We start from the raw sequence: 121,896 nt of genomic DNA, 5'->3' as shown, positions 1-121,896 counted from the left end.
CTCAGTAGTTGTTTCTCACATGATCACCCTGCAAGATAGGTAATGTCACTGAAAACTGTGAGTTCAGAAGCTATCTTGTGTCTACATTTGTTTTAAACTTTCTGTATAACGTGATTTAAAATGTACACCTTTTAAATAGGCTCTGGATATTTTCCCTAAAGGGCACACTTCAGTCATTTCAGGAAAATATTAACTTTGAGAAAAGCTTTCTGTTTCAGAGGAATTAATAAATTAATTCTGTCCTTGATTTTACTTCAATGATATTAACAGTTTTACAAAATGACCAAATCTGCAGGTTAGATGGAATCTAGAAGAATGTTGGGGTATCATGCCCACATGGAAATGCCAATGAATGCATTTGTGAACTGATACAGTAATTCACTTGTTATAAAACAAAATGCATGAAATACTGCAGTCACTGGAGAACACAGTGACAAACGTATGCAAACTGCCGTATTTCCATGTCATGACAATTTTTAGGTTTGTCATTTAAAAAATTTCTGCTATAAGCAAAAATCGCATGTTGAATTGACATAAGGGAGGAAAAGTAGGTGATGATGATGGACTTCGTGACCACAGAGCCTGAGACATCACCTGGGTCAAATCTGGCTCTGCCACTTGCCAGCCGTGTAACCCGTTTGACTTTCTGAACCTCCATTTCTGCATCTGTAAAATGAAACCAACAGCTTTGTGAGAAGTAAAAGAACCTATGTAAATGGCTAAGAACAGTACCAGGCACAGTGGATGCACAATATGTATTTTATGAATGAATGAGTGACCCAAAAGTCACAGACTCAAATGCCTGTGGGCCTAGAAGAGTCCTTAGCAGAGCTTTTGGCTGACCTGAGAGTTCATGCCAAATTCATGTCCAAGGGGGTCCATGGTTGCCATGTTGCAATGAAGGAAAAAAAAGCCCAGTGTTTCCAAAGCCTCTGAATTTTCAAAAGAAGCTGGAGAGATCTGGATTTTACATGCAATTTCTTGATGTTTACACATTGGAATCTAACTTTAAATTTTATAAGGAACAGTAGGCTAAACAAAACTCATATGCTTGATCTGGCCTGTGACTAGCTGCTTTTTGACCTCTGACCTGGGTCCAGGCTTATAAAACAAAAAATGAAGTAGAAAATCAGAGTGAAATCTCAGCTTTAGGAAACTGGATCCAGGACTTTTGTCTTCTGAGATATATGAGATAAGGGGGAAATGGAGATGCTGATTATAGATGCTAGAGAACTAACCTATGAAGAGAAAATTAATGTCTAATTTTATGCACTAATGTGAAATGCTTACCGCTAAAGCCTAATTATCATGTAGAAGACTATGTATATAGCATTCAAACATGCAGGACTTCCCTGGTGGTCCACTGGTAAAGAATCCGCCTTACAATGCAGGGGACATGGGTTTGATCCCTGGTCTGGGAACTAAGATCCCACATGCCGTGGGGCAACTAAGCCCGTGGGCCACAACTACTGAGCCCACACGCCTCAACTAGAGAGGCTGCATGCCGCAAACTACAGAGCCCACGTGCTCTGGAAACAGCACGCCACAGCTAGAAAAGAGAAAACCCACACGCCACAACTAGAGAGAAGCCCGTGGGCCGCAAGGAAGAGCCTGCACGCTACAACAAAAGATCCAGCATGCCTCAATGAAGATCCCGCACGCTGCAACTAAGACCCAACGCAGCCAAAAACAAATAAATAAAATCTTAAAAAAACAAACAAATATGCCATCACAGTGGTATAGCTAGTCTGTGAGTTTCATTTTACAGTAGGTATTCTGCATGATCTATGACTAAAGAACTTCATCCACAACTGAAGCCAGTCTCATCACTTCCGATCAACCTGGTATTACTGTGGCCCATGCCCCATGACCCTCAGTTCATAGCTCTGCCAAACCTGTAGAGATAAAACTAGGCTAGGCTGATGACATAAGAGGCAAAGTCTTCATGCCCCAAAGTTCCTTTCCCACAACGCTGAAATTCGTATTGGAGTTTATTTTTGAGATAACTAACTGTTATTTTCCCTTAAAGTCAATTTGCTTAATGAGATCTCACAACATCTACGTAGACATACTCAGAGGATGAGGGTTGTAACTAGGATGAAAGGGAAAGAAAGAAAAGGAGGAGGAATAATAAGGTATGGGGAAATATTGAAAAATCTTTGGCAGGGAGTAGCACAACCATATTTGCATTTTATAAAGATCACTCCAGCAGTATCTTGAAGAAGGAATCAAAGGGGCGGTACCAGAGGCAGAAAGAAAGTCCGAAGACAACTGCATTATCTAGATAAGAAAGTGTGAGGGGAGGGCTTCCCTGGTGGTGCAGCGGTTGAGAGTCCGCCTGCCGATGCAGGGGACACGGGTTCGTGCCCCGGTCCGGGAAGATGCCACATGCCGCGGAGCAGCTGGGCCCGTGAGCCATGGCCGCTGAACCTGCGCGTCCGGAGCCTGTGCTCCGCAACGGGAGAGGCCACAACAGTGAGAGGCCCGCGTACCGCAAAAAAAAAAAAAAAAAAAAAAAAAAAAAAGTGTGAGGGGAGAGTGATGTCAGCATCAGGGCAGAATACAATGTCCCTAACAACACTGAATCATGAAGAAAGAGAAAATCTGAACAGACCAATAACAAGTAAGGAAACTGAATCAGTAAACAAAAACCTCTCAACAAAGAAAAGCCCAGCGGGGCTTTTGAGAATCTGCCTGCTAATGCAGGGGACACAGGTTCGAGCCCTGGTCTGGGAGGATCCCACATGCTGCCATGAGCCACAACTACTGAGCCTGCGCGTCCGGAGCCTGTGCTCCGCAACAAGAGAGGGCGCGACAGTCAGAGGCCCGCGCACCGCGATGAAGAGTGGCCCCCGCTTGCCACAACTAGAGAAAGCCCTCGCACAGAAACGAAGACCCAACACAGCAAAAACAAATAAATAAATTACTAAACTCCTACCCCCAACATCTTCTTAAAAAAAAAAAAAAAAAAAAAGAAAGAAAAGCCCAGGACCAGATGGTTTTGCTGGTGAGTTCCACCAAACATTTAAAGAATTAACGCCAATTCTTTTCAAACTCTTCAAAAACACTGAAGAGGAGGGAACACTCCCAAGCTCATTTTATGAGCCCAGCATTACCCTGATATCAAAGACAGATACGGACACTACAAAAAAGAAAACTACAGGCCACAGGTGGTCCAGGATGGCGGTGTAGGAAGATCCTGAACTCACCTCCTCCCACAGGTACACCAAATCTACAACTACATATGGAATATTTCCCTCTGGAAAAGACCTGAAAACTAGCTGACCAGCTCCTTCACAACAAATGATAGAAGGGCCACATAGAGGCAGAGAAGTGATCTCACTAAAACCCCACCCTCAGTGCAGCGACCCCCAGTCAGGAGGGATGTCAAAAATGCAGAGCTTCTCCCTGAGGAGTGAGGGGTTTGTGCCCCGCATCAGGTGCCCAACCCTTGGGACCTGCAGAGGAGAGGTGAGCCCCCAAAAGGTCTGGCTTGGGAAACCAACAGGGCTCACGTCCAGGGGACCCAAAGGGCTGTACAGAACTGAGACATTTCTCTTAAAGGGCTCACATGCAGACTCACTTGCCCTGGGGACCAGTGTAAAAGCAGCAGTTTGAAAAGTGCCTGTTCTCCACCATGGCTGTATCAATTTACATTCCCACCAACAGTACGAGAGGGTTCCCTTTTCTCCACACCCTCTCCAGCATTTATTGTCTGTAGACGTTTTGGTGATGGCCATTCTGACTGGTGTGAGGTGATACCTCACTGTAGTTTTGATTTGCATTTCCCTAATGATTAGTGATACTGAGCATCTTGACACGTGCCTGTTGGCCATCTGTGTGTCTTCTTTGGAGAAATGTCTATTTAGGTCTTCTGCCCATTCTTTTGATTGGGTTGGTTTTTTTGTTTTTTGTTTTTGATATTAAGCTGTATGAGTTGTTTATATATTTTGGAAATTAATCCCTTTTTGGTCACTTCATTTGCAAATATTTTCTCCTATTCTGTAGGCTGTCTTTCTGTTTTGTGTATGGTTTCCTCTGCCGTGCAAAAGCTTTTAAGTTTGATTAGGTCCCACTTGTTTATTTTTGCTTTTGTTTCCATTAATCTAGGAGACAGATCCAAAAAAAAAATATTGCTGCAATTTATGTCAAAGCGTGTTCTGCCTATGTTTTCCTCTAGGAGCTTTATAGTATCCGGTCTTACATTTAGGTCTTTAATCCATTTTGAGTTAATTTTTGTATACGGTGTTAGTGAATGTTCTAATTTCATTCTTTTAAATGTAGCTTGTCCAGTTTTCCCAGCACAAATTATTGAAGAGACTGTCTTTTCTTCATTGTATATTCTTGCCTCTTTTGTCATAGATTAATTGACCATAAGTGCATGGTTTATTTCTGGGCTCTCTATCCTGTTCCAATGATCTATGTGTCTGTTTTTGTGCCAATACCATACTGTTTTTTTTAAACATCTTTATTAGAGTATAATTGCTTTACAATGCTGTGTTAGTTTCTGCTGTATAACAAAGTGAATCAGCTATACATATACATATACCCCCATATCTCCTCCCTCTTGTGTCTCCCTCCCACCCTCCCTATCCCACCCCTCTTGGTGGTCACAAAGCACTGTGCTGATCTCCCTGTGTATCATACTGTTTTGATTACTATAGCTTTGTAGTAATTTATAGTATAGTCTGAAGTCAGGGAGTATGGTTCCTCCAGCTCCATTCTTCTTTCTCAAGATTGTTTTGGCTGTTGGGGGTCTTTTGTGTTTCCATACAAATTTTAAAATTATTTGTTCTAGTTCTGTGAAAAATGCCATTAGTATTTTGATAGGGATTGCACTGTATCTGTAGATTGCTTTGGGTAGTATAGTCATTTTCACAATGTTGAATCTTCCAGTCCAAGAACGTGCTATATCTTTCCATCTGTTTGTGTCATCTTCAATTTCTTTCATCAGTGTCTTTTTTTTTTTTTTTTGGCTGCACCAGGTCTTAGTTGCAGCATGTGGGATTTTTGTTGCAGCATGTGGACTCTTTAGTTGCGGCATGTGGGCTCTTAGTTACAGCATGCATGTGGGATCTAGTTCCCTGACCAGGGATCGAACCCAGGCCCCCTGCATTGGGAGCACAGAGTCTTAACCACTGGACCACCAGGGAAGTCCCTCATCAGTGTCTTATAGTTTTCCAAGTATGACTCTTGTATATCTGTAGGTAGGTTTATTTCTAGGTATTTTATTCTTATTGATACAGTGGTAAATGGGATTGTTTCTTTAATTTCTCTCTCTGATATTTTGTTGTTAGTGTGTAGAAACTAACAGATTTCTGTATATTAATTTCCTTCAACTTTACCGATTTCATTGATATGAGTTCTAGTAGTTTTCTGGTAGCGTCTTTAGGATTTTCTATGTATATTATCATGTCATCTGCAAACAGTGACAGTTTTACTTCTTCTTTTCCAATTTGGGTTCCTTTTATTTCTTTTTATTCTCTGAATGCTGTGGCTAGTACAAAAGTGGTGAGAGTGGGCATTCTTGTCTTGTTCTGATCTTAGAGGAAATGCTTTCAGATTTTCACCATTGAACACGATGTTAGCTCTGGGTGTATCATATATGGCCTTTATCATGTTGAGGTATGTTCCCTGTATGCCCACTTTCTGGAGAGTTTTTATCATAAATGGATGTTGAATTTTATCCAAAGCTTTTTCTGCATCTATGATCATCTCCATATGAGATGATCATATGGCTTTTATTCTTCAATTTGTTAATGTGGTATATCACATTGACTGATCTATGGATACTGAAAAATCCTTGCATTCCTGGTATAAATCCCACTTGATCATGGTGTATGATCCCTTTAATGTATTGTTGAATTTGGTTTGCTAGTGATATTGTGAGGATATTTGCATCTATGTTCATCAGTAATATTGGCCTGTAATTTTCTTCTTTGTGGTATCTTTGTCTGGCTTTGGTATCAGGGAGATGGTGTCCTCATAGAATGAGTTCAAAAGTGTTCCTTCCTCTGCAATTTTTTAGAATAGTGTTAGAAGGATAGGTGTTAACTCTTCTCTAAACTTTTGGTAGAATTCACTTGTGAAGCCATTTGGTCTTTTGTTTATTGGGAGTTTTAAAATTACTGATTCAATTTCAGTATTCATAAAAGTTTTAGGTCATGAAAAACAAATAAAAGCAGGGGTAGATTAAATTAGACCAGATTAACTTTGACCCAGTTTAAAAATAATAAAAGAACAAACAGCTGCAAAAGGTATTTTTGAAATTAGAGAAATTTAAATATGGGCTATATTCATGATATTGAATTACTGTTCACTTTTAAAGATATAATGGTAATGTGATTATGTAGAAAATGTCATTCTTATATATGTGTGTGTGGAGAGAGAAAGAGAAAGAAAGAGAGGAATTGTTACAAAATGTTAACAACTGGTGAACCTACATAAAAGATATATGGCTGTTCACTGCACTTTTCTGTAGGTTAGAAATTTTCAAAATAAAAAATAAGGAAAATATTTATGTTTGTATATTCTTTGGTTTGTTGTCATTTCTTTTTTTGTATTTTACCTGGATTTTCTTTTTTTTTCTTTTTTTTTTCCTGCAGCTGGGCTCCTGTATTTCAGTGGCAATTCAGCCTACACTAATTGACCACCAGTGAAAGAATTATTTAGGGAATTACACAACATCCAGAAGAGGGCAGCAGAGTAAAAGTTTTCTTTAATTAAAAGATGATCTTAACAGTGTACTGACTTTGCCAAATATCTGAAAATCAGAGTTTACATCACCTCTTTCTCAGGAATAAGCAGTTAGCTCAGTGTTCCTCTTAGAAAACTGAAAAGACTAAGACAATTCACCGATAACTCCATTTTTCCAATCAAAAACTTAGACTCAGTTTAAGAATAAGAACAGGACATTCTTATTCTCCTATCCCCTTCAGACAAGGGTAACAGTTACAACCAAGGAGAGGCTCTAAAAAGACACTTGATGCCTTTTTCCTGGTTTCCTGTTCTCAAGACCTTGCTCTTGAATTGCCACCCACCCACCCATCCAGCCATTCACCCATCCATCCTGCCAACCACTGTGCGTCTGAGCTTCCCAAACTATTCCTACATGCTAGTGCTCTGCTTAAGAACCTGCAATGACTACCTACCGCTTACCTCAAGATTTTCTAATGGTCTGATCTTACTCTGCCTAAAAATTTTATTTACTACTATTCCTAATGCAAATTTTTGCTCTACTCAGATTGTTACACTCTTGTTCTCTGAACCCACAGTATTCATTCCCACCTCTGCAGTTTTGCTCATGCCAATGGTTCTCAAACGTTTTGGTCTCATACTCTGGTCTGAGAAGCAGCTGAGAGCCAATGGCATAGAATCTTCCAGTTGGTATATTCAAAACTGCCATAACCAACTGTGTACTAATATACAGCTCCCGGGGGCATCATTCCTAAATATTTGTATGTTTATTATAATCATTTTCCACTAGATGGCAGTAAAGTGGCTGGAGGCAGAGGTGAGTTTTGCTAATTCACAGACCAGCAGAGACAATTTTTTTCTTCTCCTTTTTAGGCAGTATGTTATTTTCTTTTTCTTTTACTTTTTTTTTTTTTTTCAGGGGAGAGCATGAACACAGTCCCCCACTACCACAAATTATGCAGTCGAGTTTTTCACATTTGGGGAAATCGCAGGGGTCAACATATCCGGAGTACAATGGATAAGCCTCACCCTGGGAAAACCACCTTTGTGATCATGGTATCTCCCCTGCCAGGTAAGTATTTCATGCAGTATTTAATTAATTAATTAATTAATTAATCAATTTATTTTTGTCTGAGTTGGGTCTTTGTTGCTGTGCGCGGGCTTTCTCTAGTTGCGGCGAGCGGGGGCAACTCTTGTTGCAGTGCGCGGGCTTCTCTTGTTGCGGAGCACGGGCTCTAGGCACGCGGGCTCAGTACTTGTGGCTCGCGGGCTCTAGATCGCAGGCTCAGTAGTTGTGGCGCACGGGCTTAGTTGCTCCGCAGCACGTGGGGTCTTCCCAGACCAGGGCTCGAACCCGTGTCCCCTGAATTTGGCAGGCAGATTCTTAACCACTGCACCACCAGGGAAGTCCCTCATGCAGTATTTTAGATCCTAAAGCACAAAATAACTTTGAAATACTTTGCGTCTAATTTTATCAGTATGCAATATACTACTGTAATTCATAGCATTGACATTAACTTCAATATCCAAAGTTTGAAATGCCTTGTCACAAACTTTCCTTCTCAAAATTTTGCATCACAGTATGTGGCTCTAACACTCAATTCTCCAACATTTTTGTCTTCAGACCCAATTATACCTTTAAAAATTACGAGAATCCTCAAGGAGCTTTTGTTTATGTGGGTTATATCTATTGATATTTATTGTATCATATTAAAACTGATGAATTTTAAAATATTTACTTATTAACTCATTAAAAATAACAATTTAAAAATCTATTACATGTTAATATGGATAACTTATCTTTATGAAAAATAGCTAAATCCCCCCCAAATAGTGAAAAGAATGGCATTTTAATATTTTTGCAAATCTATTTTATTTCTGGCTTAATAAGAGACAGCCAGATTCTCATATCTGCTCCTGCATTCAATCTGTCTTATCACATATCATGTAACCCCTAGAAAATGCCACTGTACCCTTGTGGGAGAATGGGAATAAAGGCAAATAACCTTTTAGTACTATTATGAAAATAGTTTTGGCCTTGCCAATCTCTAAAAAGATCGTGGGGACCCCCAGCGTTCCTAGGCTACACTTTGAGAACTGCTGGTTTATGCTATCCCTTCCTTTCCCCCTCTCTTCTACCTATTTCTCTTTGAGGCACTCCTTACTCCAGTAACTCATACTCAAATTCTATAGTAATTAATATTTAATTTTTTCTAAAGTATATGTTTTTCCAACTACACCATAATCTTTTGAAGCTGTACCTAGGCACACAGTTATCAATGAATAAGTATTTGCCAGTTATGTTACCCACATTAGATGATGTAGCTATTCAAACAGCCTCCAGAATACTCACTAACTTTAAACATCCACTCTCTTACAGCAGAGAACTGTGAAATCATGATTCATGCAAAGTAAGCCTGTCCTCCAGTTTATAGTTTGAAAAACAGTTCTTTCTTGGACAAAGTCAAAGCTCTTAGTTATTTACTGATCTTGCCCATAAAGAATATTAAGTGGATAAATACTGCCAAGAATTCATAAAATGTTTGAATATCTGATAGTTTGTCAACATAAACTCAGTCTTTTCATCATTTTCCACAGAGAAAAAACCTTAACGCCCTCCTCTAAGGGTGGGAAGAGGACCCTTCCTTGCTTGCCCAGGAGCAGATAAACATTGGTGGGTTCACTCAAAGTAGTTCAGCAGTTCCCTCCTGCATTTCCCTACAAGACTGGCTTTCCAATTCTGGGCTATTTTAAATCTTACCTTCTCATCTCAAACCTCCAATATTCCCCTATAACTATTCTCAGTTGAAGATCTTGCCTCATAGGTCAGTGAGAAACTAGAAGCCATCAGATTTAGCCCTCAACTTTCTCCAACCAAATCCCCTAGTATCCATTGAGTGCACATTCTCCGTCTTCCCTCTTACTGCAGTTGAAGATGTATCCCTGCTCCTGTCAGAGGACAACCTCTCCACTTATGCTCTGAATCCACTCCCACCTTTTCAAGAACTTTATTCTGGAAATTACTCATACATCTATATAAATTTCTTTCTTTCTGTTGGATCATTCTCATCAGCACCCAAATATACTATAGGACCTTTCATCTTACAAAATTTCCCTTCACCTTTGGCAGAGAAATTGCCTCTCTTTCAGTAAAACTTACTAAAAGAGTTGTGTACATTTGTTTGTTTCTCCTTCCCCACCTCACATTTTCTCCCTAACACACTCAAACTTTTCACCAAAACTGCTTTTAATCAAGTCATCATGGGCCTGCATCTTGTAAAATTCATGGTCACTGATCCATCTACGTTTTTGCCATCTCCTTTTTCTTCATGTCCTCTGGCTGAAGACTCTGAATTTTATCTCCAGCTATGGCTTCATTTCAAAGCTCCAGATATGGATATTCAACTAGTTACTTGTCATTTCTCACAGGTATTTTAAAACTTCACCCTCCCACATCCAATCCATCATCAAGTCAGGACAGCTCCTCCAAAATATAATCCTAATCCATCCACTCTCTCCATCTCCACAGCTACCACTCTAGTGCAAGCTATCATTATCTGTCACCTAAACTACTGTACTAGCCTCCTAATTAACCTTCATTGTGTGGTAACTGCCCATTTAATTGTCCATAAAATACTCAAAGCGATCTTTTAAAAACAAGAATCAAATCATGTTACTTCTCTGCTCATAACCCTCCAATGACTTCCCATGCACACTAAGAATGCTAAATCCTCACCCAAACCTGCAAGGCCCTCCATGATTTGGCCACTTCCCTGACATCACCTTTCCCTTCTCCTTTACTATCATGTTCCAGCCACATGGCCCTCTTTTCCTTGCTTGAATATATCAAACTCCTCCCCACCTCAGTGCCTTTGCATTTCCTATCCAGAGACTTTCCCCATAGATCTTCCCAAGTTTGGTGCCTTCTTGTCATTTAGGTCTCAATCATACATGGCACCACCCTATCCAATGTTGCTACCCCTATTCCCACCCCAAGTGACCCTTATAAAGAGGGTGAAGTCACAGGAGGAAACAGACGACACACACAAAATTATCCATCCCACTCCCTTCTCAGTACCCTACCTCATTTTCTTCAGGGCACTAATCGCTATCTGATATTATTTATGTGTTTAATATCTGTCTCCTACACTAGAGCCTGGGATGTAGTAGGTGGTCAATAAATTATATGTTGAAATCTCATTTTGAACTCTGGAAGTTACAATCCATTTAGGGACACTATTTGTGGATTTTAAGGATATTAATAATAAAGTTTATCTATCCTACATGGCATTTTTGTGATTAATAGCATAAATGGCTTTTAAATGAAAAAATACAGCACACATATCTTTAGTTGGGTAGACTATTTCAAGAGACTGGAAACAATAGGAAGTAGGGGTAAAGAATCAGAGCAAAGAAGGTAATTTTGGACAGCAGCACATCTCTATGCCTACCAATGCTAACCTTTTGCTTGTTGTATATTATATATTAGAAAATTGTCTGCCTGTCTGTTGTTTCTCATTTATTTGTATTTAAAATTTTATGTAAATCATTAAAGACAAAACAACTACAAAATATACACTCTTTTCAACTGCATTTGGTATGTTCATCAAGAGAGAGCATATCCTGGGACATAAAACAAGTCAATAAATTTAAAAGAACTGAAAACATACGTGTTCTCTGACCACAACAGAATTAAGAACCAATTACAATAAGATATCTAGGAAAACTCAAAATATTTGGAAATTAAAAACACTTCTAGGGACTTCCCTGGTGGTGCAGTGGTTAAGAATCCACCTGCCAACAGGAATAAAGACGCAGACATAGAGAATGGACTTGAGGATACAGGGAGGGGGAAGGGTAAGCTGGGACAAAGTGAGAGAGTGGCATGGACATATATACACTACCAAATGTAAAATAGATAGCTAGTGGGAAGCAGCTGCATAGCACAGGGTGATCAGCTCAGTGCTTTGTGTCCACCTAGAGGGGTGGGACAGGGAGGGTGGGAGGGAGACGCAAGAGGGAGGAGATATGGGGATGTATGTATATGTATAGCTGATTCACTTTGTTATACAGCAGAAACTGACACACCATTGTAAAGCAATTATACTCCAATAAAGATGTTAAAAAAAAAAAAAGAATCCACCTGCCAATGCAGGGTACATGGGTTCAAGCCCTGGTTCAGGAAGATCCCACATGCTGCAGAGCAACTAAGCCTGTGCGCCACAACTACTGAGCCTGTGCTCTAGAGCCGAGCCACAACTACTGAGCCCGTGTGCCACAACTATTGAAGGCCACGCACCTAGAGCCCATGCTCCGCAACAAGAGAAGCCACCACAATGAGAAGCCTGCGCACCACTATGAAGAGTAGCCCCCACTCACCACAACTAGAGAAAGCCTGAGCACAGCAATGAAGACCCAACATAGCCCAAAATAAATAATAAAATAGTTATTTAAAAAAATAATAAATAAAATAAAAAACACTTCTAAATAATTCATAGATCAAAAAATAAATCACAAGGAAATTTAAAAAATATTTTATACTGAATGCTAATGAAAATACAATATATCAAAATTCCCAGGATTCAGCAAACATAATGCTTGGAAGGAAATTTTTAACTTTAGATACATATATTAGAAAAGAAGAGAATTACAGTAAATATTAAACTCGCTTAATATCAGTGATGTTAAGGTTCTACTTTAAGAAGCTAGAAAAAGGGCAAAATAAACCCAAAGTAAGTAGGACATATAAAATAATAACAAAGAGAAATGGCCAAAATAGAAAATAGACAAACAACAGAGAAAATTAATAAAGTCAAAAGCTGTTTCTTTGAAAAGATCCACAAACTTCCAGTTACAATGATGAAAGAAAAAAGAAAACATATCACCAAAATCAAGAATGAATTATCACTACAGATCATATAGACATTAAAAGGATAGTAAGATTATATTTATGAACAGCTTTATGCTACCAAATTTGACAACTTAGATGAAATGAACAAAATTCCATGGCTAAACTTGAAACAAGATGAAACAGAAATTCTGAATAACCCTACATCTTTAAAAGAAATTGAATTCATTTTCAATGAAAACTAGAAACCCACAGTTTCACCAGAGAAGTCTATCAATATTTAATAAAGGAATAACACCAATCTTATATTTAAAAAAATTTTTTTTAGAAAGTAGAGGAGAAGGAAACACTTCTTAACTCATTTTAGGAGGTCAGCATAAGCCTAATACCAAAACCTGAAATAAAACTACAAACAAGCCATGAAACCAAAAATTTTAAAATACTTCAAAATAAACATGGGATGACAACAAAAGCATATAAAAACCAATAGGGTATGACCAAAGTGTTACTCACAACCGAGTAGGGTTATCTCAGGAATCCAAGGATGGTGCAACATTTGACAGTGTGTCATTATAATTCACTCTATTAACAAAAAAACAGAGAAAAGTCATGTGATCATCTCAATAAATAGCAAAGAAAAGCATTTCATATTCATCATTCAAAACTTAAGACAAAAATTCTTGACAAATCAAAAATAGAAGAGAACTTTTTAAACTCTATAAATTATACCTACCAGAAAATTACAGTAAATATTAAACTCAAAGGTGAAACCTCAGAAAGAGAAGAATGAAGTATATTCATACAAAATAATAAGGGGAGATTCCAAAATATATCTTTAATAAATAAAAGTTGAATATACAAAACACACTTACACACAATTCTATGATTTTCTACAGGAACATACACAGATAGGTACATACATAGAAATAAGATTGGCAGAAAACACATCAGCCTGATAACCTCTGAGGAGAGTGGTAAGGACCAGGATTGCTGGAAGCACAGGTTACAGGGTGTGGTTATAGGAGACTTTTTAGCCTTATCTACCATGTTTCTGTTTGTTATAAGGAGAATGCTGTTTTCATGAATTACTTAGATAACCAACAGGTAATTTTAACACCATGAATTTAAACTCAACATAGTATTGGAAGTCCAAACCAGAGCAATTAGGCAAGAAAAAGAAATAAAAGACATCCAAATTAGAAAGGAAGAAGTAAAACTGTCACTATTTGCAGATAACATGATATTATATATAGGAAACCCTAAAGACTCCACCAAAAAACTGTTAAACTACTAAACAAATTCAGTAAACTTGTGGGGTACAATTTCAACCTGCAAAAATCTGTTGCATTTCTATACACTAATAAAGAACTAGCAGAAAGAAAAATTAAGAAAACAACCCCATTTACAATTGCAACAAAAAGAATAAAATACCTAGGAATAAATTTAACCAAGGAGGTGAAAGACCTGTCCAGTGAAAACTATAAGACATTAATGAAATAAACTGAAGATGACACAGATGGAAAGATATTAAATTATCATTGATTAGAAGAATTAATATTGTTAAAATGTCCATATGACCCAAAGCAATCTACAGATTCAATGCAATCCCTATCAAAATCCCAATGGCATTTTTCACAGAAATAAAACAAACAATTCTAAAATTTGTATGGAACCACAAAAGATCCCAAATAGCCAAAGCAGTATTGAGAAAGAAGAGCATAGCAGGAGGCAAAATGCTCCCTGATATCAAACTATATTACAAAGCTATAGTAATCAAAACAGAATGGTATTGTCATAAAAACAGACACACAGATCAATAAAACAGAATAGAGAGCCCAGAAATAAACCCATGCATATAAATAAATTTACAACAATTAATTTACAAGAAAGGAAAGAAGAATATACAGTGGAGAAAGGACAGTCTCTTCAATAAATATTGCTGGGATAACTGGACAGCCAACATGCAAAAGAATGACACTGGACTACTGTCTTACACCATACACAAAAATTAACTCAAAATAGGTTAAACACTTGAATGTAAGACCTGAAACCATAAAACTCCTCAAAGAAAATATAGGCAGTAAGCTCCTTAACATCATTCTTGCCAGTGATTTTTTGGATCTGACACCAAAAGCAAACTCAACAAAAGCAAAAATAAATAAGTGGGACTACATCAAACTAAAAAGCTTCTGTACAGCAAAGGAAACCATCAACAAAATGAAAAGGTAAGCTGCTGAATGGAAGAAAAAGGGTTAACGTCCAAAATATATAAAGAACTCATACTTATCAACAGCAGAAAAACAACCTGAGTTTTAAAATGGCCTCAAGATCTGAACAGATAGTTTTCCAAAGAAGATATCTAAATAGCCAACAGGTACATGCAAAGATGCTCAACATCACTAATCACCAGGGAAATGCAAATTAAAACCACAACAGATATCACCTCACACCTGTCAGAATGGCTATTATCAAAAAGACAACAAAAAACAAGTGTTGGTGAGGATGTAGAGAAAAGGGAACCCTTGTACACCATTTGTGGGACTGTAAATTCGTGCAGTCACTATGGAAAACAGTATGAAGGTTCCTCAAAAAATTAAAAATAAAACTACCACATGATCCAGCAATTCTACTTCTGGTTATGTATCTGAAGGAAACCAAATCACTGTCTTGAAAAGATTATCTGCACCCTCAGGTTCATTGCAGCATTATTTACAATAGCCAAGACATGGAAACAACCTAAGTGCCCATCAATAAATGAATGGATAAAGAAGATGCAGTATATATATATATATATATACAATGAATACTACTCAGCCATAAAAAAACCACGTTATCTTGCTATTTGCAACAACATGGATGGACCCTGAGGGCATTATTAAGTGAAATAAGACAGAGACAGACAAATAGCGTATAATCTCACATATATGTGGAATCAAAAAAAAAAAAGTTCATAGAAACAGAGAACAGACTGGTGGCTGCCAGGAGTTGGGGGGTGGAGGAAATGCATGAAGGGGGTCAAAAGGTACAAACTTCCTTTTATAAAATAGTAAGTCATGGGGATGTAATGTACAGCATGGTAACTATAGTTAACAAAATTGTATTGTACATTTGAAAGTCACTAAGAGAGTACATCTTAAAAGTCCTCATGACAAGAAGAAAATTTTCTATATATGGTGACAGATGTTAACTAGATTATTGTGATCATTTTGCAATGTATACAAATATCTCATCATTATGTAGCACACTTGAAACTAATATTATGTTATATGTCAATTATACCTCAAAAAAGTAAAGAAATAAGTAAATAAGTAAGATCTGGGCAAAACGGTCCTTTGTACCAGAGGTACATTGTAGATGATTAAACTATATGGTAAAAATTTTAAAAGCACTGGAAATATATACAAAAACTACTTTTTTGTTTTTAAAGATAAGTATATTACTATAGGTAAGAAGTCAACTAGTTCCTTTTAGTTCCTTTTAAGTTTGGAGACCTTAAAGTTACTCTTTGAATGCCATTTGTTACACATCCTGGAACTGGATTGCCCCCATTTAGCAAATCAGGTAAATCTGGAGGATGTCAATTTACCAAACACAACACCTGACAGCACAGCCTCTAGAGTTTGCCAATTATCCTATATAGGAGAGTGAAATAGAAACTTTGACAGATATTTTTTCTTTCTTTTTATTCCTTTTTGGAATACAACAAATTAGTCCTAAGGCTACTTGAATTTGCCTGAATTTTCACTAGATCTGACTAGTTCAATTTAGACTTTTAGGTTATTTACCCTCAATCTCAGGCAAAGAACAGGAAAGCTGACTTTCCAGACTGAGGAAACGGCATCAACACATTTATTTTTTAATAAACACCTGCTGATTTGAAGATGGTTGAGTTATTCTAGTAGTTTACCCCCCCTGCAACTAAGCGTGGTCTAATTAATCCTCTCCTAAATGTGCGCGCGTGTTTGTGAAAATACACGAGCGAATGGAGAAAGGAAAAGGGAATACGGAGCCCTCCCACAGCTCTACGCACCTCTGTTTCAGCGAGCTGGGGTCAATAAAGCAGAGGCACGGAGACGCGGCGACAGGAGGCCAGGAGGTACCAGGGTCGCCGAGCGCGGCACTGAGTGCTAAGACCGCAAAGGGGAGGGACGGCGCGGCCTCTACTCCTCCTCGGGTCGGGGCGGGCCCGAGAAGACCCGCCTCCCCCGTGCCGTCCTCATCACGGCACCACAGGACACCCATGCCGGGCCGCCTGCTGCGCGGCCTCTGGCAGCGATGGCGTCGTTACAAGTACCGCTTCGTACCCTGGATCGCGCTGAACCTAAGCCACAACCCGAGGTGAGAGGGCGGGGCGGCTCGACCAGGGCCGTTTTCCTCTAACCCAGCGACGCCATCTAGACCGCTGGGACTTGAGCTAGAGGGCCGAGGTGGGCGGAGCTTCTGGAGGGCGAAGCCTCAAGCAGGCGGAGCCTAAGACGACCCAGGGACCTGAGTGGGCGGGGCCCTAGGTGGGCAGCGCCCGAGGTGGGCGAGGCGGAGGCTGATGGAGTCCGAGTTGGGCTGGGGGCCTGAAGAGGGTACGGGGCTTTTAGGTGGGCGGGGCCTAAGGCCTATTTCCCGTCGTTCCCGGCGCGGCGAGGTCCGCTGGGACCTGATCGCCCGCGGGCTTTGGCTCGAGTTCTCGCTTTTGCTTCTGCAGGGGCTGGGGTGCCTGGGTTTGGGGGAAAAATAGGAACTTCTGAAAAAGAAAAGAACTTGTACAACGTGAGGGTGCGTGGCGTTCTCTCCGCCAAGGCAGTTAGAAGCTTGAAGTTCCTTAGAAAAGCCAAACCGTGGTTTATTTTCACAGCTCCGTAGCTGGTATGGAGAAAACAGCGCAGCTCGGCTGTGAGGATAACAGCTTGGTGTAGCTGATGTATAAAAACGAGTAAAAATCCAATAAAAGCGTGTCGGAATATTGGATTTAGAATACGGATTCAGCACTTGAAGAAGGGGCTCTAGCTGAGTGGGTGGCCGTAGGATCATTGTTATTGCCGGCTTTAGTAAGTGGCCTGCTTGTGGTCTGGAAGAAGTCAACGTAATGCTCACTTAAATAGGTAAACGAGCTCCGTTGAAGGCTGGTTAATAACCAAAGAGCTTTCCCAGAGTTTCATACTACGGAAACGTGAATTCACCTGCATCATTACTATCGAATTGTGAGGCGGAAATTGGTTCCTTTAAGTAAACCAAGAAGTAAAAATAATACCTAAAAATTATTTACGGAAATAAGTGATCATTAAAGAAGTAATTACTGTGGTGGTGTGATGAATTGGGAGATTGGGATTGCCGTATATACACTAATATGTATAAAATAGATAACAACCTGCTGTATAAAAAAATACATAAAATTAAAAACAAAAAAGTAATTACTCCTGGGAGAGAATGTGACAAAATATATAATGTTAACTTAAATTTGTCTTTGAAACTACACGCGTGTGAAAAGAGCCATTGCAATATGAGGATTCTCATTATGTAATAACATTCACATAATGGCTTTGGGTGTAGTGGGGAACTAGCCCTGTTTCCGCTTCTGGCTTTCCCATTTACCCGCTTTCGGACCATGGGCAATTTCCCTAACATCTCCAGGCTTGAGTTTCCTTGTCTGCAAAAATAGGGTAATGAATGTAAGGACCCAACAGAATTTGGTATGTAATGGGCCTTTCATAAGCATTAGCTGTTGTTGACTTGTGTAGGTATTGTTGGGAGTCAGGTAACTAGAACTAAACCTAAAAAACTCTTTTCTGAACTACTTGGTTTTATGCCCTTCAAACACATGAGAATAATCTTCATACAGGCCAGTAACCCAGAAGACATCAAGACAGTCTGGCTTTTATCAGTTGAGGGTAGTGAATAGAAACTTTTCCCATTTTCAGGACCCTCCGATATGTTCCAGAGGAATCCAAAGACAAAGTTATCTCAGATGAAGAGGTCCTAGGAACATTACTGAAAGTTTTCCAGGCTCTATTCGTAAATGATTTCAATAAACAATCAGATATCTTGACTGTGCTTCCAGAACCTGTTAAATCAAAATATCAAGACCTACTGTCAGTTCAGCATCCAGGGGTGAAACAGCTTGAATACAGACATCAACAGCAAAATACCTTTACACCAGAAGAAATTCTTTATAAGACACTGGGTTTCAGTGTCACCCGAGCACCTAGTACATTGATTTCGGCTGGAAAAGGTGTCTTCGTTAACAAAGGATTGGTACCAAAAGGCGCGGTTGTATCTATGTATCCTGGTAATGACATAATTAGTACTTGGCCAAAAGTTTCTTATAAAAAAATATAAGTTCAACAAAATGCCTATCCCTGTAATCCTTAGAGTAAGGGGTTGTATTGGAAACTCTGATTTCCACAGATTTCTTTTTTCCACAGATTTTTAAACCCTGATTTGGAAATTAACTGTTTGTAAATTATCTCATGTATTAGAAAGTATCCTGGAGTATTTGTTGGGATAAATACATTTTTCTTTTAAGGAAATTTTTCTAATCAACGTTTAAATTTAGGAGATTATAGTATGGCCTACTTTGATAAGACTGATTACTTAGAAATCACTAGAGAATAAGTCAGTTTGGCTTAGCTAATTAATAATTAAAGGTAAAAAATGATATGGGTTAAAACATGAAAGATAAAATTTAAACCCATAAATCACTGAATAAAGATCTTCCTGCCATTTCTAAACTTGAAAAGTAAAGAAGCTTCTTTTCAAAAGATCATTGACTAGAATGCTAAGTAGAATGTTACTTGTTAAACATATTATTTGGTGTAGTGGAAAGTCTGCGTGAATGTTTGTCAGATAGACCTGTGTTTTTAAAAAGTTATTCTACTATTTTTTAATTCTGTGTCCCTAAGCAAGTGAGTCTCAGTTTCCTCCTACACAACTATCCTAACTCCATAAAGACTAAATAGGACAAGCCAGCAACAAACAAATGAATAGTAAACTAAATAGATTAAGATGCCTGGAACATAGGAAGCACCCTGTAAATATTAATTTTCTCCTTTCCTTCATTGCCAATGAAAGGAAAAACAACCTGAATGTCAGACTCATCTATTCCCGTATATATCTACATTATTTAATTGATTATTAATAAAAATACTTTTCTTAAAAGGCTCTTTAATAGATGACAAATCACACTCTACTTTAAAAAATAAAAATAATAACAAAAACACAGCTTTGTAAAACTGAACCTAAAATGTGGTGTTCACATTTTTTTAACCAAAATAGTCATGTTTTATTTGGCTGTGTGGACAAGTTGGTTCTGTGCTGCTTCTGCTATTGGCCACTCTTTAATGAGGGAAGGTAGCCGAAGAGAATCTGATGGTCTAGACTGGAGGTGAAACTTTAGAAAAAGGCAGAGAAATTAAAACAGATTCTTCCACATTATGTTTATGTTCCAGAGAAAGGTCCTTATCATGATGTTTATGATTTTTATAGGTTGCTATAATAATGTCTTTGTCTTGTATACTAGGTACAGTATATCAAAACTACGAGCCAATCTTTTTCCAGTCCATTGGAAATCCATTTATTTTTAGATGCCTGGATGGGGTACTCATTGATGGAAATGACAAAGGAATATCAAAAGTCGTGTATAGGTAAGCTGGTGCCATGTTCAAATTCAATTATAGGAGGTAGAACCACACCACAATGACTCTGACCACTAGCGTTTGTACTTTAAAGAAAAATCATTTAGGCAGCTGCCCTATTGATTAGACAAAAGTTTTTAAAGAAAAATTTCACTCTTCAATTCTAGGGTTAACTTTCAATTTTAACAATCTCTTAGCTAATGCTTTCACCTGTTTCAGATCTTGCAATGGGAGGGATCAACTTGGCCCTTTAAAAATGAGTGATAGTACATGGCTAATGTCAGAAATTCATAATCCACTGGCTGTAGGACAGTACGTCAACAATTGTTCAAATGGTAAGTTGGCACCTTGGGGCTGTGAGATATAAATACAGCAGTGGTAATGCTCCTCCTTTGCCATGTGACTGAGTGCCAGAGGCAGTTGAGTTAACATTTCAGCTATTCTAAGCCCTTGAGTAAACTCTAACTTTATAATAACTGATATCAAAGAGAGAATTTGGGGAGATAATGATATACATTAACTGGAATTCTTTAACTTACTATTTTTATTCTGATTTTTCAGTAAATATAGGCAATTGATAACTGCCCTTTTGATCATTATTATTTTAATATTTTTAATAGTTAACTTAGACATTATTTTGTCAGTGCTTCAACATAGCCTTATAGATTAATCACTAGACACTAGACTGGTATCCCCTTTCTGTTGCTAAGTTTGTAAGTTACCTACCTTCTCTAGGACTTAACTTTCCTACAAGTTTGATCATATGGCTACATTTAACATAGACTTTGGTGTTAGGGAGACATGAATTTGAAGCCTGATTCTTCTACTTAACCTTTACCCTCTCTGAACCTGTTTCCTGATCTTCAAAAAGTAAATACAACATCCAAACATATGTATATAGATATATAATCTAGCAGTGCCTGGAACACAATAGTGATTATTAATTTGAACATTTTCTGATAATTTAGAAAACCATACATCAAGTGCCATAATTCAGTACTGTTTTCCATGACCTTATAAAATGTCTGTTTCTAAAAATTCTGTACTTGTTCCTAGACAGAGCAGCTAATGTCTGTTATCAGGAATTTGATGTGCCTGCAGTTTTCCCTATAGAACTGAAGCAATATCTTCCAAACATTGCATACAGCTATGACAAACAAAGGTTAGTCTTCCGGAAGAGCTTTTCCTATCTTCTGTCTTATGCTGTACCTAAAAAATATATATTTTCTATGAAAAAACTATATAGAGATTGGGGTAAGTTTTTTTTAGTGAAAAATTATAACAGATTTTTATGTGCATCACACTTTAGTGTGTTAATGTAGGTTATTTGAAATTAAAAATTTTCCATTAACTTAGCTTATTCTGCTTATTATTACCCACTTTTATTCTGTGTAGTATTTTATAAGTTATCAACCTTAAAGTTTGTTTCAGGTGACTCTGTTGTGTTTCCTACCTACAAAATCTTCAAATAAATTTTACTTTAATTATTTTAAGGATCCTGTTCTCCATTTTACATGGAAGCACCCAGTTGAAGAAAGGGACCAAATTACACTATTACTTCTTTTGCCTACTTCACTATTAGGTTCAGAAACTTAGTCAAAAAAAGGGAAATATTCAGAAGATATGTATTTTTTAATTTGCTTTTGTTTTTACCATAATTTATTTTTTATACAATTGTTAAAGGTTACTTTCCATTTACAGTTATTACAAAATATTGGCTATATTCCCCATGTTGTACAGTACACCCTTGTGGCCTTACACCCAGAAGTTTGTACCTCTCATTCCCCCACCCCTATATTGACCTTAGTAACCACTAGTTTGTTCTCTATATCTCTAAGTCTGCTTCTTTTTTGTTATATTCACTGGTTTGTTGTATTTTTTAGATTCCACATATAAGTGATTAGAATGTATGTATTTTTTTAATAATGTTATTTATTTTGGGCAGCATTGGGTCTTCATTATTGCGCATGGGCTTTCTCTAGTTGCAGCGAGCGGGGGCTACTCTTCGTTGCAGTGCGTGGGCTTCTCATTGCGGTGGCTTCTCGTTGCAGAGCACGGGCTCTAGGCGTGCGGGCTTCAGTAGTTGCAGCATGTGGGCTCAGTAGTTGTGGCATGCAGGCCCTAGAGCACACAGGCTTCAGTAGTGCTGGCACGCAGGGTCAGCAGTTGTGGCTCGCGGGCTCTAGAGCACAGGCTCAGTAGTTGTGGTGCACGGGCTTAGTTGCTCCGTAGCACATGGGATCTTCCCGGACCAGGGATTGAACCCGTGTCCCCTGCATTGGCAGGAAGATTCTTAACCACTGCACCACCAGGGAAGTCCCTGTATTTTTATTGTAACATTTCTTCTCTGATTGATCATTAAGTGGAAAGTCTACCGAGAATACTCAAGTAACAATTTTTAAATATAAGTAATTATGTAGAGCTAAGAGTTCTTTATTAACAATGCTATAGGAAGACATTGTCTTTATATCATTTCACTGAGCTGCCAATTGCTAGCAAACTTTATTTTGTACAGGTCCTATTAAATTGTCTTTTGAAGATGAATGATATTTAAAACTTAGACTATTCCCTGTACTTAAACCTTGATAACTTTCATGTTTCTCTATGTGTGTGTGTATTTAACAATGAGGTTTTTTTAGCCTTATACTCTGGGGCATAATATTATTACTGTTCAACAAGTACAGGAAAAGTTAAATGAGTAGGAACATTGAAGGTGTGCATTATGTTTTGTTGTGTCCATAAAAAGTATTTTTTTAAATTCCCATAAATTATAAAGTAATGTTTCCAGCTTTGCAGAATACAAAGATACAAATTAATTTCTTTAAAGTGTTGAATTGTAATAAATGTCATTTTAAAATGCTTTTTGTGATACCAGTTTTGAGGGCTTGAACATAGAAACAACATTTTCAAAAGAAGTAGTCAGTTGTATAAACAATTGATTTTTGGTCTTTTTAAATAATACAAAATAAACATACTCTAAAATGCCTTCATCAGTGATAAGAACTATTTCCTCATGGAAATCAAATACATAAAGTAAGATGACAGTAAGGAATCTGAATAAAATTCTCTCTCTAAAATCCATATTGGTTGTATTAAAACATGAGCTTGTATCTGTTAATACTCCTAATTTTATCTATGTTTCTTTTTGTTTTCAGTCCACTTCGATGTGTCATTCTTGTCGCACTCAGGGACATCAAACAAGGAGAAGAGCTTTTTTCAAACTACTATACAATTGTCAGCTAACTGTATGAAATAAGGTTTTCTATTCAGCTATTGAGTTAATTCTAAATGTTTTTGTTGTTTCTCTGAGTTCCACCTGCAGAGCAAATATTTTGAAACCTAATTGGAGTGGGAACTTTTTTGTTTTTATTGATATTTGTGTTTCAGTTCCATCATGAAAGCTATTTGCTTCATTACAATTTCAAATTTGTAATGCAATTCCAGTGTTAATTGGTTTTCACCTAAGTACACAGTAGTTTACTAAATTAAAACCCACTGTCTGAACTTACAGTTTCAACTTTTCTTTTGTATATTTTGATTATCTCTGTGGTGGTTTATCAAATTTTAGCCAGGTCATCAGCAATTCTTGTACTATTGATGTGTACTAACTTCCATAAAGACTTAATTTTTCCAGAATATTCTAAAACCAAAAATATTTGTTGTGTTGTCATGAGTTAATTGGGGTGTGTTTGTGTGTGTGTGATATAAAGATTGTTTTAGGGACTTCCCTGGTGGCACAGTGGTTAAGAATCTGCCTGCCAGTGCAGGGGACATGGGTTCGAGCCCTGGTCCGGGAAGATCCCACATGCCGCGGAGCAACTAAGCCCGTGAGCCACAACTACTGAACCTGTGCTCTAGAGCCTGTGAGCCACAACTACTGAGCCCACGTGCCACAACTACTGAAGCCCATGCACCTAGAGCCCGTGCTCCACAACAAGAGAAGCCACCACAATGAGAAGCCCGTGCACTGCAACGAAGAGTAGCCCCGGCTTGCTGCAACTAGAGAAAGCCCACGTGCAGCAACAAAGACCCAACGCAGCCAAAAATAAATAAAATAAATTTATTTTTAAAAAAAAATTAACAGAAACAAAAAAAAGATTGTTTTAGCTGGTTAAGGGAAAGATGGGGGGTCATCATACTATTTACTTTATGTGAACATTTACACACACACACAGTTTAAGAGTATAAGATTGTTTTGGCATGGAATTATAGTTAAAAGATGGTGGTGGGAGGAACACCTATCTCCTATTCCACATTTCTCATATTTGGACGGCTTCCATTAGTAATTCTCCTGCCTCTTTCTCTACCCACTGGAGAAAGTGATTTTCTGAGATTATCTTTAGAGAAAAACTAGGCATCCATGGCCCAAACCCCTCTAGTTCTTTCTCTGTGGACTCTCCCAGCTGAGTCTGTTCTGGGCTGCTCTCTGCCCTGTGCAGGGAGTATCCTGTAGTCAGCCCAGCCAGTGAAGGAGTGAGTCTAGTTCAGAGGTGGAGTATTAGTGAGCTGATCTGGCCTCAGCTCTGAAGCCACATTCTCCAGTTTTATTAGTAAGTTACTTTGATCTCCATCAACCTGACTCCTGCATCCAGCCCTCAGTTCCAAACTTGGATAGGGAGGGGGGTGTTACTTATTGGGCCCCTCAAATCCTAACATGGCACCTATACAACCGGATCCTGGCCATCTTCACTGCTACACCAACAGCTTTTCTCAGTTTATTGCAATTTCAGTGGCCTCCTGATTGCCTTCCCTGTTTCCATTCCTGCCCCTTTTACAGAGTAGACCACCAAGAGGGATTCTTTCAAACACAAATCAGATCCTAACCCGCCTCTGCTCAGAACTCTTTGACTACTCTTGCTTTGGAGTAAATGCCAGTCTTTCATTACCTCTGATCTCACGTCCTGCTCACTCCACCCAGCCACACCTGCCTCCTTGCCACTCCTTGAGCGTGCCGGGCACACTCCCACCTCAGGGCTTTTGCACTAGTTCTCTGCCTCCAAAAACCTCCCCCCAGATAGCCATACAGCTCATTCCCTGTAACCTTGCCTAACCAACCTATGGAAATTTACAATGCCCAACCGCCAACCCCTAAAATTCCCATTCCTCCTCTGTAGCATTTATCATGTATGTCCATGTAAATCCATGGAAGCATCTCTTTTTCTCAGGCTCATTTGTTTTTTATTATTTGTGCTGCCAAGATTCTGAGAGGCCAGGGGGACTCATATTGTTAAAAAAGCCAAGCCGCTTGACCAAGAAGATCCTATTGGGCTTACCTGGTGGCGCAGTGATTGAGAGTCCGCCTGTCGATGCAGGGGACACGGGTTCGTGCCCCGGTCCGGGAAAATCCCACATGCCGCGGAGCGGCTGGGCCCGTGAGCCATGGCCGCTGAGCCTGTGCGTCTGGAGCCTGTGCTCCACAACGGGAGAGGCCACAACAGTGAGAGGGCCACGTACAGCAAAAAATAAATAAATAAATAAAAATAAGATCCTATTACTCAGAACTTTATGTAAAATACAGAAACTTAACTCCTGTGGCCATATTAGGTATTTAGGAGTGAAGTATTGCAATGTCAAAGACTTTAAAAATAAGTCAGAGGACTTCCCTGGTGGCGCACTGGTTGGGAGTCTCCCTGCCGATGCAGGGGATATGGGTTCGAGCCCTGGTCCGGGGGGATACCACATGCCGCGGAGTGGCTGGGCCCGTGCGCCACAGCTGCTGAGCCTGCGCTCTAGAGCCCGTGTTCCGCAGCTGAGGCCGCTGCAGTGAGAAGCCCACGCACTGCAACAAGGACCCAACGCAGCCAAAAATAAATAAAAATAAAATAAATTTATAAATAAATGTCAGAAAAAATGCATATTATATAGAAAGAGAACAAATATGGTAAAAAGTTAATTGTTCAACCTGGATTGTTCTTTATACTGTTATTTTAACTTTTGTCTTAAAAGTTTTATTTTTTTAAGTTGGGAGAAACGTCACCATCAGCTTAAGAGTCATCAAACATTTAGTGAATGCCTACTGTGTGAAGGGTCCTGGAAGATTCAAAGAATAAAACATAGTTCCTGCTGATAAAATGCTTACAATTGGACTATAAAGCGTGCCCAGTACCATGACTTGGTCTGGACTGGAGAGGTGAAGATATTTTTAAAAAATAAAACATTGATTTTTTTTTTTTAAAGAACCACGTTCTCCTTACTAGAATAATTTTTTAAGGTTTATAAATGACATATCATTTCTGACATGCTTATGAAATGCTTTTATTAATTCTACACCAGGAAACACCTTTGTGGCAGTATTGGCTTTTTGTGTAAAAACAATGTCATCAAAATCAAGGTACACTATAGAGCATGTGTCTCTCTAAAGTGAATATGCCAGCTATAGTATATTAAACCTTGAAAAATGTGAGCATTTCTGGTCTAGGACTATGACGTCACTACCCTGTGCACTGTTCTGTCAGAGAACCCAGATAGCCACAGAAAAGAGAATAAAGATCAGAGATCACTTACCTGGGTGGGAAATTGTAAACAGTGCTATATCCCAGGGACTAAATTAAAAATGAAAGTGTGGGGCTTCCCTGGTGGCGCAGTGGTTGAGAGTCCGCCTGCCGATGCAGGGGACACGGGTTCGTGCCCCGGTCCGGGAAGATCCCACATGCCGCGGAGCGGCTGGGCCCGTAAGCCATGGCCGCTGAGCCTGCGCGTCCGGAGCCCGTGCTCTGCAACGGGAGAGGCCACAACAGTGAGAGGCCCGCGTACCGCAAAAAAAAAAAAAAAAAAAAAAAAAGTGTGTATAATGAAATACCCAATTTACAGAGGACATGAAATCTTTGATAAGTCAGAGAAGCAGCTGGCTCAAAAAGCATACCACTGATGGAAATTATGGCCAAAATGGGTAAGGTCTACAAGTGACTAGATTATTCCGCTCCCACCCACAAGGCTCTCCTCCCTCCCCTAAAAGACTAAAGCGCTATGCTCTTATATGGCGTTTGGCTGCCCTCTTGGCTGTATTCAAAACACTGGTCCTTGTACCTCCTTTGAGGGCACTTCTGTTTATGTGTCCACCAGATAGCCCTGCACATTAAGGAAGAAATGTGGTTTTAGATAAGCAACTGAAGGAGAGACGTCAAGGTTTTTATCCTCCTCTTGTCCTTGCACAAAGTCTGGACATTATGTGCAATCTGATCACTGCATATTAAGAATGGAACTACAGAGAGAAAGCTCTGGTCAGAGCAAGTGAAATATGGGGACAAACTTGTGAAATTAGGCTAAGGTGAGATATTTAGCTTGAAAAGATGAAGACTTAGGGAAGATATTTCTAGAGTCTACTAAACTATGAATATTATGATAAGGCAGACTAGTTTACTATAAATATATTGTCAAATAATAACATCTGATCAGATTTCAGATTTCATGTCTTCCTAAATGACAACAGTTACTGAGAACCTTGTTTGAAACATAAGACATTCAATAAATACTTCCTGAATGAAACTAAAAGTACGTACAATCCCCACTTTGGGATAACTAGAATTTTATTATAGATGGAAATTTATTTTAGAGGAGTTAAAGAAAACTTATTTTATCTACCAATTTTATTCCTTACCTATCAAATATCTTATTTACTACATCTAAAACCAACTTAACAGTGGTTAAATATCTACCCATGTGTTATAGCTTAAGGATTATTAAATAAAAATCTATTTGTGGCAAATACTCACACGAACCAAGAAAAAAAAAGATTTCCAGATTTTTATTTCTGGAACTGTACACCAGGTATTAAAGTACAACAAATACAAAATAATGCTCAAAAAAATCAGTGTTTATGTACAAATATTAAAATCAATGCAACAATAGCAACTTCCTCTTGAACATCTGATACTAAAACTTGTTCTGATTGTCACTAATCAATCTCATACTCACAGCGTACTTATTTCAAACTGGGACAACTGGAATCACTGGTCATCTAAGAGGAGTTTTAATATCTACCATATTTAACAATAAAACTAAGAGTTTCCTCCTTTTAGTGAAAAAATTAAGAACTTTTTAAAAAACATAGTAATGTCAATATTTTTATAAATTATTTCAATTTCCATTTGTAGACAATGTGCTTTGAAACTCTGGGCAAACAATCTCCTTGGTGGTCAGGTTTATTTGTTGGTTTACATTCAAAGTTGAAGTATTCACTAGAGACTTTGGTTAAATTAAAGAGTATCACTATGCTCTATTAGATCTGACGTTCTCAACTATTATGACCCTCAATTGTAAAAATTAAAAAGGAAACAATTGCACAATTCTTTGACCTAATTGTACACACTTTAGTATTGTTTAAACAGTATTCTACATCCTTCAAGTAAATTCAGCAGTTGACCATGACAAGAGGAAAACTAAACACTGAAAAAGCTAGCATGGAAAAGTGGAGTACAACTAACAAAAGTAAAGTATTGCTATAATCACAGCACCAGTTTCACTTCTAAATGAATCCGCTGTCCTCTTCAAACCCCCTGTACATAAAAGACACATCAGCCAACCCTGCAACTGCTCACCATGGATTTTTGGTTTGTTCATACAAAAATAATATGGCAAAGGAAAAAGAAAAAAGAATTTATCACAGTTTGTTATAAGAATTGTGCTTAACACTTGATAATAAAGGCATTATTGTTTCTTCGTATGACTGCAAATCAGTGATTTTCACGCTCTCAAACGCAATTCTTCTAATAAACAGTAACAAATTCTCTGTCAAGATGCTTAAACGGAAAGGAAAAAACCCAGTAAATCCAGATTTAAAAGGAAATTCAATAAATAGCTATTTTACATGAATAAAGTCATAGTGGTACAATTCATGAATGTCACATCAAGCATGCACAAAAATGGTATTATACATGGAGGAAGCAGTCAGAAAATATTTAATTAGATCTAAAAAGAGATGAAGACTTTACATATATATACAAAAATCTTGCAAATTATTGCCTCATTTTAACAAGGAATTAAAAGTAAACGTTACCAGCTAGTTAGCGCTCTCTAAGAGGCTAAAATCAGATTGGCCTTTAAAAATCTATTAAACTAGCTGGAAATTATTTTTCTCTCATATCATTTCTGGATTTTGGTCAAAAACCTTTATTTAAATAACTAAAGTGTCCATTCAACTTGCTGATAATCAAAACTTTAGATAAGAAACACTGTTTCCATCTTATATCAAGATCCCAGCAATGCATAGATAAACTGAATATATTACTGCATCAGCTATTGAGAATGGGCATGTTCATTTAAGTGCAACTGGTATTAGCATTCAGTCATCTTTGTGTAAATTATTTTATACAGACCAGCCACTGTAAACCCAGAGTAAAAATTAAAGTTATAACAGTGGAAGATTATGGCCAGTATCTTACTAAATTATAGGTGTATTCATTTTTAACAAAAGAAATTAGGTTCAAAGTTTAGCACGACACCACAGCAATAAGAAGCTGACAACTTGGAAAAAAATATCTGAAAGCAACATAGAACCCAGGCTACCCATTATTTACTGTGTGCATACAGGAATGCTAGACTTTAGATGTATAAATTAGAGACTGACTTTAAGTTATTAATTTAACTACTTTTCGTCCACTGTGCTAAACTAGCTTTTATAGTAAATGTGCTAATGCGTAAACACTTCAAAGCAATCTTCATTAAAATGCTGCAAAGAAAAGAATACACATCATCCAAAACTAAGGATGTCATTGCAGTTCACAGTTTGTATAATAAATACCCTCCCTTTCCATCACTACTAAGGTAACTACATTCTATCTATTCATCAGCACAACCTTGAAGCGACTTATACTTACAAATATCAGCAATGTAGCCAAACATTTAAGTTTCTGAAAAGCAAGACAACTAGTAGAAATTGAAAATTTTAACTGACAGTGCAAAAAAAAAAAAAAAGTAAAATTCTGTGTTTTAACTGAACTATAAAAGCAAAGCTTATCACATCCTAATACTGCATTACATATTGTTTGAATTCACCTTATAACTTAAAGATGCATGTCTATACAGCAAAAATGGCCTAAGTTTAAGACAATGGCTTCTCATTCACAATGTTTGGAATAAAAATAAAACTGAGTTTGAGATGCAACTGAACGTCAATCACTTTTTAAAACTTAAAGTGGTAACGTACCATTCTATTTCAGATAGGAACTCACATTTTTCTTGCCAGTAACTGTTCAAGCTAAACAGAAAAGTTTAAATATACTTCAAGGTTCTACTGCATTTTATGTCTAAAATCTAGAAATCCCTCCTAAATATTAACACTTTGAACTGCACCGCTATAAAAAAACTTGAGGTGTCCCAAAATGTAAACCAATGAGTGGCAACATCCTAGGCTTTGTAGACTGTGCCCTGCAAGTCAACTGCCTCAGGATAAACTAAATTATCAATGACTGGTATGATTTTTATGATTACAATCTTGATAATGGTGGACAAAACCCCATCTAAATACCACACCTTCAAATGCCAAACTTTTAGCCAATAAATGAAGTTACACAGAAATCTTCCGGCAGCAAAATGACCAATTCTGTGTAAGGTAGCCCTGGTCTAGAATTCTGAAACAGGATCCAAGCAAGCGTCTTCATAATTTGCACGCAGTTCCTCGTGCTGGCTTCCATAAAGATGGACTTGCTGTTTTGTAAACTGAAGTGCTCTAGTTGAACAACATGAGAGAAGTTTCCATTTTTAAAAAAATCCTTGCATGTTTGTGCAGTTTAAAGAAACCTACCCCTGCTTTTATTTAATTAAGAAAATAAAACCAAAAAATGCTACATTGAGCAGGGATCAGGATCGGTACCTGTAAACATTGTTATTCCACTGCATCCATTACGGCAAAAGGAATTTACATGAATAGAAGCCACTCCGTTCAGTTCAGAACATCTGTGCTGGTTTTGAGCTGGTGGCCTCTGTCTACAGGTTTTAAAATTGGGAGTGAGGGCAGTGGGGAACAGAAAAGAATAGAAAAAGAAGGGAGTGGGGAAGAGGTACTGGGGATGAGGAAGAGATAAGCAGAGCTTAAAGCTGCACCACAGAGTTCAATCTTAGTCCCCAACTCTGCTGATCATAGTTCATTTCCACATTTATGGATTGAAAATGAAAATACTCTTGATAAATCAAGATATAGTTCTATACATACTGACATCACTGATGTCATAGTGAAAAAAGTTCAAACTTCCAGTGAAAGACTAAGCAAACCTGATACTTTCCTGGTACTGGTACTGCACACCCACTGTTTCTGGGCCCCTCACTCCGGTCACTCAGAATGCAGGGCGGCATGCTGATGCAGAGCGTGGGTGCTGAGGAAACCATTGGTCTCGTTGGCAGACAGACTGCCAAAGTCAGCCACAGACACGGCCATTTTGGCACTGGTGATGTGATGTGTGTGATTTTCAAAGTCCACACCCAAATTATTTGCAGAAACCTCATTCATAAAGGATTCAGGAACAGCAATGCCCATTTTCAATCTCTTTGCTGGTCTTTCTGACTCTTCACTGCACATGTTCATGGGGTTTAGCTCCGAGTGATAGAATCCAGTCTCAAATAAGTTAAAACAATCACTTTCCCCGTTGCTGGGCAGGGTGAGTAACTCCTCTGTCCCAACAGGCACATGATTGACTTGTCCACGGGGCGTGCTGCCCAGTGGAGGAAAGCTATCATCCAAACAACTCACATCCGCTGGATCGCAGACGGTCGCTACACTGCTGGTCAAAGCTAAAAAAGAGACGGAAAATGGTTTAAGTAAGCGGTCTGACATCACGCCACAAAGAGGATATAAGTTTGCCCCAAGCTATGGTAAAAAATGCAAAAAGATGCTCATGTTACCTGTCAAGTCACTGGCAGTGAAAGAGTTGAGAATGTTCAGCTGTTGATCAGGAACAGGCTCAGGTCGGTTAGATGTTAAGGCTGAAGAATTTACTGTCCCACCCAGAGCTTCTGTTTCATCTACCAAACGATCCATATAGTCCCTAAAAAACACAGCCCAATAATTTTATGACTGCTTATCACAGTTAAAAACAAAAATCCCAGAAGTCAATCCCACAGTACTTACGTAACTCCAGGGTGATGGTTGTATCGTTTCTTTCCAAATCTTGTCTGTTGAGCGAAGTAATCATAACGTTCTGATTTCTTCCACATATAGTAGAATGCTACACATTCAGCAACTGTTCTAGTTCTCACCTAACAAAAAAAGTTGCATTTTTAAAAATCAACATATTCTATGCATTTTTTAATAACTATTTTTTTTACAACCCATAGGTCTTATTTTCTATCTTCCCAATTATGAAATTCTGAACTTTTTATTAGTGAACTGTCGTTACATTTACACTATTTAATAATGAGGCTGCCTTCAAAAGCCCAAGGCTTTTTATTTAAATCAGAATGTAATAATAATAATAAATGCGTATCCAGAAATTATCTTACACCTTTACTGAAAATCTTAAAACACTGACATCCTTTACTTTTCTTCACTGAACTTTCACTGTGATTCTGACTGTAGCAGGGGTCCTTCTTAACCCTGAGGGATCCATGAATGAGCTTCACTGGGATCTATTAATTCCCAAAATTTCCTGCAGGTACACTTTTCTGGGGGGAAGGGTGCAGCTTCATCAGATTATCAAAGGGTTCCATGGCCCCAAAGAGATTGAGAACCGTCTGCAAAGGGATCAGTACTCTACCGCATCTGGAATTTAAGATGATTGCCAGATAAAGGCAGAATTTTTTCCCTTTAACATGCACTTGGCTCTTAGCGCCAACAGAGTTTGGTAAGAAGAGCAACAACAATAAAATTTGAGCCTCGTTCAACTTGGCTCCACATGCAGACTAGGGCTCTTCTAACTATATATAGCTAAAGGTATGAGTTCAGATGTACAGACAAAATTCTGTGTCTTTACCCAATAAACACTTTCTCCCCTGCTTAATCAGTACCCAATAAGGAAGTTTCAGAATCTCTATCCTGATTAGTGAGCATGTTGTGATATAAGATCATAATATAGGAACAAGCTTTTTTAAACCAAGAAATAAGGCATACCTTTCAATAAACACATTAGCCATAAGTCTTCAAAAAGAATATAGGCTTCTTGGGAACAGAAACCTTTCCTGTCTTATTCACTGATGTATCTCTAGAGCTTAAAATAATATCTGGTAAATGATAGAGCTTATTTGTAAAATAAATGGATATATTTCATAAATTATTGCAAAACTGAGGTTTTATTCTGACTTAAAAGGGCAACTGTTTCATCTTTCAATAAATTAAACACTTAATCTCATCTGTGAGAAAACAATAGGTTTTCATACATACAAAAAAGCATTGAAGTATTCAACATCATACTGGAAGATCTAGCTAAATGCAATAAGAAAAGAAATAAAAGGTATACAGATTGAGAAGAAAGAAATAAAACTGTCTGCTCACAGATGAGATGATTGTCTATATAGAAAATTCTAAAGAAGCCACAAAAAACCCTCCTGGAACTAATAAATGATTATAGCAAGGTTGCAGGACACAAGGTTAATATGCAAAAGTCAATTGCTTTCCTATATACCAGCAATGAGCAACTGAAAATTGAAATTAAAAACACAATACCATCTACATTAGCGCCCCCAAAATGAAATACTTAGGTATATACCTAATAAAATACATGCAAGATCTATATGAGAAAATCTAAAAAATTCTGATTAAAGAAATCAAAGAAGGTTTAAATAAATTGAGAGATATTCCATGTTCACAGATAGGAAGACTGATTATTGTTAAGGTGTCAGTTCTTCCCAACTTGATTTATAGATTCAGTGAAATCCCAATTAAAATTCCAGCAAGTTATTTTGTAAATACTGACAAATTAATTCTAAAGTTTATATGCAAAGGCAAAAGACCCAGACTAGCCAACACGATATTGAAGGAGAAGAACAAAGTCGGAGGATAGATACTACCCAACTTCAAGACTTACTATTAAGCTATTGTAATCAAGATAGTGTGGTACTGGTGAAAAGATAAACAAATACATTAATGGAACACAATAGAGAGCCCAGAAACAGACTCACACAAATACAGTCAACTAATCTTTGACAAAGGAGCAAAGGCAATTCAATGAAGGAAGGATCATCTTTTCAACAAACAGCGCTAGAACAAGTGGACATCTATATCCACCTTTCACAAAAACTCAAAATGGATTATAAGACCTAAAAGTACACTACAAAACTATAAGAGCTCCTAGAAGATAACACAGGAGAAAACCTAGATGACATTGGGGATAGTGATGACTTTTTAGGAACAACAATACAAGCACAATCTATGAAAGAAAAATTGATAAGTTGGACTAATTAAAATTAAAAACTTCTACTCTGCAAAAGACACTTAAGAGAATGAAAAGACAGGCCAAAGACTGGGAGTAAATATTCAAAAATCACACATATTTTTTTGGACTGTTATCCAAATTATATAAAGAACTCTTGCAATTCAACAATACGAAAACAAACCACCCAATTAAAAAATGTGCTAAAGACCCTAACAGACACCTCACCAAAGAAGATATATAGATGGCGAATAAGCATATGAAAAAATGACCCACATATGTCATCAGGGAAATGCAAATTAAAACAAGATACCACTACACATTTTAGAATAGCCAAAATCCAAAACAATGACACCACCAGATACTGGCAAGGATGTGGAACAACAGGAACTCTCTCATTCATTGCTGGTAGGAATGCAAAATGGCACAGCCACTTTGGAAGACAGTTTGGTGGTTTCTTACAAAACTATCCATACTTGCTTAAAGAAAAAGAGAAAACAAAAAACAAAAAACCATTGTAAAGCAATTATACTCCAATAAAGATGTTAAAAAAACCCCAAAACAACAACAACAACAAAATATCCATACTCTTACCATATCATCCAACAATCACACTTACTGGTATTTACTCAAAGGAGTTGAAAACTTATGTCCAAAGAAACCCCTGCACACTGATGCTTACAGCTGCTTTACTCGTAATTGCCAAAACTTGAAAGCAACCAAGATGTCCTCCAAATGGTGAATGGATAAACAAACTGGTACATCCATACAATGGAATATTATTCAGTGATAAAAAGAAATAAACCACACTAAGACTCCATGCTCCCAATGCAGGGGGCCCACGTTCGGTCCCTGGTCAGGGAACTAGATCCTACCTGCTGCAACTAGAAGTTCACATGCCGCAACTAAAGATATCGTGTGCCGCAACTAAGACCAATATAGCCAAATAAATAAATAAATATTTTTTTTAAAAAAAAGAGAGAGAGAAATGAGCCACAGAAAACATGGAGGAACCTTAAATGCATATTACTAAGTCAAGAAGCCAATCTCCAAAGGCTACATACTGTATGATTCCAACTATATGACAAGGGATTTTTTGATCAGTGAAACTATTCTGTATGATACTACAATGGTGGATAGGCGTCGTTATAACAACACAAAGAGTGAACCTACTGTAAACTATGAACACTGGGGGATAAAAACATGGCAAAGTAGATTTACCAGTTGTAACAAATGCACCACTCTGGTGGGGGGGCTGGTGGGGGGAAGCCGTGTGTGGGTGGGAGCAGGAAGTACATGGGAACTCTCCATACTTTCTCTTCAATTCTGTTGTGAACCTAAGACTGCTCTAAAAATAAAGTCTATTATTTAAAAGTGCGTGTATATTGTAACAGTTTGGGATAATTAAACCTCATTAAAATATGCTTTGCTTATTCTTTCTTTTTGTCCTAAGGAACATAGGATTCTAAAATATTTAGGTGGATAGGTCAATATTCTATGCCTATTGCTTCTTTTTTAAGTTTATTTATTATATTTATTTGTTTTGGGCTGTGTTGGGTCTTCGTTGCTGCACGCAGGCTTTCTCTAGTTGTGGTGAGTGGGGGCTACTCTTCCTTGCGGTGCGCAGACTTCTCATTGCAGTGCCTTGTCTTGTTGTGGAGCAGGGGCTCTAGGTGCACAGGCTTCAGCAGTTGTGGCACATGGGCTCAGCAGTTGTGGCGCGTGGGCTCTAGAGCGCAGGCTCAGTAGTTGTGGCGCACGGGCTTAGTTGCTCCGCGGCATGTGGGATCTTCCCGGACCAGGGCTCGAACCCGTGTCCCCTGCATTGGCAGGCAGATTCTTAACCACTGCACCACCAGGGAAGCCCCACCTATTGCTTTTTAAACTAGATTTTACATTTCAGAGCAGTTTTGGGTTTACAGAAAAATTGATCAGAAAGTAACAGAAATGGTAATAGCAGGGGAGCATTAACAAGTTATAGCTTTTATTCCCTACCCTAGAGGCTCATAAATTAGTTGCTTGTATTCATTGTAATTACTAAGCAATTTCTCTATACTAATTTGCCTAACTTACCTTATTCTTCTGTATAAGATGAAAATCTTTTCCAAAGAGCATGAGTGCGTGTTCAAAGCTCCGGCATTCTTCTTCTGTCCATGCAGTCATTCCTTCTAAAGAAATTTTAAAACAAAATAAATTGGCCTCAAAACTCTTATATATACAAATGACTGATTTACTTTCAGTATGTTTTCCTAATAAAAAGGCTAGAAACTTCTACACACACACACACAGAAACAAGTTCTTTATGTGGAGAGTTTAGTTAGTAATCTTAACTAAAAAAATCTGGAATACCAAAATACAAACAACTGGTTTTTTTCCTCTGCATGATGAGACAAGAATTTTATATTTTTTTCTATAATTCAAGCACATTGTTTTTCTGATTTTTTTAAGCAATGAGCATTTTTTTTAATTAGGGGGAAAAAAAGGTTATTTTCTTTATAGAAAAAAAAGCCTTACTTTGGTCTTATGTCAAAACCATAAGTTCTTTAATTAGAGACCATAAATAATCAACACATATTTATTTAGAGTCAGTTTGCAGAGTGCTATACTGTAGGAATATAAAGGGAATAAAAAACAGCCCATGCTCTCAAAAGACTAAATCCCATTCAACTTCCTGGCATATGTCAATGTTGATGAATCAAATCTACTTGGGGCAGAGGAGACTTGAAGTGCCTCACAATGGGGACCAGGTCCCCAAAGCCATTAAGAGTAGCCCATCACAAAGGTGAAAACTTTGTTCAGAGTTTTGAGAGCTTAAAGTAATTTTTTCAAAGAAGCAGCTTTTACAAGGAAACATTTCAATAGACTATCTCACCTACAAGTTTAAATGTATTGTTTTCAGCTTTTATATTTTTCCAAGTCATTTATATAATATTAGTAAGCATTATTTCACTCTACATATACTTAATGAAAGCTATGGTGCATGCAATTGATTTATATAATGACAAAAATACTGAAATTAAAGTTAACTATTTTCCTTGACACACACAAACCAAAACCTAAGCACTGCAAAAATGTTATTACATGATTACTAAACATACACTTCTTGCAATAAATTGAATGGAATATATTATACATATTTCTTTTTTTAATCTTTAATCTCCTTTTCATTTCCTGTCTGGTTTAAGAAAAAGAAAAAACAACTTTTTTCCCCCAATGAAATCATAAAATCATTCTTATTAATTACTTTGGATATATTGTCATCTCTGGGGTCTGCTTTGTTCTGGAGGTGACAGGGGGGTAACTAATTTGTATTTGAACAATCTCTGGTACGTCTAAAAATAGAGGGCAAGAAAAGGAAAAAATTATTTGCTATGAAGATGAAAATAGATCTTATACAAAAGTGTTATAGGATTGCTCCGTCCTTTATACTTTGCTTATTCTGATCCCCAAATGACCATCCCCTATCATTTCCCTCTCTTGATCCCAAGTGTTTCTTACCTTGAGAGGCCTTTCCGTTGCAGCAGTACCTTTCAATTGCTTCCTTTATATTATGGTTACACTTGAGAAGTTCATATAATGCCTTAGGGCAAGGGGAAAAAAAACTATTCAATAAAACTTACCAAAAGTTCATACTTAAAAAAAAAAACCCAAAACAAACAAACAAACAAACAAAAACAGGTGTATTGTAAGAGACCTGACAAATACTAGCTGAAGTGCTCTCTAATTTCAGGACATTTGAAGCGTATGTTTGCCCAGACATTTAATCTACGTAACTATCCTGTAGATTGACTCTGGTATCCGAAGAGTTTGTTCATTCTGATTCTACCTCTCAGAAGTCATCTACCAGTATCATTCTTCACTTTTTTTTTTTATTGCCAGGCCTTCTGAGCTGGGAGAATATCCCTATTTTAGATGATTATTTCTAGTAGGGAGAAGTCGAGAATTATGGTTTTCTCTCTTGATAGCACCTTCTGCCTGCCTTTTAGAGTTTTAATAAAAGAGAATAGCAGCAGGCCTGGAATAGAAGGATGGATATTTTAGTGACTGGAGTTTATAGTTATTTCCATCTACTATGGAAGATATCATTTTTTAAAAATTAGAATTTCTTCCCATTAAACCTGTTTGGAATTTTGAATATACTAAATAGCAGCTGACAGAACTCAATTGAAAGTTAAATAATAATCCACCTTCCCAAGTAAGTTTCAAGAAAGGCAAGGATATTAGTAAACCTATTAATACATCAATAGGTTAATAATCAATACATTAATAATCAATCATTAAAAACAATCTCAACAGCTGCTAAAAAAGCTTCAGATAAATCAGTACCCATTTCTATTTTTAAAAAGGCAAAACCTGTAACGGTTATAAGTAGATGGATACTACCTTACTGTAAGAAAGACAGCCTGTATCAAACCAAGGCTGGTATTATTCTTTTTTTTAAATTTTTGGCCACACCCCGTGGCATGTGGGATCTTAGTTCTCTCACCAGGGATTGAACCCATGCCCCCTGCATTGGCAGGTGGAGTCTTAACTGCTGGACTGCCAGGGAAGTCCCAAGGCTGGTATTATTCTTTATGTAAAAACCTTACATGGATTATCTTCCATCAAAAGCAGGCCTCAAACCACTGTAACTACCAAAAGTCTCTGAGAGTTATAGCTAATGCGGTAAGACATATTCTAGGAATAAGAGATATAATAATGGTAAGGAAGGAACAAATGTATAATTCAGTAATGACTTTAAAGCTAGAAAACCTAAGAGAAACAACTGAAAAATCATTATACTAAATTAAATAGTAGCTTGAGAAAAAAAAATTTTAATTTATATTTCTCTAAATCAACAATATACAAATACAAATATAATAGGGATCCCATTTACAACAGTGCTAAATACTGTATTTAAAAATAATGAGGAATTAATTAGATGCATGTTATACTTAAACAAGCAAAAACACTTGATTAAAAAAAAGTCAAATACATAGAGAATCAGAACATGTTCTTGAAGTAGGTTTTATGTTTTAAAGGTACTAATTCTTCCAAAATTAATTTATAGTTTTAATGGAATATCAGTAGAAAAAGCCAATGGGATTTCTTTTTGACAGCTGACAAAACTACTTTGAAGTTCAGCTAGTTTGACTTCTCTATGTTATTCAGAAATTCAAGTTTGAGTCCACCTATCTCTGGGCACTCATTAGTTGGGATTAGCTAGGCTGGAGATAGAGTGAAAAGGTATATGAGAGGGGCAAACGACGTCAGAGAGAAAAAACCCTAATAGGCAATACTTCCACCCTTAACCCACACACCATCAGGAGCGTACTCCATCTACAAGCACACACAGTATTTAACGAATGCTCCTAAAGCAAATTTATACACTCTTTTTTTTTTTTTTTTTTTGCGGTACGCGGGCCTCTCACTGCTGTGGCCTCTCCCGTTGCGGAGCACAGGCTCTGGACGCGCAGGCTCAGCGGCCATGGCTCACAGGCCCAGCCGCTCCGCGGCATGTGGGATCCTCCTGGACCGGGGCACGAACCCGTGTCCCCTGCATCGGCAGGCGGACTCTCAACCACTGCGCCACCAGGGAAGCCCTATACACTCTTAATAGACATAAACTTTAATCACATCCTGAATAAAATTCAAGAATAATCCAAAAAATAACTTTAACATAAAATCTAAAAGTCCGACCACAGAGAATGTTTAAATAAACAATGGAACATACAGACATCAAGAATGAAGTATTAAAGAAATCTCAATGGCAAAGAAAATAAGACTAAGTGATTAAAAGGATATAACATGGTAGATAAAGTAAAATATATGTGTGTGTATACAGAAAAAAAAGGCCAGAAGACATGAAACAATAGAACGGTCATCATCAGGTCTTGGGATTTTTTTTAAACCAGTATTTTCCAAGTTTTAAAAATCAGAAAGAGACAGCCAGTTCATATGTGAGAAATATTTGAATCAAATATAAGAAAATCTAGAAGATACTATATCAGTTAGCTGCTGTTCCAACAAAAGTTGATGTATACCTGTTCATTGTCCCTTGTGTGTGTTCCTGCAGAAATCCTGTCCATTATTTTTTCGTTTCCAGTTCTTAATGAGGTCTCAACAAGGTACTCCTTAACTTTGCTCTCCAGAACCACACCAGGACGCCAAAGTAATTGGTCTTCATTTTCATACACTGCTAAAGAAAATCCCATCAACACATTAAAAGTAGTGAACACACTTAGAGATGTATACAAAACTGTTTCTCCTCTTCCTATACAAGTAACTAACTTTGAGGACACTAGTAATTTGATTGTCTGGCAAGCTGAGTCTTTCATTAGTAAAGGTTTAAAACAATTTTTTTTTTTTTAACTTTATTAAGGTCCAAGTATTCCAGTCACTAGAGCAAGTAGCTTTTTCGGTGATTGGATTTACTAACAAGTTAGAAGGCTTTTTCTATGCCTAGTAGTCTAATATAAAACCTGGTAGTGGTGTCTTACATTCTTCTAATGAGGGGGTAAAAATAACCTGTGTAAATTCTTTAATAACCTTATTGCATTTTTCTCTTAAACTCCCTAAATGGCTCTATGAAAATGTCTACAGGTTAAAAATTGCAAACAAATTAAAACAAACAAAAATAAATAACAATCAAAATATCTGCCAATACTGAAATACCTAGGAAAGATATATTTTTCCTTTACTGATTTCTTCCCAAAAGGTAAATTTTTATTTTAAAAAGGAAGCAAAAAAATAAAAAGGAAGCAGACTAATTAAAAATGGGAAAAAATGATAAACAGTAAGATAAGTAAACTTTCCACCTCTTAGAGAAGCTGATATTTAATAAGCGAAATGACACTAAAACAAACTATATTTTATTAACACAAACACTGTTGCCATACTGAAGGTTTCTACTTCACACAATGAAGTCATACAGATAGCCCAAGTATTTATCCCATTGCTTCAACTGCAATCCATCCTTCAATTGTAAAATAACTACTAAATATAGCGAGTAAAAGTAATTTACTGAGAGCTCACTATGCAGCAGAGACCGTGGTAAGTGCTTTACATTCACAACTGTTTAAGGCAGGCATTTCTATTCCCAATGAGCAGGAAAGTTAAAAATAAAGTGTGCCTGTGAAGCAATAAGACTGACTTTTGAGGTAAGTTTCTGGAACCAGTTTCATAAAGAAACTTTGCTCAAAACTGGAATAGGTAATATAGTTTGAGTTTATTCCCTCAAAAGATAGAGAAGGTATACGTCCCTTTCTGAAGGTATAGAACTGAGAGAATATTACCTCCGCTATGTTTCATCTAAGGACCAGCAGCTGCTGAGCATGTACTTTGCCCATGGCCAAATCTACATGTTTCCCAAGTTCGGCTAGGAAAGTGTACCTGGATTTTTACTTCCCACCACCTCACCCCTCCATATTTTCAGAACCAGCTATAGTTGGAATCTACCAAAAATGTGAGGAAAACTGATTACACTTAAGTAGGGGTATATAACAAAAGCAACAGAATCTTTACATTCTACCACCTTATCTTTCAGGGCTGGGGCAAGAGAACTTCTTCTAGCTTCTTTTTTCCTTAAGCGTTTCTTCCCAAGAGGATTATATTCCTAATGTTCTCATTATCTCAGGTGATAGGATGCTACCAACTTCCACTGCAGTGGGGTGTAGGCCAAAGAGCTGCACTTCAAGAGCAGCTCCACTATTTTAACAGGTGCTTCGCATACTGAGTAAGAAGCACTGTAAGGGGCCAGGGCTGGGGGGAAGGGGGGGTAGTTCTCTGAGTCTCATGGTTAATTAATCTCATGACACATTACTCCTAAGTCAGGCCTAATTCTTCCCTGACTACAAATCTATCTTTATACTCACAGGATGAGCATACAATCAGATATTTAAATAAACATACTGAGCGGTAATTTGGCTTACCAAATATTATCAAAATTAACAGGCTTCCTTACCTTTCTCATTACCAGCATACTCTCCAAGATAAGGTGGAATCTCTGCTTGATATTGTAAACCAATCATTATTTCCTACAGGAAAATTCAGAAGTAAAAACAACTTATTACAAAAATAAATACTGAAAAAAAATGTTCCAATTCATTAATCAGTTACTACAAATATAAAGTTATCTCGCAAAATTATCATAAATTATTTCAGAAGCGTTTTTAAAAGCTACTTTAATCCAAATGGTCTACTAAATTATGATGGTAACTTAACATACCTTCCTCAAATCTTCAGGTGAGTTACCAATGTCTGTTTCAACATCTTCAACCTCTGATTCTTTATCTCCATCACACGTAGTATTTGCTTAAAAGAAGAAAGTTAAATTTTAAAAAAGGGTTTTGTTGCCTATTTTTGCAGCACTTGAAAGAGTGCCTGATATTTTATATTTTACTTATGATAAAAATCTGTTGAATAAATGAGATCAGCACAAATATACTAAACCTCTTGTACTATTCTCACATTTTGAAACTAGTCAAAACAAGACACTGAAAACACAAAGAAACTGCACAGTATCCTTATAATTATCTGGTGTACGGTCATATAGTTTGGAGAGGCAAGAGGAAAACCACTATGGTCCCCTTAAAAAAAGAAGGTAAAGCACTAGATTAAACTGATTACATTAATCCAGAGTGAGACATACACAAAGAGCTGCACATTGAGTCCATAAAAATTATCTTTTTGCACACACATGTGTATGTGTATTGGAACTTATTATCTGAACAGTTCTTCTACCATAAAAATACCTGAGAAATAAGCAAGATTGCATATAAGGAAATATTTCAGTTCAAAGACCTTTTAAATATTACTGATCTACATTAAGGGATAACACCAAGAACTAAAAGAAAAGGATTAAATAAATCACTAAAAATAAAAAATACTTTTGGAGCAACTGATGGTAGCTTTCAAACTGACGGTAGTTTATCAGGAGAGTAAGAGCCTTTTAACAGAAATCCAAAAAATGTCTATAAAATTTCATGGCTGAACTAAGATTGGTTGCCATAGCAACAGATGAGTCTTGGGAAAGAAAGCTGCCCTGCAAAACCAAGCAAATGCTTTTGTTTTTAAAGAGCATATTAGCTTACCTCTCCCCCAATAAAAAAAGGTTATAATCTTGTTCAGGTTATAATAGCATTTTATTTCAGTTAAGTAAAACACTCAGATATTCTGACGTAACTACTGAATGTAACAAAATGTACTCAAGCTACAGCATCAGCGCTACTACTGATCAGTAATGGTCGGATTTCTTACATCGTAAAGGTCTAGGGAAGAGATCGGAAGTTTCATGGGAAGTCACAGATGGTGTCAGATCATCTGCAGAAGACTGAGTCTCCTCATCATCACCTGACAATAGGTCTTTTGCTATTTCCTCCTATAAGAATAGGAATGCAATGCTAGGGTTAGAAGTGATTACATCCCATCAATTGTGAGAAAAAAGTCTTTATAACATTATTCATAAACATTATGGTATTATAGTACAATTAAGAACTAACTGAAGTCTCAGTTTTGAGAAAAGCAAATTCGAAATTCTCCTATAATTTACTTCACGTACATAATTAGTTAATAACATTTACTAATTATATATAATAGTGATGCTGTATTATTATACATTTATGATATAACAAACAATTTGCTTCATTTGTGGGTATGTAGAGAACTTATCTGAAGTGGTAGACTAATTTTTAGTGAACTGACAACAAAAATAATCTTACTTCTAAGTAGTTAAAAATTAAACTCACTTTCTGCCAACTTAAATAACTAAAAGAAAACAAAAAAGTCTCCAAACTCCACTCTTCCGATAATTTTTTAGAAGTCCAACTAATGCACCACTCCGACTAGTGATATAATTTTAAAAGAAACAGTTCAGAATTAATTTTTATGTAAGTATATAGCCATCCTTGTGCCTGGTAGGTACATAGTAGGCACTCAATATTTGCTGAATGACTATGGTCATTAAGGTTTTTGGTACATTAATATCACATTTAATTGAAAAGTGGGAACAACATAACTCACAGGAAGGTGTGGAGTCCTCTCCCTGCCTGAGACCTGAAAGATGAGGAAAGTTTCCCAGGGATCTGTTAGCAGAGACCATGACTGAATTCTCCTTGGCAGGGACTAGGCCTCCCCTACAACCAGCCTATGTTAAAGACGTATCACTGAGGCCTTGGCTGCTATGGTCTCTTTCACTCCCAGAGCCCAAGAAAACAGAACTTCTCTCCATCCACTCCATGCGTAAGCCAGATTGGTTTGAAAACTTCTGGGGGATTCATTAATCAATGCATTCAAGTGTCCACAGGATCAAAAGAAGTTAGGGCAAAATCTAAGTTTAGATATAGTATGTCTACACAGGAAAGATAAAAAGTTATGGAAGAATACTCAAATATGCAAAGTATTATGAAGCTATTACTACTTTTAAAGTAGTGAGATCAAAGCCAAACAATATTCAAATCAGTCACCAAAATGATAAGAGCAATGCATCCATAAGAAGTTCACAATTCAGAATTATGAAATGCTTTAAATTAAATAAACTAATAAAAACAGTCAATGGTAACAGATCTGGAATTTTTTTCTACATGCTTGTACTTACTTTGTCTAGTGTCATATCTGGTAGTTCATCTGCAAGTTCACTTGGGGAGCTATTGGCACTGGAATTTGCAACGGCTGGAATTGTAGGTTCATAGCCATAGAACGCCAGTAAATCTTCTAGAGGCATGTTTCCTTCCTATTCAAGCCAGAACACAAACATGAACTCAGCAGATGCCACAACGCTGAACCTCAGATAAACCTTGATGCCATTAATGTTCATAAAGCACATTATCAAAACAGCAGTACCAAATCAAAACCAAGTTTTAGTTTTGCATTTTGTAACTGTATCCAGAAAACAAGATCAAACACCTAGAGCTATAATTAATATATGAACAAAAGTCTAACAATTAACATCTTAGTTTTCATTTTCCAGCATTATTTTACGTTTTAAAAACTTCCTCAAATATTTGCCTTAATGCAGACTTTTTTTTGGCTTTTATATTACTATAAAGATTCGCCTTGAAAACACTTCCAATTAATCAGTCAATAACTTCACATAATTTTTAGCTTGTTTCCTTGCAATTAACAGTTGACCACTTGGTTTATTCTTCACGTTATTTAGAAGATACCTCATGAGAAAACCTTTGCTGAACATTCACTAACACTATTATGTTTATATATTAATGTTCAAGACACAGTTATCCTTTGATATTCCTACTACTATATCTATATTCTGTACCAGTTGTTTTTTTCCCACAACTGTCTGATGAAGTTTGCATTACCACCATCTTACAGATGAGAAAATTGAGGCTTAGTTCTGGGTTCGAATCCCAGGCCCCCAAGTTCTCTTACTGACAGTGCTGCTTTGATAAAATTACAGACTCTGGCTGCAGGGCTACCTGTGTTATGAATACTTATGCCATGCCACATAGTGGCACCCAGTCATTGTTTTTTCCCTCCACTAATCTGAAAATAAGTGCTATATTTCCTTTTTTAAAGTATTTTAATTCAACCACTAAAATGCATAGAACTATTTATAATTATCATTTAAATAACTTCAAAACCATATATTCAGGAACTAGTTAATTTCTTAAATATTTTAAAGACGTTTATGTCCATCTATTAAGAGATTCACTTTTAAAACTAGCTTACGGTTTAATTTTCCCTTTAAAAAAAATATCTAAGTCATGAAGCACACAGCATGAAAACATGAAAGCAGAGTATGCAAAACATGCCTACAGTTGATCACAAAGTGAGCTGAGGAGAGCCAGTGATGTCTCCCAGAGAGCCAGCTGGCTGCCCACCAGGGCCCACAGGGGACACAGGTTCTGGGGGTCCCTAAGAATTTGCCTTCACCTTTGCAGTATAGAACTCACATTTTTCACTATGCCTGAATGAAACAGATTCATGTTATGAGCTTAGAATAAGGTATGTGACAGAATGCTAACTTGCGAATTTGCAGTAGCAGACATGCACCTTTCCAATGACCATGCCACTCATGAAATCTTTTCAGCTTGGAACTGAAATCAGTAAAAAGCTGCTTTGGGAGCATGGACAAATTCAGCACAAATTAAGGTGGATGGTCAGGATGGACAGAAATTCACCCATGCCACAGGAAAACCTCATGAAGTATTATTCTTCTCCCAAATGAAAGAACCCTTCGAAGGTGCCAGAACCACATTGAGAGTTTCTCCAGTCCTGCTCCTTGCAGAGTCCATACAGCCCATTCCCTTTGGTTCACACTAGTTGTAAGAGGAGACTGGTTACAGCCTTTGCCAACCACCTGTTAGCAATATTTCTCCAAAACTTTACAGTTTCAGATTCCCTCCATGAACTGGGGAGATGGCAACTTTCACTCATCATGCACTGATAGTCCGCCTTCCCATCAGTACAGCATTTACTGAGCTCTAGGTACCATCTGGAGGACTACTGGCTATGGGTAAAGAAATAAAATTTCCAAAAATAATGAAAAGAAATCCCTGCTCTCAAGAAATTCAGTCTTGGTGGAAGGAACTGATAAGTTAACAATTGTAAAACACTGTGATAGCTGCTTTAATCAGTTCTGGAATTGGTGCTATGAAATGGTAGGTACAGAGAAGGGAAGACCTATGCTCCAGGAATAATAGTATATGGTAGGGAACTATCACAGAATAGTATATGGTAGGGAACTATCACACAGAGGACAAAGACTGAGCTAAGTCTTGAAAGATGAAGAGGCTTTTAACAGATGAGGGTTGTGTGCTAGGGACTTGTGGTTCATCGTCAGAAACACTGACTGAGCAGTGACTCTGCCAGGAGCCCACTGTGCCAGGTGCTGGCATGAAACACAGGTCTTGCCCTTCTACAACTTACAGACTAGGGGGATACCAACAATACTCAAATACGGAACTGCCAGTTAAGATGAGTGCAAAAGAAATCACTAGGGTCCTGAGATACAGAATTATGTGGAGGGCCTACAGTCATAGGGTTACAGAGGAAGACACTGAATGACTTCAGCTGAGGCCCGAAGTCTGAGAAGTGACCAATCCCGTGAGGAGCATTCCAGGCAAAGGAAACAACACACTTGAGGCCTGAATATGGTTTTCCACTAAGCCAACGGCCAGAGCACAGAGAGTAGAAGGAAGAATGGCTCAAGAGGAGATTAGAAAGACAAGCGGAGGCAGATCACAAAAGGCCTCATGGGAAAGAAACTTGGACTTTACATTCCCAGGGGAATGGGAAGCCATTGGAGAATTATAAAACTGGAGTGACATGACTTTATTTCTTCTTAAATCCTGGGCAGCTGTATGAAGATAAGTTTGGGGAGGTGAAGAGAGAAGAGAAAAGCAGGGAGACCACTTAGGAGTTGCATGCTGGGTTAGGGTAGTGAAACAGACATGGAGAGAAGTGAATAGATGAGATGTATTCTGAGGTGGAATCTAATGGGCTACTGGAGTAAAAGGGAGAAAGAAGGACAACTCCCCAGATTTCTATCTGAGCAACTGCCTATCGTGATAACTTTTACTGAGATAGTAAAGACTAAAGTAAGGAAAGGTTTATGAAGGAAAAAAATTAAGAGCTCTGCAGAGGGATTTCCCTGGTGGCGCAGTGATTAAGAATCCGCCTGCCAATGCAGGGGACATGGGTTTGAGCCCTGGTCCGGAAAGATCCCATCTGCCGCGGAGCAACTAAGCCCGTGCGCCAGAACTACTAAGTCTGTGCTCTAGAGCCCACGAGCCACAACTACTGAAGCCCGCGCACCTAGAGACCGTGCTCCGCAACAAGAGAAGCCACTGCAATGAGAAGCCCGCACACCGCAACGAAGAACAGCCCCCGCTCGCCGCAACCAGAGAAAGCCTGTGTGCAGGCAACAAAGATCCAACTCAGCCAAAGATAAATAAATAAATTTATTAAAAAAAAAACCAAAATGTTTGAGAGGAGGAGAATACGGTGAATTTCATAATTAAAAAAAAAAAAAAGAGTTCTGCAGAAGACACAAAGTTAAGTTTGAGAGGACTATGAAACATCCAAGTGGAAAAGTCAAGTTGGCTAAGAGCCTGGAGCTCAGAGGATCAGGCTGGGCTAAAGATATAAATCTGGCATTCATTAGCATCTAGATGATATTTAAAGCCACAGGAGTACATGAGCTCATTCAGGGAGAGAGTAAAGAGAAGGGGATCTATGCTTTATTAGAAGAATTTTCAGATATATTACCCTATAGACAATGGGACACGTCTGGAAAACTTTAGATATGATTTGTATTTTGAAAAAGACATCCTAGGGGGAGTAGAAGAATAAGAGCCTGAACTAAGAAGGGAATTAAAGAAAATGTTTCTTGACTTACGTGAGAGAGGGAATGCAGGTAACACAGGAGTCTAAGTGGATTGCTCGTTTCTGGCCTGAGAAGGTTAAATAGCTATAGCATCATTATAAGACCAAAACAAAAGACAAACTTAAGGGTAGAGGGTGGGACAGTAGATGATTTAAGGTGAAAGTCGAAGCACTGGGCTTGAATGAGTTATCCAGAAGAGGAATACAGAGTGAGAAGACAAAAGCTAGAACCCTGGGGAATACCGTCAATCAAAATGAGGGTAAAGAAAGAAAAGTCCATAAATACTACAGAGGGAAACACCAGAGGGAAGAAGTAGAACTAGGAGAAAATGCAGGATTATGTAAGTTAAGAAAGAAGCAAGGGTGGAGAAACCACGGATGGTCACTTGGGTCAAATATCAAAGAGAGATCAAGCAAGATAAAGCAGACATGAATTCTTTGTATCTGTCAATCAAGAATTATTGGTGACCTTACAACCTGTTGGGAGAAGCAAAGCTGAGGACTGAATGGGAGGGGAGAAAGTGCATACACTATAAAAAGAGAATGTTGAAGGGCAACACAGGGTCAAAACAGAATTTCCAAATGTGGGAAATATATGAGTAGGAGGCCTTACTGGAATAAAAAAATAAGTAGAAGAATAAACTGAGGGCTAAAGGGGTGGAATCTAGGGACTAGCTTGGGAAGATAGTGTGGAAGATACTTTTGGGACCGGAGAGAAGGAAGGAAGAATTAGCATAAAAGTTAAGTTTGCATGTGTGGGGCAAACAGGAGGTTCTGGGTAGTCATTCATGAAAATCCTACTTTCTCTATAAACATACAAGCATGATCATCCGTTGAGGGAGAAGGGGACCATCTTAGTGGAAACCTCCTTAATACAGTCAAAGGATGACACTGTAATGACCCCTAGAAGGGGCTGGTGCTAAAACACAGAAATTATCTGTACTAAAACTTTAAAGCAAAACTGGAAAAGTTTAATCCAGTCTCTGAAGCACTTTACAAATGAGCTTTCTGTTAGAGCCTATTAATAAAGCACTTAGTCCTTTGAAGCACAGAAGAAATGTTTTCAAAATTGAATTAGCAAATCTCAAAGTCTCTGAGGATCTGTGGTGGCTAGATCAGCTTAGAAGTTTGATCTAGCACCTTATCCCAGGGATGAGGATTTTTCTCTTCTACAATATTTCTCAGGCATTTTGTTGAACCTTTTTAAATTTCAAGGGACACATCTGAGTCCAGTCACACTTATAAATGAACTGTTTTGTAAGTCAAAGGATTTGTAACAGGAAGAGCACAATATTTAGAGGCAGAAGACTCCCTAATTGCTAACTACTACTGTGGGCACATCACCTAACCCCTCTCACCTCTATTTCCTCATCTGTAAATAGAAAAACACATTATTTCATTAATCCTATGATGCATAACCTCACATATCAGAAATCAGGATGCAGGTCATTACCACTGTAGAGATTTCTCATAGTAATGTCCCTCCCTGCTCCCATCTACGCTATTTCTAAATCTATGGTACATCTTACAATCAACAAGGCCTCTGAGCCAAGGAAATAACGTTAATACTTGTCTGACACACCTGATGGTGTTGCTGAATGGGTCAAATGACATTGTCTAAGTGAGGTACAAATTAATTTTCACATAACACCAGTCTGGTATCTTATAATACAGGATGCAAAACAGCATACATCTAACTTTTTAAAATGTTTTAAAAATAAATCAATAAGGACCTAGACCAAAGTCTCATTTCGCAATGCATATCAGAGGAGAAATCTATATATTAATAAAGGCAGAAATGTAAATTACTTTTTAAAAAGTTATAGGTCTAAATCTAGGATTATTAAATTAAAACCTCTCAGGAAACAGTAACATGAATAAATTAAAATGTAGAATGATATAACATAAACCTTATTTTAGTATGGTTAATAACTAAAATCTTGTGACATAATCTATTCTCTATACTTACCAAAGTGCTACTGTAAGAAAACTGATTTTGTACCGCTCTTATTTTCCATAACATATAATGTACTAAAAATTTGTAAGTACCAAAATAAAGGCCATATGTATAGACTACAAACTATCAAATTTATTTACTATGAGCATAACAACTTGTAGTTTTTTAAAACGTTAACACCAAGGCTCTAAGACTGTTACCATGTACCAACACCTAAATCACTGTTCCAATAATATAAGATTAATAGAATACATTATTTTAAATTGTGTAGAAATAATTTCAAACTTCTTCTAAAAATAAAATGATCCTTACTCTTTATAGCTGTGTCTCTATCTACTGTTTCTTTTCTTTGTTTTCATGTTTCATTAAAACATCAATAAAGAACAGAGACCACATCGACACAGTTATGCTTTACTGCAGATAAGAATCACAGTTCAGATGAAGTGAGCAGTCAGTCACTCTTAGAAACAGCTCCTCTTGTCCCTTGCTCAATGAGAGAAGGATTAGCCTTCTGAGCAAGGACACAGCTCTTAGGTCTTCACTAGAATTTGTTTAACAATCACCTGGATTTTTGTCTCAATTTCCAAGAATGCGACAAAATGCCAAGAAGCAAAACTGCCTAAGTACAGAAAAGTTGAAACATTTAAAGGCCTGTAATTTTTCAGAATCTACAAATTCACTGACAGGTGTCATTACAAAGATTTAATTACTGGAGTTTACTAAACAAAATGAAAATCATAGCAATAGAAACTAGGTATTTCTGTGAATAGCCAAGCGAGTAACTCTTTGCTGTTGATTATTTCGCTGTATCTTCCCTAATTTTCTTTTAAAACTCACCACACAGATTAAAGCAGCTATTACTATAATCTCTGGAAGAATAAAACCTACAAATCTGAAAAACAAAATTTTACCAGCCCTTAAAAATCTCTACCAGATTACCCATACTCAAGTAGTAACTACGTTAACACATTAAATGAATTTTAAGTTCTTACTAGTTTACTGACAGAACATCTATTTGTGTGGTTACAGCACAGTCTGGCACATTCATATTATTTTCTTATGTCATGCTGTAAATAGACTGTTGTCTCCCTATCTTTAACAGCAAACACATAATTAAGGAAGGTACATTATAAGACCACCTGGGACTTTTTTTTTTTTTGCGGTACGCGGGCCTCTCACCGTTGTGGCCTCTCCCGTTGCGGAGCACAGGCTCCGGACGCGCAGGCTCAGTGGCCATGGCTCACGGGCCCAGCCGCTCCGCGGCACGTGGGAACTTCCCGGACCGGGGCACGAACCCGTGTCCCCTGCATCGGCAGGCAGATTCTCAACCACTGCACCACCAGGGAAGCCCCGTCACCTGGGACTTTGGACCAAGCCCACAGCAGTGTCCTGACATAAAAAGCTACAGAAGAGAAGTATGTATTCTAAGAAGCCTTCCATGAACTTCCACGAGGCTAAACACCTTTTACTAGACATAAATCCTTTCTCCCATAGCTCTCACTGCTTACTGCTTTCATAGTTCTTAGCAGAGGACATCAAAAAAATCTTTGCTCTCATTTGTCACCCCACACTAGACCATAAGCTCCTAGAGATCAGAAACATTGTCCAATTGCGCATTTTTGCAATCCCAGGACCCACCACAGTCCTTGGCTTAGTGATAATGCTAGCTGGATTATAATTCTCAATTATTCTAGGCTACCTACTCATAAGAGGTAGAAACAAATTCCCTGAATAAAGTCAAGGCAGAGCTTGAGACTCTTGGGTATCTTTTCTCATCAACAGGCAACAACTTATCATCACCCCTGAAAGAAGTGATGGGTAAGACTTTTCTTCTTGATTATTTCCTAACAATTTTATCTCTATATTCCCAAATCTGTTTGGCTTTTACAGGAGATATATGTATTTTTTTTAATGATTAAATCTAACCGCAACCACGTTGGATTAATCTGCCAAAGGAATAAACATGTTTAGAAGATTTCAGGTCTACAGGAGCAAGCCTGGGGTCTAGGCCCTGAAGACTCTGCTTCTGTTTCCCTGTGTGTTAAGATGAAAGAAGAAACGCAGTAATAGCACAGCCCTGCCTCACAAAGACAGCAGAAGAGATTACTTAAGAAAGTGCTTTGTCTTCTTCAAGAAAAAGAAGTATGAAAACTCAGTATTCTTCCCGAAAACTTTTGTTATTCTGGGCTGATTAGAAATTTGCAAATAAGGTTAATTTACAGATAAGTATAATCTTTTCAAGGAACCCCTCTCTCTGTAGTTCCTGGTATAAATATATGTTTAAAATCCAGTTCATTTGAATTTATACTGATTTGGGGTTTTAAAAGTTATAAACTACATTTACCTTCCCAACTTTCTAAAAGATGACTGGGTGAGGAGGAAACAGGATATTACTAATTCACATTTAAAAACAGAGTAAAACTTTTTCTCTCTCCATTTTCTTATAGTAATCTATCAGATTTTAAGTTTCCTGAAGGAAAACTTCTCCCTGTATCTACTGCAGTGCTTAGTTAAACTCAAGTTTGCCCCTCAGTAAAATAGTGTGATATAATGCAAAGAGGCTGGGCTAGGATTCAGAACTAAGTTTCCTACAGTTCTCTATATCTCAATATTCTCATCTGTAAATGTACCTAGTTCATTGTCCTGGTATAAACTTAAAAACAGGTTAACAAACATAAAATAATTTTTAAAAGTTATATGAAAATGTACTTATTAGGCTATCCTTCAAAATAATAAGAAAATCAGTAACTTTCTGCACAAGTTAGGTCAAAAGGAAATACGCTGATACTATTTTTTTAATTGAAGTACAGTTGATTTACAATGTTGTATTAGTTTCAGGTGTACAGCCAAGTGATTCAGATATTTATATATATGTGTGTATATATATTCTTATAAATATGTGTGTATATATATATTCTTTTTCAGATTCTTTTCCATTATACACTATTACAAGATACAGTTCCCTGTGCTATACAGTAGGTCCTTCTGATACTATTTTTATTTCAGGTAGGTTATAAATAATTTATAATAGAATGTCAAAATCTTTACCATAAGTTTGTATTAAAATACTAAAGTAAAATCCTTTACCTTTTCTAAGTCTTCAATTTCAGAACTGAAGTTTTTACCCTCATCCATCATTTCCTCTTCTTCAAGAGTTCTTTCATCATCATAGTCATGGACCAACATCTCAGCAGTGGGGTCAAAATCATGATCCTCAGAAGACAAAGACCCAACTGGAAGGAAACAAACTGAATCACTTTACAGGTTCACAAGGCTATTTACAAAAGAAAATAATTTGTGTTCTACCGCCAGTTCCTTGATACACTTGTCTAAAAGCAGCAGAAAAATGTGAGAAGGATTATGAAAGGAAGACTTCACAAGAGTCTTATATAGTGAGGCTAAAAGCTTCAGTAGAAGGGAATATTAACCTTACTCAAATTCTAACCCTCAAATAAAGGTTCAAATAACAACAGAAATGTGGTTTTTAGAACAAATACAAATTTCTGTGAAGCAGCTATACAGCAATTCAGTCTTCAAAAGCACTACCTCACTTTTCATGTCTAAAACAGTATTTCAAGCTCCCCAGCATTAAACCATAAGAGCATGCTTTTCTTTGGACTACTAATAAAGTTCTTAAGGTTATGTGAAGGGAATACAGAAAATCATATCTAAGAGCTTTGGAAGATGTATCCCATTGTAAGTTGTTTTGGTCAATTCCAACTTGTTTATAAGATGGTAATGCTTGGCAATTCCCTGGTGATCCAGTGGTTAGGACTCTGCACTTCCACTACAGGGGGGATGGGTTCGATCCCTGGTTGGTAACTAAGATCCTGCAAGCCACGTGGTGTGGCAAAAAAAAAAAAAAAAAAAAAAAAGATGGTAATGCTTTTTAATGGCAAATCTGAAGTCAACAGGATACCCTGAAAACCAAGTTGAGAAATGAATACTATCCATAATCCCGAGAAAATGAAGTCAAATTTATGAAAAACAGGATTTTCTCCATTTGTTTTACTCTACTACGTAATTTAATTAGATCACTCTCAGAGCTGGCAAGGAAAGAAGTATTAGAATCTTGGAGTGGAGAAAGGGAGAAGTGGAAGGAAGCATATTCAACACAAAAAGTTTGCTGTTTTTAGTCAAGCTATTTAATATTTTAAAATTTTAAACATTTAAGGACATTAAGATCATTACCAAAACACTGAACTAGACCAAAGATTTTTCACTATGGAAAAAACCACAGACAATTCAATGTTTTTGATTCTGAGTTCAGAGAACTCTAATCATTAGCCCTAAAAATAATAAAATTCCTATGTGACTCTATTCTTTAGGAGGTTTACATTATGTTATTTTTTGAATGCTGAAAGATATTAACCTGCTCATTTTAAAAGCCTGTTGAAGTATAGGTAGTTTAAATTAATTTTAGAGAAAGATGAATATTTGTTAAATAGCTGAAAAGCAGAACAACCATTACAAATTTTCTTTGAGAAATTCCTGGAAACTTTTGGGGTATGCCAAAGTGTAAGGTATGAAGTAGATGGTAACTCTTCTACCTCCTTGAAAGCAGAGCTCTACCCTCTTTCTAATCCACATATCACTGGGCACACTTTTAAGGCTTCCCCTGAAAGAGGAAAAGTGTTCATTCAATAACAGCCAGAAACAGAAGGGCCTGAGGGTCTACTCTTGGCTTTGTCCCTGGCTTTCTGGGACCTGAGGCAAGTCATTTAAACCATCGGGGCCTGGGTCCAGTTTTTCATTTATAAAATTCATAGGGTTGGTTTAATGACCTCTAGTCTCTTCTGGTTCTAAAATGTTCTTAAAAATTGGCTAATTGATTATAAACAAGTTATAAGTTTGTTTAAACACTAAAACCACACTTTTTGCTTTTTATTTAGATTGCAACTTCTTAAAAGCAGACAGTGATGCAAAATGGAAAAATTCCATTATTATCCAGATGTTTGGCATCATGTATATAAATATTCTTTCCCTGAAATCAGCTATAACAAAGAAATGTTTGTCTCAAAATTAGAGAAACTTAAAACAATTTTTAAATGTAAAGACATAGCTATTTTCAAAATAGCCACAAATTTCTTCTACTTGGTGTTAATTATTTTATAATACCTTAAACGATAATCAAGTGAGACATTAAAGGTTGACTCAAGACACGAAGTAATACGCAATGAAATGGACTCTAAGGCAACATGTGGTAACAGAAGACTTGGGAGCCCATCCAGACTCTGCTATTAACTAGGTAACTCTCGGTAGAGTTATTTAGAAGTCTCCTCAAGTGTAAAATAAGGGAGTTGAACTAGTTCAGAGGCACTTTTCCTGGAGACTACGAGAGGGAAAAGAGGAAGCCAAAAGGGGGCTGGAAAGAGAATAAGAAACTGAAACAAAGCTGTCCTTAACATTTCAGCACATGAGGAAAGGTCTCTGCCATAGATGGGTTTCAGGGGTTCCACAAACCCCAAGTTATATGCAATTATCCATTATGTGCAGAGTTCTGAAGACAGAGTCCCTTGCTTTCATCAGATCCTGACAGGGGTTTCTAACACCAAAATGGTTAAGAAACACTGTCCTAGATGATCTAATGTTGTCTCACATCAAAAATTCTGTATTATCACTTTTCTTTGCCAAACTCAGAAAGTATGTGTTTCTTTTAATTAGGATAGCTTTACATAACTCTCAATTTTGAATTTAATACAATCCACAGACACTTCTCAATTATGAAAAATGTATGAGACAAAATAAGAGGAGATGGAGAGTCAAGATTAATGATCAATATAAGCACCCCCAAAGTTCTGACAAATTAAAGAGACAATTTCTCAAAAAAATTAAAATGTAAATTAAACTGCTAAAGTTAGTGGAAAGTTTGTGACAGATTTGGGATAAACCGTTTCAGGCTTGGAGGAAAAAACACGATATGTGAGAATTAAAGATCTATTACTTAAAAAGAACGTTTGTCAATTAGCAGCTCTGTAACAAAAGTATTTTTTTCAACATGCCAGATAAAAGTGAGAAAAGAGTATAACTGTTCCTTCCTCCAACAGCTTAATTACCAAAATGAACACTGAAACCTCTTAAAAACAAATGATGAAAAACTCGCAAGACAAATTTCTGTTGGAAAAATTGAGCAATAGATCTTTCGGTCCCCATCACCTTTTGGGACCCACTGAAAAGTAAGAAAACGGGACAAACCTGGGCTCGAACTTCCAAAAGAAGCCTAGGAGAGAAAAGAAAACGTGCGGTTAGATCGCGCAGCCAGGGAAAGAGGCAGCGCCGGCAACAGGGCGCAGAGGAGGCGGAGCCCAGCGCTCCTCCGCAGCTGCCAAAAGTGCAAGACGTAGCTTCGCTCCAATCGCTCCCGGCCCCTTTCGGGCCCCTCTTGGCTGCCTCGCCTTCCTCCCCGAGTCCGTAATGTACAAACTCGCACACCGGGGACGAAGCCCGTGTCTAACTGGCAACTCCAAGACTCCGCTTGGAGCTCAGCAAGTTACAAAGTAGAGAAGCAGAACCCAGAGCAGTCGGCTCACAGCATCGGTCCCCCATACCCCGGCATCTCAGGAGTCCCCAAAATCCCACCTGGCTCTCCACGGCCCCAAACAACAACTCGCAACCTAACACCCTTTCCTGGAAGGGACTCGCCCTGCGCATCCAGTCCACCTCCTGGGGCCCGGTAGCCCCAATTCCTGGGCTGTCCTCTGCCCCCGAGCGTAGCCAGCTCTCAACCGGACACTCGCCCCCAAACCAAAGCTCAAGCCGCCCCCCCCCATACTCTCTCCGGCGTCCGGAGACGCGGATCCGCAGTCCCAGAGATGCTGGTTCCTTCCAGGGTGTTCAGTCGCTCCCCGGGCCCGCCAGCGAGCCCCTCGCCCTAGCGGGCTCCTGCCGAGGGGCTTCTGCTGTGCCACCCCCTCCCCCCAAGCTCACTAGTCCCGGGGCACACGGCCAGGCCAGCTCCGCTCGCCCTGCCTCCCCCCTTAAGCCCGGAGAAAAGTGGGGCTACCAAGAGTCCGTGGAGAGAGCGTCGAGGGTCTTGGTCCTCCCCGTTTACCCACAGGAGCTCCCGCACCTCCCGGGCTGCAGGGCGGGGAGTCCCGCTCGCCTCTCGAGAAGCCCAGCGGCCGCGCATCCCGCTCGCCTCCGCGCCCGGAGCAAAGTGGAGCGTGAGGCTCCCTCGCACCGCAGCCTGGACCCAATGGGCCGGGGTCACAGAACACTCCTCCAGCAGGGCAGTGGCGCAGCCCGCTCCCCGCTTTGCAATCCGGCCGCGGAGGTGGGGGGGGATCGGCCGGTTTCCACCCACCCCGGCCCCAGGAGGCGGCGCGGAGGCTCCGGCGGCCCGCGTCAGCTGCCCGGGGGCACGGCACGGCGGCGTCCGCGGGCCGGGGTTCGCTGCCGCCGGCCGCCGCCTCCCGTCCGGCCCCATCGCCCGGCCGTGTCGGGGCAGGAGCCGCCGCGGCCTAGTCCCGGAGGGAGACAGCTCCCGCGCCCGCTCCCGCCCCCCGGCCGGCCCCGCCGCCGCCCGTCGCCGCCCCGCGGCCCCGCGTCGCCACACCGCCCCCCGTAGGGCCGCGGGAAGGGCCCCGGATCCCCCGAGCCGGCTCGGGGACCGCGGGAGGCCGACGGGTACCCGCTCCAGCCCGGCCGCTCCTGCCCGGTTCCCCTGCTCACCTCCGCCATATTGGTACCTTTAGGGCGAACGAGCAGCGCCGAGCCCAGTCCCCGGATGGGGAGCCTGAGCCAATAGCAGCCGCCGCCGCCGCCGCCGCCGCCGCGGTCCGCCCGGCACCCGCCCGGCGGCGGAGGCGGCTCGGCCCCTTATAGGGCAGGGCGGCCCGCGACACCCCCGGCCCGCTCGCAAGCCCACCCCATCCGGCGCCCCTCGCCGCGCCCCGCGCCCGCTGCGGGTGCCTCGACCCGCACCCGCGCTCACCCGTCCTTCCCCTCTCGGCTGGAGTAAAGTTCCTGCCGAATTGGAGGCAGACGGGGGACGGATGGAAACATCGGCGCAGGACAGACCCACGTCCACCCAGTCGAGGCCCAAGAACCGGCCGGGGCGGCTGCGGACCGACCGACAGACGCTCCGGTCCGGGAGGGCGTTGGGGAGAGGGGCAAGAGACTTGGAGGGACAACTCGACAGACTTCCCTAAGTAAGAAGAGAGGAGGTGGTGGATGGCCGAGAGGAAGCCCCGAGAAATGGAAGAAGTGGCTGATGGACGGCAGTGTCAGTCCAGAATGAGAGGACAGCGACCAGGCATTTTGCGGTTTCCCCTAAGAGACCTGCAGGAATGGGGGATGCAGATCAGCGTACACCGGCCCATGGAGTGGACAGTGGAAGTGGTCATTTGCCAAACAGGCTCTGGAAGATAGTGACAGTACGGAAGAAAAAGCAAAAGATCAACAGGGCAAAGAAGTGATAGTGAATAGAGTTGCACGATTCAAAGAAGATGCTTATAAAATACAAACTCTGCACGTTCGGGAAAAAAAATTAGAAGAGTACTAGAGCTTGTTAATCGCCAAATAGGGTGATAAGGGAATAGGGTTGATCCCAAATAGGGATGACCCAGAGGTACACACTTGATAGACCTGTGGAAGAGCAGGAATACTCAAGGGCCTGAAACTGACCCACCTCCCACCTCCCTCCCAAAAGGTCAAACATTTGCTTAGGGTCAAATGGGAAACTAGACCTGTGGGCAAGTGAATGGGTTGAGGATGGAGGACAAGGTTTAAGAGGTGTACCTTCTCCTAGGCATGTCTTATGGCCGTTTGGTCTTCATTGGGAGACCTAAGTCTAACTCCTGGCAGTTCCCTTTTCACACTGAACAACTCTGAGCAAAGTACACAAAAATATTCACCAACAACTCGTTGGTAGCCCACAGAGGTAAATCCTGCAAGAAGTTCGAGTCCGTATTCCTAGTTGCCTTGGCACACAGATGTCTTGAGGCAGGAGGCCAGAAATAATATGTATGGAAAACAAAGTAAAAAAAAAAAAATAAGTGGAAAAGAGAAGTCGACTGTAAGGTCCTGGATAAGTGAGATGCAAACACAATTAGAAAAGTATAGCAGGGCCCTATAGAAACTTGGAGAAGAGTGTAATCTCAGACACCAGAGCTCTTCTATCAACTATTGCTAAAATGTGTAATATTAAATAATAGAATTGAGGTTATTTGCCGTAATCTCACAAATTGAGAGACTTTTTAGAAGCTTAAACTTTCCATTCTTTTAGTCCAAACATGAAAGGTCTGGATTTTAATCCGAGGTTGCCTTCGATTCTCCCCTCCAACGGTGGAGACTGGATTATGGATAGGAGGGGAGAGGATTACTTTCAACCTTTTTAAGCAAGGCATCTCAAAATTAAAGTTATTCCACTGGTGAGTTATTTATTTATGGAAATTTTAGGAGAAAAGTCACCTCAACCATTTCAAAACATCATAAAGACATGGACAATTACACTTTCCCTGCTGTGAAAGATATCTTTCGACAGTTTGTCCAGTCAAATAACTCAAAAACAGCTGAACTTTGAAACCAGAGGGCTTGGCACACATTGTATGTACTGTCCTCAATGAGGCGTTTAGAGTTTTCAAAGTAAAAAATGGCTCGAAATTAAGTGATTAGAGAAGTGGTAGTGAACACATCCCATGGACAGAGCCATTAAACAATGCCCTGAGCTGGACCACAGGCCACGCCACCACAGAATGGGGTTGGGATCGAGTCATGAAGAAAGTGTCTCCAGCAGCCTGTCTTGTCATACTTAACACTAAGGAGAAATGTTTCCTTCATAGCAAAACGTGGCTAATCCAAACTATAAATGTGGCCTTAGGTTCCATTTTGCCCTAAGAAATATACAGACTCCTGCACTTGCTTAAACTTAGTAGAGTGTCTGCAGATTGTGTTTTTATTAAACTATAAAGATTTTGCATAGGCACTTGTAATTTTGGTTGCTTATATTCTCTCCAACCTAGTACGTAATTCATGTAGTCTATGTCCAGGCTATTAAATAAGGATTCATAGAAAGATAAGTGAAGCTAAATTAATTTGCAGATTAAGAAAATAGAGCCACTTGCCACTCCTAATCCCCAGAGTAAAAGTATACCACCCAGTCTTACATAACACATTCCTTTTATGATAAAGTGTGTAAAGTCTACTGTTTGTACATGGATCTTTCATTCTTTTTGATGACAAGGCTTCTAGCAGTTGGTACAGATAAAAAGTCCCCTTGTTCTAGGGAGTTGAAATAAAAAATTACTTTTTACTGTTGTTATTATTATACACAACAGGTGGCATTATATAGAAAGTAAGTCCTATGCTGGACACTGGGCACGATGGGATCGCTGTAAAAGTTCTTGTCAAAGCTTACCGTGTAACTGAGTAATTTTTATACGTGGTGGATGGGAATTAGAGCAAGGAAAACTCGAAACTGAAACCACAGTAACACCTAAGGAGAACCAAAATGTAATAACATCCTCCAGCCATCTTTAGAAATGAAATAAGAAAAGATTATAAATGTATGGTTTAAGATGTCTTACAATAAATATATACAATAAAATAAGAAAATGTACGTATAAAAAATGAGGGCCAGTGAAACTAATTAGCCTAGGAGATTAACACCAGAGAAGAAGTTAGAACAAGAATATGCAGGTAATGAGGTGTGATACACAACATGAGAGTTAAACCATAAATTTGGCTTTCTGGAGCTAAAGCAAAAAATAAAAAATAAATACAATCTTTGCTTGATTCTCACTGTCCTTGATAAGAAATGTACAAATTCTTCCATGGAAACAAAGCTTTTCAGAACCTTTAAAGAAATGTCTTGCCTGAGCTACATAATAATGTAGTACTGTAGAGGGCAATATCCTCTGCCAGATCCTCAAAGGGCACTGGTAGGGTTTGCAACACTGTTTCTTTTAGTGACCATCCATGAAAGTTGAGGGCATCCTATAAATGTATGACCTACTGAAAGCAGTTTTAACAGGGCCACGGTTATGCAATACAAATATTTAGCTTTCTACAGATTCCATCTAACCCAAATAGACTATCCAAAGTTAATGTCTCAATCTCAAGTGCCTGTGCTAGTCAGGCAGGCGCAACGAACAAGTGAAGCTGGCCATTGTGAAGACTAAAGTAGGGGCAATAGCAAACCAGTAGACAGTAACCCTACCGGAATGGAGCAGCCACTAACTCAGTCTCAGCACACTGGCTCTAGCCTTGTGAGAATGTGGGCCCAGTGCTTCCAGGCATTCTCAATTTCCAAGAACATCTGGAAAGCCAGATTTGTATGTGACATCTCCTGGTTTTTAAAATTTATCAACTAATTTAAAAAAATGTTCAACACAATGTAGATTAAATACACCACGTTAAATAAATCACGTGAACTGTGAGCTTCCAGTTTGCAGACTCTTAGAATCTCTTAACCTTACCTCTCAACATGGCTTCGGGTAAGACTGTAATACCAACATTTCAGCTCACTATCACATCAAACTTCTTGCATTTTTCTAAACATATCCATTTATCCTGTGTGAAACTCAAATATTTCTTGACAGAATGGATGGCTACTCTCTGAGAAAGCTAATTCACTGTAGTAAGCTTTGCCTAGACAAAGATTGTTAAGAGAAGGGAGATGGTCTATGTAGTTATTTAAAAAAAAAAAGAAAAGAAAAGAGCTTTCACAGAGACAAAAAAGAGAGAATGAATCCTCAGTTCATTACAAAGAAAAAAAGAACCTGGTCCACTGATATGAGAATCTATTGGACCCATGAGTCAAGGATGTCCTTGAAACAAGATGGACATTATCAGGCTAACATACCTTTGTAAGGCAACCCAATCGTAAGATCTTATAACAGTAATGTCTCTTAATTTAAGGGCCATTCTCAAAAGAATTTTGAATAACTGTATCCCTTTCCGCATATCCAAGTTGACATCTAATTTTTTTTATTATAAATGTAAATAGGTGCAAAGGATATATTAATACTTTCCAACATATTGTAATGGTGGTCATTTAAAAATAAAGCTAGGGACTTCCCTGGTGGTCCAGTGGTAAAGAATCCACCTTACAATGCAGGGGACGCAGGTTCGATCCCTGGTCAGGGAACTAAGATCCCACATGCCGCAGGACAACTAAGCCAGCACGCCACAACTACTGAGCTCGCTCCCCTCAACTAGAGAGCCTGCATGCCACAAAACTACAGAGCCCATGTGCCCTAGAGCCTGCGCGCCACAACTAGAGAAGAGAAAATCCGCACGCCACAACTAGAGAGAAGCCCATGCACCAAAACAAAGAGCCTGCACACCACAACAAAAGATCCTGCAGGCTGCAACTAACACCCAACTCAGACAGAAATAAATAAAATAAATAAATAAATAAATAAATAAATAAATAAATAAAATAAAAATAAAGCTGTTATATAACACTACAAAATGTATGCAATGGAATCTAAATACCATAGCAATTTGATATATCCATCATTCTATAAAAAAGAACATAATTCTTCTTTAACAATAGGAAATTTTACATTTCTTTTTCTCCTTGAATTCATATTCTCATTCTATTTCCTGCAAAGAATTTTATCCCAGTGTAATATGCTTTATGCCTAGAAGTCATTTGTTGATACCCCATTATCATTCCCTGCCACAAAAATATCTCTATAAATTGACACTCAAAATTAAATAATTTTCCTCTACAATATCAATACAATTATTAATTCATAATTGATCAAAATAATATAAATGTATTAAAAGTTTTGATTAAATCTTATTGAACAAAAATACAAATTACATTGGAAACCAATCTCTTAATAAGATGAATGGAACCTTAAAAAAATTAGTTCATGTACCTATGGATGAATATTTCTTAATGCTAGAATAAGAGTAAGTTTAACATCAATTATATTATTTTTATTTGTATAGAAGTAAGCTCTGAGAAACCATATTCATATGATAAGAAGATAGGAGTGGAAGGGTTTTATTATTAAGCCATCACTCAATGCTTTGAACTCTTTAGTAATATATTATGTTGTGATCTGTCAAACATTTTTAATGATCTTACACTGATATTTTGATTGTCTTCAGTTTTAATGAAAGCAAAGAATTAAAAGCTACCTGACTTGCAAAAGGACTTGTTACCCTGCTCTTATAGTCCTGCACTATAATCACTTTAATTCTGATGAAGAATACCAGAAAAGACTTTGCCAAGACTTATCAAATGACTCTTAATTGTAACAGTTATTTTTTTTTTCACTTAGAAGCACTTGTTTAACCCAACACATACAGAAAAGGGAGGGAAAATGGAAATATTCTTAATTTCAGTACTTTGTTCCGAATACCGTATTTTAAGTAAAATTTATTTATTTTTATTGTGTCACATGTTTTACATGTTTTTGTTAAAACCTTGGAGCTGTGAATTTAGCCCTTTCAGTTTGTGGAAAATGTCTGCCATAAACCCAACTAGCAAAGACTGTCTTCTTTGTCAAACCAAAGTGCCAGGTCAGACTTGCTTTCTTTCAGAAAAAGCCTGACTTCCTTTTTCGGTCTTAATGAGCATGTTATATCTTATTTTGAGGCATGTTAAAAACCATTAAGAAATAAATTACAAACCATGTACCATAAGATATATTACTGAAAGCAGGCAATTCAAGATTAAAATGATGTAAGATCTAATAGAGTTATTCATTTTATAATAAGTTAAAAAAACAAGACTAATCAATATGCAGTTCCTCATCAGTTTATCATTCAATGTAATGTGTAGCTAAAAATCCATAATTTATTTATAAGGAATATGATAAAAGGCATAGTATTCCTTTGGTAAACATGTGTACATGTATGCATTGAATCTTAGTATTTGCTTTGGGAATAAAAAAGAATTATCAGTAAAAAATCAGAAATACTCCATTAATTTTATTTGCATTCAAACTTTTCTTATGTATTTGATAACAGAGAAAGGTATATGCTACTAAAAATAATCAGTCCAGGAGTTGGCCTTTCATTTCATTTTTAATAGGAAGTGGACAAATATTATAAGATGAAATCATACAAGGATCTTTACCTGTACCTTTTATCTAGTGTTCATAGAAATGAGGAAGTCTCTGAAAACATTTCAGTTTCCTCTCAAAAACATGGCCTACAGATGATTATTGAGACTAGTTGAAAATACTTGCTTAAATTTAAATAGTTTTTAGTATTTCCTACCAATTCTTTAATCTGCTCTTTCAAGAACCCTCCTTCAAGAGCAATGCATTCTTTGACAATGGTCAAGAGAGAGAAGAAAGAGTCATTAAATAAAACTTATTCTCCCTCTTACTACCTACACTCCACAACATAATGTCTGATATCAGAAAATCCCAACAAGGAGAGAAATACCCCATTCCTCACACCATGCTTAACCTTTAACTAAAATTATATTATATAAGACAGAGAGATTTAACATGCATTAAAAATGGCCTAAAAGCTTATTATATTTCCTTTATTTCAAAAAATATATTGTGAAAATTTCTTCTTACATCTTATTAACCCTAGTTACATTAAGAAAAAAAATTGTTATTTCTCTAAGATTGACCAAAACAGGTTGAACAAAACAACCATAAGTACTGACAATTGCTTTGTAGTTATACGTTGTACTGTATTAGAATGGAAGCTAGAGAAAGTTCTGAAAAAGCTGAACTCAACAACGTCAGAATTTTAGCAAAAAGTAACTAGGGCAACCAGCTTGGAGAACTGGGTTTGAGATGGAACACACAGGGCAAGGATATAGGGACTTCTCTTGATGGAGGAACATTGCCACTTCCCAAGGCAAGTATTAGCAGAACTAATTTAACGGCTGCATAAATTATCTTGAAGAAAGAATGCACAACTCAAGGAGTGCCGGTGACTTTGCTCTCCATTCCCCTCCATCAATATACTCTGGGTTTACCTTGAAATGGGAGACTCCAATCTTCTGTACTCTTGGTTGGCTTCTCACAGTGTGAGCACCTTGCTGCCCTGAGTATAATTCTGGTGTTTAAAGATACATATATATATTTTTTTGGTACAGTATGACCTATAAATACAAGCCATAGTATTTAGGCTTAAAGTATAGACACTTTCCTAAGCCAGTTCAATTTCTTCTAAAATTATTATCATGAAATGTTTCAGGAACATCAAAATATATGCTATTTAAATAGTTTTTCCTCCTTTTTCATTTAGTTGCACAACCAAATGTAAATACAGTGTGATTCCACATTACATGCATTTATTGAGTACCTATATATATATTTTTTGGCCGCACCGTGCGGCATGTGGGATCCTAGTTCCCCGACCAGGGACCAAACTCGTGCCCCCTGCAGGGGAAGTGCAGAGTCTTAACCACTGGACAGCCAGGGAAGTCCCTTGAGTACCTACTAAGTACATATTTTTTCGTATAGTCTTCTTCATCATCACCTTGGAGGTAGCTGTTATTGTCTCCACCTTATAGATAAGGAAACTAAGGCTCAGAGAAATTCAAACTTATCCAGCTTTTAAATGACAGAGCTGAATTTGGGCTCAAGTCTGCTTGAATTTAAAGCCTGAGCTCTTTTCTTTTCTTTTTTTTTATTAGTTTCTGCTTTATAACAAAGTGAATCAGTCATACATATACATCTGTTCCCACATCCCTTCCCTCATGCATCTCCCTCCCTCCCACCCTCCCCATCCCACCCCTCCAGGCGGTCACAAAGCACCGAGCTGATCTCCCTGTGCTCTGCGGCTGCTTTTCTTCATATTAAGATGTTAACGAGTGAACCAAGAACCATTAGAAGACAAAAAGATAGCATTTAAGTGAAATCTTGATAATTTTATAAACGAGACTAAGCAATCTCTCTTGGGAAAAAACAAGTGCTAAACTAAGGGACCAACTTTTAGAATAACCTGTGGAACTGGATAAAAGAAAAATGTGTATCAGATCAACTTATTGTAACAATACAGTAAGGAAAATAATCTGAGTTATACAGTACTTAAAAGATGATAAGCAGAGGGCGCAAAGACCGTGTCCGTCTCAGTCTATTGTTTTGCAAACATCTGGCCTAGCATACTGCTTGGCACACAGTGCATGTACACTCAGTAGATATATTTGAATGCATGAATCAGGATCTAGTTCAATGGTAGCCACTTCCTTAGAGAGAAATGACCTAAGGTATACAATAATGATGATAATAGGTAATGAGTCCTAATGCATCATTAGGAACAGTATTACAGAGGCAACAGTCATTCACTTATTAATCCGTTTACAAACCATTTCCATCCCTGGACTTTGGTTAGATTGGGACTGCCCATGTGGTACACGTACCAGGAAGCCCAGCCACAGACACCAGCCCTCTGACTTCACTGTGCAGTCAGGCAGCCCTACTGTCACTTGTTCTGACCTGTTGTGGTCCTTTCTCCTTCCTCCACCTCAGATACCCAACTCTCTTCCATGTCATACCACAGAGTAACATCCCACAGGGATCCCTCACTTGTGTGACTCACTGGGACATGCTTCTTTGGCTTTTACTCTCAGCATCTCCCTGAGACCTCCACTCACCCATAACTGAAAGTTTTTCCTGGCCCATACTGGCCACATCAGCTCTACCTGGCCTTCCATCCAGGAGAAGAAGGGACATATGATCTCACTGTGCTGGGATCTATAAGGAGATTCATCATAAGTCTACACTGCAAAACAACTCTCCTCATGCACTAACTTGTATTTCAACTTTTGAAATACTTATGCCCCGACATTTATATTTGCACACAAATGAATCCACCCCACCACTGGGTGGATTTCTCTCCAAAATTACCATGTCAAAGTTGTACAAGAACAAGCCTATACTTTGGGAGAACTTCTCTCGGAGAACTTCTCTCAATAGAAAGAAGGAATTTTAGGAACTGATTGTATCAGAAACATCTTATGTGCTGTGTTAGGGCCACCATAACATAGTACCCCAGGCTCGGCGGCTTAAACAACAGAAGTTTATTTTCTCACAGTTCTGGAGCTAGAAGTCAAAGACCAAGGTGTCGGCAGGTTTGGCTTCTCCTGAGGCCTCCCTCCTTGGTTTGCAGATGGCTGCAGTCTCATCATATACTCACATGGCCTTTCCTCTGTGCACATGTATCCCTGGTGTCTCTTTGTGTGTCCAAATTTCCAATTATAAGGACATCAGTCAGATTGCATTAAGCCCACCCTAATAGCCTCATCTTAACTTAGTCATGTTTTGAGAGGCCCTATCTCCAAATATAGTCATAGCCTGCAGTACTGGGAGATTAGGACTTCAGCATATTAATTCGGGGGAGGGGGGAAATGATTCAAACCATAACAGGCGCCCCCTCAGATTATTTCCACCCAATCTGCCTCTCACGCTTGCAGCCTCCACTGTGGATGACCAGTTCCATGCACACAGCTCCTGCTGGTATCTGTCTTCTTCTGCCATTTCTGCACTCAGACAATGAATAGCTGCAAAGCATGGAATCTGGCTTCCTGAGTGACTGTTAGGGGGATTGGATGGTGTAAGCCAAAAACGTGGAGGTTTGAATTCCATAGGAGGCAAGCTTAGATGAATGGGGATGTGGGAGACTGCAGGGCGCCAGGCAATTAAATTCCCTTTCCTCCCTCCCTTGGGTGGATGACTCTGGGGCACAGTTTCTCCACCCAGCCTGTCCCTGAGATGTCCAGTGGTTGAGCAGATGTACTTGCTGAGTGACTTGCTGGGTCTCCTGTGGCTTTGTCAAGAAGCAATGACCGGCATGGTTATGTATCACTTTGCACTGCTTCCCATCCTTCCCTCTTTCTTCCCTCTTGCTACCATGGCTTTGCACTTCCCCAAATCATCATCTCTTAATCCTTGTCTCAGGCTCTATTTTCTAGGGAACCCAGGATAGAACACTGGCATACTTGCCAGCTGGAAAATGAGACTGAAAAAGCAAAAACAAAAACAAAAACACAACCCTGTTAATTAAAGACAAACATTGACAAGGAATCTTGGGGCTGATTCTGAGCTGAGTACCATGTAATCAATAACATGCTCCTGCATTATATACATCATGTTCAGAGGACTCATCACTCTTTATGAAATATGAGATTAGAAAGTGTATCAGTTGGTTCCAACTGGGAACCATTCTAAGATTTAAAACAAAGGAAATTAATCCATGAATTGGTTACATAGGCCATAGGTTTGGCTGAGATGCCAAACAGAGGACTGTGAAGCAATCCATAGATTTGCAAAAGCAGAAACTGCTACGCCTTCTAAGCTGGAAAGACAAAAGGAAGAATCAATGTTACCACAGCCTGGAGGCCAGTCACTGGGGGAAGCTGGTACTACTGTATGCTTGACTAGCTACAGCTGACAGCTGTGCTGGAGATGAAACTAGGCATAGAGAGAAAAGGACAAATACTCTGGTTTTTCTCTTCCCCCTCCAATTTCCTGCCAGTGCCTCCCATTACCTGAACTGGGAAGAAGCCAGCTGACCCAGGAGCCTGGGAAATGCAGCCTGCAGGAATTGGCGCCTGTCATATGGAGCAGTTCAAGGGAAGGATATAGAGTGAAATTAACAGCACAGGGTAAGGACTGGCCCAGAAAACAAGAGAGGTTAACTTGGAGAAGTTGTTAGAAGGTCAATAACTTGGAGAAGTTGTTATAAGGTCAATAACTTTACAGGTCAGGGTACTGTACCTTAGGGGAAAAATAGATATGTAACACAGCTATAGCATAGTGGACATTGGAATAAAACAGCCCTGAGTTCAAATGTTATTTGCACATGTGACCTTGGAAAAGTCATTTAATTTATCTGAACCTCAGTTTCCTCTTGTCAATCTGTGTTGTAACCCTCTTAGAAACGATGTGTAATGCTTTAGAATTGTCCCACTGAGGGGTGAGGAAGTTGGAATTTTATCCACTAATTCCCATCCCCATTGAAGGTCACTCCTGGAATTCACTCCTGGGCACTTTTGGCCTGACCTTCCTTCAGGAGGGCCAGGCCCACTGTCTCAGGCAAAGAACAACCTTAGGCAGAGAGATGTGGGAACCAGGTGTGAACAGGTACTGTCCAAAGACAACTCCAGGGTAGACTGAGGAATATGAATCAAACATTGGCAGTATCTGTTGCTGATATATAACTGAAAAAGATCTGGGGATCATAATGGACCACAATCCAGCCTTAAATCAGCACAGTTGTGCTTTCATGTTTCCCTAGACCAGTGCTTTTCAAACTTTTCTGACCAATATCCACAGTTAGAAATATAATTTTACATTGTGACCCAGTACACGTGTGTTTGTATACTTACATATAACTTAAACAAAAGTTTCATTAAACAATATTTATTCTAAGTAGCATGGACTCTGATATCTTTTTATTTCATTAGACTTTTTTAAAGAAAGGTTGCAAGTCACAAAATTGATTTCATGACCCTCTAAAACCCTCAGTGTATTTTCTTAGCTACTCTAAGTGTGGGCTGCTGCCGTGACAAGTTAAGGAACTGGAGCCAGAATGTAAATAAACTTTGTTACTATGCACTAAAGTCATTAAGCACTAAATTCAGCTGACATTTTTTCATAGCAATATATTCTCAATGAAGGAAGCAATATGTGTTGATTCATATTTTGGCTCAAGCTCCTTCTCTAGTCAGAGACCAACAGTTCATGGATCCACACTTTGAGTAGTACTACCCTAGACCACACTTGAATGGGGTTTAAAAAATGGCTTGTTTTAAGGGTAAAGAAAGAATTTTTCTAACATTTGCCCTTCTCTGTTGTTAAAAGATCCCTAGTCCTCCAAAATCTTCCTCAGTTTTTTCTTGGGGTCTCTAAGGGTCATCTCTGATGATGTCATCAAACCACATTTACAGATGGTCCCCACCCTCTCCTTAGTGCTGAAGGCTAGAAGCAAGGGTGAAGACGACTGCCCACCCCCTCTGCTCACCCCTGCAAGAAGGACCACGTGGTCCATGCTCCTGGTTCCCTGTCTCTGCTGCCACCCAGCCTATGGGGAAATGAGATTCGAGTTCCACTTCTGTGGACCAGAAAAGGAGGAAAACGGGGTCCCACACTGCAACTGTGGGCCCCTTCTCCAGGCAGCAGGTGAGTTCTGTGAAGCTACTATCTTCCAGGAGAGCAATCCTCAAACTGGAGGATGCTAGGGCAGTGGGCCTCAACCAGCAGCGACTCTGCCACGCCCCCCCACCCCGTCTGGCCCCTGGAACGTTTAACAATATCTGGAGATGTTTTTGGTAGTCAAGCTGGGGCGAGGGGGTTGCCACTGGCATTTTAGTAAGCAGAGGTCAAGGCTGTCGGTAAATATCCTACAATCCACAGGACAGTCCCCACAACAAAGAATTAAATAACCCAAAACACCAGTAGTGCTGAGACTGAGAAACCCGACGCCCAGGGTACATGTAGGCTTCCCAGGGGTGAGCAGGCAGATTGTTCTCAGCTGATTGGTTATTTAGCTTCAATTCCATTTGTAATCTTTCCTAAATTTGGTCGTCCATGGTCTGCCAATTCTCCTTTCCCACCTCCCTTTTTTTCTTGTGGTACGCGGGCCTCTCACTGGTGTGGCCTCTCCCATTGCGGAACACAGGCTCTGGACGCGCAGGCTCAGCGGCCATGGCTCACGGGCCCAGCCGCTCCGCGGCATGTGGGATCTTCCCGGACCGGGGCACGAACCCGTGTCCCTTGCATCGGCAGGCGGACTCTCAACCACTGCGCCACCAGGGAAGCCCCCCACCTCCCTTTTACAATGACCCTTTCCCCAAATCCCAAATAAACATTCCCAGGTATAAAAACTTCCAAGACACCCCATAAGGGACAATTTGAGTCTACAGCTCCCTCCTGTGAGAAGGACCTGTGAGGCAGTTCCCTGGGTGCAAAGCAAAAGAGCTTCATAAAAACACTAAAGCAGCAGCATCTTGTTTCGTGCAGGTGACAAAATCCTGCAAGCCTCTGAACCTTATGCAGCCATCTATATGTCTTAGAATTATAATCTAAAAGATAAGGTGATCACAGGGAGACATATGAACACATTTATATTAATTGATAAATGAAGCCATATTTTTTTTTCCGACTGAAAATTCAATCTGGTTAATGGGTCTGACAATGAGGACTGGCTTCGCCATTTCAATTATACAGCATACATTTCCATAAACTAAATTGGCTAAATCTGCAGACCAAGGTACAATATACAACGTGCCAGAAATGACATCTTTTTCAATTATTTTGATTTATAATAGAAATATTTGCATGTTAACTTACAAATGTGAAAGGAGGGTGACACTGTTGGTGTGAACGTAAGCTGGTGCAGCCACTGTGAAAACAGTATGGAGGTTCCTCAAAAAACTAAACCGAGAATTAACACATGATCCAGCAATCCCATTCCTGGGCATATATCCGGACAAAACTATAATTCAAAAACATGCATGCACCCCTATGTTCATAGCAGCACTATTCACAATAGTCAAGACATGGAAACAGCCTAAATGTCCATTGACAGATGAATGGATAAAGAAGATGTGGTACTAAGATTAGGAACAAGGCAAGCTTGCCCACTCTCACCACTATTATTCAACATAATTTTGGAAGTTTTAGCCACAGCAATCAGAGAAGAAAAAGAAATCCAAATTGGAAAAGAAGAAGTAAAGCTGTCACTGTTTGCAGATGACATAATACTACACATAGAGAATCCCAAAGATGCTACCAGAAAACTACTAGAGCTAATCAATGAATCTGGTAAAGTAGCAGGATACAAAATTAATGCACAGAAATCTCTTGCATTCCTATACACTAATGATGAAAAATCTGAAAGTGAAATTAAGAAAACACTCCCATTTACCACTGCAACAAAAAGAATAAAATATCTAGGAATAAACCTACCTAAGGAAACAAAAGACCTGTATGCAGCAAATTATAAGACCCTGATGAAAGAAATTAAAGATGATACAAATAGATGGAGAGATATACCATGTTCTTGGATTGGAAGAATCAATATTGTGAAAATGACTCTACTACCCAAAGCAATCTACAGATTCAATGCAATCCCTATCAAACTACCACTGGCATTTTTCATGGAACTAGAACAAAAAATTTCAAAATTTGTTTGGAAAAACCAAAGACCCCGAATAGCCAAAGCAATCTTGAGAACGAAAAATGGAGCTGGAGAAATCAGGCTCCCTGACTTCAGACTATACTACAAAGCTACAGTAAGCAAGACAGTATGGTACTGGCACAAAAACAGAAAGATAGATCAATGGAACAGGATAGAAAGCCCAGAGATAAACCCACGGACATATGGTCACCTTATCTTTGATAAAGGAGGCAGGAATGTACAGTGGAGAAAGGACAGTCTCTTCAATAAGTGGTGCTGGGAAAACTGGACAGGACATGTAAAAGTATGAGATTAGATCACTCCCTAACACCATACACAAAAATAAGCTCAAAATGGATTAAAGACCTAAATGTAAGGCCAGACACTATCAAACTCTTAGAGGAAAACATAGGCAGAACACTCTATGACATAAATCACAGCAAGATCCTTTTTGACCCACCTCCTAGAGAAATGGAAATAAAAACAAAATAAACAACTGGGACCTAGTGAAACTTAAAAGCTTTTGCACAGCAAAGGAAACGATAAACGAGACAAAAAGACAACCCTCAGAATGGGAGAAAATATTTGCAAATGAAGCAACTGACAAAGGGTTAATCTCCAAAATTTACAAGCAGCTCATGCAGCTCAATATCAAAAAAACAAACAACCCAATCCAAAAATGGGCAGAAGACCTAAACAGACATTTCTCCAAAGAAGATATACAGACTGCCAACAAACACATGAAAGAATGCTCAACATCATTAATCATCAGAGAAATGAAAATCAAAACTACCCGGTCAGAATGGCCATCATCAAAAAATCTACAAACAGACTTCCGGGTAAGATGGCGGAAGAGTAAGACGTGGAGATCACCTTCCTCCCCACGGATACACCAGAAATACAGCTACACGTGGAACAACTCCTACAGAACACCTACTGAACGCTGGCAGAAGACCCCAGACCTCCCAAAAGGCAAGAAACTCCCCACATACCTGGGTAGGGCAAAGCGGAGAGATTCCCGCACAGAGGATCAGTGCCGAGTGGCACTCACCAGCCCGAGAGGCTTGTCTGCTCGCCCGCCGGGGCGGGCGGCGCTGGAAGCTGAGGCTCGGGCTTCGGTCAGAGCGCAGGGAGAGGACTGGGGCTGGCGGCGAGAACTCAGCCTGAAGGGGGCTAATGTGCCACAGCTAGCCGGCAGGGAGTCTGGGAAAACTCTGGAGCTGCCGAAGAGGTAAGAGACTTTTTCTTCCCTCTTGGTTTCCTGGTGCGCGAGGAGAGGGGATTAAGAGCGCTGCTTAAAGGGGCTCCACAGACGGGCGCGAGTCACGACTGAAAGCGCGGAGCCCAGTGACGGGCGTGGGACGCTGGGGCTGCTACTGCCGCCGCCAAGAAGCCTGTGTGCGAGCACAGGTCACTGTCCACACTGCCCTTCCGGGAGTCTGTGAAGCCCGCCACTGCCGGGGTCCCGGGATCCAGGGGCGGCTTCCCTGGGAGAACGCACGGCGCGCCTCGGGCTGGTGCAACATCACGCCGAACTCTGCCGCTGCAGGCTCGCCCCGCACTCCGTGCCCCTCCCTCCCGCCCGGCCTGAGTGAGCCAGAGTCCCCGAAGAGGCTGCTCCTTTAACCCTGTCCTGTCTGAGCGAAGAACAGACGCCCTCCGGCCACCTACACGCAGAGGCGGGGCCAAATCCAAAGCTGAGACCCAGGAGCTGTGAGAACAAAGAAGAGAAAGGGAAACCTCTCCCAGCAGCCTCAGAAGCAGCGGATTAAAGCTCCACATCAACTTGATGTACCCTGCATCTGTGGAATACATGAATAGACAACAAATCATCCCAAATTGAGGAGCCAAGAGTCAGTGCTGTGCCTCTGAGGTGGGAGAGCCAACTTCAGGACACTGGTCCACAAGAGACCTCCCAGCTCCACATAATATCAAACGGCGAAAATCTTCCAGAGATCTCCATCTCAACACCAGCACCCAGCTTCACTCAACGACCAGCAAGCTACAGTGTGGAACACCCTATGCCAAACAACTAGCAAGACAGGAACACAACGCCACCCATTAGCAGAGAGGCTGCCTAAAATCATAAAAAGTCCGCAGACACCCCAAAACACACCACCAGACGTGGACCTGCCCACCAGAAAGACAAGATCCAGCCTCATCCACCAGAACACAGGCACTAGTCCCCTCCACCAGGAAGCCTACACAACCCACTAAACCAACCTTAGCCACTGGGGACAGACACCAAAAACAACGGGAACTACAAACCTGCAGCTTGCAAAAAGGAGACCCCAAACACAGTAACATATGCAAAATGAGAAGACAGAAAAACACACAGCAGGAGAAGGAGCAAGATAAAAACCCACCAGACCTAACAAATGAAGAGGTAATAGGCAGTCTACCTGAAAAAGAATTCAGAATAATGATGGTAAAGATGATCCAAGATTCTATTTCCCAGATCCAAAATCTTGGAAATAGAATAGACAAAATGCAAGAAACATTTAACAAGGACCTAGAAGAACTAAAGATGAATCAAGCATCGATTAAAAACACAATACATGAAATAAAAAATACTCTAGATGGGATTAATAGCAGAATAACTGAGTCAGAAGAACGGATAAGTGAGGTGGAAGATAAAATAGTGGAAATAACTGCTGCAGAGCAAAACAAAGAAAAAAGAATGAAAAGAATAGAGGACAGTCTCAGAGACCTCTGGGACAACATTAAACGCACCAACGTTCGAATTATAGGGGTTCCAGAAGAAGAAGAGAAAAAGAAAGGGACTGAGAAAATATTTGAAGAGATTATAGTTGAAAACTTCCCTAATATGGGAAAGGATATAGTTAATCAAGTCCAGGAGGCACAGAGAGTCCCATACAGAATAAATCCAAGGAGAAATACGCCAAGACACATATTAATCAAACTGTCAAAAATTAAACACAAAGAAATCATATTAAAAGCAGCAAGGCAAAAACAACAAATAACACACAAGGGAATCCCCATCAGGATAACAGCTGATCTCTCAGCAGAAACTCTACAAGCCAGAAGGGAGTGGCAGGACATAATTAAAGTGATGAAGGAGAAAAACCTGCAACCAAGATTACTCTACCCAGCAAGGATCTCATTCAGATTTGATGGAGAAATTAAAACGTTTACAGACAAGCAAAAGCTGAGAGAGTTCAGCACCACCAAACCAGCTTTACAACAAATGCTAAAGGAACTTCTCTAGGCAAGAAACACAACAGAAGGAAAAGACCTACAATAACGAACCCAAAACAATTAAGAAAATGGGAATAGGAACATACATATCAATAATTACCTTAAATGTAAATGGACTAAATGCTCCCACCAAAAGACACAGAGTGGCTGAATGGATACAAAAACAAGACCCATATATATTCTGTCTACAAGAGACCCACTTCAGACCTAGAGACACATACAGACTGAAAGTAAGGGGATGGAAAAAGATATTCCATGCAAATGGAAACCAAAAGAAAGCTGGAGTAGCAATTCTCATATCAGACAAAATAGACTTTAAAATAAAGACTACTAGAAGAGACAAAGAAGGACACTACATAATGATCAAGGGATCGATCCAAGAAGAAGATATAACAATTGTAAATATTTATGCACCCAACATAGGAGCACCTCAATACATAAGGCAAATACTAACAGCCATAAAAGGGGAAATAGACAGTAACACAATCATAGTAGGGGACTTTAACACCCCACTTTCACCAATGGACAGATCATCCAAAATGAAAATAAATAAGGAAACACAAGCTTTAAATGATACATTAAACAAGATGGACTTAATTGATATTTATAGGACATTCCATCCAAAAACAACAGAATACACATTTTTCTCAAGTGCTCATGGAACATTCTCCAGGATAGATCATATCTTGGGTCACAAATCCAGCCTTGGTAAATTTAAGAAAATTGAAATTGTATCAAGTACCTTTTCCGACCACAATGCTATGAGACTAGATATCAATTACAGGAAAAGAGCTGTAAAAAATACAAACACATGGAGGCTAAACAATACACTACTTAATAACAAAGTGATCACTGAAGAAATCAAAGAGGAAATTAAAAAATACCTAGAAACAAATGACAATGGAGACACGACGACCCAAAACCTATGGGATGCAGCAAAAGCAGTTCTAAGAGGGAAGTTTATAGCAATACAATCCCACCTTAAGAAACAGGAAACATCTCGAATAAACAACCTAACCTTGCACCTAAAGCAATTAGAGAAAGAAGAACAAAAGACCCCCAAAGTTAGCAGAAGGAAAGAAATCATAAAAATCAGATCAGAAATAAATGAAAAAGAAATGAAGGAAACGATAGCAAAGATCAATAAAACTAAAAGCTGGTTCTTTGAGAAGATAAACAAAATTGATAAACCATTAGCCAGACTCATCAAGAAAAAAAGGGAGAAGACTCAAATCAATAGAATTAGAAATGAAAAAGGAGAAGTAACAACTGACACTGCAGAAATACAAAAGATCATGAGAGATTACTATAAGCAACTCTATGCCAATAAAATGGACAACCTGGAAGAAATGGACAAATTCTTAGAAATGCACAACCTGCCAAGACTGAATGAGGAAGAAATAGAAAATATGAACAGACCAATCACAAGCACTGAAATTGAAACTGTGATAAAAAATCTTCCAACAAACAAAAGCCCAGGACCAGATGGCTTCACAGGTGAATTCTATCAAGCATTTAGAGAAGAGCTAACACCTATCCTTCTCAAACTCTTCCAAAATATAGCAGAGGGAGGAACACTCCCAAACTCATTCTACGAGGCCACCATCACCTTGATACCAAAACCCGACAAGGATGTCACAAAGAAAGAAAACTACAGGCCAATATCACTGATGAACATAGATGCAAAACTCCTCAACAAAATACTAGCAAACAGAATCCAACAGCACATTGAAAGGATCATACACCATGATCAAGTGGGGTTTATTCCAGGAATGCAAGGATTCTTCAATATACGCAAATCAATCAACGTGATACACCATATTAACAAGTTGAAGGAGAAAAACCATATGATCATCTCAATAGATGCAGAGAAAGCTTTTGACAAAATTCAATACCCATTTATGATAAAAACCCTGCAGAAAGTAGGCATAGAGGGAACTTTACTCAACATAATAAAGGCCATATATGACAAACCCACAGCCAGCATCGTCCTCAATGGTGAAAAACTGAAACCATTTCCACTAAGATCAGGAACAAGACAAGGTTGCCCACTCTCACCACTCTTATTCAACATAGTTTTGGAAGTTTTAGCCACAGCAATCAGAGAAGAAAAGGAAATAAAAGGAATCCAAATCGGAAAAGAAGAAGTAAAGCTGTCACTGTTTGCAGATGACATGATACTATACATAGAGAATCCTAAAGATGCTACCAGGAAACTACTAGAGATAATCAATGAATTTGGTAAAGTTGCAGGATACAAAATTAATGCACAGAAATCTCTGGCATTCCTATATACTGATGATGAAAAATCTGAAAGTGAAATCAAGGAAACACTCCCATTTACCATTGCAACAAAAAGAATAAAATATCTAGGAATAAACCTACCTAAGGAGACAAAAGACCTGTATGCAGCAAATTATAAGACACTGATGAAAGAAATTAAAGATGATACAAATAGATGGAGAGATGTACCATGTTCTTGGATTGGAAGAATCAACATTGTGAAAATGACTCTACTACCCAAAGCAATCTACAGATTCAATGCAATCCCTATCAAACTACCACTGGCATTTTTCACAGAACTAGAGCAAAAAATTTCACAATTTGTATGGAAACACAAAAGACCCTGAATAGCCAAAGCAATCTTGAGAACGAAAAATGGAGCTGGAGAAATCAGGCTCCCTGACTTCAGACTATACTACAAAGCTACAGTAATCAAGACAGTATGGTACTGGCACAAAAACAGAAAGATAGATCAATGGAACAGGATAGAAAGCCCAGAGATAAACCCACGGACATATGGTCACCTTATCTTTGATAAAGGAGGCAGGAATGTACAGTGGAGAAAGGACAGTCTCTTCAATAAGTGGTGCTGGGAAAACTGGATAGGGACATGTAAAAGTATGAGATTAGATCACTCCCTAACACCATACACAAAAATAAGCTCAAAATGGATTAAAGACCTAAATGTAAGGCCAGACAGCATCAAACTCTTAGAGGAAAACATAGGCAGAACACTCTATGACATAAATCACAGCAGGATCCTTTTTGACCCACCTCCTAGAGAAATGGAAATAAAGACAAAAATAAACACATGAGACCTAATGAAACTTCAAAGCTTTTGCACAGCAAAGGAAACCATAAACAAGACCAAAAGACAACCCTCAGAATGGGAGAAAATATTTGCAAATGAAGCAACTGACAAAGGATTAATCTCCAAAATTTATAAGCAGCTCATGTAGCTCAATAACAACAACAAAAAAACAACCCAATCCAAAAATGGGCAGAAGACCTAAATAGACATTTCTCCACAGAAGATATACAGACTGCCAACAAACACATGAAAGGATGCTCAACATCTTTACTCATTAGAGAAATGCAAATCAAAACTACAATGAGATATCATCTCACACCAGTCAGAATGGCCATCATCAAAAAATCTAGAAAAAATAAATGCTGGAGAGGTTGTGGAGAAAAGGGAACACTCTTGCACTGCTGGTGGGAATGTGAATTGGTACAGCCACTATGGAGAACGGTATGGAGGTTCCTTAAAAAACTACAAATAGAACTACCATATTACCCAGCAATCCCACTACTGGGCATATACCCTGAGAAAACCATAATTCAAAAAGAGACATGTATGAAAATGTTCATAGCAGCCCTATTTACAATAGCCCGGAGATGGAAACAACCTAAGTGTCCATCATCGGATGAATGGGTAAAGAAGATATGGCACATATATACAATGGAATATTACTCAGCCATAAAAAGAAATGAAATTGAGCTATTTGTAATGAGGTGGATGGACCTAGAGTCTGTCATACAGAGTGAAGTAAGTCAGAAAGAGAAAGACAAATACTGTATGCTGACACATATATATGGAATTTAAGAAAAAAAAATGTCATGAAGAACATAGGGGTAAGACAGGAATAAAGACACAGACCTACTAGAGAATGGACTTGAGGATATGGGGAGGGGGAAGGGTAAGCTGTGACAAAGTGAAAGAGCAGCATGGCCATATATACACTACCGAACGTAAGATAGATAGCTAGTGGGAAGCAGCCGCATAGCACAGGGAGATCAGCTCGGTGCTTTGTGACCGCCTGGAGGGGTGGGATAGGGAGGGTGGGAGGGAGACGCAAAAGGGAGGGGATATGGGAACATATGTATATGTATAACTGATTAAGTTTGTTATAAAGCAAAAAAAAAAAAATCTACAAACAATAAATGCTGGAGAGGGTGTGTAGAAAAGGGAACTCTCTTGCACTGTTGGTGGGAATGTAAACTGATACAGCCACCATGGAGAACAGTATGGAGGTTCCTTAAGAAACTACAAATAGAACTACCATATGACCCAGCAATCCCACTACTGGGCATATACTGTGAGAAAACCATAATTCACAAAGAGTCATGTACCACAATGTTCATTGCAGCTCTATTTACAATAGCTCGGGCATGGAAGCAACCTAACTGTCCACCAATAGATGAATGGATAAAGAAGATGTGGCACATATATACAATGGAATACTACTCAGCCATAAAAAGAAACGAAATCGAGCTATTTGTAGTGAGGTGGATGGACCTAGAGTCTGTCAAACAGAGTGAACTAAGTCAGAAATAGAAAAACAAATACCGTCTGCTAACACATATATATGGAATCTAAAAAAAAAAAAAAAAAAAAAAACTGGTCATGAAGAACCTAGGGGCAAGATGGGAATAAAGACACAGACCTACTAGAGAATGGACTTGAGGATACAGGGTGGGGGAAGGGTAAGCTGGGACAAAGTTAGAGAGTGGCATGGACATATATACACTACCAAATGTAAAATAGATAGCTAGTGGGAAACAGGCGCATAGCACAGGGAGATCAGCTCAGTGCTTTGTGACCACCTAGAGCGGTGGGATAGGGAGACTGGGAGGGAGGGAGATGCAAGAGGGAAGAGATATGGTCACATATGTATATGTATAACTGATTCACTTTGTTATAAAGCAGAAACTAACACACCATTGTAAAGCAATTATACTCCAATAAAGATGTTAAAAAAATAAAATAAAATAAAATAAAAATGTATGGATAAAAAAAAGATGTGGTACATATATACAATGGAATACTACTCAACCATAAAAAAAGAATGAAATAATGTCATTTGCAGTAACATGGATGGAACTAGAGATTATCGTAGTAAGTGAAGTCAGTCAGAAAGAGAAAAACAAATACCATACAATATCACTCATATATGGAATCTAAAATATTACACAAATGAACCTATCTATGAAACAGAAACAGACTCTCAGACATAGAGAACAGACTTGTGGTTGCCAAGGGGGGAAGGAGGTGGGGGAGGGATGGATTGAGAGTCTGGGGTTAGTAGATGCAGTCTATCATATATAGAATGGATAAACAAGGTTCTATTGTACAGCACAGGGAACTGTATTCAATATCCTAAGATAAACCATAATGGAAAAGAATATAAAAAGAATGTACATACATGTGTAACTGAATCACTTTGCTCTACAGCAGAAATTAACACAACATTGTATTATAAATCAACTATAATTCAACTTAAAAAAATGTGAGAGAAAGGGTGATAGAAGCCAGAATAGAGGTTACCTATGGGCAAGAGAGGGCAGGTATCAATAAGAAGGGAGCATGAGGGAGCCTGCTAAGGTGATGGAAATGTTCTACGTCTTGATCTTGGTGGTGGTAACGTGAGTGTATAAATACGGAAAAATTCACTGAGCCTTACACTTAAAATCTGTGTACTTTAGAAAAGTTATATTTTAATAAAAGCAAGAAAAAAGTAAAGTTTTTTTTCAAAATTCTTTTGTGAGAGTATTCAAGCAAAAAATGTTGCAGACTACTGCTTTAGGAGAATAAGAAGACTAGATTTTCCTGGGTTTTTCCTTGTTTTCCTATAGCCATGGTCTAAAACATGTCTCTTCTGTCCTCTATCCTCAAGACTCCTTCTTCCTAACCTGTCTCATTTGCTTCCCAAGCCCTTCCACTAAGCCCCTGGAAGTTATATTCTGTGATCAACACACCCCTACACCATGAATCACTTCCCAGGCATTTCCCTCCAGCACCTGCCTTAACTGAAATCTACCTCCTCTCCTTGACTGCCCCCCCTCCAGGATACCATCTTTTCAGACTGCACAGACCTCAGAGTCAGGAGGGGAGGTCTATGGCCTTGCTCTTCTGATAGGAAGCAGGGTGCTGCACCCTCTGAGAATCCTAGCACTCAGTCATACAACCTTCGCCCCCGTCACTGTCATTTACTGACTGCCTGGCCAGGGCCCTTCACCCACCGAGGATGTGGTGTACACACAGCCTTCTCTGCCTCGATCCCTGCTATTCTCTTGGTTACATTTACACTTAACAGAAGATTTCAATTTCGATAAAGTCCAGTGTATCCATTTTTTTTTAATGGTTGGTGCTTTTGTAGCCTATGTAATTTTTGCCTACTTCAGGTTTTCAGAGATTTTCTCCAATATCTTTTTTTCAAAATATGTTATAGTTTTAACTTTAACATTTAGGTCTATGATCTAGTTTGAGTTAATTTTTATGTATGGTGTGAGTTAAAGGTCAAGGTTAATTTTTTCTATATAGATATATAGTTGTCCCAGCACCATTTGTTGAAAAGCTTTCCCCATTGAAATAACTTGGCACTTTTGTCAAAAATCAACTGAGTACAGTGGTCCCTCTGTATCTGTTGGGGGTTGGTTCCAGGACTCCCACCCCTGCTTAGATACCAAAATCCACAGATGCTCAAGTCCCTTATGTAGAATGGTATGGTATTTGCATATAACCTAAATCCTCCCATACACTTTAAATCATCTCTAGATTACTTACAGTACCTAATATTGATGCTGTAAATGTTATGTTAATAGTTGCAAATACAATGTAAATGCTATGTAAATTGTTACTGAAGTGTGGCAAATTTAAGTTTTGCTTTTTGGAAATTTTTGGAATTTTTAAAAAATATTTTCTATCTGGGACTTCCCCGGTGGTCCAGTGGCTAAGACTCCACACTCCCAATGCAGGGAGCTCGGGTTCAATCCCTGGTCAGGGAACTAGATCCCACATGCTGCAACTAAGAGTTCGCATGCCACAACTAAAAGATCCTGCATGCCACAACTAAAGATCCTACATGCCACCGCTAAAGATCCTGTGTGCCACAGTGAAGATCCTGCATGCTGCAACTAAGGCATGGCAGAGCCAAATAAATAAATAAATATTAAAAAAATTTTTTTTTGATCTGAGGTTGGTTGAATGTGTGCATGTGGAACCCACCAATGCAAAGGGCAGACTGTACTCTGCGGTTTTACATGAGGGACTTGAGCATATGTGGATTTTGGTATCCTTAGGCAGTCCTGGAACCATTCTCCTGGATACCCAGGGATGACTATATATATAATATATATATTCAACTGGATCAACTGAGATATTTATATTATATTATATACATTTTATATATATACATATAATGTCTATTTCTGGGCCTCATATTTTGTTTCATTGTTCTATATGTCCATCCTTAAGACAATTCCACACTGTCTCGATGACTTATAGTCATAAGATGTATAATAAATCTTGAAATCAGGTAGTGTAAACCCTTCAACTTTGCTCTTTTTCAAAATTATTTTAGCTATTCAACATCCTTTGCTTATTCCATATGAATTTTAGAATCAGTTCATCAATTTCTACAAAATGCCTACCAATATTTTCACTGAGATTGCACTGAATCTACAGATCAATCTGGAAAGAAATGACATCTGAACAACAGTGAGTTTTGCAATCCACGAACATGACATATCTCTCCATTCATTTAGGTCTAACTTTCTTTCAGGAATGTTTTATAGTTTTCAGTGTACAGGTCTTGCACATCCTTTATTAAGCTTATCCCTAAGTATTTTATGTGTTTTCAAGACTATTTTAAATGACATTTAAAATTTTTCATTTCACCATTAGTTGTTGCCAGTATATAAAAACTTAAATTTTATATATTGACCTTGTATCCTACAACTTTGCTGAACTTATTTATTGTTTTAGTAGCTTTTTGTGGCATCTGTAGAATATTCTATGTTCACAAATTTGTCATCCATAGTTAAGACAGTTTTACTTCTGTCTTTCTAATCCAAATATCTTTCTCTTTTTCTTGCTGTAGTACAGTGGCTAGGACCTCCAGGACAATGTTTAAAAAAAAAAATGCGTTAAGAGTACTTATCCTTCCTTGTTCCTGATATTCCTGGGGGAAGGCATCTTATTTTTTACTGTTGTGGTTATGAAATATATTCATGATTTCTCTGACACTCCTCCCTTCAAAAAGTGGAGCCTTAATATTCTCCTCTTGAATGTGGGCTGTAGTTAGTGACTTGTTTCTAATGAATAGACTCTGGTGGAAATGATGGCATGTGACTTCCAAAAGACCAGGTCATAAAAGACATTGTGGCTTCCTCCTTGTTTTCCCTTTCTCTTGGATCACTCACTCTGGGGGAAGCCACTTGCCAAGTCGTGAGAACTTTCAAGAAGCCTTGTGAAGAGATCCATATGGTAAGGACCTGAGGCTTTCTATAAACAGTGAGTAAGAACCTGAAGCTTTATCCCAACAGCTTCATGAATGAACCATCTTAGCAGATCCTTCAGCCCTAGTCAAGTCTCCAGATGACTATAGCCCTAACTGATGTCTTGAATGCAACCTCATGAGAGAATCTCAAGCAGAACCACCTTGTTAAGCTGCTCCCAAATCCCTAACCCTCACAAATTGTGAGATGATAAGTATTTATTGTTTAAGCTGTTCATTTTGGGGGTAATATTTTATACAACAATAGATAAATAATACAGTCATTAAGTATCATAATGTTTCCTGTATATGCCCTTTATCATCATTCCCCTCTATTACTAGTTGGCTAAGATTATTTATTGTAAATGAGGGTTGAATTTTGTCAAGTACCTTTTCTCCATACATTGAGATGATCATATGGTTTTTCACCTTTATTCTGGTAATATGGTGATTTTCAACGTCTAACCAACCTTTCATTCCTGGGATAAAATGTTACTTTATCATTCCCACTCTAAAATACATTCACCTTGTTGAGCACTAAAAAGGAATGAACTGATACATGCAACAACATGGATGACTCTCAAAAGCACTCTGGTTCCATTTATATTAAATTCACGAAATAGCAAAACTAATCTAGAGACAGAAAGTAAGTCAGTGCTTACCTGGTGGCAGAAAGTGGGTGGGGATTGACAGCACAGGGCAGGAGGAAATGGTGATGGAAATATTCTGTATCTTGATTATGGTAGTGCTTATACAAATTTATATTTGTAGTGGTTATACAAATGTATAACTCATTAATCAAGCCCTTAAAATGGGTGCACTTAAATGTAAGTGAATTTCACCTCAAGAGAGTTGATGTTTAGAAGTTTATACTTGAATTCTGTGAAACTAAATAGGTTGAGAATGTATTTCCTTGTCATGCCCATTAAAATAAAAATGCTAAAATAGTAGGTCTAGGTTATCTTTAAGCATGGTTATCTGTGTTACAACTAAAGCTAGCAATTTGGTTAATGACCACAGTAAAAGAGAAAACACTGGCCTAGTTAATGGATTTAATCTATTTTCCAAGTCTAAATGGTTGTTAAGTAAAGGCTTCTGCTGTGTATAGAATCATTACTGTAGGGAAGTGTACTCACTGGGCCTATTTTCCTAGGGTGAAATTCAAATATGTTTGAGAAATCCAAACCCAAGTCAGTTTTCCAAGGGAGAAACCTCTACTTAAGTGATCTCAGCCTCAGAATAAAGGGTTAAACAGAAACACAATCCATGACTTTTCTGATGATTTTTCTCGTGCTGAAAGCATTTCTTCTTTAGCTGCGATAATCTTGATATCTGTCTCACCCTGAACTAGGACTCTTCAGCCTGGAACACATAGAAATGGTACAAACGGCAACACTTGTTTCTAAATAAACCAGCCATAAAAGAGAAGTTGTTGATAAGAGGAACAATCAACATTATCAATTGTAAGTTACTGTCAGTAAGAACTGTGATTTTTTATAACCAAGCCTAATGCTGACCCTCCTCTCTCTTATCTTTGCATTTGCAGAAAATGAAAAGACTGGAGGAAATGAGAGTCTACCTCTAAATTGGTAATTGCACTGGCCATGCTCTCATCCTTGTTACTCTCAGGCTGGAATTCCAGAATAGCTGCTGCCCCCAAGTCAGCCCCTCCTGCACCCCTCAGCTTGTCATTCCAGCAACAAGAGCAAAAGAGAAAGAAAAGGGCTAAGATAACTGTCAGTCACATTCAACTTTCCTCTTTCTCTACTCTTTTATTTCGAGGGTAGAATCTGAGAACCTCACTATCTGCAACCCCTTTTCCTTAAGTTGGGGAAGCAAGAGATAGTTATGCCTCTGTGATGGAAAATGTCTTTTGTAGGAAAATGTGAAGAGCCCTGATATCAAGGAAGTGCAAGACAACTGAGGTCAGGAAGCCCAGGGGAAGCCAGGAGTCAATAGCAAGAACTACGGGGACCATAATCCAAAAGACAGATAACTCTGGATGAAGATGTGAAAAAATTAGAACCTTCATACACCACTGGTGGGAATGTAAAATGGTGCAGCTGCTTTGAAAGGCATCCTGGCAGTTCTCAACAGGTTAAACAAAGTTACCACGTAACACAGCAATTCCACTCCTAGATGTATATCCAAGAGAAAGGAAAACATGTGTCCATACAATAACTTATATACAAATGTCAGGGCAGCATTATTCATAACCACCAAAAAGGGGAAACAACTCAAACATTCATCAACTGAAGAAAGGATGAACAAAATGTTGTATATCCACACAATGGAATATTACCTGGCAATAAAAAAGAATGAAGCACTGATATAATATGGATAGATCTTGAAAACATTATTCTACATGAAAGAAGCCAGTTATAGAGGATCATATATTGTATAATTCCATTTAAATGAAACCCCCAGAATAGGCAAATCTATCGAGACAGAAAGTACAACAGATTAGTGATTGCCTAGAGTAGCAAGGGGGAACAGGCACATGGAAGGGTTGGGGGTTGTTGGCTAAGTAGTACAGTGTTTCTTTTTGGGGTGATGAAAGTATTCTAAAATTCATTGTGGTGATGGTTGCACAACTCTAAATTCACTAAAAGTCATTGAATTGTACACTTCAAATGGGTGAATTGTAGGGCATGTGAATTATATTTCAATAAAGCTATTATAAGAAAAACAAAAATACCCAAAACATACAGGGGACCAGGGCAGGAATGGAACACCCAGAAATTAGCCAGAGGGAAAGAGAAAGCAGGCAGGTGGCCTGAGGCAGTTCCTAGGCCACACTACAGTACCGCTGCTGTCGGTCTGTATTTGCTACAACATGAGGCATGGATGGGATGAGCTGAATTTAAAGGGCCAGGGATGGGCTAGACACTACTGTACAGCAAGCTGCTGTTTTTATGGCAGACGACTGCTTCTATAGTTGCTATTAAAAAGTGCCAAGGGCTTCCCTGGTGGCGCAGTGGTTGAGAGTCCGCCTGCCGATACAGGGGACGCGGGTTCGTGCCCCGGTCCGGGAGGATCCCACATGCCGTGGAGCGGCTGGGCCCGTGAGCCATGGCCACTGAGCCTGCGCGTCCGGAGCCTGTGCTCCACAACGGGAGAGGCCACAACAGTGAGAGGCCCGCGTACCGCAAAAGTGCCAAGAGGCTGCTTCTGTGTTCAGGTCTCTTTAGGGGGCAGATGGTGAGCCCCATGTTCGTTTGTTTATTTAGGTCCTCGGAATCAGGAAGTTGACTCACTCATACTCAGTTTAAGACATTTTATCTTCTTTGATCCCATATAAGGCCTTCGGTGGTGGGTATATTCCTTTATATTTATTCCTTTTTACTCCTATATTCTACCCAAGCAACCATTCTAGTGGGCATAATGAACATCTTTTGGAATAGTATGTGCATACTTGCATATTGAGTGTTACTGATTTGTATGCAAGTATTCTTAAATTTAGCAAATATTATTGCATTGGACAGCTCATTCTGGTTCTTCTTTTTTTCCCCCTTTTTTTTTTCACTCAGCACACTGTTTTTAAGGCCTAGCCATGCTGTTCGGTGTACATCTTTGCTTCTAACTGGTGTGCATCCTCTACATGTTACCAAACTTCTCTCCTATATGTGACTGACATATAGGCTGCCTTCCTCTCTCTGCTACCCCCAGTAATGTGTGGCATCCGTGAGAAAGCTCCTCACAGATCTCCAGCCACAGGCAGGGTAACTGAGCAAAGGCCCCAGCTGCTGTACTCTGAAATCCAGCACTGCGTTTCACCTGAGGTCGTGTTTCCCACGGGCTGCTCCCAGCCAGTGACTAAGTGCAGCAGGGACACTAAGACAGGCCCATTCCTGGGAGACATGGGATTCCTGTCACAGCTGATTTTGGCTTGAAGACTTCCTGCTGGACTCAAATAACCTTCCCTAGTTTGTACAGCAGTCTAGGACACTTCCACCAACAGTCCTTCCCTCTCTCCTTCACTTGGGATCAGACTTGCAACATGGTATGACAGTCCTCCCAACCCTCCCCATTTTTGCTCACAGGCATATTCCCTAGTAAAATCTTTGTACATTTAATTGACTTAACCCACATCTTGGCATCTGTTTTTTGTAAGACTCAGGCTAATCCATAATGCTGTACCAAACATCCTGCTACGTGTCCCCTATTAAGTTGTGTAAAGATATCTTGGGGATGTACATCTAGGAGGGAAGTTGTTGAATCCTAAGGTGGGACCAGATTGCTCCTTGGAGGGGCTCCTCCCATCTGCATTCTCAACAGCAATACATGGGATTCCTATATCTTCTCATCTCTGGCTCTCTGTGGCATTATCCACTCATTTCTGTCCATCTAACAAGCGTAGAGTAGTATCTCTTTGTTGTATTAAATTTCTTTTCTCTGATTGCTAAAATTACCGATCATTTCTTCATATGCTTTTTAGTCTTTAGGAATTCCTCTTCTGTAAATTGCCTGTTACATTCTTTACCCATTTTTATCTTGGGATTGCTTTCTTTTCCTTTTTGGTTTTAAGGAATTTCTTGTATATTCTGGATACTGAGCCACTGTTGATTTTAGGCTTTGCAAACATCTCACAATTTACCATCCAGTAACTTTGTTCATGATATCCTTGACTGAACAGAAATCATTCATTTTAATACAAGAACATCTTTGGGGAAGGGGAGAGCTGTTAACACATCACATCATGGTCAAAAATTTGAACCATGGCCAGAAATATCCAGACTTCATTCTAGGCTCACCATCTCCTAGATGTGTACATCTAGGCAAGTTACCTCTCTTTCAACTTTTCATATCTAAAATGGGGATAATATAAGAGAATCCCACCCATCTGAAGCAACTGGGATAAATAGATCAACTTAAAATGGAGAATCATAAAATGCCATACCTATGTTAAACATTTTCTTTTAACTTAAAACATACAAATATGTATTTACTTATACATCTTTACATAGAGCATAGGCTTTTTCTTTGGCTATACTGCACATCTTTCTTCTTACCTAATCCAATCCACAATGCATTGGCAATAATTTCCAGTTTGGGATTCTTTAAGGTATATCAAGAATTTATATCTTCTATATTTTTACAAGTTTCTTCTACCTGTTACAATTATTCTTACCCATATTTAATCGACAGAAAGTTTTTTTTATAATACCTTTCCAGAGCATTCCACTTAATTTTCTTAGGAACAACTCTTCACACTCATATCTAATGTTTATGTACTAATTAATCAAATTGCACAATTGTAACAAGCACAATAGGCACAAACAGGTTTGAGAACAAAGATAATTTCGTAAGCATATGACTCAACATGGGGGAGCAGAAGTACACAGGCAAACCAGAGTCCTTAGCTATAAATATTCCATGTGTCCTCGGAATTCATCCTTGTGGGTCATGGAGGAAATGGAGAGCCCTGGAGAGTCTGATGAGTTATTTTAGTGGATTCTGCTTAGGAGTTTCCATTGTCATCTGCCTTTTGGTTGGCTGTGCTGAACACTGCACCTGGCACCTAGTAAGTGCTCGGTAATTGTTAATCATTATTAATATTAAACTAGTGGTTCTTTTTTTTTTTTTTTTTTTTTGCGGTACGCGGGCTTCTCACTGTTGTGGCCTCTCTCGTTGCGGAGCACAGGCTCCGGACGCGCAGGCTCAGCGGCCATGGCTCACGGGCCCAGCCGCTCCACGGCATGTGGGATCTTCCCGGACCGGGGCATGAACCCGCGTCCCCTGTATCGGCAGGCGGACTCTCAACCACTGCGCCACCAGGGAAGCCCTAAACTAGTGGTTCTTAACCCTGGGCAACCTGTCTCTTGCTCCTGCTACTCCGTCCCCCAGCCCAGGAATATTTGACAATGTCTGGAGACTTCTTTGGCTGTTTCAACTGGAGAGGTGGTCTAGTGTCTGGTGGAAAGGTACTAAATAGGACAGTCCTCACAACAAAATGTCAATAGTGCCCAGGTGGAGAACCCTGTACTAGACTATGCACTTCAGGAGAACAGTAACCACATAGGTATTTATTCACAATTGTATCTCTAGTACTTAACATCTCATGGTCCATAGTAAATAATAAGTATGTGTTGGTGCATGCATGCAAACTGACTAAATGAGAGAGAAGCCTTTGAGAGAATTGAGGGCACATTCCCAGAGTCGGGGCCCAAGACTTCAAAGGGGCACAAACAGACCCCTTCCCAGAAAATTAATCTAGACTACTCTATCATCGACATGTATACACTGCCGAATGTAAAACAGCTAGTGGGAAGCAGCCGCATAGCACAGGGAGATCAGCTCGGTGCTTTGTGACCACCTAGAGGGATGGGATAGGGAGGGTGGGAGGGAGATGCAAGAGGGAGGGGATATGGGGACACATGTATGCATATGGTTGATTCACTTTAGTGTACAACAGAAACTAACACAGTATTGTGAAGCAATTATACTCCAATAAAGATCTATTAAAAGAAAATCTAGACTACTCTGTTCCCGATCCAACTTCTGCATATTACAGCTGGTCAGCTGTAGTTGGTTTGATCCTCATCTGCTTATACTGTTTTTGCCTGTCATATCTACCCACTAAGAATTTTATTATTATTCTTTTGGTAGTTGATCTCTGGCTAGATACCTGAACTTTGCTCTAACCCTGAAATTCAACGTTGGTCCACTTCTCTGGAGAGCCCAGCCCTGCCATCCACTAGTGTTCAGCATCTCACCCTCCTGCCTGGCACCTGAATGCTTGCTTCAGCTCTGCCCCTGGCTGTGAGGAGATTAGATGAAGGGAGAACACAGTTATTATAACTGGTTAAAGAAAGGTCCTGAATGAAGAGAATAAAAGAGGTCTGGCCCAGGGAAGCAGAAGAACTATGTTCTCACCCTGGTTCTTCTGCTTATCAGCAATATCTTGGGTAAAATCTCATATTTACTTTTTCTTTACCTCAGTTTTTTCATCCATAAAATGGAAACAATAATGCTTTTCAACCTATTTTATAAAGTGGTTTGTAATAAAATGATAACATGAAGGTGATTTTCAGAAAGGTTTACAAATAACCTAAAAGTCTTTAGTAACTGTCAAAGAAACCAACTTAAAAAAAAATGGATATAAATAAATATAAATATATGTATATTTATAGACCACATCCCCACGCCCTGGCATTTTCCCAGGCAGGCAGAGAAATGCTCTTCCCATTTCACAGATGGGAAAACTGAGTCCCTCACAGGTTAATGTTTTGCATAGTTCAAACAGCTGGTATGTTCCAGAGAGACTGGGCCAGGACACAGACCGATGCTCTTTCAACTAAGATACTAGGCTACTAAGCAGGTCCTTTGAAGACATGTGAAAATGACTTTGATAAAGTAATACAAAACAATCACATTATAAAAGGGTTTGGCATGAAAGGAAGCTGCACAGCATACACCCTAAGGATACTTTTATAGTCATGTCCCAGATGTAAAATTGGGAAACAGTGAAACTATGCAGCTAGTTGTCTTTTTTTTTTTTTTTTTTTTGGTTTGAAACATTCCACTCAGAGAGGATTTGCACGTGGCCCTGAAATTTCTCTGCTCATTCAAGTTTTGGCCACTCTTTTTGTGGCATGGATCTACAGAACAGCAAGTGCCATAACCTTTAATTCACGCATGACTGTCTCCTGTGTCACTCTGTGGGATTCAGCCAGGCCTGACAATACTCACGGATGGATAGAAGGAAAGGAGGCACCAGGACTTGGACGCATCTCTGTCCAGCGGGTCAAACACAAGGGAGGGAGAGGGAACCAGCAGCTGCGGCTGCAGGGAATTCCAGTTTTGTGCACGCTGCCGGGGCGGGTGCAACTGGAGAAAGCTGAGCAGGCGGCTGAGAAGGAAGAGGATCCCAGCAAGCATGTGAAGTACAGGAGTGGGGCATTCAAGGTGGAGCACCCTTAGAAGTCTGGGACACCCAGCCAGGAATCTGTCAGCCCTGGGGATATTTGTGATTCTGATCCCTGGGATCTGGACTGGTGAGGCCAAGGGAGGCTCCTGTTGTAAGAGGAGATGGGGACATCACCAGGTTATTGAGAACAGGCTCAAACACAGAAGCCCAGGCTCAAGACATGGGGCCTGTGAAAGAAGATGGAGAATTCAGGAACAAATTAGGCACTGCTTATGGACCTCTACGGGGGTTGCTCAGCTGGAGTAGAAAGACTGCTCTCTGGGGAGAGAAAAAGGAATAAACCAGGCTCCAGACTGGACAAAGCAGGAGGGAGCTGTCAGCTGTCAGGAGGCAGTGGGACCCTTGATCGCCTCTGTTGCCCCACTGTGAGCACAGTACCCCGCATGCTAGAGTCTCTGGGCTGCAGAACATTCCCGTCTCACCTGCTGCCCCTGGAGTAGCCCCATGGGTCATACCGCAGAGCTATTACTAAAGAGATAAAGGAAAACTTGGGAAACGCTCTGGGTTGAGATTTTAAATATTTACAGTATTCTCTGCAATTGATTCTCAGTCGACTTCTTTGCTCCCTGGTGCCACCTTGCACCTGCCACTAGAGCTCCTTCTAGGTAGCCAGCCCCGACCTCCTAAACCTGTGAGCATTCTCTTTGAACAAAGCCCATCAGAGGTGTCTAAATGGGAGAGAGAATTGGATGAAAGGAACGGGGGAGGGAAAAGGACCAGCTCTAACTGAAGTCAAAGTTGGAAGGAAACTGAAAAGTAAGCGGTATAAAGAGAGACTGCAGGTTGCCCTCCAAAGCATTCTGTGCTAGGATTGAGTCATCCTTGGGTATAAATCTTTTTGATGCTGATCTACAAAGGAACGAATAAATGAATGAATGGACAAATGAATAAATCAGTGAATGATTCAAAGAATCAGTGGACTGATAAACAAATGACTGATGAGGATAGGAAAATGGCAGTGTGCAACCATCACTATACAGATATGTGTATGATTGTGTATATGTGTGTGTGTGTGTATGAATGAGGAAGAGTTCAGAGGGTTGATGGGTATAATAGGTACACAGAGGGCTACTCGGGCTCTTAGAGAGGGATTGGTGACAAAGTAAAGGGGAGTAACAAGACCTAAATTGCCTCAGAAACCCTCACCCCTCGATGGCAACAGATATGTGTGGCAGCTGTATCCTGATAGTCGACGGTTGTCACGTTCAACTCTCTCCTTCCCCCATGGGATATGGAGCAAAGAGGGGCCCAAGTCAAAGGATGCTCCACTAAACCAGTCCTTTCTCTGACAAGCCCCTTATGTTTACTCCCTGATACTACAAAAAGAAACAGAATCACTCACAGATTTTATAACTAATGCTTTCATGCAAATGAAATCCTGTGCCTCTGGAAGACCAGCCAGCTACCCAGCATTGGCTAAAATAGTACTTGATGCACGCACTAGGCAGTGGAGTGGTGAAACTGTGGCTGTGAAGAGTGGGGTGACTTCCAGCTTGATTTTATCTAGCCAGTATATAGGGGAATAATGTATCCTAATGGCCTGTTGTGGATAACCTTTTCAGAATGAACATCAAGTTCTCAACTGATAGAGGGAGTGAGTACCAGGATCACCTGGAGAGCTTTGTCGAACTTCACATGCCCCAGGCATCCTAGCCCTGATTCTGGTATTTACTGCCTGAGACATAAGCTACAAGAGCACAAGGAATTAGATCTGAAGTTGTTTGCACCCGACAGAATGCCTACCATGCAGTGTGGGCTCAATACATATTTTTATAATCATAGAATTTGGAGAGATTTGGTCCCCTCCTTGCTTGAAGTGGCCTTAGAGCTCAACCAGTGATCTTATTCAATGGCAGAAATTAGGTCCAGAGTAGTGAAGTGACTTGTCCAATATCACACGTCTAACTAATGGCTCAGCATGGCAACTGAAATTGCAGGAGAATTCAGAGAGGTTAGCATAAAAATGTATATTAACCAGTGAACATAATTGTTTTCTGAAAAGGGCAAAGCACCAGTTTTAGGAAATTGGTCAGATGGTCTGATTGAGGGAAAGAAAAGATATGCTAGGCTCACCCGTCAAATGTGGGGTGTATGGGCCATGGGTCTGTCCTATCTTTAGGTTCCTGGCCTCTCCCTCCTACTGCCAACCAAGCCTTGTCACACAATCCTAAGCCTACAAAGTAGAGTAGGTGGGCATGGTTTATTAGAAGCATCTCCTGCAGCAGGAGAAAAGGAACCAGGGTCAAATGCCAATTCAGTGCTTCAAAGAAGATTCTCAGAGAGAGGTTCATTAATCAGGAACAATTTAGGTAAGCTTCCATTTCAAGATGTGTAATCTCTATTATGAAAACTCTCACCACCATTAAAACATCTTTTCCTGAAGCAACAGCAAAATGAACATGGCTACCAATTTTAGGGGGGAGGCTACTTACTTCTATCGTCAAGAGCCAAGAAATCATTCAGCACTGAAACAGTTACTTCTTTTTCATTGGGCAAAGGTCAACATAAAAACCACAGCCTCGGGACTGCCCTGGTGGCACAGTGATTAAGAATTGCCTGCCAACACAGGGACACAGGTTCAATCCCTGGTCCGGGAAGATCCCACATGCCATGGAGGAACTAAGCCCGTGCTCCACAACTACTGAGCCTGTGCTCTGAAGCCCGCGAGCCACAACTACTGAAGCCCGCATGCCTAGAGCCTGTGCTCCACAACAAGAGAAGCCACTGCAAGAAGCCGACACACTGCAACGAAGAGTAGCCCCCTCTTGCCACAACTAGAGAAAGCCTGCGCACAGCAACGAAGACCCAAAGCAGCCAAAAATAAAGTTAAATCTTTAAAAAACAAAACAAAACAAAACACAGCCTCTGCTTTTAGGTTAATTTCTTTTCAATACTTCACACTCAAAGGATTTGAAACATAAATCTGCTTGGCTTTGAGTTGCTGGAAAGCAGGTTGTTATTTAAACAAACACACCACCAAGAGTGACACTTTCCACGTGGCTACTAAGACACCACCTAGAGAAGATATTGATGAGGTGTAATCATCTTAGACTGTGCTTTGGCGCTTGAGCAGCACAAGGAACACTGATATGGAGGGGGTGCAACTTTGTCAAGCAAATGGCCCAGTCCTTTTGTTACCCTTTTGACAATAAGGGCACCTTATGAAACAGGGCTCCGTGAAGCACTTATATCATGTCTTAGGATTCTATCCATCCATTCAAATGTTTTAAACCAACATCAAGTATTGCCATATGAAATATTTTAAACATACATCTGTAATCCTGATAAAAAATGTTTAGGAAGGCCTGTTCTTGGCCACTGTATTTCCAAAAATATCTCTTGCATACACCAACAATTGAGCACACAATCTGTGTGATCTGTGCCTTCAACCACTTGCACTGTTCTTCATCTTTGAAGCCTGCTGTTGAAGGGCATTCATCGCAAGGTCACACAGCCTCCAAAGAGGATCGTTTGACAACGGCACACAATGTCATCCACAGATGGAAGATAAGAGCCTTTGTAACTGTGTGGGGCCTGCATGGTTGCAAAACGTCAATGAGACGAGAGAGGTGTTACCAGGAGAGCACGGACTCCTTTCTGAAATTGAAAAATGAATACTACTGCCTTTTTTTGCCCTGAGATAACTGATTTGTGAAATCCACCAGTCAACTGAGATTTAAAAACCTTCCAATGGTAAGACTTGCAGTATATACAACATTCTATGAGCTATCCTAAGATAAATAAAATCATACCTGATTCCTCATATTTTCATCTAACTCTGGTGTTAATAGTTAAAATAATCAAATTTTAAGGAATTTTTTTCTAACCAAGTAATTTCTCAAACAAATTTGAGAATAAAAGGCTCCTCTACTAGAATGATTTGTACAGAATGTTAAATGGAGCACTTGGATTAACATGTATCTCAGTATTTAACTGCACCCTTCCAGGCAGACCTCAGACAGAGGAAAGTGTGGAAGAATGACGAAGAGTCTAATCTACCCCAGGATAGGCTTACATCTCACTTTCCAAAGAATTTCAGTTGTAATAAACTTTACCCGAAATTATTTTATGACAAGAGATTGTAATTCTAAGTAATGAAACTCAACATTTCCTTCTTCTGTTACCCATGGTATAATGATTTAAAGTCGGCAAGCCCTCTCTTGGTCACACAATCTATGAAATTAAAATATGGCTGTGGTTTTGGTCAAGGCCAATGAAATCTGGCAACCCTGAACAACTTATAAGAATAAAATGTTAAATTAGCAATTCCAGGGACTTCCCTGGTGGCGCAGTCCTTAAGTAATCCAACTGCCAATGCAGGGCACACGGGTTCAAGCCCTGCTCCGGAAGATCCCACATGCCATGGAGCAACTAAGCCCGTGCGCCACAACTACTGAGCCTGCGCTCTAGAGCCCGCAAGCCACAACTACTGAGCCCACATGCCACAACTACTGAAGCCCGCGTGCCTAGAGCCTGTGCTCCGCAACAAAGAGAAGCCACCGCAATGAGAAGCTCACACACAGCAACAAAGAGTAGCCCCCGCTTGCCGCAACTAGAGAAAGCCCGTGCACAGCAATGAAGACCCAATGCAGCCAATAAACAAATAAATAAACAAATAATTTTTTTTTTTAATGTTTAAAAAAACAAATTAGCGAGGAGCTTCAAGATGGCGGAAGAGTAAGACGCGGAGATGACCTTCCTCCCCACAAATACATCAGAAATACACATACATGTGGAACAACTCCTACAGAACACCCACTGAATGCTGGCAGAAAACCTCAAACCTCCCCAAAGGCAAGAAACTCCCCACATACCTGGGTAGGGCAAAAGAAAAAAGGATTAAACAGAGACAAAAGGATAGGGACGGGACCTGCACCAGTGGGAGGGAGCTGTGAAGGAGGAAAGGTTTCCACACACTAGAAGCCCCTTCGCGGGCGGAGACTGCGGGTGGCGGGGCCGGGGGGGAAGCTTCGGGGCCACGGAGGAGAGCGCAGCAACGGGGGTGCGGAGGGCAAAGCAGAGAGATTCCCACACAGAGGATCGGTGCCGACCAGCACTCACCAGCCCAAGAGGCTTGTCTGCTCACCCGCCGGGGAGGGAGGGGCTGGGAGCTGAGGCTCGGGTTTCGGGTTTCGGTCGGAGCGCGGGGAGAGGACTGGGGTTGGCGGCGTGAACACAGCCTGAAGGGGGCTAGTGTGCCACGGCTAGCTGGGAGGGAGTCCGGGAAAAGTCTGGAGCTGCCGAAGGGACAAGAGACGTTTTCTTCCCTCTTTGTTTCCTGGTGCGCGAGGAGAGGGGATTCAGAGCACCGCTTAAAGGAGCTCCAGAGACGGGTGCGAGCCGCGGCTATCAGCGCGGACCCCAGAGACGGTTATATGACGCTAAGGCTGCTGCTGCTGCCACGAAGAAGCCTGTGTGTGAGCCCAGGTCACTCTCCACACCTCCCCTCCCGGGAGCCTGGGCAGCCCGCCACTGCCAGAGTCCTGGGATCCAGGGACGACTTCCCCAAGAGAACGCACGGCTGCGCCTCAGGCTGCTGCAACATCACGTTGCCTCTGCCGCCGCAGGCTCGCCCCGCATCCGTACGCCTCCCTCCCCCCGGCCTGCGTGACCCAGAGCCCTCGAATCAGTGGCTCCTTTAACCCCCTCCTGTCTGGGCAGGAACAGACGCCCTCAGGAGACCTACATGCAGAGGCGGGGCCAAATCCAAAGCTGAACCCCAGGAGCTGTGCGAACAAAGAAGAGAAAGGGAAATCTCTCCCAGCAGCCTCAGGAGCAGCGGATTAAATCTCCACAATCAACTTGATGTACTCTGCATCTGTGGAGTACATGAATAGACAACGAATCATCCCAAATTGAGGAGGTGGACTTTGGGAGCAACGGTATATATATATATATATATATATATATATATATATATATATTTTTTTTTTTTTACCCCTTTTCTCTTTTTGTGAGTGTGTATGTGTATGCTTCTGTGTGTGATTTTGTCTGTATAGCTTTGCTTTTACCATTTGTCCTAGGGATCTGTCTGTCCATTTTTTTCTTTTTTAATTACTTAAAAATTTTTTTCTTAATAATTATTTTTTATTTTAATAACTTTATTTTATTTTATTTTATCTTCTTCTTTCTTTTTTTTCTCCCTTTTATTCTGAGCCATGTGGAGGACAGGCTCTTGGTGGTCCAGCCAGGTGTCAGGGCTGTGCCACTGAGGTGGGAGAGCCAAGTTCAGGACACTGGTCCACAAGAGACCTCCCAGCTCCACATAATATCAAACAGTGAAAATCTTCCAGAGATCTCCATCTCAACGCCAAGACCCAGCTCCACTCAACGACAAGCAAGCTACAGTACAGGACACCCTATGCCAAACAACTAGCAAGACAGGAACACAACTCCATCCACTAGGACAGAGGCTGCCTAAAATCATAATAAGGCCACAGACACCCCAAAACACACCACCAGATGTGGACCTGCCCACCAGAAAGACAAGATCCAGCCTCATCCACCAGAACACAGGCACTAGTCCCCTCCACCAGGAAGCCTACACAACCCACTGAACCAACCTTAGCCACTGGGGACACACACCAAAAACAACGGAAACTACGAACCTGCAGCCTGCAAAAAGGAGACCCCAAACACAGTAAGTTAAGCAAAATGAGGAGACAGAGAAACACACAGCAGATGAAGGAGCAAGGCAAAAACCCACCAGACCTAACAAATGAACACGAAATAGGCAGTCTACCTGAAAAAGAATTCGGAATAATGATAGTAAAGATGATCCAAAATCTTGGAAATAGAATGGAGGAAATATAAGAAACGTTTAACAGGACCTAGAAGAACTAAAGAGCAAACAAACAGAGATGAACAACACAATAAATGATATTAAAAATTCTCTACAAGGAATCAATAGCAGAATAATAGGCAGAAGAACGGATAAGTGACCTGGAAGATAAAATAGTGGAAATAACTACTGCAGAGCAGAATAAAGGAAAAAGAATGAAAAGAACCGAGGACAGTCTCAGAGACCTCTGGGACAACACTAAACGCACCAACATTCGAATTATAGGGGTCCCAGAAGAAGAAGAGAAAAAGAAAGGGACTGAGAAAATATTTGAAGAGATTATAGTTGAAAACTTCCCTAATATGGGAAAGGAAAGAGTTAGTCAAGTCCAGGAAGCACAGAGAGTCCCATACAGGATAAATCCAAGGAGAAACACATGAAGACACATATTAATCAAACTGTCAAAAATTAAATACAAAGAACAAATATTAAAAGCAGCAAGGGAAAAACAACAAGTAACACATAAACGAATCCCCATAAGGTTAACATTTGATCTTTCAGCAGAAACTCTGCAAGCCAGAAGGCAGTGGCAGGACATATTTAAAGTGACGAAAGAGAAAAATCTACAACCAAGATTACTCTACCCAGCAAGGATCTCATTCAGATTTGACAGAGAAATCAAAAGCTTTACAGACAAGCAAAAGCTAAGAGAATTCAGCACCACCAAACCAGCTTTACAACAAATCCTAAAAGAACTTCTCTAGGCAGGAAACACAAGAACAGGAAAAGACCTACAATAATAAACCCAAAACAATTAAGAAAATGGTAATAGGAACATACATATCGATAATTACCTTAAATGTAAATGGATTAAATGCTCCCACCAAAAGACAGAGACTGGCTGAATGGATACCAAAACAAGACCCGTATATATGCTGTCTACAAGACACCCACTTCAGACCTAGGGACACATACAGACTGAAAGTAAGGGGATGGAAAAAGATATTCCATGCAAATGGAAACCACAAGAAAGCTGGAGTAGCAATTCTCTTATCAGACCAAATAGACTTTAAAACAAAGACTATTAGAAGAGACAAAGAAGGACACTACATAATGATCAAGGGATCAATCCAAGAAGAAGATTTAACAATTGTAAATATTTATGCACCCAACATAGGATCACCTCAATACATAAGGAAAATACTAACAGCCATAAAAGGGGAAATCGACAGTAACACAATCAGAGTAGGGGACTTTAACACCCCACTTTCACCAATGGACAGATCATCCAAAATGAAAATAAATAAGGAAACACAAGCTTTAAATGATACATTAAACAAGATGGATTTAATTGATATTTACAGGACATTCCATCCAAAAACAACATAATACACATTCTTCTCAAGTGCTCATGGAACATTCTCCAGGGTAGATTGTATCTTGGGTCACAAATCAAGCCTTGGTAAATTTAAGAAAATTGAAATCGTATCAGGTGTCTTTTCTGATCACAACGCTATGGGACGAGATATCAATTACAGGAAAAAATCTGTAAGAAATACAAACACATGGAGGCTAAACAACACACTACTTAATAACCAAGAGATCACTGAAGAACTCAAAGAGGAGATCAAAAAATATCTAGAAACAAATGACAATGAAAACACAATAACCCAAAACCTATGGGATGCAGCAAAAGCAGTTCTAACAGGGACGTTTATAGCTATACAAGCCTACCTTAAGAAACAAGAAACATCTCAAATAAACAACCTAACCTTACACTTAAAGCAATTAGAGAAAGAAGAACAAAAAAAAACCCCAACATTAGCAGAAGGAAAGAAATCATAAAGATCAGATCAGAAATAAATGAAAAAGAAATGAAGGAACCAATAGCAAAGATCAATAAAACTAAAAGCTGGTTCTTTGAGAAGATAAACAAAATTGATAAACCATTAGCAGACTTATCAAGAAAAAAAGGGAGAAGACTCAAATCAATAGAATTAGAAATGAAAAAGGAGAAGTAACAACTGACACTGCAGAAATACAAAGGATCATGAGAGATTACTACAAGCAACTATATGCCAGTAAAATAGACAAATTCTTAGAAATGCACAACCTCTGAGACTGAACCAGGAAGAAACAGAAAATATGAACAGACCATTCACAAGCACTGAAATTGAAACTGTGATTAAAAATCTTCCAACAGACAAAAGCCCAGGACCAATTGGCTTCACAGGCGAATTCTATCAAACATTTAGAGAAGAGCTATCCTTCTCAAACTATCCTTCTCAAACTCTTCCAAAATATAGCAGAGGGAGGAACACTCCCAAACTCATTCTACGAGGCCACCATCTGATACCAAAACCAGACAAAGATGTCACAAAGAAAATTACAGACCAATATCACTGATGAACATAGATGCAAAAATTCTCAACAAAATATTAGCAAACAGAATCCAACAGCACATTAAAAGGATCATACATTATGCTCAAATGGGGTTTATCCCAGGAATGCAAGGATTCTTCAATATACACAAATCAATCAACGTGATACACCATATTAACAAACTGAGGGAGAAAAATCATATGATCATCTCAATAGATGCAGAGAAAGTTTTTGACATAATTCAACACCCATTTATGATAAAAACCCTGCAGAAAGTAGGCATAGAGGGAACTTTCCTCAACATAATAAAGGCCATATATGACAAACCCACAGCCAGCATCGTCCTCAATGGTGAAAAACTGAAAGCATTTCCACTAAGATCAGGAACAAGACAACGTTGCCCACTCTCACCACTCTTATTCAACATAGTTTTGGAAGTTTTAGCCACAGCAATTAGAGAAAAAATAGAAATAAAAGGAATCCAAATTGGAAAAGAAGTAAAGCTGTCACTGTTTGCACATGACATGATACTATACATAAAGTATCCTAAAGATGCTACCGGAAAACTACTAGAGCTAATCAATGAATCTGGTCAAGTAGCAGGATACAAAATTAATGCACAGAAATCTCTGGCATTCCTATACACTAATGATGAAAAATCTGAAAGTGAAATTAAGAAAACACTTCCATTTACCATTGCAACGAAAAGAATAAAATATCTAGGAATAAACCTACCTAAGGAGACAAAAGACCTGTATGCAGAAAATTATAAGACACTGATGAAAGAAATTAAAGATGATACCAACAGTTGGAGAGATATACCATGTTCTTGGATTGGAAGAATCAACATTGTGAAAATGACTATACTGCCCAAAGCAATCTACAGATTCAATACAATCCCTATCAAACTACCACTGGCATTTTTCACAGAACTAGAACAAAAAATCTCACAATTTGTATGGAAACACAAAAGACCCTGAATAGCCAAAGCAATCTTGAGAAACAAAAACGGAGCTGGAGGAATCAGGCTCCCTGACTTCAGACTATACTACAAAGCTACAGTAATCAAGACAATATGGAACTGGCACAAAAACAGAAACATAGATCAATGCAACAGGATAGAAAGCCCAGAGACAAACCCACTCACATATGGTCACCTTATCTTTGATAAAGGAGGCAAGAATATACAGTGGAGAAAAGACAGCCTCTTCAATAAGTGGTGCTGGGAAAACGGGACAGCTACATGTAAAAGAATGAAATTAGAACACTCCCTAACACCATACACAAAAATAAACTCAGAATGGATTAAAGACCTAAATATAAGGCCAGACAACATCAAAGTCTTAGAGGAAAACATAGGCAGAACACTCTATGACATAAATCACAGCAAGATCCTTTTTCACCCACCTCCTAGAGAAATGGAAATAAAAACAAAATAAACAAATGGGACCTAGTGAAACTTAAAAGCTTTTGCACAGCAAAGGAAACCATAAACGAGACAAAAAGACAACCCTCAGAATGGGAGAAAATATTTTCAAACGAAGCAACTGACAAAGGATTAATCTCCAAAATTTACAAGCAGCTCATGCAGCTCAATAACAAAAAAACAAACAAACCAATCCAAAAATGGGCAGAAGACCTAAATAGACATTTCTCCAAAGAAGATATACAGATTGCCAACAAACACATGAAAGAATGCTCAACATCATTAATCATCAGAGAAATGCAAATCAAAACTACCCAGTCAGAATGGCCATCATCAAAAAATCTACAAACAATAAATGCTGGAGAGGGTGTGGAGAAAAGGAAACTCTCTTGCACTGTTGGTGGGAATGTAAACTGATACAGCCACTATGGAGAACAGTATGGAGGTTCCTTAAAAGACTAAAAATGGAAGTACCATATGACTCAGCAATCCCACTCCTGGGCATATACCCTGAGTAAGCCATAATTCAAAAAGAGTCATGTACCAAAATGTTCATTGCAGTTCTATTTACAATAGCCAGTACATGGAAGAAACCTAAGTGTCCATCAACAGATGAATGGATCAAGAAGATGTGGCACATATATACAATGGAATATTACTCAGCCATAAAAAGGAACGAAACTGAGTTATTTGTTGTGAGGTGGATGGACCTAGAGCCTGTCATATAGAGTGAAGTAAGTAAGAAAGAGAAAAACAAATACCATATGCTAACACATATATATGGAATCTAAAAAAAAAAAAAAAAAAGGTCATGAAGAACCTAGGGGCAAAACAGGAATAAAGATGCAGACCTACTAAAGAACGGATTTGAGGATACGGGGAGGGGGAAGGGTAAGCTGGGACAACGTGAGAGAGTGGCATGGACATATATACACTACCAAGCATAAAATAGCTAGTGGGAAACAGCCACATAGCACAGGGAGATCAGCTCGGTGCTTTGTGACCACCTAGAGGGGTGGGATAGGGAGGGTGGGAGGGAGGGAGATGCAAGAGGGAAGAGATACGGGGACATATGTATATGTATAACTGATTCACTTTGTTATAAAGCAGAAACTGACACACCATTGTAAAGCAATTATAGTCTAATAAAGATGTTAAAAAAATTAGCAATTCCACTTCAATTAATCTATCTTAAGAAAATAAAGATGTGAGCAAAGATTAATACACAAGGATATTCATAACAGTATTTGTTTTATAGGAAAAATTGAGAACAATTTTAATGCTCAATAACATAACACTAAATACAGTAAGTGCCAATGTGCATTCCCATGTCCAATCACGTAAGTTATTTCACGTGTCCGGTGTACATTTGTCACGTGCGTGCATCCTCTACAAGTGGTTATGCTTTTGTGTACTTTACTGTACAGTATTGTGTAGAGTACAGTATCTTTATCTCAAGCCCAGGATGTCTGGAGGCAAGCATAAAAGCAGTGGTGATGTAGCTGGTACTACTGTACTTTTCAAGGTATACTGTACTGTAAGATTAAAAATGTTTTATTTTTTGTGTTTTTTTGTTTTTTATGTATTGTTTGTGTGAAAAGTATTATAAACCTACTACAGTACAGTCTGTATAGCCGAATGTGTTAGCTGGGTACCTAGGCTAATTTTGTTGGACTTAACGAGCAAATTAGACTTACGAACGTGCTCTCGGAACGGAACTCGTTCGTATGTAGGGGACTTACTGTAGATGATGGTATAGCCATTAAAAATGATGATCAAAATGTAATAGTATTACCTTAAATATTAAATAATGGGGAAAGTTATAAAATACTAAAGACAGATAAGCTAATTTTTATGGGAAAATGTACCTATATACATAAATGGTCCAGAAGAATATATGGTATAATTATGGGTTATTTTAACATTTTTCCTTCTTTCTAAATTTTCTGGAATAAATATATGAAGACTTGTATAACTTTATTATTAAAAACACATTTTATTTAAAAAAAGAATAAAAGTATCAGAGACCAAAAATGCTACTGGCCAAATGTTTGTCATTGATACCTGCAGCCCCTCCTTTGGACTTGAAAAGTCAGGATAGGCTAACTGATGAAACAGATAAACCCTAAACCTTGGCAGCTCTCTTAGGCAGCTCTTCTGTGAGCAGTGACTTCGGAACCAAGGCTCTTTCAATCTACAGCCTTCACTAAATCCTTTGCATTAGAAGAGAGAATATTTAGGGTTACACAGGTTTTCTTAGACAAGCCCAGAAGTAACTCACAACAGCACCCAATTCCACTGGCCAGACCTCGGTCATAATGCCATGTCTAACTACAAGGAAGACTGAGAAACAACTAGTTATGTGACTAGAAGGAAAAAGGGAATAATTTGGTAATCAACTAGCCAGTTGCAGCTCTACTAGCGTAACCAATACCAGGACAACTTCCACATGGAAATTCTACTTGTTACATAGAGGTGGGAGTGAGACATCCTTCCAAGAACTAGAAAATGAGGAAATGAAAATTAACCTAGCTAAGGCCAACCCCAGGACATAAAAGTGTATCCAATTCCTACCTTTTTGAGCAACGAACAGGAGAGAATCAAATGGATATTGCAAAAGAGGGCAGGCATTCTCACCTATACTCTGTGCTCCAGGGCTTATTTTTTCAACCACCAACTCATGACCAAGTTGCCAGAACGTAAGGGCTTCACGCTATCCATGACTGTAACCCATGGATTACTATGGGTTAAAGATTGACCAGCATTATGCTTATTTTGATAGACCCAGAATGAATTGGGCTCATAGGGTCCAGTCTTCAGAAACATGACTGTACCAATAGATCTGAAATTGTAGCACAATCAAGCATTAATGTAGTCAAATATTTTAACCCAAAATCTAACAATATGAAACACGCTGTCTAAAGAAAGACTGTATTGATAGAAGGATATTATCTTCAGAGAATTTAGTAAAAGAAAGAGCTAAGAGTAAGAATTTGGCAGTTTATTCATCAACGTTCAGTAACAGACATTAAATCATAATTTTACCGAATATTCATTGGACTCTGTGGCTCTCGGGCTTCTAAATATTTCACACACATTGTATCACCTAATTTTGTAACAACTCTATGAAATAACTTCTGTCGTCATATCCTTTCAATAGAGGAAGAAACAAATGGTTAGGGAGTGTTAGTGACCTGCTTAAGTTTTCAGTTTGTGTCAGAGTCAGGAGTGAACCAAAGGTTTCTGATACCAGGAGCTGAGAGTCAGTTCACTCACAGCATCACATGGGACATGAAAACCATGGTCACCCAAGAGGTGTACCCTGTGGCAGAGCAGAAATAATTCATCATGTTCCACCTTGGCCTGGATGAAATATTTCCCCAACCGATTGTTTCTAAACTTGGCTGGTGTCACTGGGGAGCTTATAAAAAATACAGTTCCCAAGCCCTATCCCAGCCATTACTAAATGAAAATCTCTACAAGCAGGGTTCGAGGATCCATACTCTTACAAAGCTCCTATGGTGATTCTGATGTGCAATTACATTTGGGAATTAATACTCCAGAATTTCCCTCCCTTGGCTCTGATTCACACAATTGAAAGATTCTATTTAAAAATTCAGCCATGTTGACAATGGGACACGTATCCTAGATGGTGTGCATAAAATTCCACTCACAGGAAAATTTATACTCTTTTGTAAATTAATAAGTTAGCTTTCAGTTTTATAGATTAGTCTTTTAGAAACTTGATCGACATAAAGAGAGCCCCCCACGCCCCAAATCTGTTCATTTCACTTTGTGGTTTGGTTGGGTGAACAAGAGTTCTGGTTTGCCCAGAGATTTTCTAGTTTTCACAATGAAAGTCTCACTTCCCAGAGATTCCTCTGGTCAAACTGGTATGATTGGTAGGGTGACCACCGCATCCCAGTTTGCCTGAGACTGCCCCATGCTTTAAAATTGAAGGTCCCCTGTCCTGGGAACCCCCTGAGTCCCAGGCAAACTGCACTGGCTGGTCACCCCTACTTGTTCACAAATCATTGCTTCCCTATAAGACTACCTCTGCATAGTCTGATAACCTCAGACAAATTCTCTATTTTACCTTTTACTAAAATATCCCATCCCAAGACTCAATGATATCCAGAGTTTCAGGAAATAAGGATTTCACTCCTATGGAGGCCTCATATATAGCAAAACGTACAGCTTAGAGGCCACAGTGGGGACTTATTCAGAGAAAAGAAAATCATCATTTAGGATTTCTCAGAATTGGAACGCTCTGTAATTTCCTCTCATCCCTTCATAAATAGGATTGAAAAAGCAAACAAAGGTGTGTTGCTATTTAGTTCCAAACACTGATGGGAAGGAATCCAAGGGTCACACCAGATGTGTGATCACGGAAACTCCAAGGTCTCTGGAGTCTGCAGAAAAAACTTTGATGTCACCAAGTGTTTCTGATCAAAGAAGACCCCCAGTGCCTCCCTCCTTGACCGAATGTCTCTCTGATGTGGGGTTCGGACTTCATTACTCATCTCTCACACTGGATGTGTTTCAAGTGAGTGACCCAAGTGAATGAGTTTGCCTAATTAGATTTCCACTTTGTTTCTGAGACCTTTTCTTCATGCAACAATTGGTGAGCACTGGGTCACTCATTTATAAATTAACACATCTGAATATTCATAAACAGCATCTGCTTTAGTGTTCCCAAACTCCGCTTCATGAATAATTCACGTCTGACAGCAACCTATGTTATTCAATTTATTTAAAGACTACAATCAATATAGCATGCTGCTCTAAAACACAGCAACCAGTCCTTTAACTGGAGTGTGCTTTACAATTTCTTTCCAGTTATTTCTCCATCACACTGAATCACAAATATAGGGTAATTACTAATAATTCTATCTCCATTTGCATGTCACCACAATCAACATATTGATTGCTTTTTGATTATAATAAATGGTTGGTTAAATTGAAGGTTTGCGATTAAGAATGTTAAGTTCTGATATTTATTTAATTCAGCTGTACCAATTTAGGTTCTACACGGTAATTTCATAAAAAGCTTTTGAGAATCAAAGTAGTTATTTGAATCAAGTTATAAAGAGAACCCAGTTTCCCCAGGAGAATCTGGCATTTGAATAAATTACACCAACTAGGGGTTTGGTTTTCCCTCCTGGAGCATACAAATCATTCCAGCATTATGCTTATTTTGATATGTAAATAGAATGGAGGAAAACTTAGGGAATTTCTTAGGTTAATTTCTTATTTTAGGATTTAAAGGAATAAGCTCCAGAGAAAGACTAAATAAAGACTAAATGAAATTTTGCTCTAGGCATAAATAAGGTCTTAAACTGGCTGGGTAAAGACAAAACAAGAATTATAGGAGAAATATGATAGGATAGTCACTTTGGTAGAGAATTTGAGAGGTTATCAAGATTTTGGTTTATAGCCAGGAACCTCATTTCAAAGGAATGAAAATCCACTGTATTTTAGAGTCCCTTAGGAGGAGACACCAAATATTTATATAAACTCAGTTTTGTGATTAACAAAAATCAGCCCAAACTAGAATGATCAGTGTTAGGAAATTCTTACTGACATCATTCAGACTGCACTGTCAACTCATTTCCTCTTATTCTCTTTGAATGGCCATATTTCAATGCCTTCCTCATTTAAGAAACGTAAGTTCTGATGAGGACTGTGGCTCTCCCTCCACTAACCAGGGACATGATGAAGTTATACAGAACCAGCTTTCATACTTTCTTAATTTAAAGACCTAGATGTTTCATATTGTCATGTTTCTGAAACCAAGATGTATGATTAATATATTCTTTCCTCCTCCTCCCTAAGAAAAGCTGTTATTAATTGCATAATCTCACAATTCATACTGTCTTAGACTGAAACCATGATATTATCATTGCTCATGGGCTCATGTAGACTAGAGTTTTCTGGAAGTATTAATCAACCTGGACCACGCCTGACTTTTTACAGAAACCCAACTCTTTCTTATTCGTAAAGCCACTGTGGGAACAAAGGCTTCCATATACCCTACTTTTAGTTCATCGTGGTTTACTTCCATGTCAGCATTGGACACCACTCAAGATGAAACTTCTTTGTCATCTCTCAACTCTTAAACTGTCTTCCCCAGACTATGTTTTTCCCCTTTCTCCTGCCCCAGTCACTGCTTTTCCTCTCCCTCCTAAATCCGCCCATTGTGCTCCTGGGAAACCCTATTTCCTATATACGAACTCCACTGGGTTTTCAACATCACAGTGTTCCCTAGCTCTCCTTGCCTAAACTGAAACCCAGACCTTCCCGAAGGAAACTGTTTGCCCTGTCACCCTCCGAATAGTTGCTTCTCACTCTTCCAGGCATGAAGTACCCTGAGGTCAAGAGATTAGCTTGACAGCATCTTCCCTAAATAATGATGCATTCAGGCCATTATGTTTCCATCTTCTATTTTTCTTTTCTTTTTTTTTTTTTTTTTGCAGTATGTGGGCCTCGCGCTGTTGTGGCCTCTCCCATTGTGGAGCACAGGCTCCGGACGCGCAGGCTCAATGGCCATGGCTCACGGGCCCAGCCGCTCCGCGGCACGTGGGATCCTCCCGGACCCGGGCACGAACCCGCGTCCCCTGCACCGGCAGGCGGGCTCTCAACCACTGCACCACCAGGGAAGCCCTCCATCTTCTTTTAAGGACCACAACCTGGTTTTACAGTCCCTGCTTCCTCATCTCTCTTATTTGTTAACCTCCTCATTATGTTCCATCATTCACTATGAGCCTCGACTTCTCATTCCCTCTTTCCCCCAATTTATCATCACTGATGGTTGCTCCAACATCCATATGAAAGACCCATTCAACACCTCAGGGTCTTGTTTCTCTACCTGTTCAACTCCAAATACGATCACCTTCACCTACTTCAGTTTATACATTTTAGACCTCACCACCTCCTAAAATGATTCCACCTCTAAAATTTTCAAACGTTCCATTAACTGGATCATCATCTCCTATCCTCACGTTTCTCCCACTCGGTCCCACTGTCCTTGTCGTTCTTGTTTCTTCAGCCTCTCTGCACTTTCTTTTCTATCTAATCTAGAGCCTATAGTCCATCACTTCTGCCACTCTCTATCCAGTTTCCTCCACTACCTCCCCCTTTGGTCCTTCCATCACACATGGCCGGCAAAACGCCAAGCCTGGAGAACCCAACCTCATGCCTTCTGTGCCCCACACCTAGTCTGTGGGCGCTGATGGGAAAAAAAAAAAAACCCAACTCTACAAACACATATAGTCAAATCACTCTGAACTCCTGGACTCCAACCAGGTCCTCAGTGGCTGCCTGACAATCCTATTGTCTGGGTAGCTTTACTCTCACTCTCTACAGAAATCATTTCAAACTCCTCCACCCTTTTCTTAACCTATAGCCCAATCACTCCTCACTCTCTATTGGAGACTTCACCTCAAGGAAAATAGAAGCCATCCTTTGGGAGCTCCCTCAACTTTCTGCTACCTAATGCACAAATTTCCTGGTGTCTCTACCGTTTCTTCCTTCTTTTCCCCATCGCCAAAGTGGGAGAGATGTACTGTCTCTTATTTCAATCTGTTCTCTCTACCTGTAATCTGATCTTATTTGGTTCTACTGCCTCTCAATATTGTATCTTTACTCTTGCTCTCACACTAGCTCCTTACTGGAAGAATTTAAACAGGCCCTCATCTTAAAAAAAAATGAACCCGCTCTGAACTCCGTATCTACCCAGACTTATTTTCTCCCTTTCATAGACAAGACTCTACACAGAGGTGCCTGCACTCAATATGTCCTCATCCTCACCTGTCCTTCATCGCTTGGCTACTGCAGTCTTGGCTTCTCATGCCACTGAAGTGACTCTCACTAAGATCTCCAATCCCTGTTGTTAAACATTTGACCTCTGTAGTGTTTGCCCATATTAACCATGTCACTGTTTTGAAGCTCTCTTTCCTAGAATTCTATGAAGCCATGTTCTCTTGGTTCCCATCCTGCTTCTCTGACCACTTCTCAGTCTTTTTCTCTAGACACTTCTTCCTCTGCTCATCCTTGAATGTAAGTGATGCTCAGGGTTCTGTTTTGGCTCTCTTCTCTTCTCTCCTGGATAATCTTCATCACTTCTGTGCCTTCAATTATCATCCATATGGTGTCAGTTCAGGTTTTCCAAAAAGCATTCTCCAAGATGTGATAAGACGTGCAAGAGATTTATTGGGGGAACATCGGTAAAGGATACAGGGAAGGGAGAAGAAATAGTCTGGGAAAACATTTAGATCATGATGTCATTCTGACACCTTTGGAAGAAGAGGGGGAAGGAAGGAAGATTGGTAGGAAGAGTCTCAGACTGCCAGCCAGTTCTAAGAAAGTTCTAGTCAGTTCTATGGAGAATCCTGGAACCAAAGTCACCTGTTAAGTAGTCCTGTGGCTGGCTGGGAAGTGTGGCCTTGGTGTGAACACAGTACAGGATCCAGAGCAGGCTGAGCTGGGTCTGTCAGTCAACTATGCTTCTCGTAGCGGTTTCTCTTGAAGGAGGTCTGAGCAATGCACTTTCTGGTTACCACACACACCAATAAATTTCAACCTTGGCAGGGCATGAGAACCCTGATGGAGCTCTTTAAAACCATATGCATCTACATCCTGCCTCCTGAAACTTTTGATTTAGTTAGGCTTCATTGAGGTCAGACATCTTATTGCAAGAAGCCCCCCAGCAATTCTGATTCCTAGCCAAGTTTGGGAACAATGATCTTTGTGTTGATTACTCGACCTGTTCTATTCAGTCTAGATCTCCATCCTTAGGTCTGGACACATCTAATCAACTGCCTACTGGGTCTTTCCATTTGGATGTCCCATATTAAGATCAATATAATCTGCCCAAATCCTGTTGCTTCTCCCCTATTTCAGGGACTGCCAATACCTTTCACCTCTCAGTGGTCCAAATCAGAAACTATGGCATCCTCATTGACTCCCCTCTCCCTCATTCCTCACAGGCACTTAGTAACCAAGCCCTGTTGATTCTGCCGCCTTGATATTTTCTGAATCTCTCTCTCTTCCCCAGTGCCACTATGTTAGTTCAAGCTCTCACTCTTGCCTCCATTCTTATCCCCTCTAACTCATTCTTCACACAACAGCTAGGTTACCCTTCCATAACACACATCTGATAATGTCATCCTGTTGTCTCCTCATGGTTCTCAAGACAAAGTCAAGAATCCTTTATATATTACACAAGGCTCTACACATTTGGACCCCTGTGTATCTGCCCTGTTTTATCTTTTGCTGTCATCCTCCCTGCTGCTGAGCTACTTGAAGTTCTGGGAGATCTCCAGGCCTCTGTATCAGCTGCAACCTCTTCCTGGAATACCTGTCCACTTTTTTCCTTGCTAATCTCTAGTCTCTCAACTAGTCTCTCAAGGCTCCATTTGAATTCACTTACTTTGTAAGCCTTCCTTAAGATCAATGTCTCTTTCTAACTCCTCCAAGACTGGGTTAGATGTCCTTGCATTCCCCCCGCAAAGCATCCTATCATTGCATGTTTCACAATGATGCATGTGATCCTTGAAGCTATGGATGTGCCTTCTTCACTATAATATTCCCAGCAATTAGCACAGTGCTTAGCATAATGTAGGCACTCAATAAATATTCATGTATGAATGAATGAATAAATGAATGAATGAGTGAGTGATGCTGTGGCCTCAGTACTAGACACTGAAGTTCTAAGCTATACACCGTGAGGACTATAAGCAGAAGAAAGAGCATGGGCTTTGAAGTCCAGCATGGCCTCCTTCTGCATAAACCTGGGCAAATACTTAACCTCTCTGACCTTCTGTCTTCTCATCTGTAAACTGAAGACTTTCCTTCTGGATTGCTATAATGATTAAATGAATTGTTATTTAACACATGGTGCCTGTCATATGCAAGGTGCACCCCAAAATTCTAGCTTCTTGATTCTCTTCACTTTTACAATATCTCAGTTTAACTCTTTATCCAGTCGAATCCAATATGCCTTCTTCATTCTTTTCCCATTAGAGCTGTTTCCTTCCTGTATATTAGACCATCTTCCCACAACTCATCTACATAGCCAACTTCCTCTTTTCTTTGATTTCTTCCAAGAGCTGATTCCTGCACCTCATTGCTGAAGCAGACACCGCTAATGGTTTTTACAGAAACTGTGGCGTCAGACACAGCAGCAGATCCATAAGTTACTGCACATTCATGTGAGCAAAAAATAGGGCTTGAATTCCCAGGTGGGAAATGATAAATATAATTGCTGAAGTGGATACCATTAATGGTTTCTGCAGAAATTGTACTGTCAGATCCTTCATCATATGGATACTTGAACTCCCAAGAGCAACGAGGAAAATAAATTCTGGTGTATCAGAAGTTCTTAGACAAATCTTGGGCATTAAAACATAATCTCATGTAAGTATTTGATGGGGACAAAGCAAAAGCTATATAACAAATCCTTCTCACCCAGATGTTCTAAAAACAACTGACTTAGGACTCCCATCCTACATAGATTAATTAACTAACTAATTAAATTTTCCAGTAGTTACTGAATGTCTTGTGTGCACCAGGCACTGTGACTGGTCTAAGAACAGTACAGGTTGGAACTGGAAGCAGTTTAGCACAGTAGTTAACAGCTTGGCTCCAGTTCCTGTCTGCTCCAACTCAAATATAGGCTCCATCGCTCACTACTTGTGTGACCTTGATCAGTTACCTGCTCTGTGCCTCAGTTTTCTTGTCTGTAAATTGGGCATAATGGTAGTACCTTCCTGATAAGATTACAAGGAATAAATGAGTTAATACATGTTAGGTGTTATTTAGAACTGCGCTTACCACAGTATGCACTTAAATATATTAACCATAATTATTGTGGGAACATAGAGGAGGGCATCCACCCCAGGCCTGAAGACCACGACAGGCTTCCTGGAGGAAATGATGTCTAAACTGAGACTAGAAGAATGAGTATAGGTGAAGGAAAGAGTGTTTTAGACAGCAGGAACAGCATGTACAAAGCCCCACGTCCCAGTGACTCTGATCCAAGGTAGAAAACTGTTAGTTGAGAGTTGCTGGTTGTAGTGTATGTATGTGTGTGTGTGTGTGTGTGTAAATAGTGATAAAATAATGATAAAAGTAAGCAGGGGTGCCACATGTCTTCCATTTTCCCCTTCACATTACAATCTTCTCCACCCTGCTCGAGGCTGACTTCTATGGACCATTTCCGTGGCTCCTTTGTTTACTGGCTTCCAGTTGTATTTGGTCAGTGAGAAGGCTGAAAGGCCATCTGATGGAGGAAGAAAAGTAGGGTGGGATATCACTCCCCTGGCTCCCTTCCTGTAGGGTCTCAGTGAGCCACAGCTCCTTTCAATCAGCCTCATCACCCAACAACCATCCCCAGGCATGGGGAAAGAATCCCAGTGCAGGAAAACACCAAGGAGAAGGAGGTCACCAAGTCTGATATCCTTTGGATTCCTAAATATTTCTAACACCACTGGATGTTTCCCACCCTATCCCAAGTGTCAGCCCTGAGGAGAAAGGTCTCTATCTTTCTCTTTGTACACCTCTTCTATTTCTTAAAATCTCCTAGGGTCAAAAAGTGTGAATTTCAATAAACAGAATGAAAAGACAACCTATAAACTGGGAGAAAATATTTGCAAACTGTGTGACCCTCAAGGGGTTAATTTCCAAAATATACAAACAGTTCATACAACTCAATATCCAAAAAACAAACAACCCAGGAGTTCCTTGGTTGCCTAGTGGCTAGGATTCGGTGCTTTCACTACCATGGCCCAGGTTCAATCCCTGGTCGGGGAACTGAAATCCCACAAGCCTCACAGTGAGGCCAAAAGAAAAAAGAAAAAAAGAACCCATTCAAAAAATGGGCAGAAGATCTAAATAGACATTTCTCCAAAGAAGATCTACAGATGGCCAAAAGGCACATGAAAAGGTGTTCAACATTGCTAATTATTAGAGAAATGCAAACCAAAACTACAAAAAGATATAACCTCACACTGGTCAGAATGACTATCAAAAAATTTACAAGTTTTAAATGTTGGAGGGACTTCCCTGGTGATGCAGTGGTTAAGAGTCCACCTGCCAATGCAGGGGACATGGGTTCGAGCCCTGGTCCGGGAAGATCCCACATGCTGTGGAGCAACTAAGCCCGTGTGCCACAACTACTGAGCCTGCGCTCTAGAGCCTGCAAGCCACAACTACTGAAGCCTGTGCACCTAGAGCCCATGTTCTACAACAAGAGAAGCCACCGCAATGAGAAGCCCACACAGCACAACGAAGACCCAGCACAGCCATAAATAAATAAATAGATAGATAGATAGATTTTAATAAATAAATAAATAAATGCTGGAGAGGGTGTGGGGAAAAGGGAACTCTCCTACACTGTTGGTGGGAATGTAAATTGGTGCAGCCATTATGGAAAACAGTAGGGCAGTTCCTTACAAAACTAAAAACAGAGCTACCATATGATTCAGCGACCCTGCTCCTGGGCATATATCTGGAAAAGATGAAAACTCTAATTGAAAAAGATACATGCACCCCAATGTTCATAGCAGCACTATTTACAACAGCCAAGACATGGAAGCAACCTAAATGTCCATCAACAAACAGATGGATAAAGAAGATGCGGTATATATATTACAATGGAATATTACTCAGTCATAAAAAAGAATGAAATATTGCTATTTGCAGCAACATGGATGGACCTAGAGAATATCATATTAAGTGAAGTAAGTCAGCCAGAGAAAGACAAATATTATATGATATCACTTATATGTAGAATCTAAAAAATACAAATGAATTTATTTACAAAACAGAAACAGACTCAGAGATATAGAAAACAAACTTATGGTTACCAAAGGGGAAAGGAAGGGGAGGGATAAATTAAGAGTATGGGATTAACAGATATGTATTACTGTATATAAAATAGATAAACAACAGGATTTACTGTACAGAATAGGGAACTATATTCAATATCTTACAGTTACTTATAATGGAAAAGAATATATATATATATATGTATATATATGAATCACTTTGCTACATACCTGAAGCTAACACAATATTGTAAATCAGCTATACTTCAATTAAAAAAAAAAAGATGTGGATTTCAACTTTTTCTTTTCTTTTTTAAAAAATTGAGGTAAAATTGGTAAACACATTAATTTGAAGTGTACAACTTAACAATTCAATATTTGTGTACACTACAAAGTGATCACCACAATAAGTCTAGTTACCAGCTGTCACCATACAATTGGCCTCCTTGGCTCTTTTTACCCACCACCTCCATAACCTCCTTCTTCTCTGATAACCTCCAATCTGTTCTCTGTATCTAAGAATCTTGTTTTGTTTTGTTTTGTTTGTTCATTTGTTTTGTTTTTTAGATTCCACATATAAGTGAAATCATAAGGTATTAGTCTTACTCTGACTGACTTATTTCATTTAGCATAATACCCTCAAGGTCCATCCATGTTGTCACAAATGGCAAGATTTCTTTCTTTTTTATGGTTGAGTAGTATTCTATTATGTATGTATAATACCACATCTTGTTTATCTATTCATCTATCAATGGACACTTGAGTTGTTTCCATGTCTTGGCTGCTGTAAATAATGCTGCAATGAACACAGGGGTGCGTATATCTTTTCAAATTAGTGTTTTTATTTTCCTCAGATAAATACCCAGAGATGGAATAGCTGGATCATATGGTAGTTCTATTTTTAATTATTTGAGGAACCTCCATACTGTTCTCCACAGTGGCTGCACCCATTTACATTCCCACCAACAGTGCACAAGGGTTCCCTTTTCTCCACACCCTCACCAACACTAGTTATTTCTTGTCTTTTTAATAACAGCCATTCTGACAGGTGTGAGATAATATCTCCTTGTGGTTCAATTCTTTACTTTCTCTATGTTATGTCCTCCCTGTTTGTTGGGGCAGATGGCTACACAGTCCAACCATTTGATGGAAGTGGTGTCTACTTTATGCCATGATATCAACCTCTATATACTGAATGCCTCAAGCGTGGCTCTGGAAATGAGATCCATAAGATAACTTGGCCCCAGGGATTACCTAGGGCAAAAATACATTTGTTTAATATGCTCAAGATATTTCACCTATTATGTGAAGATTTACAATAATGTATATATAGTACATTACACAATTCTTGGACATAGCAAGCATTTATTATATAGTAGCAATTATTATTTTGTAAGTTAGAGATGATGCAGTGATGTGGTTATTATTAATTCTTAGGCAGTGACTCTGAAGGGCTCTCTCTATTGCACCCAAGTGACTACAGACCCACTTGCATAGTCTTTCTTCTTTTTTTAAAAAATAAATTTTATTTATTTATTTATTTATTTTTGGCTGTGTTGGGTCTTTGTTGCTGCATGCGGGCTTTCTCTAGTTGCAGCGAGCGGGGGCTACTCTTCGTTGCGGTGCGTGGGCTTCTCATTGTGGTGGCTTCTCTTTGTTGCAGAGCATGGGCTCTAGGCGCGCAGCCTTCAGTATTTGCAGCAAGGGGGCTCAGTAGTTGTGGCTCGCGGGCTCTAGAGTGCAGGCTCAGTAGTTGTGGCACACAGGCTTAGTTGCTTCGCGGCATGTGGGATCTTCCCGGACCAGGGCTCGAACCTGTGTCCCCTGCATTGGCAGGCAGATTCTTAACCATAGCACCACCAGAGAAGTCCCAGCGTTTCTTCTTTTGGCCGATTTTTTTTTTCATTTTATGGTTTTTAACCCTGCATCTGTGTTCTTCTGTGTGGAACTGTGATAGAGAGAGTTGTCTCAATTCTGTTATCACTTGCCATGCAAATTTCCTGGCTTTTCTGCTTCCCAACACCACTCTGCTCTGCCTTGGAAAGCACATCTCGAAGTAGGAATGGGCAGCCACCACAGCGGTCCCTGATTCTAGCCCTGCAATTCTCTCGTCTGTACCACTTTCTCAAAGCCACTGGGAACAGAAACGTTTGTCAGGTGTGAAAGCTGCTGACACTAGTCCTGGCCGCTAGGGGCACTCTGGTCTCTCTAGTCACCAAAGCTGAAAGTAGTCAGGTAGAGATCATAGGAATGGGCTCTTCTGCATGAAACAAGTTCTTGACCTAATGTAACTAGATAAGCCCCAGATTGGTTTTGTTTGCACAGTTCCAAGGGTTTATAGGAACCTGATCTTTCTTTTTGGTGTTATCTCACTTGGTTGGTAGACCAAGATGCATGAACTTTCATCTTAAGACAGTTTGGGGATGGCACTGAGGTAAGACAGGGTGGTTTATAAATCTTTTCTAGAATCCTCCAATCTTCTGTTTGGGTCCCCAGCCCATCCTGTCTAGCCTTGAGGTGCACTGCACACCTCCTATGTAGCAGCCCTGTTCTCTGGAGGAGGAGCGTATTCTACTTGGTCTCTTGGCTCTTCAGATTCATCTTCTGGACATTATGTGGGCTTCCAGACACTGGAAATCCTGCCTTAACTCATGATCTATTTCTCTTAATCCTGTTAGTTTTTGTTTGTTTGTTTGTTTGTTTGTTTGTGGTACGCGGGCCTCTCACTGTTGTGGCCTCTCCCGTTGCGGAGCACACACTCCAGATGCGCAGGCTCAGCAGCCTTGGCTCACGGGCCCAGCCGCTCCGTGGCATGTGGGATCTTCCCAGACCGGGGCACGAACCTGTGTCCCCTGCATCGGCAGGCGGACTTTCAACCACTGCGCCACCAGGGAAGTCCCAATCCTGTTAGTTTTGTCTGACCTAAATCATTAGCTGGTTGTTAGACCTGGTTCTGTCTCTAATTCAACTCAGTGTCTCTCAAATCATGGTATGGAGACCACAGACATCAAAGCCACTTGATATGTTTGTTAAGAATGACAATGTCCCTCACCTAACACACACACACACACACACACACACACACACACACACACACCCCTAGATATTAGGTACAAAAATTTAGCAAATCAAATCCAAGTAATACACCAAGACCAAGTGGGATTTATTCCAGGTATGCAAGGTAGGTTCAAGATTCAAAAATCAATCAGTGTAATCCACCATATCAACATGCTAAAGAAAAAAAATATTAGCATATCAATTGACATAGAAGAAAAAGTTTGATGAAATTCGACACTCATTCATGATAAAAAAAAAGCTCTCAGTATATTAGGAATAAAGGGCAATTTCTCAGCCTCATGAAAAGTATTTACAAAAACACCTAGGGACTTCCCTAGTGGCGCAGTGGTTAAGAATCCGCCTGCCAATGCAGGGGACACAGGTTTGATCCCTGGTCCGGGAAGATCCCACATGCCGTGGAGCAACTAAGCCCATGCACCACAACTACTGAGCCTGTGCTCTAGTGCCCAGGAGCCACAACTACTGAGCCCGTGTGCCACAACTACTGAAGCCTGAGCGTCTAGAGCCCGAGCTCTGCAACAAGAGAAGCCCTGCAATGAGAAGCCCGCGCACCATAACAAAGAGTAGCCCCCGCTCGCCACAACTAGAGAAAGCCCATGCGCAGCAACGAAGACCCAACAGAGCCAAAAATAAATAAATAAATTTAAAAAGCCTATAGCTAAAATTACATTTAATAGTGAAAGGCTGCGTTCATTCACAAGAAGATTGAGAACAAGGCAAAGATGTCTGCTCCTACTTCTCTTATTCAACATAGTATTGGAAGTTTTAGCCAGTGCAGCAAGGCAAAGCAAGAAAATAAAAAGCATCCAAATTGGAAAGGAATAAATAAAACTGTCTCCATTTACATGATTGTCTACACAGAAAATCCCAAGAAATTAAAAAAAAAAATCTCCTAGAGGGCTTCCCTGGTGGCTCAGTGGTTGAGAGTCTGCCTGGCGATGCAGGGGACGCGGGTTTGTGCCCCGGTCCAGGAAGATCCCACATGCTGCGGAGAGGCTGGGCCCGTGAGCCATAGCTGCTGAGCCTGCGTGTCCGGAGCCTATGCTCCACAACGGAAGAGGCCACAGCAGTGAGAGGCCCGCGTACCTCAAAAAAAAAAAATCTCCTAGAATTAATAAGTGAGGTCATCAAGATCTCAGGATAGAAGAAAATCATACAAAGCTCAATAGTATTTCTATACATTAGCAATGAACACATGGACACAAATTAAAAATATAACACCATTTACAATTTTTCAAAAACCAATGAAATACTTAGATATAAAACTAATAAAACATGTACAGAACTCGCATGCTAAAAATTACAAAATGCTGATGAAAGAATTCAAAGAAGATCTAAATGAAGAGACATACAATCAATATATTCAGGGACTGGAAGACTCAACATATTATGTCAATTGTCCCCAAATTGATATACACATTTAATGCAATTCCATTCAAAAATCTCAGCAACATTTTTGTAAATATAAGAAAGATTATTCTAAAATTTATATGAAAAGGCAAAGGAACTGGTATAGCTAAAACGTTTTTTAAAAAGAATAGTGGGAGGAATCAGTCCACCCAATTTCCAGACTTATTATATGGCAACAGTAATCAAAACTGTGTGGTATGAGTGGAAGAATAGACGCATAGATCAATGTGTGACCAGAACTGAGAATCCAGAAAGAGAGCCACACAAGTATGCTCAACAAATTTTTGACAAAGGTGCAAGAGCAATTCAATGAAGACAGCCTTTACAACAAATAGTTCTGGAGCAACTGACATCCACAGACAAAGAAAATCAACTCAACTTCAACCTCACACTTAATATAAAAAATTAACTCAAATTGGATCACAGACTTCAATGTGAAATATAAAACCTTGAGGAAAAAGAGGAGACAATCTTCACAATCAAGGACTAGGCAAAGAATTCTTAGACTTGACACCAAAAGCATGATCCATCAAAGGAAAAACTGATAAACCTCATCAAAATTAAAAACTTTTGCTCTCTGAAAGATCTTTTTTTTTTGGCAGTACGTGGGCCTCTCACTGTTGTGGCCTCTCCCGCTGCGGAGCACTGGCTCTGGACGCACAGGCTCAGCGGCCATGGCTCACGGGCCTAGCCGCTCCGCAGCATGTGGGATCCTCCCGGACCGGGGCACGAACCCGCGTCCCCTGCATTGGCAGGCGGACTCTCAACCACTGAGCCACCAGGGAAGCCCACCGAAAGATCTTGTTAAGGTGATGAAGAGATAAGCAACAGCTCAGGAGAAAACATTTGCAGACCTGATCAATGACGAGTACCTAGAATATATAAAGAACTCTAAAGACTCAACAGTAAAACCCCCCCGAAAAATCCAATTAGAAATCGGGCAAAAGACATGAAGAGACATTTCACTGAGGCAGATACACAGATGGCAAACACACACATGAAACGGTATTCAAAATCATTAGCCATTAGAAAAAAGCAAATTTAAAACACAATGAGAATACCAGCATGCACATACCAGTATGGCTAAAATCCAAAACAGTGACAACACCAAATGTTGTCAGGGATATGGAGAAATCCAATCACTCATTCATTGCTGGTGGGAATGTAAAATGATACAACCACTCTGGGAAACAGTTTGGCAGTTTCTTTAAAAATTAAACATGTAACTACCATACCACCCAGCAGTTGCACACCTAGGTATTTGCCCCAGAGAAATGAAAAACTATGTTCACACAAAACCTATAAACAATTGTTTATAGTAGTTTTATTCATAATAACCCCAAACTGGAAAGAATTCAGATGTCCTATAAAGGCTGAATGATTGAACAAACTGTGGTACATCCATATCATATGATACCACTCAGCAACAAAAAGAAACAAAACTATTGATACATACAACTTGGGTAAATCACCAGATAATTATGCTG

The 121,896-nt window shown here is 39.6% G+C and overlaps 2 protein-coding genes and 1 long non-coding RNA gene across 4 annotated transcripts; 1 reads left to right on the top strand and 2 right to left on the bottom strand.

Annotated features, from left to right (window-relative positions):
* Positions 1-523: 523 nt before the first annotated feature.
* LOC309804020 lies at positions 524-16,659 on the bottom strand. The gene is made up of 3 exons (XR_014294039.1): positions 16,575-16,659; positions 13,058-13,126; positions 524-666 (listed from the first exon to the last, which is right to left on the bottom strand). It is a non-coding gene; the product is annotated as an uncharacterized lncRNA (long non-coding RNA).
* A 1-nt stretch (position 16,660) lies between these two features.
* SETD9 (SET domain containing 9) lies at positions 16,661-24,194 on the top strand. The gene is made up of 6 exons (XM_082621017.1): positions 16,661-16,882; positions 18,457-18,824; positions 20,055-20,178; positions 20,389-20,504; positions 21,226-21,331; positions 23,325-24,194. Exons 1-6 carry the CDS (start codon positions 16,785-16,787, stop codon positions 23,410-23,412), a joined length of 900 nt encoding a protein of 299 aa, XP_082477143.1. The 5' UTR covers positions 16,661-16,784; the 3' UTR covers positions 23,413-24,194.
* Positions 24,195-27,898: 3,704 nt separating this feature from the next.
* MIER3 (MIER family member 3) lies at positions 27,899-58,490 on the bottom strand. Of its 2 annotated transcripts, none has more exons than XM_082621937.1 (13): positions 58,417-58,490; positions 56,941-56,965; positions 53,833-53,978; positions 45,040-45,174; positions 43,704-43,824; positions 42,673-42,758; positions 42,409-42,481; positions 40,490-40,644; positions 37,965-38,046; positions 36,540-36,634; positions 32,231-32,358; positions 32,005-32,147; positions 27,899-31,893 (listed from the first exon to the last, which is right to left on the bottom strand). In XM_082621937.1, exons 1-13 carry the CDS (start codon positions 58,423-58,425, stop codon positions 31,436-31,438), a joined length of 1,656 nt encoding a protein of 551 aa, XP_082478063.1. In that variant the 5' UTR covers positions 58,426-58,490; the 3' UTR covers positions 27,899-31,435. The 2 variants fall into 2 exon arrangements, with proteins under 2 accessions (XP_082478063.1, XP_082478064.1); XM_082621938.1 differs by having other exon boundaries at positions 40,490-40,641.
* Positions 58,491-121,896: the final 63,406 nt, after the last annotated feature.

The sequence above is a fragment of the Mesoplodon mirus genome, assembly GCF_964341445.2.
Source record: "Mesoplodon mirus genome assembly, chromosome: 5".
NCBI classification, from domain to species: domain Eukaryota; kingdom Metazoa; phylum Chordata; class Mammalia; order Artiodactyla; family Ziphiidae; genus Mesoplodon; species Mesoplodon mirus.
Note: the sequence above shows the minus strand (reverse complement) of the source record. Positions and strands in the feature narration are given on the sequence as shown.

What these genes read in the sequence shown, in the direction of transcription:
- MIER3 (XM_082621937.1), bottom strand. An exon ending in CTTCCCTAGACCTTTACGAT is followed by an intron (nt 42,759 to 43,703) that starts GTAAGAAATCCG and finishes TCTTCTTTTAAG; the next exon opens with CAAATACTACGTGTGATGGA. An exon ending in CAACGGAAAGGCCTCTCAAG is followed by an intron (nt 36,635 to 37,964) that starts GTAAGAAACACT and finishes AAATTTCTTTAG; the next exon opens with AAGGAATGACTGCATGGACA.
- SETD9 (XM_082621017.1), top strand. Translation starts at nt 16,785, where the DNA reads ATGCCGGGCCGCCTGCTGCGCGGCCTCTGGCAGCGATGGCGTCGTTAC. An exon ending in CGTCAACAATTGTTCAAATG is followed by an intron (nt 20,505 to 21,225) that starts GTAAGTTGGCAC and finishes ACTTGTTCCTAG; the next exon opens with ACAGAGCAGCTAATGTCTGT. An exon ending in TACAGCTATGACAAACAAAG is followed by an intron (nt 21,332 to 23,324) that starts GTTAGTCTTCCG and finishes TTTTGTTTTCAG; the next exon opens with TCCACTTCGATGTGTCATTC.